Source organism: Bos indicus x Bos taurus, chromosome 1 (assembly GCF_003369695.1).
Source record: "Bos indicus x Bos taurus breed Angus x Brahman F1 hybrid chromosome 1, Bos_hybrid_MaternalHap_v2.0, whole genome shotgun sequence".
Taxonomy (NCBI): domain Eukaryota; kingdom Metazoa; phylum Chordata; class Mammalia; order Artiodactyla; family Bovidae; genus Bos; species Bos indicus x Bos taurus.
The window spans coordinates 83643188-83757575 of NC_040076.1; the positions used below are offsets into that span (position 1 = coordinate 83643188).

A 114388-nucleotide genomic window follows, 5' to 3' on the forward strand; every position below is an offset into this window, starting at 1 on the left:
TGGCTCAGATGGTAAAGAATCTGCCTGCAATGCAGGAAACCAGAGTTTGGTCTCTGCATCAGGAATATGCCATAGAGAACAGAATTGCAACCCACTCCAGTATTCTTGACTGGAGAGTTCCATGGACAGAGGAGCCTGGCAGGCTATAGTCCATAGGGTTGCAAAGAGTCGGACATGACTGAGTGACTAACACACGCACACATAAAGACAGAAATAGATTAGAAGTAAAAGGATGGAAAAAGATATCCCATACTGACACTAATCAAAAGAAAGAGTAACTATTTAATATAAAAACAAATTGAGTCTCGGAACAAAGAATATGACCGAAAATAAAAATCACTTAAAAATAATAAAGTGGTAAATCTGTGGAGAGGACATACCAAGCCTAAGTGTTTACACATCAATGACAGAGCTTCAGAATACACAAAGCAAAAACAGAACTGCAAAGAGAAATAAACAAATCCACAATCATAATCCAGTATTTTGACTCGAGAAATAGAATATTTCCTGCTGTATCAGTAAAGAAGGAAGTCAGAGTCATCAGCGATTTTAGCCCTCCAGGGCACTGTGGAAGGGGAAGAATACCTGTGATCCCACAGCCATCAGGCTACAGCCACTCCGTGCCAGGAGCTCAAGGGAGTTGTGCGTGCATGTGTGTTCAGTCATTCAGTCTCAATCATGTCTGACTGCAACCCCATGGACTATAGCTCACCAGGCTCCTCTGTCCATGGGATTTCCCAGGGAAGAATACTGGAGTGGGTTGCCATTCCCTTCTCCAGGGGATCTTCCCAACCCAGGGATCGAACCTGCAACTCGAGTCTCCAGGATTGAGAGGCGGATTCTTTACCACTGAGCCACCAGGGAAGCCCCAAATGACCACCTATAATATTGTTAATGGCTGATTAATGCTTTAAATTTTAAAAGTACTAATTTTTAAACTTTTAAAACTCCTTAGCAAACTTGGGACAGTATTGCAAGGTAATTTTTTAATGTCAAGTTGGTTAGTTAAGCCATCATTCCTCTGATCTACTGCTTATATGCGTATTCCTCCTGACTGGGATTCACAGCTCTGAGAGACCATCATTGCTTCATCTAATTAATACAGGAAGGAGATAAGAGATGAAAAGGTCATCTTTCCAAGACATTGAATATTATTCATGTTCCAGAAAAACCAACTGGGAGTAGGCATTATCATCCCTATTATACAACAGAAGAAACCTAGGCTCTGAGAGGTTACCTAAGGTTGTACACCTGCTGAGTTGGCAGGGTCAGATTCAAACCCCAGATCTCCCCAGCTCTTTAGACCACACTCTTCCCACTCCCCGCAAGGTGAGGGTGCCAGATAAGGCTACCTTGAGCAGCGAGCAGGGCTGTCTCCGACTTCTTGTGAACACACAGAGACAGACAGCGCTCTACTACTGAGTTTTGACTCCTACTCATTCCTCATGAGTGAGGGATTGGTTTTCTCTCAGCTGAGAAGAGTCTCTGGGTTTATACAGAAGTAGATTCAAGATCTTAGAGAAAAATGGAGACCCAGCTTATGAGAGAAGGAAGCAGATACTGACACAGATCCACCTCCTCTTGTGGAAAATAATCTTAGATGCTCTTAATCGGGCTGGGGGACATGCCCCACCCCCACCCCATTTCTTACAAACACTTAAGGCAGAACCGAAAGTGCCTGCTTTCACCGGAGGGCCACTTGTGGTTTCCCGCCCTCAGCTCACTGCTTGGGAGGGCCTCTCAGCTGCTTCTCATAACATAAGTGACTTTGGTTTCTCGGCCACAACTGAGTGAAGGGCAGAAGGAACCTGCCCTGGCAACAGCCTCCCACCATTCAGAAGACCCAGCCGTGCTGAGCGCTGAGCCTAGCAGCTGCTTGGGGAGGCACTGGTGCTCCCTGGCTCCCCAGTCATGTCCTGGCAGATCCCTGCAGTGGTGATGTTCTTCATGGCTCTGGTTGGTGAGTGACACACATGACCTTCCATGGTGACCCCACCGTATCTGGTCCTATTAAATGTAAATTCGTTCTAGTTCCAGTGACCAAGGTGGGACAGAGCAGATTGGAAATAGCTGTAGTGACTTTAGTTACTGTGGGTATTTGACTTGGGACTGTCTTTTTATTACTCTACATGTGGAGCACACTTCATTGTTTCCCAAAGGCTTCCATGGTTTGGATTGTTTTCCATGAGTCAGGCAGAGTAGGTGTCAACCCAGGAAGATAGAGACACTGCCTGTGGTTCCCAAATGGGTTCTAGGCATCTGATTAGGGAGAGTTTGTAGAAATCACTCCCATTTAAGAGGTGAAGAACTGAGCCAGGACTTAAAAATGGGGCTTTTGTCACACACTCTGGGGAAAGTATGTCACGCTTTGTTTTTTCTGCCTTTCTCAAATGAAGTGCTACATTTATATTATGTAACAATAAGTTGTGAAGATGAATGAGATGTGGTTGACAAACTGCCCCATCTCAGAAGGATGTAAGCCAGGGCATCAGAGATTTATTTTTCAATTGCAAGGATTTCAGATCAGAGAGACTGTCTAGGAAGCTAAGCTTTTAATGATCCTTTTATGTCCCTATCCCCTGCTTTCACCAGGAGCGTTTTCTCCCTGGGACACAGGGTCCTCTTATGTACTTCATAAAGCTTGCTTGTTGATTCACAATTCCTTATACTACCACTGACTTGAACGTGTAAGGGAACTAGCTCTGTCCACACGGCCCCACTAACGTGCTCAAATGGGGACACACCTGCACTGGAGTGTAACCCAAATCATCGTGAAAGTTGGGTGAAGAGTCAGGCCAGCTGCCCTAATCCAGGCTGTTTTCCTTTCAGAATTAGAGTTTCACATTCTTTGGGAGGCAAAAATGGAAAGTCATTATTATGATTAACAGAACAAACTAATAAAAAACCATAAGTTCTCCGTGTAGTAGGAGCCCTTAGTGAGCAATGTGTGGGCAAAATTTCAATGGCTGGCAGGTGACTGGGGGATTCAAGAATGCAATGAGTGTGTGATAAATGCCCAGGCAGGTGGAGGGGAAATGCCCACATTGCCCTTTCCTCTCTGAGCTGCACATTCTTAGAGGTGAACACAGGCACTCAGCTAACAAATCGGGGTCCCTGTTCTACACTTATGCACTACGCTCCTACATGCATATATTCAAGAAATACTTGCTTAATTGGGTATGAGCAAAAAGCATTAGACATTTTGCTTGGAGAGACATAGCTTTTAAGTAAGCTTACTGTGTAATCTTTTTCCAGTCACTTTGCTTCCCTGATCTCAAATTCTTCCCCTGTAAAATAAGGGGATTTAAGTTGGTATCAATCAAATTTAGGTTCAGTTGCACACAAGAGACCAGCTCCAAATAGTGAATTAAACAAGATGAATGTTTGTTTCCCTCTTAAGTGAAAATGAGTCAAGAAGAAGTCAGAGCAGGTGTGTGGGGACTCATTCTCATGGACCCACCACCCTATGTATGACCTCCACCTTCAAGACCTCTTCACAGCTCTCATCTGCAGAGCTCTAGCCATCACATACAACTTGCAGGCTGATAGAAGGAGGAAACAGGAAGGCAACAGAGAGGCCCCAGGAATGACTGAGCTCCCTTCGAGCAGCTTTCCCAGAAGGTCCACATGACCCTACCTCTTCTACTGCTTTGGCCTGAACTCAGTCACACATTTCTATCTTTCCCATCTGGAAAAGAGGCTTGGAGATGAATTCCAAGCAGTAAGCACTGAACTTCAACTCATGGTTCTATTTACAAAGGAAAAAGGAGAGACTGAATTTTGAGAGAGTCAGCCAGCAGTCTCCCAACACAGGGCCGGAGTCCCTTGTGTTAAAAGGTTCTCTTTGAGTCTCAAGTCCCCCAGAAAGTTAACAGAGATAGGATTTGCATCTTTTTGCTAAATGCTCTAAGACTAAACTGTGAAACTGTGAGCAGAATCTTGCCAAGGGCTGACCCCTACTGCCCCACACATCCAGAAACAGTCTTCCATGCCTCATATTGCTTCTGCTGCCCAGGGAGGTGCCAGAGAAAGTGCTTGGGCATTATACCCAGTTCCCTGCCCCTAGATGTGGCCCCTGGGGCTCCATTTACTCTCCAGCTGTGTTCCTTACAGCTGTGCAAAGTGTAGCTTCCAAAACCCACCAGGCCCACTCCCTGCTGGCCTTCCACCTATCCCTCCTCCCCACACTCTCCCTTGTTCCCTTCATGTTGACCCCCTTGCTGTTCTGCAGACATGCCAGGCTCTGAGGCCCCTGTGCCTTTGCACAAACTCTTCCTCTTGCCTGTAGGATGCCATCTGCTCTCTTGTCTGGCTGAAGAACTTCTTCTGTTAGATTCCCCACCTCACCCCATAGCACTCAGAGGGCCTGCTTCAATAATAACCCCTGTCACACTGAGGTGTGTAGTCCATTTTTGTATCTGCCTCACAGGTTTGGAGCCGCTAAGAATAAAGACCTGCCTCCAGTACCTGGCCAGGAGCTTGGCTCAGTGTAGTCTCCCATATAGCCGTTGAATTGGGTGTGGCAGGGAAACCAAACTAAGGCTCTCTAGGAAGGCCCAACTGACTGGGAAATACCTAGAGAAGTAGTACTTGTGTGGCCACTGGCTTTCCCAGGGCCCGGTTGACGGGTTATCTTTCAGATCCTCCTGTGAGCTGTAGGGAAATCCAAACCTTCTCACACCACTTGCTGCAGCTCACCATCTAGAGGGGTGAAGACTCTAGGGTACTCATTTTCTGAGTCTCTTGAATCCTGGAGAGGAGATGCTCAGGTTCTGGGAGTGAGAGCCTGGCAAATCAATGTGCAGATTTCAGGTTGTGTTCTTTTGAGCAGGAGTAAGGGTCAGAGATTCTGAGTTATGCCCTGCCCTTGCTTCTGCCTACTTCCCTCTTTGTGGGTCTCAGAGAACTTAACTAAACCTCTAGGGGTCAAAGAACCCATTTAAAAACTATGACCCAATTTTGACAAAGATTGGGCATATATGTGTGGTCATAAACATAGATATTGTAAAAACAGAGTATTTTTCCGAGTGTTATTTCCTTGAGTACCTAACAAACTTATGAAGTTTCTTGGACATATTTCAATGCACAGCAGAGCTACCCCTGTCATATTTCCGTCTTATCATCGGCCCATCTTATATACCTCACACTCCTATGAGGAAAGGAGGAGAGGGGCTAGATTGGAGAAGGCGAATATAAGAACAGTATCTCCCAGAGTTGTTTAGTTGTAACACACTGTCACTTTTTGTCCTGTCACCTACCAGCCCCAGGCATCTGTTCACCACAAAGGCATGTATCATACGGAGACGCCATCACTTCCGGGCACCTCACAGAGATTTCCTGTACACCAAGCACACTTGGCAGGGTGCCATGAGTGTTCTTCTCCTGTTTGGGGTGCTGTGCATTCATGAATAGCCAATGTGTTTTTTCCCTTTATTTGAGCTCATTCATCACTACTGAGAGAGGAGTTCTAATTGTATTATCAGGAAGGTTCCCCCTTTGAAAGTGTGTGCTACTCAGTTAAGGAAATTCTACTCAATTGAAAAGATTTACTTTAGCTCATAAGCATAAGGTAAACACAGTGGGATTTTATCAAGGACCTAATCATCCAGGAGAGCAAAAGGCAGGTGGTTCTCAATCTCCCAGAGTTCTCTGGAGCAATCTTTGCTTTTTACTACAGACATTCCTAGACACCATGTCTGGGAGTGAATTCTATTTCTCCATCATAATACTATGATCCTAATGGGATTCCTATTGGGTTCTTGACCCAGGAAACAGCAACTCAGATTTAGCCCAAATGAATTGTGAAGATAAATCTTCAACAACTGTCAACCTTCATAATAATCTTGAATGGAGAAACCTTGCCCCAGGTTCTACAATATGGGCAGAAAGGCTCCACAGGGAGTGATTTTACAAAGATTTGCAAAGCAAATCTACAACCCAGAAAATCAGTTGATATAACTCTCAAATATTATACATTTCAGTTGTCTAAGTAAAGCTTTTGGAAACAGAAAAGACTCAAGAGACTCTTTAGTAATAGTCTCAAGTAACTTAATGTCATTAATAATGTCTTTTACAAACCAGCTGTGCAGAAATAATTGATAAGTGTTACTACTGGACTTACAGTTAGCCTTTTCTTCTGGAAAATGATCACTGTTTTAGCATGTGGGTCTTTGAAAGCCTCACTAAGGACCACCATGATGCAGGTTTGGTGAACTGGGGTCACTGAAGGGGCACCCTACTCTTCTTCTCTCCTCTGCTTTTGTCTCTTCTCTCACTGTTCTTCCCAGGGATACACACTACCTCCACCCATCCACAGATCCAAGGGCAGGCTTTGCTTCAGACAGGGGCTTGGGTCTAAAGCTCCAAAATTTACTAGTTGGACAATTATGGTCAAGTTAATAGAAATTTCTAAAATTGAGTTTCCTCATCTGAAAAACAGAAAGATTAGTACCTGTCAAAGGGTTTTTGAGAAGAGTTGATGAAAGATAACCCTTGATCTGAGGTCTGCCATGTAGTAAGTGGCTTGTAGATTTATTGCTATTATTATGGGGAAAGTACCAACTTAGAAATATATTGGATGAAAAAGAGAGAGAGTAAAGGAGTTTGTGGATGATTTTTATTAGATATGAAATTCGGGACTCTATAAACACCAGCATAGAACAATCTTTCCATTTTCCCTGTGTTTTTCCAAGTCACTGCCTGACACTGGGCAGCTCCCACTCCAGTGAGTGAAAATACAAAGGGTAAACACCTTGAAACCATAGCACTGAAGAGACAGCACCATCTTTCAGTGCACCTGATCGTAAGCTCTCCTGAGACATCATCACACTCGTCCACTTTCGGGTTTGTTCTGTGCCTGAAGGAGACAAGGATAGAACTTTTCTGGTTGAAAAAGAGTCAGAGGCCTTTGGCCCTGAAGGGTGACCTGGGAGAGAACCTATGACAATAAAGCACATTCTAGGTCTGCTTAATAGTTCAGAAAGGCTTTTACTCAAATCACCTTGTTTGAGCCTTCTAATAATCATAGGAGGAGGGTGATCCAGCGGTTAAGAGTCCACTTTGCAATACAGGGGACGTGATTTTGATCCCTGATTGGGAAACCAAGATGGGGTGCCACAACCAAGACCCGAAGAAGCCAAATAAACATATGAATAATGCTAGGAGCTCTACAGTGTTATAACCGCCACTGACACATTCTGTTATTTATTCATTCATTCTGTAACCACTGAATACCTTCAATGCACAAGCCCTGGTGGTAGGAAAAAAAAAACAACCCACAGCTCCCACCTTGAGGTTGCCTTTAATCTAGTGGGAGAGATGCACAATCTATAAACATATAATCAGGGCCAAGCTTATGGCTAAATATTTGAATGCCATCCCCTTATATCATTACAAGTTGTGATTAGTGCAGTGAGGGCAATGAAAATAACACTATGATGGAGAATTTGGGAAAGGGGAGCTGTTCTATGTGGGGAGGGCAGGGAAGACTCTTTAAGGAGCCAACATTTAAGCCAAACTGTGAAGGACACGCACACCAGATATATCAGAGCCTTTATGGGTTAATTTAATTTCTTAGCTGGAAAAGACTGGACCACTCTAAAGGGTTAAGTAAGGGAATGATAGAAATTGGGCTACAATTAGAAAACTGATGGCAAGATAAAAATGGAAGGGAACTGAATCTCTAGTCATTGGAGGCAGTTATGCATAGATTGGCTGAACACATGACAAAATATCCAACAGCAAAATTCACACATTAGATTAGGGTTTGTATTAGATAATCTTTAAGGCCCCTCTCAAGCCTGGGATTCTATGATTCTATGAAAACTGTACAAGTCTGAGCAGATCTTTATTCCTGTTATTCAAGCTGCCCCAGCTCTGTCAGATCATCCCAGCAATATCCTACCCAGGAACACACTCTGCCCAGGAACTGTCCAGATTCATGTCTGAAGATGGAAGATGAAGTGACATTGACACTCAGATATCTAGCTGAGCATGCTCTCTGGGGTGTTAGTACCACACCCCGTACAGACAAAAGGAAAGAATATCTCCAGTACGATCATGGATGACAGCCTTGTGTAACTCAGTGAAGCTGTGAGCCATGCCATACAGGGCCACCCAAGATGGACGGGTCATGGTGGAGAGTTCTGACAAAACGCGATCCGCTGGAGAAGGGAATGGCAAACCACTTCGATATCCTTGCTTCAAAAACCCCAGTATGATCACAATCCTGTGAAAACATGGATGCAATCAAAATGTTAAAATTGTGACCTCGTGGAAGAATTTTGAGTGATGTTCACTTCACCATTCTATCCTTGTAAATTTTCCCCAGATCTAAAAAATGCATGTTAATTTTAATGAAACATTAAAGTGGGAGTGGGGAGGGACTAACAAATGTGAGTTGTTAGTTGGTATATTAACATTTTTTTTCTAATTTGCAGCGATTTGGTATTATGACAGTCATTACAACAGTCACATGCAAGCAAAAGTGTTTCCAGAAATCACAGGTTATTCTTCACCTACAACAGGACAGGCCACAGTAAAACCTTCTCTCCTCCAACCAACTAACTACGTGCCTCACAAAACTGCAGCAGCAAGATCGACAGATGGTCACATCACCTCTCAGACAGTTGCCAAAACATCCAGCTCTGAGACCCTAACCACAAACACAACCATAGAAGTTCTAGCAACAACTTCCCCAGTAACTACAAAGAGCACCCTACCAACCACTCCAACAACCCACACCCTAGTCACAACCCTGGCCACACCCAACAAGTCACACGTGACTTTTCCAGTCACTGAGGCTAAAGTTGGCCTCAGTGTAGGTCCCAGTTCACCACCAGTCACCATCAACCCAACGGCTCACACCACTGGAAATAGGTCATCGACTGCCAGCCACACAACTGGGAAAACCACCCAACTCAGTAACCAGACCACCCTTCCAGCAACTTTGTCCACCTCACCACACAACATCACAACCAGTCAGAAACCTACTCAACCCACCCACACCCCAGGCCCAACCACAGCCACATACAACACCACCCAAACGGCCTCGCCTGCCACCATAGCGCCCAGGCCCACCCTTGCACCACAGCCATTGTCACCCAAGACGGGAATTTATCAAGTTCACAATGGAAGCAAGCTGTGTATCAAAGCAGAGATGGGGATACAGCTGACGGTTCAAGACTCCGTGTCGGTAAGTCGGAGCCATAGGACCATAACAACGGCTTCAAAAAGTTTGAGTGAGAGTGCCTCACTAAAAACGAACATTCCCCTGCATCCTGTATCTTGTAATGAAACAGATACTTGCAAGTTCCTTTCTCCAAGGTCCTCTATTAAGAGAACCTGTTTTAGAATACCTGTAAAAATAGACACTGATACAGTGACTGTATGAACAAAGGAAAGCACACACCGAAATTTAAAGTATGCACATTCCTCACTTTTAGCCAGCATGGGCAGAGTGTGGGGTATGTCCAGCATTGACCCCAGCCTGGCCCTGTCCCTCTGGATGACATTCAAGCCTCAACAACTTTCCTGTGAAATGAGAGGTTTGCATTCAATGGTTGTTCCAACCACCTGTGACATTAATACGAAAAATCCAGATTAATGAGAAGATTGGTTGGAGGTATTGGGGGTGAGGGGTTAAGATTATTTGACTTACTGAAAGAATCACTATAAAAATTCTTCCTATTTTACACCATTTTTGTGATTGCAAGTAAAACTTCCACATTCAGGTTTTTATTTGAAACAAAAGTTCAGCAAAACATTTCCTGTAGTGTCCAGCATGTTTGACTGAACAAAAATTAAATTTCACATAGTTTTTCAAGAATACAGCTGCCACAAATTATCTCTCAAGGAACTCCTCACTGTGAGAGCACTCTTTCATTTAAAAAAAAATCTTAACAGATTGGAAATGAGAGGTGTCTTCCAGGGACTTTGAAATTCCCCAGTGAAAACCCACTAGCCTCGAGTTTCAGACTCCTTTCTAACCTGTGTTTCTGGTCTCCCAACTAAAGTGTTCTCTTCATTGAGCCCATCTATTTTATTTGGTTTAGGTCTTTTCACCTCAGAAATACTTCAACATCGACCCCAATGCAACTCAAGCCTCTGGAAACTGTGGCTCCCGAAAATCCAACCTCCTTTTGAATTTCCAGGGTGGCTTTGTGAATCTCACATTTACCAAGGTGAGGCTGAGATCCTTACATGAACAGGCTCTAGCATTTCTTTCCCTGCCCACCCCCAGCCCTGTCTCTCCCCGCCAGGGCCAGTGGTGCAATCCCACGCTTCACTTTAAATTCCAGAGGAAATAGACATCAAAGCCTTTTGAGATGTTCTCTGATAAGAATGAGGGTCATGGAGATGGAGAGGAGGCAAGTGTCGACATCTTCTGTTTGCTCTCTCCCCTCTTCAGCCTCCTCTGTGCAGCCCAAGAAGGGCTTTGATGCCTCTCGGTGGGGTTGGGGGGGAACTTGGCCTCCAGGGGGGAACTTGGCCTCAGGGAACCTGACCATAGTGCCCTATGCAAACCATCCAAAGGAGGAAGTTATACCAATGAACAGACCCACAGAAATTTCCAGTGGGCACAATATGCAGTATTACTCTAACACCAAAGTCAAATGTCATAGAAGGCAAAATTCAGGGACTAACCAGGAGCTGGGTTTTCTAGGCTGTATCCTGGAAGGGAGTAGACAACAGAGTATAGAGGAAGAGCATGGTCATGAGGTCAGAGTCTTGACTACCAGTTTGACTCTGTTACTGTTCTGCTTTTGACATCAGGCAGGCAACTTAATCTGTTTGAGTTTTTTGTTTTATTTTTTTATCATTTGAAAAATGGGAGAAAAGAATTAAAGATTACTCCTGTAAAGAGCTTGATCCAATACATAGAAAGTGGATGTGCACTAGCTGGTAGCTATGGTTACAGTGACTGAAATGGGCAAATGTCTTGGGGACACAGTGATGGTCATTCCCCCTCTCAAAGGAGAGACTCTTTCTGATTGCCCCCATGTGTCTTACAGGCCAAGAGGATCCTAGCAGCTGGGACTTGGTGCAGGTCTCTTTCTTACCTGTCTAACTGACCCCTGAAGTTAGAGGGTCTTGGTTAGCAGATCTTAGAGAGCAATGAGCACAGACTTTGGGATCGGACAAATCAAGATTGACTTTTAGTCATAAAACTTACTAGCTGCATGACCTTGGACTAGTTTGGGGCATATTTCCTTGTCTATAGAATGGAACTAGTTATAGCTACTTAGTGGGACCCTTGGGAGAATTAGAAATGGCGTTTGTAAACCAGCCTTAGCTATGCCCCCGGAGAAGGCAAAAAGTCTCAAAGAAAGTAAAAGTTCCACCACTCTTAGCCTTCCGGGGAATTTCTGCATTTGAAAAAAAGTTACTTGGCTGTGCTGAGTCTTAGTTGTGGTATGCGGGATCTTTGGTTCCCCCACCAGGGGTCGAACCAGGTCCCCACCATTGGGAGTGCAGGGTCTTTACCACTGGATCACCAGGGAAGTCCCAGTTTCTGCATTTTAAAAGAGAAGTTGTTTCAGCCAAAGTGGTGGCCACAAATCCCAAGATTACAGGGGCTAAACATAGACCTTGATGTATGTTTAGTCTTAGTTGTAAAGTAGTTGAAGTAGCGAAAAAGTAAAAATATCTTTTGTCTTGAAACAGACAATCTTTATTTTTTATTTTCCCACTTTTGGTGAAGACTTCATTTTCCATTAAATCTGTATGAGGAAAATGTTAGAGTATGTGTGAGGTGACAAGCAGCAGCCTCAATAGTGAGGGGACGAGAAGGACAGGTCAGGAGCTCTGGTCCTCCCCAGAGGGGACAGCCAGGGCTGAGGAGGCTGGTGGCAGGGCTGGCATCTAGCCCTGGGGACTGTCACTGTCTTTTATGGTGAGCATTCATTCTGGATGGTGAGGTGTCCTGAATGGCCACCACTCTACTGTGCCAGTTAAATATTTTACATATCACCTCTATCAGGTGGTAATGACAGACCAGTGTTGCCAGTGTTCAAGAGAAGGCAGAAATCCAGATTTTTAATAAAAGCACATGACTTTTTAAGTTAGCAACACATTTTTAAAAAACTGAACACTGTTGACCCAACGAAACACAGTTGTAGGCCTGTGTTTTGGCCTCAGGACCCTGACACTGTGCCTTCTGCCCTAACAGGTGAACTATGTGAAATGCCTTTAGGCAGGAAAGTCTAGATTCTTCTGCAAGAGAAACGCGCTCAACACTGCAGTCACTTTTCACTTGTTGCTACCCTCTACGCCAGTGCTTCTCAACAGCAGCAGTATTAACACTTGGGTTAATACAATGAATCTTTGCAGTGGGGGCTGTCCTGTGCTTTGTGGGTTGTTGAGTAACATCCCTAGCCGACACCTACTAAATGCCAGTAGCAACACCCAACCCCAGCTATGACAATCCAAAATGTCTCCAGACATCACTAAATGTCCCCCAAGGGGCAAAATCTAGAGAAAAAGAGAGCCTTAAAAAAATAGGAATACATGTTAGTAATAACATTTTTGTTGTTCAGTTGCTCAGTCATGTCAGACTCTTTGCGACCCCATGGACTGTAGCATGCCAGGCTTCCCTCCCTGTCCTTCAGCATATCCTGGAGTTTGCTCAAACTCATGTCCGTTGAGTCAGTGATGCCATCTAACCATCTAGTCCTCTGTCATCCCCTTCTCTTCCTGCCTTCAATCTATCCCAGCATCAGGGTCTTTTCCAATGAGTCAGTTCTTCACATCAGGTGGCCACGGTATTGAGCTTCAGCTTCAGTCCTTCCAGTAAATATTCAGGGTTGATTTCTTTTAGAATGGACTGGTTGGATCTCCTTGCAATCCAAGGAACTCTCAAGAGTCTTCTCCAACACCACAGTTCAAAAGCATCAATGGTGAGCTGAGCTTTGGTGCTCAGCCTTCTTTACGGTTCAACTCTCACATCCATAAATAGATTTTATAAAAGAAAACCAAGTTGTAGGATGATAAATAGATGCTGATTAGCAAGACTGATTTTTCAGCCAGTTTATCAATAATAAGAGTTTACTGAGCACCTACTTTGTCCCCAACACTGAGCTAGACATAACGGGAGAAATAAAAGAAATATAGGTAATAGTTTGAGATTTCAGATCGCATACAATAACTCATAATTTTTAAAATTGAACACTGCCAGCTACAGAAACATAAAGAAAAACCCCTCCTAGGAGGGAAGTTGTTGTTGATGTTGTTCAGTCAAGACTACTTATCTGTATCATGTCTGTGTGACCATGGACAAATCAACAGCTGTCTCTCTGAACCTGTTTTCTCAAGATAGTGCTGCTATGAATTGGGCTGGTGTATGTGAAAGAGCTGAGCAGGATATCTGGCCCATTTAGGGTCAGGACAGGTGGTTTTCCTTTCTCATTTCTGTTTCATTTTTTAAAGAACTGAAACCCTTTCCATGTCAATGTCTCATTTGATTAAGATGACATGCTGAGAGTTGTTCAAACTCTTCAGCTGCAAGATAAATGTATCTCCTCTCACCCTCTACTACCCACAATTTCCTTCCTGCTCAGGATTGTTTGTTTTAAAAACAACACATCTTTCAGTAACTCTGTGTAGAGTTTATGTTTCTGTTCTCAGTACTATCCCTTTCTCACCCACCTGGTTTGAAGGGCAATATGAGCCTTCAGCACTGACTCTGGGACCTGGAAGAAACCAGGCACCCAGAGGGAGGAGCCCCAGGGCGACACAGTGTTAGCCATCGAGGCGTGGACAATGAAGAGTGCCCATCCACCTGGTGTTTCCCCTCAGCCTTTCGGGGCATTAGGAGCTGTCTTAGCTTACAGCTTCCTGAGAACTGTTATCAGCATTTATATGTTAACCCCCTCAGGGGGCGCTGTTCAGAACGTCCCAAGTGGGTGGCCCACCATTCCTGTCATGCTTTCCCTTGTGGGGTTCCCTCTGCCTGGAATGCCCCTCCCACCCCTAATTCATCCTTTGAGATGAAATATCAATTCATCTTCACCCTAGGAAGTCTCCCCACCTCAATCGCCACCTCCATCCCAGGTAAACTGGGACACTTCCCTCTCTTGGTTTCTGGACCCTCCATATATCCCCTGACCTCCACTAATGCACTTGCCACACATTTTGCCATCTTGAAGGCAAGATTTTTACTTATTCACACTCTTCAGTGCTCAGCCCTGACTTTACATATAGTGTGTGCTTATGCTTAGTCACTCAGTCCTGTCCAACTCTTTGCAACCCTTTGGACTGTAGCCTGCCAGGTTCCTCTGTCCATGGGATTTTTCAGGCAAGAATACTGGAGTGGATTGCACTTCCTCCTCCAGGGGATCTTCCTGACCCAGGGATCAAACCTGTGTCTCCTGCGTTGTGGGCAGATTCTTTATCCTCTGAGCCATCAAGGAGGTCCTTATACACAGTATATCTTTACCAAATGTTTGATGAAAGAATGAATCAATATGGAGTAAATCTAAACTTCACAGAGAACTTTGAGCCAAGGGGTCAAAAAGTAAATTAGCACCTCTGTGTAAACAGCCTCTTTAGCTTTTGTGACATTCAGAGTAGAGATTTCTTTCTTTTTTTTTTTTTTCCGTTTAATTTTTTATTTTATATTGGAGTATAGTTGACTAACAATGTTGTGTTAGTTTCAAGTGTACAGCAAAAACATTCAGTTGTACACATACATGTATCTATTCTTTTTCAAATTCTTGTCCCATTTAGGTTATTACATAATGAGCAGAATTCCCTCTGCTACACAGTAGATCCTTGTTGGTTATCTGTTTTAAATATAGTAGTGAGTACACGTCAATCCCAAACTTCCTAAATATCACCCCATCAAGGTATGGTAACCATACCTTGAGCAAAAGGGCCCTCCCTGATTGATGTTCACATCCTGAACATCTGTGATTGTGAAACTCCCATGATAGAATTTGCAGAAGTTGAGGAGAGGACCCTGGGCATCACAGTCATTGGTATGCTGCCTTCCTGGGCAGGCTTGACAGACTGGCTTTCTCTGGACCCTGTCCTTTGCTAAGGAGGATGTTTAACTTCCTTGAGCTAAAGTCTTTCTGATGAGATATTGCAGAATTCTCTTTTTGATGAGATATTGCAGTGACACTGACAGTGAGGAGACACATTGTCAGCAGCCATTGGTTGAGTAGTGAGATGGTTCTTTAGCAAGTGATTCATTCAAATGGACATGTTGTAGGTGCTATAGTACCATACTTGGCTCTTAGGAGTCCTTGGCCCTCTTTTGTCAATGCTGATAGGTACACACAGGCTTTTTACTTTGTCTTCAAGAATCTGTCATGGTAGATATTTGTCATTCTTTAGCCTCAACCCCAAATGAGAAACCATCTGGCAGAGACAAACCTGATGGGTGACAAAGGAGAAAGCAGACATTATAAATTGAATAATGTGTGGCATATAATTTCCCTTGGGCTTTGGGTTAACACCTGCTTGAAGCTCTCAACCTACCCTGCATCCCCACTGCTCTTCTCTGCATTCACCCCGTCCCCATCACTAAGAGCTGAAGTTTCAGCCAGGTTCTTTAATCCATAGGGCTAGCTAAGCTTAGCTCACCAGCTTGTTCTCTCTTTCTGTTGGTGGTGGATCTGAGCTCTAGGATATAGATAAAAATTATCCTTTGAGCTCAGTGAGAGAGGTTTACTGGGAAGGGAAAATCTTTTTGTTAACAATGCTAGTTAAAATTTGAATGGAGACTTTGTGATCAGTTTTTTACATGATTCCTTCATTTAGTCTTCACATCAACCTAAGATGTGAGGATTACTGTTGCCTATTACTATTGTCCCCATTCTTCTATTGAGTAAGTAAAAAATTAAATGTTTGGAATGTTCACAAAGATTCAACAACTCAAACTAGGTTACATGGGAACAAAGACATATTTTTAAAATAATATTTAAAAATTCTTAGCAACACTTTATTCTCCCAAATGGGAGATTCATCGCTCTAACATTTCATAGCCAACCAATGTATTCAGCAACCTTGTATTTTACTCATGGTATAGCCCAGGAGTCAACAAAGTACGCTTCCCCCCAACCAAATCCAGCCCACAACTGAAAAAATGTATGGTCCACAGGCTGAGAATGGATTTTACATTTTTTATGGTTGGGGGGAAAAATGAAAATTCTATGACACATGGAAATCATATAAAATTCAAATTTTCAGTGTCCATAAATGAAGTTTACTTTTGGAATATGGCCACACTTATTTGAGTATATGTCATCTACAGCTGCTTTTGTGCTAGAATGGTAGAGTTGAGTGGCTGCTACAGAGAACCACGAAGCCTAAAATATTTACCATATGGCTCTTTACAACGGAAAAAAAAAAAAAAAAAACTTTCCAACCCCTCATATAGAATAAACTTCAGCCCTGTTACCATTCAAATTAGGCCACATTCTGAATTTTCAAAAGAAATGCTTTGCTCCAGTTTAAATGAAAGATAATTTTATTTTCTTTAACACCACTCCACAGAAAAAGTGGGTACCATGATCTAAATAAGACTCATTCAATATTGGCAGCATACATTATATAAAACTTGAAATCTCAAGGAAACTAAACATTCCTCTGATGTTTTGTTTATATAAATTTGCCAAACACATGTTATTCCTTCACCGTGAAGATAGACAGCAGCTTTGTCAACATTTGTCTAATTTTGACTCAGTCAAAACAGAAGGATATAGGCTTAGGGCTCTGTCCTGTTACATCATGAGATGAACTTGCAGTGAGTGTGGGCACTGCCATCTGCTCTGGAGGGCCTCACCATGGGCGCTAGCCCCTTAAAGCCCAAGTTCTTCTGGAGCAGGAACAAACCTTCCCATCAGGGCATGCAGTTGGGAGGGCCCATGCTTACTTTAATGCTTCACCTCCCCTCTTGGAACTCTTAATGATTTTTCAAATGTTATTTATTCATTTATAAGCTGTGCTGCATTTTCGTTGCTGTACCAGGGCTTTCTCTAGTTTTGGCAAGCAGGGGCTACCCTATAGTTGCGTTGCTCGGGCTTCTCATTGTGGTGACCTTTCTTGTTGTGGAGCACAGGTTCTAGAGTGCTTGGGCTTCAGTAGTTGCGATGCCTGGGCTCAGTAATTGTGGCTCATGAGCTCAGTAGTCATGGCTCGAAGGCTCCAGCGTGTGGGCTCAGTAGTTGTGGTGCATGGGCTTAGTTGCCCTGCAGTATGTGGGATCTTCACAGACCAGGAATTGAACCCACGCCCCCTGCATTGCAAGGTGGATTCTTAACTGCTGGACCACCAGGAAAGTCCCTTAATGATTTTTGATCTTGCATTTTTATTTTGAACTAGGCCCACAAATTATACGGGCTTCCCAAATAGCTCAGTGTTAAAGAATCTGCCTGCCAATGTAGGAGACACTGGAAATGCAAGTACGATTTCTGGGTCAGGAAGATCTCTTGGAAGAGGAAATGGCAACCTGCCCCAGTATTGCCTGGAAAATCCCATGAGCAGAGGAGCCTGGTGGGCTTTAATCCATGGGGTCACAAAGAGTCAGACACTGAGCAACTGAGCTTGCACGCACAAATTATATAGCCAGTCTTGCTTCCTATAGATGATTATGTATAGGCAACTACATTTCAGGGAATGTGAAAGGAAGTTCTTACACAACAATTTTTTCTCTGTAATTCCATATCCCATAAAGGAAAACATTGAGCAAGATCCCATAGACAAGATCTTCCTTTGTCTCACCTACAACGTGAATCAGAGGTAGATTCCTGCCTCCTCTGAGCCTCTTTATTCTCAGTTGTAAAATGGGATAAGAATATTAATGCTGCCTCGAGGGGTTGTTATAAGGATCCAAGAAGGTGAAAAATGCACTTCGGAAACTGTAAAACCTTTAAAGAAATACAAGCCCCCTTTCTTTACAAGGAGGATAGATCTAGGAGTTGCCACAGGAGAGAGAAACTCCAGGAGGTCTCTCATGGAGCTCAGCCTGACACCACCACTGTTCTGCTGCTCCTTAAATCAGTCTCTTGCTACAGCCCAGTTTCCAAAAACAAAGCCCTACATCACTGCCCTGCTTAAAACCCTTCAGTGGATTCTTTCTGTCCTTAGGTTGGGGCAGGGATCTTACAACAGTGACTGTGGCCCTGATGTAGTACAGATCTCTCTTTAGCTAAAAGAGACCCAAATAAAAGAATAATCTGGGACATCCCTAGTAATGCAGTGTTTAGGCCTCTGCTCTTTCACTGCTGAAGGCCTGGGTTCAATCTCTGGTCAGGGAACTAAGATCCCACAAGCCACACTGTGTGGCCAAGAGGTAGAAAAAAAAAATAACCCGAATAAACTGTATCTGAAAGCAACTCAAGAAAGGCCTGGATCACAGTTGTTTTTCTCTAAAACAAATGGATGATCCAAGCACATTGTCCAACTTGCCTTTGAGATCCAAGACTGAGCATCTTGAATGAATCATCTAGGTCTTATTCTTCTCCCAGGATCTAGAGCACTGCCTGGTCTGGGGTGACTATCAGATCAGATCAGATCAGATCAGTCGCTCAGTCGTGTCTGACTCTTTGTGACCCCATGAATCGCAGCACGCCAGGCCTCCCTGTCCATCACCAACTCCCAGAGTTCACCCAGACTCACATCCATCGAGTCAGCGATGCCATCCAGCCATCTCATCCTCTGTCGTCCCCTTCTCCTCCTGCCCCCAATCCCTCCCAGCATCAGAGTCTTTTCCAATGAGTCAACTCTTCGCATGAGGTGGCCAAAGTACTGGAGTTTCAGCTTTAGCATCATTCCTTCCAAAGAAATCCCAGGGCTGATCTCCTTCAGAATGGACTGGTTGGATCTCCTTGAAGTCCACGGGACTCTCAAGAGTCTTCTCCAACACCACAGTTCAAAAGCATCAATTCTTCGGCGTTCAGCTTTCTTCACAGTCCAACTCTCACATCCATACATGACCATAGGAAAAACCATAGCCTTGACTAGACGAAGTTTTGTTGGCAAAGTAATGTCTCTGCTTTTGAATATGCTATCTAGGTTGGTCATAACTTTCCTTCCAAGGAGTAAGCGTCTTTTAATTTCATGGCTGCAGTCACCATCTGTAGTGATTTTGGAGCCCAGAAAAATAAAGTCTGACACTGTTTCCACTGTTTCCCCATCTATTTCCCATGAAGTGATGGGACCAGATGCCATGATCTTCATTTTCTGAATGTTGAGCTTTAAGCCAACTTTTTCACTCTCCACTTTCACTTTCATCAAGAGGCTTTTGAGTTCCTCTTCACTTTCTGCCATAAGGGTGGTATCATCTGCATATCTGAGGTTATTGATATTTCTCCTGGCAATCTTGATTCCAGCTTGTGTTTATAAGAGAAGTTAAAGGCTAGCCAGGCAGCTTGGAGTCATATCTTCCCTGCCACCTATTATTAGAGTTGTGACCTTGGGCAAGTCACTGAGCCTTCATCTCTTCTCCTAGTCGTTGTGAGAATTCACTTCACTTCAAGGCAGAGGTGACTTCCACACGAGGTAAGAAGTGCTGGGCACGAGGTGAGAAGCCAGCGTGTGGAGTTGCTTCAGTGAACCATAGGATCCAGAGTTCAGTACATTAATAACAGTGACCTTACTGGAACAATTTGTACTTCTGGAACCCTTACTGTGTAAGGAATCATCATTTTCATCCACAAATAATATGTAAATTAACTAGATGTGGTCAAGATTATTATTGTCAAATTCCTTTGATGACTACTAAAAGTAATTCTGTGTCAGATTCTCATTTTGGTTGCTTTACCATTTTTGGCAACTCTTACTTGCAGATGGTTTTCTAACAAATGCTTAAAAGTGGTAACACCATAAATCACCTACTTTAAAAAATAAAAACTCCTTTTCCAATGTACCCTTTCATATCTTAGTTCAATTCCTTTTAACATTTCATACTCTGAGTCTCTCAGGAAGTTATAGGGCTATTCTGTAGGGAGTTTTTTGGTTTGTTTTGTTTTTCCAAAAAGACAATCTCTGGATAAAATGCTTTCTAATTTTGAACCACAGCCTGAGGTCCTCTTCTAGGGAGCAGTCAGTAATCTCAGGGTTAACCATTTCTTTCCAGAATCCTTCATGGTTCCATCTAACTGCTTGGAGATATGAACCCATTAATCTGTTTAAAGTAATTGGTAACCTATCCAGGAAAATCCACACACATACACTATTTTGCATACACTCTTTTTCCCAGGGGGTTTATGAGTGAAGTCGTTCAGTCGTGTCTGACTTTTGCAACCCCATGGACTGCAGCCCACCAGGCTCCTCCATCCATGGGATTCTCCAGGCAGGAATACTGGAGTGGGTTGCCATTTCCTTCTCCAGGGGATCTTCCCGACCCAGGGATCGAACCCAGGTCTCCCACATTGCAGGCAGACGCTTTAACCTCTGAGCCACCAGGGAAGCCCATCAAATCCATAGTCTTGGTTTAAATCCCTACCCTAAGATACTAATTACTAATAACAGCTTAATGTTTGCCCCCCACCCCACAACCCACTCACCTTCCAGATATATTTGCATTTTATCTGGGAAAAACATGGCCTAGCTGAAGGGACTCAGATTTTACCAGGGGAATTTGAATTTCAGGTTCTGGCAACAAGCATGATGTAGAGAAATTTTCAGCCAGGGGCAAGCCATTACTTATTATTTATTTACTGTGTGATGTATTTACTTTTTTGGAAGTTTTCAAGCACAATTATGGTTCCATTACAACATACCCCCAAACTCCCATATCAATGATTTAATAGCTAGAATCCTGCCTAAACAGTCTGTAAACTAGGATCATAAACATAAAAATAGAGATTACCCAAAGATTTACACACTACTGTTTTACAGGGTGAGAAGTCATATTATATCAGTGAGGTGGAAGCCTATTTGACTGTCTCAAATCCAGGTAAGTAGTTGGAGAGGCCTGTTCCACCAGCGATGATGCTGTTTCTGGTTAGTTCATTTTTCATCTCACTGATCTGTGATGCTGCATTTGAGACACAGGCAGGAGATATAATAGCACAGTGTGTGAAGATGACAAGCTCTAGAATTGGACAGCTTGAGTCCAAATACCATTTATTAGCTGTGTGGTTTTGGGCAAATGTTTCCAACTCTATTTCCTCATCTGTAAATGGTGACAGATGAGATATGTCACCTGTCATGACATACCTCATGACATGGCATGTCATGTATGTCAATAGGCAAGTTAGTATGGGAAAGTTAGCATGGGAATTAAACAGGAAAATGCACATCAAGTACTTGCACAGTGCCGGACCCAGTGAGCTGACCCTCAGTGGGTGATGTGATCTCAGACACAGGTGAATGCAGCTGCAGTGGCAGGAGGGGAGGGAACTTCCAGGCTGCCTCACTGACAGCCTGTGGGTGAATCCGCTGAGGGTCACAGTCTGGTCCTTGGCCCCAGAAGCCCTTAGCACACCCTTAGGTAGCAGCTGTCTCTTCAAGGAACCTGGTGTTAAACCAAGGTTGTAAACTGATGTATAAAATCAGAATGCTAATCTGTTCATTTATCATGCTACTGTTTCTTACTGTAACTGCAAGGGGACCAGAGAGTTAGGTCCTCTTGGTCAATGAATTTTCTCCCATTTGGGAAACCAAGTATATTCAGAAAGGTACCTGGTGGAAGTGTAATTAGAACATGTGGAGTTATTATGTGATTTAAATGTTTAACTCCATGTGCCTTAAGCATTCACCTCCTTGAAAAGGGTGTGACCTGCATGAGACAGTGCCAGTCTTTGAGTAGGTCCCTCTCTCCATCAGCACTCAGATGGTTGGAGATGAGCCTCTTCCTTTTCATGCTTCCCTGAATGATGCAACAACCCCTCCCAATGATGGGCCTAGTCCTTCCTTTTGCTCTATTAATGCATTTAGTGTGATGATATGCAAATACTCAACTCGGTAACTTTGCATGTCTCCACTCTGATTAATTATTAGTAAAGAGTTCATGTGATTTTGACTCAGAGAACAATCTTACTTCTTTGATTTCTGAAGTTTTTGTGGGCACTTTGTGTGTGTGTGTGTGCCCAAACATTGACAATTGTCTGCATCAGCTCTGCCCCCAAATGATTTAAAATAACTGAAGAAAAGATTACCAAAAGTTTTGATTTCAGCATTATCATAATTCAGTGTAAGTGAGATGACTCTCAAATACTGCAAACAGCAGGAAAAAGTCACCAGAGAGCACCTGGGTGAGGTTTCATGAGGCGAAGGTGGCAGAACTCCAGAAAGCCACATTTAAGAAAGGCCATTTAACGCTTCATGGGCCACCAAGCAACAACTGGGGCTCAACAGCTATTTGCCAGGATGCTTACATGTCTCTATTTCACCTTTGTGTTTTCAGCGAAAGTTTACCAAGGACTGAAACATGCAATGATGATGTTTGAGACTGTGGTTGGGCATTCCTTCAAGTGTGTGAGTGAACAGAGCATCCAGCTCTCAACCTACCTTCAGCTGAAAACAATGAATGTCCAGCTTCAAGCCTTTGATTTTGAAGATGACCACTTTGGAAATGGTGAGTTATGTCACAAACATACACTTCTGAGAAAGTGTACCAGGGGTAGTTTTAAGTTATTTTTGTTTGAAGCTTTCAAAGGAACAAGAATCACATGAATATCCTAGCACAGTATGATTCCACCACCAAGCTCTCAGGGTCAAGTTTCTCTGGCCAGCCCTCCCACCATTGTGTAAGTCAATACCAACCTCAAAATCTAGCTAAATCTATTTTTGATAGTTGAGAGGTACTCCTAATGTCATTGAGTTATTATGAGAGAGATGTTTTAGAAACTAAAATTCAATTCTTGCCCATAGGTAGAAATCCTTGTAACACTGTTTTCCTGGTGGGGAGAAAAGGAATTCCTACATGTCTTAACCCACTCATGTCCACTGCCCTCCTGTTGTAGGTTACATTCCCCTTGTCTGACCAAAATACACATTCTGACTCATTTATACACACATGCACATAATCAATCAAAAAGTCAGAAAATGCCATCGGTAACCTCCCTGAGCAAGCTGCTGGGTACTGATAAACTCAAGTGTCTTTGGAGAACAGTTTAAACATCCTGAATATGAGTGATGGCTAAAATTCAAGATTTCGGAATAGATTCTTTCCCACTTACAGAGGGAAAAGAAAAAGATGTGATAATTCTAGAAAGAAATACACTCAGCTGGACCTCCTCTTCTCAAATCCAAGCTGTGCCACCGAACTAGAGCTTCCTCAAAGTTAGTTTTCATGCAACTTCTGCTTTGGGTTTTTACCACAACAGAGGGAAGCAGGTTGTAGCAAGAAGACCAGGGACAACCCAGGGTGACTTTCCAAAAAAGCCCTTTTCTCCCCACTGAGAAAACAGTGTTACAAGGATTTCTATATATGGGCAGGAATTGACCTTTAGCTTCTAAAACATCTCTTTCATAATATGTCAATGACATATGAGCACCTCTCAACTATCAAAAATTGATTTGGCTAGATAATTAGCTATAAATTAAATTTCTATAAAGTGAGTCTGATTTCTCTGTAAAGTTGAAGATGTGAGGGCAGAAAACTCCTGATATATTAACACTTGGCAAAAGCATTTAGCAAAGGCAGTAGTAAAGTGTTCTTTGCTGTGGATCCCCTGATTTCTGTAGGTTTCATCTGAGTCCTACAATGTCTATCTTCATTCTGGACCTTTAGCACAGTGCAGATTAAAATCTAAGATTAAATATTAAAATTTGCTAGTAGGTATTGCCCCTACATTGTCATCTTGCCTCAAAATACTCAGTTTGAAAAATTCTTTTAAAAATTCGTTACGAAGTCGTGAAACACTTCTGTATTTAATCGTGTGGTCTTAAAAATAATACACACATTTGCTCTCCCTCCCCCTCAGAACATGTGTATAGAAGGAAGTTGAGCAGGTCTGGGAAATCGCTTAGCGGCAGAGGTGAGAAATGAAAACCTTTCAGCAGCACACCTGGCCTGCTATTAGCAGTGCTCACGAGGAGATGTAGAAAGCTATCTTATCATTTTTTCCTCTCCCTCCCTTGCCCTCTCATATAAATTGTCACAAAACCCTGTCCGTTCTACCGCCAGAATATTTCTCTTGTTCATTCCACCATCCCTACTTCAGCTCAGCTCCTTATTCCCAGTCCTTGTGCTCAGATTTCACTAAAGATACTCAAGTGTGAAGTCGTATGTCATCCTGTAAACAATATTTTCTACCAAAGTGTAAGAGAAGATGGGGAAAGGAATCAGTTAAAAAATAAAAGTTACCATACAGTATGGTGTTATGAAAGGCATAAGTACAAAGAGCTGTGGGAGTCAGAGGACAGTGTGACGCGCGTAGCATTGTGGGGAGGAGGTCAGAGAAGCCCTGACCGATGTCTGGCCCTTCACCAGGGGCTGGGAGAAATGGAGAGGAATCCTGCAAGTGTAAACGCTCAGCCTTGTCAAAGAGAATGGTCATCTCAAACAGTAGGCTCCTGCCCTACTTCTCAAGCTCTTCTCTCTAAACTCTGGGAGGCTGCAAAAGCTCTCTCTGGTGTCAGGAGCCCGGGCTGTCTGGCAGCCCCTTTCAAGAGGCACAGAGTTTAAATAGAATACTTTGACCACATGAATTGGTGCAGATTTTGACCAAGCAACAAGGCTCCTTGGCTTACCCTGGGTCTAGAGTCAAGACACAATTCTGATCCTGACCTCTAGCCTTAACCAGTATTTCTCAAAGTTGAATCTGCCTCCCAGTCATGTCAGAATCACCTGGGCCCCAGTCTGACCCACAGAATCAGAATCGCTTGGGTGTGGGGCCGGGGGACCTGTGGTGTAATATGCCCCTTAAGTGGCCAGAGGCACTGCAAGTTCCAGGGCTGCAGTGGCCCCTCCCCTTTTCATCTTCACCCATCTGTGCCTCTGAGGCAGCAGGGACAAGCCCAGTACCTCCATCTCTTTCTTCTCTGTGAAGCCGAGGCAGGTGGGGGCAGTATCACTTCCCAGCGTCGTGGCCAGCCTGTAACATCTGTTACTCTGACTTCAATTGCAGCGGATGAATGCATCAGTGACAGAAACAGGAGAGAAATCCCTGTGGCCGTGGGCCTGAGTATCGCAGTACTGCTTGCCGTTTTGCTAACAGCATGCCTGGTGACCAGAAAGAGGCCCAGTAGAGGATATGAACGCATGTAAAGCCCCACCTTCTTCAAAATGTGCAAGGTTAAGGCCTTGGAAATGCTGGCTGCATGTTTAGCCTGAAGTGATGGGATCACATTTTCTAGTTGCCAGCCCCACCCTCCCAATCCGACTGGGACACCAGCTTTCCAACAAAGGCTGTCAAAGCTAGCTACGGGTAGCCCCCACCCCACTTCTTCCCGGGCCATATGGGCTTGAGTTCCATCCACCTGATAATACAGACCTGGCTGGGAGAATTAGGGACAAGAGGCATGGATGTGAGCAGGGTCCTGTGAGAAGGAGAAAGCAAAACACCAAAGGAAAAACTGTGGGAAAGGCATTTTCAAACTGCGCTGATTTTTCTTATAGGCTTCAAAGAGTCTCAAGTGCTAGGCTTTTGTTTTGCTTTATTTTTAAAAAACCAATTCAGTTCAAAGTAAATTCTAAAGTGATTTTAAACTCCTGAATTTTGCCCACCTCCTGATTTACTTAAATTACCAATGGTCTTAATAGACCATCATTTTTAAAAGGACATATTCTACACTGTTAAAATGTATTATTAATAAAAAGAAAAAAAACAATAAAAAAATCCCAACATTTCATTTTTTCAATGTAAAGGATATACCAAAGATCTTGGCAAACAAGAGCCTTAATAAATGTTAGTTCTCCAATTCCTTCACCTTCATTTGTTGTCTACCGCATAACATCTTCTTTCTGCTTTGTCTCTACTTTTCTTTGATTTTAGTCTCTCCTTGTAGATTTACTTGTTAACTTGGGCCATTGTAGGGGGTGGAAGTAGGCAAAGCATCTAAACAACCAGAAATGGCAAGAAGAGGGAGATCTACCCATTGTTGCAGGAAGGGGGACCCCTTCCAGGGCCCGAGAATGGGCTCTTGTCTAACACTCAGAAGTGAATTGTTCAAGGAGACACATGTGCTGACAAAGCAAGAGACTTTGTTCGGAAGAGGCACTTCGTAGAGGGCAGGAGGGTAAAGGAACCTCGGCGAACTAGTCTGCCGTGTGGCTCCTAGTCCTGGGTTTTATGGTGATAGGATTAGTTTCTGGGTTTTCTCTGGCTAATCATTCTGCCTCAGGGTCCTTCCTGGTGGTGCACGTGTTACTCAGCCGAAAGGGATTCCAGTGAGAAGGATTCTGGGAGGTTGGTAGGACATGTGGTGTCTCCTTTGACCTTTCCTGAGTTCTTCCAGTTGGTGGTAGATTGCTAGTTCCTCCATGTCCTTACCATGTCCTCCTGTTGTAAAGTAACTCAAGCAAATGCTTGTTACGGTGCCAGGATGGCAGTTCCAATCAGTATTTCCCCTAAATATATTATTACCCACTTTTCTTTTTTAGCAAACATTTACTGAAAAAAAAAAATTGTAAACCAGAAAATTCCTGATTGGGAGTGATTGGCGTCTAGAGGGAAAGTTCTATCAAAATGTGGCTTGGAATGTTATTCGTAGTTTTCTATTATGTTGACTATTTAAATAGCAGAACTGGGGTTGCTATTTCAGAGAAAGGGGAGAATAATGGACTTCTGGATATTTTTAACTGTTTTTACTAACAGAAACTGTTGCTGTGTTTCTACATTTTCCAGAGGTGTCATTCATTAGTTTTAACAGAAAGTTTATGAAAGTTGGCAACCACTCTATAAGCACCACTTATCTGGGACGTGCACAGCTTTCCTTTGAGGTGTTTTAGCTCTCTCCACTTTTCCCAGAAATGATGGGGGTAGGGAGGGTACACTGCAGCTTCAAGAGCTCTCCAAGAGAAGGTCAGGAGTTCCTGTCTCCTCACAATAATAGGAGGTATTGATGCAAACCTGGGACATGAGGACCCAGTGTTCCCCAAAGTGACTTGGGCTGAACAGCAAGGGCTTGGCCTTGGAGAGATGCCATCCGTCTCAATCTCCTCCTTCCAGCAGGCAGCAGCCCGTACCTGTGCAAGACTCCCGTTTCCAGTTCGACCTCAAGTGTACTTGTTAGGTTCTGTACTGCAGAGCACGGGTTGTTTATTCAACATGCCGCTAACCGCCCTGTAGAATGACTGAAGGAAGGTTCTAGCATAGAAATGTCTCCTACAGCAGATGGAAGACAAAGTCCAATTAAAATAAAAAAGAGAGAGGTAAAGCAATTCACTTGAGTTTAATTTCCCTTTCTACCACCTTCAATGAATTATTCAGAGTAATGGCTGCTGCTTAGACTCCTGTGACCTATGATCTTTAAAACTGCTTTGAATTAACATTCTAGTAACACAGAACACAAGTTTTATTTGAATAATTAGTAAATAAATGCCTGGCTGCCTGATGGTCTGACAGTTCTGCCCACTGTTGCAGTGATGTCCCAGGAGGGTCTTCGAGGGGAAGGTACTGCGATTGAGACTGGTAAACAGGGCATCTGGAAATGGCCTCCTCCTCCATCCTCTGGGGCTGCCCCACCTCCACTTCTTGCTGCCTCCATTGTCTCCTAGAGCTGACAGGTTACTGCTGAGGCTGCTTGTCCTCTTCTGAGCGCAGGAGGCTGCTGTGACTGTGATGGACTCTGGAAGCCTCACAGGGGGCCTCTGATCCTCCCTAGCTGCACTGGTCCCTTGCCTTAGGCTCTCCTGCTTCCTGCTCATCCAGCTGGTTCCAACTCGGTTTCTCCCTTCAGCTGATGGAGAATTGAATTTACCCCCGCTCTCTGCAACCTACCTAGAGATAGTAGAAACCTTCACTAACATGCACCTGGAGATAACCTATCCATTGTTAATTTTGATGTACGCTTGACCCTTGAAGGATGCCAGGGGTTAGGGTTGCCCAACTTCCCACAACTGAAAATCTGTGTGTAAAACAGAGTTGGCCCACCGTTTAGGTGGTTTCCTCCGTACTTGCATCCTCCAACAATCCCCAGAAGAGCAGTACTGTAGTATTTAATATTGAAAATAATCTGCCTATAAGTAGACCTGTGCAGTTCAAACTGGTATCCTTCAAGGGTCAACTGTATTTCCTTCTCAAGAATACTGTTTTACAAACTGGAAGCACGCAGTGGACATGGTTTGGTATCCCTTTTACCTGGTTCCATAAGCATTTCCCTGTGCTGCTAAAGGTGCAACGTGTCATTACTGTGGCTGTTATCCTGAATATTCTATCAATGTTATATGATAACTTACATAACTATTCTGTTATTACTGGGGATTTTTATTGTTTCCAGGTCTTCACAATGATAATGTGAATAAAGAATTATGTATGAATTACATACGAAACAAACATTGATTAACAAATGTGTATCAAGGTGTGCCTGAATTTTGGTTGCTCTTGTGTCTCCTGCATTGGCTGATGGATTCTTTACCACTAGCGACACCTGGGAAGTGCCAGGGCTTGTAAAGGAGAAGTTATAATGAAAGAGTGAGGTGAATAGGACACTGCACGCCTAAGAAAACAAATTGAGCATCGAAGTAACACACTTACATACTAAATGGAAACAGGCAAAAGGCAGAATAGGTAGAGCTGAAAACTGAATTATCTTCATAGAGAAAAAGATGGAGATAATCAGTTAATGCAGATAAAAATTAAGCTTCATTATAGGAAAGATGCTAGGCATTTAGATCATCTAAAGTAAGGATAACTGCTGTCTCTGAGGTACAGAGTTCAAAAATAAAAAGATGATATCTTTTAAAATGTAATATGTTTTCTTAAAAGAAATAATTGAAGTTGGAGATTGAAAGTGCATAATGTATCCCAGGGGGGAGGAAAAAAAGCCTGGTACAGAAAGATTAATGTTATATCCAAAGTGAGCCATAGAACTTTAAAGCTAAAGAATTCTTTAGACATACAAACTCCCCTTTCCCCTGAAAAAATCAAATAACCTATTGGGGGGAAATTTGAAACTGGCCTTAGATTTCTTTGCAATAACATTTAAAGCCAGCAAACAATAGACCAATGTGTACAAGATCCTAAGGAAAAGTGTGGCCCCAAGATATTATTTGAGTAAAAAGTTAATAGGCAGATTTCCTCAAACATGAAGTAATTCAAGGGAAACAGCACCAATGAGCTCTCCTTAAAGATATAGCTTGACAATGAAATGTGGTCAGAGAGAAGCCACATTACAAACAAGGATATCAGCAAACATCTCTCGGGAATAGAGAAAGCACAGTTTTGTTTTTTTTAATATGTTTTATCAATTTGAAGAGTTAAGTTTAAAAAGCATTAAACAGTTATGGATCTGAGATTTTAATTTTTTTCTTCTCTGAAATGCAAGTAACATTACAATGAACAATTTTGCTTAAAACAGATTTTACATGATCCCATTTTATTTTTATTTATTTTTAAATTTATTGTATTTATTTCTATTTATTTTTCTACCCATCTATTATAGTTGTAAAGAAATATGCCTGCAATACTGTTGTCCATGTTTTAGCAATGATAATTTCTGGGTAGTTGGTTTTTGGGAAATTGTTCTTTTTCTCTGCTTTCTAAATCATTTTAATTATTTTTAATGAGCATATATCATTTTTAAAAACTACAGTACTTTTTCTTTAAGCATACACATGAGCACACACAGGCATACACATATATGTGCAGAGGAAACAAATGCCTCAAAGATTTATAGTGATTAATTCAAGTGGAAGAAACACGGTGATTAGCAACTATTTTCTTTGTTAACTTTTCCGTATTTTGAAGATATCTAAACAATGTCCTATTAAACAGTATAAAACTATATGGAAAGTAGATATGAGATGATACCACTCTAATGACAGAAAGTGAAGAGGAACTGAAGAGCCTCTTGATGAGGGTGAGAGAGGAGAGTGAAAAAGCTGACTTGAAGCTCAGCATCTGACAATTTTGTATTTTTTTTCCAAATTATTTTAACTTCTTACATTACATTATTTCTTATATAAGAAATCTATAGATATTTATGTGTACAATATTATATATAACAAAATTATATATAATTTTAACAAGTATGTAACTAACAAAATTATCATGTACCCAAAAGGATTCATGGAAAACATTTTCTTGTCCCTCCTCTATTAACAGTTTCTTATGGTAACTATCACCATAATTCTCTAAAAAAATAATTAAAAGCTTATCTTATTTCTTAATTTATCAGCTTTAAACCTCTTGCTATGGAAGATAAGGATTTCATACTCTGAAGCCATCCTTTTTATGATTATATTACTGTCTTTTGTTAAATCAATAAGGTATGCATCATTATAGAGTAAATATTTTTCACTGTCAAATCAAATAGCATACTACAAGCACAGTTCCCATCTTGTATGGATTTCGCTTTTTTCCCCGGAGTCTCTAATTACCATTCCCTTTTCCCTGTCCCTCCTGATTCTTTTTTCTTGGACCTCAGGTGAGAACTGCATTAATGGTGATTATTGGTGCAGAACATAATTTTAGTATTGGCTCATGGAAGGCCTCAAGGGTATATCCTCTCATCTATCCTTGAATAAGATATAGAGCTTTTCATTTTTTTGTATTCAATTCAGTTCCCTTTTTTCCCCAGGACGTTCCATCTTTCTCCAGTCAAGACTGATAACATTTTAAATGAACTGAATAAATGCTCTCTAATGTAATAAAGAAAAAAAAGGGTTTTGACAAATTTGCCAACTTTCACTTTTAAGCTCTCATAAGTAGGTCTATTTTTCAATGTTTTTGCTCACTAAAAACAATGAAAGAGAACTGTAAGTGTGACAAACATGTTTAATAAAGTGGAGAAACATCACATGTTTTCCACAGATCATGTTTATGGTGACACAGTCTATTTTAAGTAAGCACACCCACTTTGCAGAGGACAATATCTGGAAGAAAACAGGACTAAGAATTATTAAATATTTATTAATTGCTGAGAATAGAAGGTTATCTTATTTCATCTCTCAACAACTTTATATATTATTTGCTTCCTTTATAAATGGGTAAATTGCAAGTTTAAATAACCTGCCCAGGAAGTAAAAGTCAAACATAGGTCTGACTCTAAAGCTCATATTCTCCTCACTCCATCGCCTGCTTTCTGGTCTATCCTCACTAAACCTTACTGGCTGTATTGTGTTTGTTTTTCCCCTTAGTGGATGAATGTTCATCTGACTACACAATTGTGCTTCCTGTTATTGCGGCCATCGTGATTGGTCTCCTCGCTGTGGGTTTGATTGTCTATGCAATCCGTTTAAGGCGTGAATATTCTGGATACCAGAGAATCTAATTTGTGCCCAGGAGTAAAGAAAAGCATGGAGTTCAGAGAACCCTTTCATTGTTTCCAGGATGTTGTGGACTTCCCTTGGAGTGTGGATCCTCCCAACCATGTAAACCATCATCTTTCACGCACACACACAAAAATCATTTCTGGTGTAATTTCAAGCAGCATACCAATTTAAAAATATTTTTGTTTGCCTTATGAAAGATCTGGTGAGTTATTTAAGAATATTTCTAGTTTCATTGAAAATATTTTAACCAAAGTCAATTGTTGATTGAACCAATAAGTTAAATCATCTTCCTAGAAATAATTTATTTTGTTCTATTCTCTATTGCCACATTATTACTAGGTAAGAAAAGCTACTTGAGAGAAACTGAACACTTGAGATACATTAAATTAATAATGTATGTAAGGTGGTAAATGCTCCATATTATAAACCAAAGAATCAATTGTAATTAATGTTACCTGTGTTCACATGGGAAATTTATTTTATCCTTGATCTTTTCCACTTTCAAAGCTGCTTCTGCTTTGTGTAAAAAATATATTTTCAGTACTTTTACTATGTTTTGTATGATATACATGTGTCTGGCAATTGACTTACTTCCTTTTCCACTTTAAATGTTTTCTAAAAATCCTCAAAAAGAGCGACATATCATAGGTGGTCTAGACATTTGATGTGACACCAAGAGGAATAGATCAGCTTATATTTTCGTCTTGACTCCTGCTCCAGAATCACTAAAGACTAAGAATTAGGTGGCTACAGACAACAGAATTAAATAAGAAGCAAGAAACATTAATAATGGCCCTTTGCTATTGAACACATATATGCCAAACACTAGGCTAAGCAGTTTATATACATCTTATTTAATTTCACAACTTAAATATGAGTAAACTCAGACTTGAGGAATTTCCCAGCTAACAGGTGGCAAAGCCACATAAGTGTCACCTAGCTAACAAGTCAGTCAGTCAGTTCAGTCGCTCAGTCGTGTCTGACTCTTTGCGACCCCATGAATCGCAGCATGCCAGGCCTCCCTGTCCATCACCAACTCCCGGAGTTCACTCAGACTCATGTCCATCGAGTCGGTGATGCCATCTAGCCATCTCATCCTCTGTCGTCCTCTTCTCCTCCTGCCCCCAAACCTTCCCAGCATCAGAGTCTTTTCCAATGAGTCAACTCTTCGCATGAGGTGGCCAAAGTACTGGAGTTTCAGCTTTAGCTTCATTCCTTCCAGAGAACACCCAGGACTGACAAGTAGGAGAGCTTGAACTTGACTTCCTGCTGGTCTGGTACCAAGGTCTCAGTCTTTTCACTACACCAAATTGCCTACAAGAATGATGACACTAAGTGCTGCCTGAAGACTCACATAGGCATGTGCTCCCTTTTATAGAGGAAATGATTTTATCCAGAATGACAAGCAATTAGAATACATGAAAAGAGGACTTAATAGAAAGTGAAATGAGCCTATCTTCAATGCAGTTCTCTACTCCCTCAAAGAAAATTTAGAGGCTCTGTAAAACATTTGTTTTTCATTTTTATGGGACTGTTAAGCTGTGAGTCTAAAGATGAAGAAATGGGGTAAGCTTTTCAAGATATTTTTCTTTGAATGAGAAATCTTAACAGCTAACCAACTTTTCTTTCTTGAACGTAGATCCCCCTCTTGTGGTAACTTGCTTCTTCTGCAGTTTTATGGCCACATTTTCTACTCTAGTTCATTTTATTCTGTAGAGCAGCCAAGAATTTTATTCCTCTTTGTTCTTACTTGGAGAAGGAAATGGCAACCCACTCCAGTACTCTTGCCTGGAAAACCCCATGGATGGAGGAGCCTGGAAGGCTGCAGTCCATGGGGTCTCAAAGAGTCAGACACAACTGAGCGACTTCACTTTCTTTCACTTTTGTTCTTACTACCAAAGAAAGGAACTAAGTCAGAATACTAACAGAAAAGACCACACACCCCTAGCATTCATTAGTAAAGGAATAATTCAAGTCGCCCTGGAGGACACAGTCACTTTCCTGATGTGCTCTCTTATGTCTCAATACTGTTGGCAAAGTCCTAACTTTAGTCTTAATAGAATATTGAAATGTATTAAAAGTTTTGGTAATAAAAACTTATTTTTGAGATTAACTTATGTCATTCATTTCTTATAATTCAGTTTTTGTGCTATTAAAAATTTTGCTTACAACCTTAGTGGAGGTTGTTGCTTCAATCAATAAGTTAAATCATCTTCCTAGCAATAATTTATTTTGTTCTAGTCTCCATTGCCACATTATTACTAGACATGAAAACCTATTTGAGAGAAACTGAATTTCTGAGAAGATAAACCATATTGAAGATACAAATTAAATTTCTCAACTCTCAGTCCAGACTACCTGACTGATTTACTGATTTATTTACCATTTCATTCATTCGTCCAACCAACATTGATTAAGGACTTCCTAAATGCCAGACAGTCTGGAAGGGGCTGTGATAAATAAGAAGAGGTCTTGTATTAGTTATCTACAGCTATGTAACAAATTGCCCTGAAACTTAGCAGATTAAAACAGCAAACTTTTACTATCTCACACAGTCTCTGAGGGTCAGAAGTCTTGGAGCAGCTTAGGTGGGTGGTTCTGGCTCAGTGTCTGTCCACGTGGTAGTACACCTGTTGGCCAGAGCTGCAGTCATCTGAAAGTTCAAATGGAGCTGAAGTTCACTTCAAAGTTCACACCATGTAGCATATCCATAGGCATGCTCACAACATAGCAGCTGGCTTTCCCCAGAGCAATGACGCAAGAGAGAGAGACTGACCACCTAGTCACAGAAGTGACATGCCATCACTTCTGCCATATTCTGTTGTCACACCAACTATCCCTAATATTAATACAATGTAGGAGTGAAGACCAGGAGAGGTAGAAATCAAGGGAGCTTTTCTTGGATGCTGTCTACACCATGCCCACTGTCAAGGCAGAATTACTGGTTTACTTTGGGGAAGAAAACTCAGGTATAGAAATTCCAACACATACACCAAGAAAAGTTGTAACAGCAAAGAGTAACAGTAGCAGGGCTGTTTCCAGTCTGCTTCCAACTCTGCCCCAGATGGAGTACAGCCCCAGAAGAACAACCTCTCAAGCCCTGGAGCTGGTAGTCTGAACCAGCTGCTGCTCAGGTTGATTTGCCTTTCTACAAAGGTAGGTTGTTGGTCCATGCTCTGCTGCTGCTGCTAAGTCGCTTCAGTCATGTCCGACTCTGTGCGACCTTTTAGACGGCAGCTCACCAGGCTCCGCCGCCCCTGGGATTCTCCATGCAAGAACACTGGAGTGGGTTGCCATTTCCTTCTCCAATACATGAAAGTGAAAAGTGAAAGTGAAGTCTCTCAGTCGTGTCCGACTCTTAGGGACCCCATGGACCACAGCCTACCAGGCTCCTTGGTCCATGGGAGTTTCCAGGCAAGAGTACTGGAATGGGTTGCCATTGCCTTCTCTGTGGTCCATGCTCTATAAAATTCATTTATAGCTTTGCTTCAGGAATTTGTCAACTCCCCTGTGCTCTATTATAATGTAATCCAAAGCAATCTGGACAACACAGATATGCCACGGAATATCACACTGAACCCTACATTGATGATGTCATGCTAATTAGACAGGACAAGCTCAAAGCAATTATTATGCTGGAGGCCTTGGTTAAACACATGTGTTCCAGGAAGTATGAAGATTCAGGGACTGACTACTTCACTGAACAATTTAAAGACCCAGAGGATCAAGGACATACCAGAATGTCCCCTCCAAGATAAAATATAGATATTTTTCATCTTGCACCCTTTCCACAAAGAAGGAAGCACAGAGCCAGCTAGGCCTCTTTAGGTTCTGGTGGCAACATTCCACAGCTAGGAAAACTCCTCCGGTCCATTTACCAAGTGACACAGAAAATGATCGGTTTTGAGTGGGGCCAGGGTAGGAACAGGCATGACAACAACTCCAGGCCACAATGAAATCAGCTCTGCTGCTTGAGCCTTACAATTAGAAAGACCTCATGGTGCCGGAGGTTTCTGCAGTGGGCAAGGGTACAATACGAAATTTTTGGCAAACTCGAGCGGGAGAATCATGACATGGTCCCCAGGCAACTGAAACAAGGCCAAGATCGTGCCATCTGCAACAGAAAAATACATCCCCTTGAAAAGCAGCTCTTGGCATGTTACTGAGTCCTGGTAAGCTTGACCTTGGGACACCAAGCAATCATATATCCAGACCTGATCATTTTTTAGCTGGATTCTGGCAAATTCACTGAGCAATAAGCTGGATGGGCCTAGTAGTAATCAACTGTGGGATAGAAATGGACATCCAGGATCAAGCCCAAGTCTGTTTAGAGAGCAGGGTAAGTAAGAGAATCTCTTTGTTTTAGAGAATACACATTAAAGTAATTAGGAGTAAAAAAAAGAGCATCGTGTCTGCAACTTGCAGATGGGTTTTTAAAATGTGAGTATATGAGTGTGTGTGTGTGTGTGTTTAGGTACATGGAGAGAAAAAGATACAGCAAACATTATAAAACATGAACACGGGATATAGAGGAGAAGGGTGCTATTCTTGCAGCTTTTCTGTAAGTTTGAAGTTACATCAAAACAAAATGTTTAAAACATTATGTGCTTAGGTACCAAATTCAGAATACGCAAAAGGGTACATAGTAAAAAGGTGTCGCTATCTTATTGCTGTCCTGGAGTGAATAACTTTTCCTTCCCAGAGGCTATTGCCACATTCTGGCTTCCCAGGTGGCTCAGTGGTAAAGAATCCACCTGCCAATGCAGGGGATGCAGGTTTGATCCCTGGGTCAGGAAGATCCCCTAGAGAAGAAAATGGCAACTCACTCCGGTGTTCTTGCCTGGGAAATCCCACAGACAGAGGAGCCTGGTGGGCTTCAGTCCACGGGGTCACAAGAGTCAGACACGACATAGCAACTAAAACAACAACAAAAACAACAAATTGCTGCATACAGAGCACCTATTTTTTCTCCTAGTTTTACACAAGTGATAGAATAATAACCACAATTCTTCACATTGTTTTTTTCACTCATCAATCAATCTTAATATATGAGTATATATGGGCTGTTTCATTCTTTTTTAGTGGTTGCATAATAATCCATTAAATGTACATCTATACATTTATTTAACCAGTCTCTTTTAAGCAGTTCATTATTTCCAACAAAGAAACAGTAAGTTTCCTTAATCAGACATTATTTCAAATGTCAATATCTCAGGTGATTTCTAAGAAATAGCTTTGCTAGGTTTGTGAATTTGCAGTTTTGATAACTATTACCAAAGTACTCTGTATAATGGTTGTGTCAATTTTCATTCAATAACGATAACATTCTCATGCCCCTCACTAATTACAATGTGTAATTAAACTTTTTGATATTTGCTGATGTGATATGTATATCATTATAGTTTTAATTTGTATTTCTTTGATTTGGAATAAAGTCAAATGTGTTTTATATTTATTTACATACTTATATTTCCTATTCTGTGTATGGATTTCCCCAGTGACTCAGATGGTAAGGAATCTGTCTGCAATGCAGGAGACCTAGGTTCAATCCCTGGGTTGAGAAGATCCCCATGGGGAAGGGAATGACAACCCACTCCAGTATTCTTGCCTGGAGAACCCTAAGGACAGAGGAGCCTGGCGGGCTACAGTCCATGCGGTCATAAAGAGTAGGACGTGACTGAGTGACTAACCCATGCACATTCTATGAACTCCTCACATTCTTCTCTTTTTCCCTTTATACTTGTAGGTACCCCCCTTAGCTTTACTGAAGTAGAACTGACAAATAAAATTGTGTATATTTAACATGTACAATGAGATGATTTGGTATATGTATACATTGTGAAATTATCACCACATTCAGGTGATGAGCATACTTAAGATCTACTCTCTCAATAAATTTCAAATATACAATATTTTATGATTATAGTCACCAAGCTGTACATTAGATCCACAGAGTTTATTCATCTTTTCTTTTCACTGTTCATCTTTTAACTGAAACTTTGTGCCCTTTGACCAGCATCTCCCCTTTTTTCCCTGTCCCTCAGCTTCTGGTAACCACCATTCTACTCTCTGTTTCTATGTTTGACTTTTTTTTTTTTTAATTCCAAATGTAAGTGAGATCATGCAGTATTTATCTGGTTCATATCACTTAACACAATGTCCTCTAGGTTCATCCATGCTGTTGCAAATGACAGAATTTCTTTCTCGTGGTTGAGTTATATTTTATTGCCATGTGTGAGTATGTGTTTGAGTGTATAATCTTTATTCATTCGTCTAGTTGATAAAATAATTAGGTTCCATCTCTGGGCCATGGTGAATGATGCTGCAATAAAGGTGGTAGTGCAAATATATCCTCAAGATACTGATTTTGTTTCCTTCATATATATTTCCAGAAGTGAGATTGCTGAATAATATGGTGGTTCTATTTTTAAATTTCTGGGGAATCTGAGTACAGTTTCCATAATGACTGTCCAATTTACTTTCCCATCAACAGTGTACAAATGTTCCTTTTCTCCACATCTTCACCAACACTTGTTATCTTTTGTCTCTTTGATAATAGCCATCCTAATCGGTGATAACTCATTGTGGTTCTAATTTGTATTTCACTCATGATTCGTGATGCTGCGCACCATTTCATGTAGGTGTTAGGTATTTGTACGTCTTCTTTGGGGAAAATATCTGTTTGGGTCCTTTCACAATTTTTAATTGGATTATTTGTTTTTTGCTATTGAGTTGTATAAGTTCTTTATATATTTTAGATATTAACCCCTGTCAGACGTATGCAAATATTTTTTCCTGTTCAGCAGGATGCCTCTTTATTTGTTGATTGTTTCTTTTGCTGATGAAGCTTTTAGCTTGATGTTTTCCCAGCTTCATTTTTGCCTTTGTTGCCATTGATTTTGGTTTCATATCTAAAAAATCATTGCCAACACTGTCAAGAAGCATTTTCCCTGTGTTTTCTTCTAGTGGTGTAAGGCGGGTCCAGTTTCATTCTTTTGTATATACACATCCAGGTTTCCCAACAGTGTTTACTGAAGGGACTATCCTTTCCCCACTGGATGTAGTTGGTACCCTTGTCAAAGCTTAGTTGATCATATATTCTGGGCTCTCTGTTCTGTCCCCTTGGTCTCTTTGAAAAACTTCTTTGAAGTTTTTCTCTTGCATTATATATCTTTTTTCCTTATTGATTTGTAGGAGTTATTTGCATACTAAGGAAAGTATACCTCCATCTGTGATAAGTTATATAATTATTCCCAGTTTATTTTTTTTTGGTATGTATGCTTTGCTGTGCAGGTTTTCAAAAAGATTATGTATTAAATAGTTGAATTTATCAATTCTTTCTCTGTTATAGTTTCTGAGTATTGTATTACACTTAGAAAAAAAAAAACCTTCCTTAAGATATCCTTTGATATCTTCTAACACTTTTATCCTTTGTGTTAAACCTTTTATCCATTTGGAACTTATTTTGGTGTTAGATGTGAGGAGTGAGTAGAGGGTTTGCCACTTGTCCCAATACCACTCTTGAATTATTGAGTCTTAAAATCTACAATGAACATTGCATTTTAAATGAGTCAGCGCCAAAGTATTGGAGTTTGAGCTTCAACATCAGTCCTTCCAACGAACACCCAGGACTGATGTCCTTTAGGATGGACTGGCTGGATCTCCTTGCAGTCCAAGGGACTCTCAAGAGTCTTTTCCAATACTACAGTCCAAAAGCATCAATTCTTTCAGGCTCAGCTTTCTTTATAGTCTAACTCTCACATCCATACATGACTACTGGAAAAACCACAGCCTTGACCAGATGGACCTTTGTTGACAAAGTAATGTCTCTGCTTTTTAGTATGCTGTCTAGGTTGGTCATAACTTTCCTTCCAAGGAGTAAGCGTCTTAAATTTCATGGCTGCAGTCACCATCTGCAGTGATTTCAGAGCCCTGAAAAATAAAGTCTGCCACTGTTTCCCCATCTATGCCATGAAGTGATGGGACCAGATGCCATGATCTTAGTTTTCTGAATGTTGAGCTTTAAGCCAATTTTTTCACTCTCCTCTTTCACTTTCATCAAGAGGTTCTTTAGTTTTTCTTCACTTTCTGCCATGAGTGGTGTCATCTTCATATCTGAGGTTATTGATATTTCTCCCAGCAATCTTGATTCCAACTTGTGCTTCCTCCAGCCCAGCATTTCTCATAATGTACTCTGCATGTAAGTTAAATAAGCAAGGTGACAATACACAGCCTTGACATACTCCTTTTCCTATTTGGAACCAGTCTGTTGTTTCATGTCCAGTTCTAAGTGTTGCTTTCTGACCTGCATACAGGCTTGGATAGTAGTTTTAAAAATTCATTTATTTCTTTCTTTTAATCTTTACTAATGACTTAATTTTGCTCTGTATTTTTTTCTAACCCTTGAATAGGATGGCTTGCTTTCATTATAATCTTCCTATAATCGTGGATTTTAGCTATCTCAAATAAGCATCTATATGTAGTCTTTTCAGTACTTTTATTTTCTAGATATTCTTCATTTCGGTTCTGACTTCCTCTTTTCAACGATTAAAACACTTTTCTAAAAGTTCGGGTTGTTTTAAATTTTAGCTAATTATCTTATTTTAACCGTTCTCGAGACCACTAGAGAATTTTATCTTGCTCCCACTCCATTTGACTTTTTTCCCTGACTCTGCCTCGCCAGCTTCCGTGCGGTTTTAATAATAAAGGTCAGGAGGAGGGTTCCAGAACCAAGGAACGCCGAGGTCCAAGGGAAGGGACAGCAAGCCGGATTCCAGAGAAACTGAGGACGCAGCTAATCCCTCCACGAACTGGTGCAAAGGGCGGAGAAGCGGGGACCACACCCCCGCGGCGCGAGACCCGACTGGCCAATCGCCGCCCCCAAGCCCTGCTCTGTTCTTTGATTGGTTTTGGTGGAGACGCCCCCACCACGCCTCGGTCTGCCTACTGCTTGGCTTTGACTTGTACGGTGGCCGGCGGAGGACAAGAGGGCTGCGCAGCTGCGACAAGTTTATGTAGGGAGGGGGTCGCAGCTCGTAGCTTAAGGCGTCAGAGAGCTACGCGGCTGAGGGACATGTCGGCGGCCTCTTTGGTGTCGGTGCTGCTCGTGGCGGCGGAGAGGCACCGGTGGCAGCGAGTCCCGCGCTTGCTGCTGCCGCCGAGGTAACGGCGGGTGGAGGGGCGGTGGATCTTTGTCGCGCCCGGAAGTGAATGGACTCGTGCGCGCTGTGAGAGGCGCAGAGGAACCAAGGGTCGAGGGAGAGGAAGGACAGAAGAAAAATTCTAGCCCATCCCGGGAGGATTCCCTTCTTTTTCCCTTCCACACATCCACCCTTCAGCCTTCTGCCCATTTTGGAGGGGGTGGAGCTGGGCCTGCCATCTCCATGCTCCCCTCGCCACAGGGGCAAGAAAAACGCTTGTGCGGCTGCTAACCATTCACACTGGGCTTTCACTGCTTGCAGTCTGCGGCGAGCTTTGTTATAATCCCTCTTCTGGTGAAGTCCGAAGGAGCCAACGACTTGCCCTAGATTGCACTGCAGCTGTGTGTGTTGGTTGCTCAGTCGTGTCCGACTCTCAGTAAGAAATGGCGCCAAGATGCTAAGGGCTCTTGGAGTTCTTCCCCTTCCCTGAGATAAATCAAGTTAACAACAGCAAATTTATCGTCCAGAGGGCTGATAGGTTTTGTCAACAGCTTGGTACATATCAGATATGACTCACTCTAGCTAACCTGACTGCTGATGAGTTTCAGGTTTTAAGCTTTGGCGCTTATGGTAAAGAACCCACCTGCCAATGCATGATCCCTGGTGGGGAATATCCCCTGGAGGAGGGCACTGGCAACCCACTCCAGTATTCTTGCTTGGAGAATCCCATGGACAGAGGAGCCTGGCAGGCTACAGGCCATCGGGTCTCAGAGTTGGACGCGACTGAAGCGACTTAGCACGCACCCACGACAATAACTCTGGCAGTGAAGATACCCCCAGGTTTCCAGACAGCAGGCTTCTTTAACTTCCTTTGCCTTCTCTTCGCACCTCCTCTGCTTCCTCCTCGTTTATCATTCTGGAAAGATAGTATAGTTTAAGGGCACAGACTCGATGCAGTCAGAGTTCTGGGGATTCAGTTTGCTCTTCACTGGGTGTGTGAGTAATCTTGGGCAAGTTACCTACTTCAGTGCATCAGTTTCTTTAGGAGGAGATGATGATACTATCCCTAGAAGAGACAACACTAGTATCTTGGACTATGTTTATTAAATGAATTAACATTAATGTGAAGAGGCTTAAATAGAATAAATAGAATTAGAACTATTTATTCTTAAATATAATCTGATGCATATGAATCAATCCATAGAAGTAGCCTTTGCAGACTCAATGATTTAAGTCTCAAGTTTTTTTGTTTTCTTTTATTGTCCCAAAGTTATTGTATATATGTAGGTTTTCAGTTATTTAATTGTGTAGGACTAGCCCCAGAGTAAAATATGATAGTGAAAGCAATATTAGTGCTCTTCTCTTTCTCCTGATTTTTTCTTAAGTTTCCAGGGCTCTTCAGGATACTATACAGACTCATTTTCTCTTACTTCTCTCTACCTCTCAAATTTTTAGGTATTAGGTATCTATTCTCAAATAGTTGTCACCCTGGAAAATGTTAAGAGTTGTTAATGGCATGCAGAACTAAAATCTTATCAGTATATAGGGTGTTTACATGTCTTTTTTTTTTTTAAGAATTGGGATTTCATTCTAAGTGACAGAGGGAAACAACTGGAGGAGGAATTGAGCAGGGAGTGCCATGATCTGATTTATTTATTTGTTATTTGTAAAGATTTTATTTCAGTTTTTAAAAAATATTTATTTGGCTGGGCCAGGTCTTCGTTGCATCATGCAGAATCTTTTAGTTGGAGCATGCGGAATCTAGTTCCCTGACCAGGGATCAAACCCAGGCCTATATTGAGAGCGCCAAGGCTTAGCCACTGAACCACCAAGGAAGTCCTTCTTTACATATCTTTTTTTTTTTTTTCAGTTGGAGGCTAATTTACAATACTGTGGTGGTTTTTGCCATACATTCACATGAATAAGCCATGGCTATACATTTACATATCTTTTTATGTTATGATTTTGTAGTAACTCAGAAAAGAAATCTAGTCTAGTGTAGAATTTTTTAAATGCGGATAAACTAGTGTAGAAATTCTTGAATCAGGGTACAATAATCTCATGAAGGCAACTTCTTAATGTTTTTTAAAGCGTTTTAAATTGTAAATGGTGAAAAATGGAGTAGACCAGTCAGAATGTTGTCGGGATAGAAGATTATAGTTAAAGTGATGTGTGTGGGGTCTACACTGGAAAATGGCAGAAGAAGACTTTAGTTCAGCAATGTCCTTAAAACAGAATCAGAGTCTTAGCTGGATTTATCAAAAAATTGCAATTTTATAGACACTTGTCCCGGAGAAGGCAATGGCACCCCACTCCAGTACTGTTGCCTGGAAAATCCCATGGACAGAAGAGCCTGGTAGGCTGTAGTCCATGGGGTCGCTAGGGTCGGACACGACTAAGCGACTTCCCTTTCACTTTTCTCTTTCCTGCATTGGAGAAGGAAATGGCAACCCACTCCAGTGTTCTTGCCTGGAGAATCCCAGGGACGGGGGAGCCTGGTGGGCTGCCGTCTATGGGGTCGCACAGAGTCAGACTCGACTGTAATGACTTAGCAGCAGACACTTGTCCAGGACAGGCCTTGAATCTTATCAGTAAACCTATCTGAAGACTGTGATAGGAAGAGACTTGGATCCTGGCCTCACCACTGAAGCTCAAGAAAGCTGTCAGGTGATTGGAAAGATGTGGGAAGGCAGTAACCTCCTGAGAAACGGTCTTGTGGAACTCAAGTGCCAAAGCTATGGATCTTCCCAGGAGCCCTTTGTGGATATCAGCTTTTGACTGAGTGTGCATCAGAGGGCAATGAGTGTCTGGTCCTTCACTCTAACAATCTAGCCTCCTGCATCTCTGCTCCAGTGAAAGGCTAGTCCTGTTCAATTACATTTCTATATATACTATTGATACATGTATATGTTACACATGTGAGTTATGCAGTATCTATAATCAGTTCAGTTCAGTTACTCAGTCGTGTCTGACTCTTTGTGACCCCATGGACTGCAGCACGCCAGGCTTCCTTGTCCATCACCAACTCCCAGAGCCTACTCAAACTCATGTCCATCGAGTCGGTGATGCCATCCAGCCATCTCATCCTCTGTCGTCTCCTTCTCCTCCTGCGCCCAATCCCTCCCAGCATCAGGGTCTTTTCCAGTGAGTCAACTCTTCGCATGAGGTGGCCAAGGTATTGGAGTTTCAGCTTCAGCATCAGTCCTTCCAGTGAACACCCAGGACTGATTTCCTTTAGGATGGACTCGTTGGATTTCCTTGCATTCCAAGGGTATTCTTTTTAACTGACACCTAATAGGCATTGTATGAATCTGGCCTGCTTTCTATCAGTTCTTGGTTGGTTTCAATGTTAAGTTACTGTATCAATAGGTATGGTAGAACTTAAAGTTGTTAGACATTACAACTGGTTAAGATACAAATTATTAGGCTCCCTGCTTCTCCATTTCTTATATATATAAAAATTGTTTCTTGAGAGAGTGAAAAAATCTTAGATGTTAATTACCATTGTTGGTGGCTCTGCAAAGCTCAACCCCTCCTACAAAATCTTTTTCCTTAGTATTTTTTTTTTTAGTGGGGAGTAATGAAAAAAAGATTGAGAAACACTGATGTAGTGACTTGCTTGGTGTCACCAGCACTCTTTCTACTGCCTTTGCTCAGCTCGTTCCCTTTATTTCTCTGGGCTTAGCTGTGCAAACCTGTCTTACCAGAGGAGTGAATTAGATCAGTATTTTTCCAACTGTAGTTTGATCAATGTTTTATTTAATAAAATGGAATAGAACAGGAACTACTGAAACATAGGGAAATTTTTCTTTCTTGAAACTTCTGTGTTTGTATTGGATTGTAAAGTTGAACTTAGTTTTTACTTTGAGTTCTAGTGAAAAGAGTTCGGGAAAAAAGCTGAACTGGATGATCTTGAAGTACCTTAGCTTTCTAATTGTCTCTAACTCCAGGCTCTCTTGCCAGACTCAGGAGTGAGCAGAGCAGGTTAGGTGGTCTGGTCAAGGACATGGAGTGCCAGGGAAATCAGTCAGAACTGTAATTTTTAATTTCTATATTTGTTTTCTTCCTACAAAGAAAATCTTATTAAATCATGCTGTAGGCTTTAAATTTAACTAAGGTCTTATCTGGACTTGATTTCAAGTTTTAAAAAATTGAGATTCTTCTGAAAAAGCAATGACAGATCTTATATATCCTGTTTAATTGTAATTCCATTTGGATTCATTTTATAGGGGATGGGCTTGGAAGCAAAGAACAAGGAAGTATGCAACAACCACAGGTACTGACAGTGTCTTCTGTTTGGCTTTGTTTCAGATTGTGAAGAAAAGGAAAGGTTTAATTATTTAATGTGTGCATAATAGATTTTTTTATATACTTAACTCACACTGCTGTGTACAGAGGGATAGAGGCAATGGAGCAGAGTGACGAAGAGCTTCACTCATTGTGGAGTGAAGCTAACCTGGGTTCAAATCCTGGAGCTACCATTTCTTTTAGCTGAATTGTTAGCCCAAGTTTGTGTGCCCCACAGACAGTGAGGCCAAATAAACCAAAACATTGAAGTCTGGAGCAGAGAAAGGTTTTCAGCACAACATCTTTAGAAGTCAGGTGAGGGAGATGGGTCTCAGGATATGTGATGAGCTTGTGCACAAGTCTCTGATTGGCTGATGGTGAGGAAACAGGGTGATGTCACAGGGTGATGTCACATTATCAGTCCTTAGGCTCTAGGAGGCCTGGGGTTATGTACTCATGGTCACCAAGTAGTTAACCAGTCCCCCACCTATACTGAGGGACAACTATATTTTGCATTCTCATTCCTTAATTCCCCAGTAATATTTGTATATGGTTTTCATGGTATTTTAAACAGGACAAAACATTTCCAAGGTCCTCATTGCAAACAGAGGAGAAATTGCCTGCAGGGTGATACGGACAGCCAAAAAAATGGGTGTACAGTCTGTGGCTGTTTATAGTGAGGCCGACAGGAATTCCATGCATGTTGACATGGTACGTTTTTAAAAACCAGAAGTCAAATTTTGTAAGTGACTGTTACTTGTTTATTGTGTCAGTATTTTACTTCTTGGTTGACAGTTTATATTTGCTAGTGTTAACAGTGTCTAAGTAGGTAAGTTCAATCTGCTCAGTGATAATTTTTCTTGGTAACCAAACATAACACCAGTGGGACTAAACCATGTGCTTAGTGGTGCAGTTGACTGGTAGGCAAGGTCCTGTTTCATCAAGGGTTGGTTCAGAGAGTGCAGCTGACCCACAGATCCCACTGTCGGTGGCGCACGTCCAGATCCTCGATTTCCCAGGACTGAGGTCAGCCTTCGCAACTGCCACTTACTGGCCAAGGGATCTTGGGCAACTCAGTGTTTCTGAGCCTTGACTTAACTGTAAATTATAACTGAAAGGACCTTACTCCCCTGAGGTTTGTGATTGTTATTAGTTACTAACACCAGACAGAACCCAACCATGGATGAACTTAGGTACTGGCCTTCTTTCTGGCTGCAGCAAGACTTCAAAGACTGACAGAAATTCCTGGTGACCTGCTTTACCTGGGTTTTCACACTGCACAGCAGGCCCATGCAGCTCTCTGGCCACTTTCCTCTCAGATTCTATCTAGAACCCATTTTGCTCCATTTCGGCCTCTGAGTCTCCACCTACCATGTGTTCTCACCTGATCCCAATTCACAGAGGACGTAGGACTGAGCTTCCTGCCGCAGAACCCACTCACTGCATCTGGATCTGTCCTCTTCCCATTCAAGGCCAGTTGTCTTCCTGTGCTCTGGAATCCTTCTGTCTCCTACCAAGAATCTTCCAATTTCTCCTTTTCTCACTGTGCACTCTTACTCTAGATTGTATCATCAACTTCTTTGGTAAAAACTTTCAAAAGTGAGTTTCTAGCCCACCCTACCTTTTGAATGTGATTCATGTCTGTCCAGCTCCCCCTGGATGGGCACCAAACCAGTGTGTCTGAAATTGAACTCATCACCTTTCATCTTTTCTGAAGCTGCTTTTCTTACAGACTTCCTTAACCCAGTAGATCGCAGTACCATTGCTTATAAGAATAATAATGCCAGAGATTTGGGGGTTATTTGAATATCTCCCATCCTCATCCCCAGTCTACATCATTCTCCCTCTCCCATCCAGACAATCCCCAGTTGTTGTTAATTCTGCTTCTCAAACATTTCTTTCCACTTCTGTGTGCCCTCTACCACCTGCGCCTTAAGTCAGAACCACTGTCATCCTCCCCGGTCAGATGCTGTACCCTCCTTGTACGTGGTTTGCCTACTTCTACTCTTGACCCCCTCCCACAATATTTTCTACACTCCAGCCAGATTGATAGCTTGAAAAGCAGATTTCCATGTTACTCCTATGCAAGATGGATACTATTCAGTGCTGGTTAACGTGGTTAGAAATTAATTTGCTGATAGAAATATATATTAATGACACCATTTCAAAGGGTGATTAACCAGGAGTGATTAAAATGTCATGTCTTTCACCCAACCCTGCAAACACTCCTCTAGATCTCCGCCCAGAGATACACTCATACATGTGCCCCCGGAGTCATGTACAAGATGTTGCTGGCACCCATTTGCCATTATGGCTTGAATGTCTGTTAAGAGGTACCTGATTAAATGAACTAAGTTACCTCCCTACTGTGGAACTTTATGCAATTGTTTCAAAAAAATGAGGTAGACATGTGTACTAGCAAGGAAAGATGTACTGTTAATGAAAAAAGGAATTGCAGACAGTGACTCTAGAGTTTAACCCTATTTGTGTAAAAGCAAAAACTAAAACTGTTGTATGGTTATATAAATATGTTCAAATAAATAGGAATGTGGAAATGGAAAGATATGTCCCAAACTGATCACAGAGGTAACTTCTGGTCTGCTTCAAGAGATGCTATGATTATGTGACAGTTTTAAGGGACAGTATAAAATAGTTCACAAATGTATAGAAGGAGTATTATCATACTGTAATAATGATAAAACTTCAGGAAACTTTGTAATTTTATTTCTTGCTGTATATATCTGTTGTATATTTTGTCTGTTTTCAAACTGCGTTTTTGGCATTAACTACATTTAAGGTTACTCTTGTTGCTAATAATAATGCTGTGACTAATGCCTCTTCCTTCCTAACCCAGAGCACTTTAATTTCACTCTGTGTGTTTTATTCATAAAAAGTCAAGTTTTGGGTATCTCATGCAAAAGATTCCAAACTGGCTAATTTTGGTAACATAGACATGAGCTGCTGCTGCTTTCTCAGTTCTTGCGTTGTCCTTAGGCAGCCAGCAGTTCTGTACAGTGTATGCATGGCTCCTAGCTGTGTGGTCTGTTAAGCCTGTAATATTCCTTCCACAGGCAGATGAAGCCTATCTCATCGGCCCTGCTCCCTCTCAGCAGAGCTACCTTTCTATGGAAAAAATCATTCAAGTGGCCAAGATCTCTGCCGCACAGGTAATAGAATCATGAAGAAATCTTCATTGCAAGAGGAATAAGTTTTGTACAGTTTACACAAAGTTATTTATTATTTATAGAACTTGTTCTCTCTTTTTAACTATTCCTAAGGTTTTTATATTTGATTATGGGGTTGTTCACTTCATGGGAAATAGATGGGAAAACAGTGGAAACAATGTCAGACTTTATTTTTGGGGGCTCCAAAATCACTGCAAATGGTGATTGCAGCCATGAAATTAAAAGGCTCTTACTCCTTGGAAGGAAAGTTATGACAAACCTAGATAGCATATTCAAAAGCAGAGACATTACTTTGCCATCAAAGGTCCATTTAGTCAAAGCTATGGTTTTTCCAGTAGTCACGTATGGATGTGAGAGTTGGACTGTGAAGAAAGCTGAGCACCGAAGAATTGATGCTTTTGAACTGTGGTGTTGGAGAAGACTCTTGAGAGTCCCGTGGACTGCAAGGAGATCCAACCAGTCCATTCTAAAGGAGATCAGTCCTGGGTGTTCATTGGAAGGGCTGATACTGAAGCTGAAACTCCAAAACTTTGGCCATCTCATGCGAAGAGTTGACTCATTGGAAAAGACCCTGATGCTGGGAGGGATTGGGGGCCCGAGGGGAAGGGGATGACAGAGGATGAGATGGCTGGATGGCATCACTGACTCGATAGACATGAGTTTGAGTGAACTCTGGGAGTTGGTGATGGACACGGAGGCCTGGCATGCTGCAATTCATGGGGTTGCAAAGAGTCGGACACGACTGAGCGACTGAACTGAAATGAATGGGGTTGTTATTGTAAACAAGACGTGTCCCTTCTCACTCATCAGCCAGTCTACCTTCTTACTGAATCCTGTGCTTTAAATCTTTAGATGTAAAAGCTTTAGATCTTCGGGGAAACAGGTAGAGGGAGGTTTTAATTACATATTTAAGAGGGAGATCCTCTGTCTTCCAAGAAATCCTCTATCTTCTGAGACAGGTCCTAGGAACATCAGATTCTTAGGGAGATTTCTCCCTAAGAAAGAATTAGATGTTGGTCTAAATTATAAGGAAAAGTAGAATCAAAAAAGGAATCTTTTTCCCTCTTGACTTCCCAGTCTCATTCCAGGGCCCTGCTCCCTGGTTTTTCAACATCTCAGGCTCAAAACTTAACTGCTATTACATCTCTCATCCTTCAAAATAAAACAGGAGCCAACTCGTATTGAATCTTTCTATGAATTGTCTCCAGAAGTTCTTTTTAATCACACAGCCAGTCCTTACAATCTCTTATCTGGATTTTCTGATTCTCATCTGATTTCCTTGCTTCTAAATACCCTGCCCATCCAATGAGTTGTGCTAGGCAGATAACTGCTAGCACTTGCTTTTACTGTAAGACAGGTGTTTCCTAAACACTTGTTTTATCAATACCGCCTACTCTTTATTTTTTTCTCAATAACTTGCCCCCTGTCTCATCCTATTCCCCAGTGAGTAAATCTCCAGTGCTTACAAGGTAAAGTTCAAACTCTTCAGCCTAGCATTTGAGTGTTTCCAGTATTTATCAAAACTTACCTGTCATCACCAGTTCTTTATTATGGCTACAGTGAACTTTTCTCCATCTTTACACATCATGCTTATTTCCCTGAGCATTTGCTTATATTGTTCTATGTGCCTAAAGTACTCTTTTATTTGCTCAGCAAGCATTATTTGGTCTTCTGCTTTGTGCCAGCTTCTAAGTATGAATGCAGCAATGACTAAGAGTTTATACCCTGTGTCTAAAGCTACACTCTGGTAGTTGAGGCAGAAAATAATGAAACCAGTTCATTTCAGTTCAGCCGTTCAGTCATGTCTGACTCTTTGTGACCCCATGGACCGCAAAACGCCATGCCTCCCTGTCCATCACCAACTCCCAGAGTTTACTCAAGCTCATGACCATCAAGTCAGTGATGCCATCCAACCATATCATCCTCTGTCATCCCCTTCTCCTCCCACCTTCAATCTTTCCTAGCATCAGGGTCTTTTCCAATGAGTCAGTTCTTCGCATCAGGTGGCCAAAGTATTGGAGTTTCAGTTTCAGCATCAGTCATTTCAATGAATATTCAGGACTGATTTCCTTTAGGATGGACTGGTTGGATCTCTTTGCAGTTTAAGGGACTCTCAAGAGTCTTCTCCAACATCACAGTTCAAAGCATCAATTCTTCAGCGCTCAGCTTTCTTTATGGTCCAACTCTCACATCCATACATGACAAAAACTATAGCTTTGACTAGATGGACCTTTGGTGGCAACGTAATGTCTCTGCTTTTTAATATGCTGTCTAAGTTGGTCATAACTTTTCTTCTAATAAGCAGGCATCTTTTAATTTCATGGCTGCAGTCACCATCTGCAGTAATTTTGGAGCCCATGAAAATAAAATCTGTCACTGTTTCCATTGTTTCCCCATCTATTTGTCATGAAGTGATGGGACCAGATGCCATGATCTTCGTTTTCTGAATGTTGAGCTTTAAGCCAACTTTTTCACTCTCCTCTTTCACTTTCATCAAGAGGCTTTTTAGTTGCTCTTCACTTTCTGCCATAAGGGTGGTGTCGTCTGCACATCTGAGGTTATTGACATTTCTCCCAGAAATCTTGATTCCAGCTTGTGCTTCATCCAGCCCAGTGTTTCTCATGATGTACTCTGCATATAAGTTAAATAAGCAGGGTGACAATATATTCCTTTTCCTATTTGGAACCAGTCTGTTGATCCATGTCCAGTTCTAACTGTTGCTTCCTGACCTGCGTATAGGTTTCTCAAGAGGCAGGTCAGGTGGTCTGGCATTCCCATCTTTTTTAGAATTTTCCACAGTTTATTGTGATCCACACAGTCAAAGGTTTTGGCATAGTTAATAAAGCACAACTAAATGTTTTTCTGGAACTCTCTTGCTTTTTTGATAATCCAGCAGATGTTGGCAATTTGATCTCTGGTTCCTCTGCCTTTTCTAAATCCAGCTTGAATATCTGGAAGTTCACAGTTCACATACTGTTGAAGCCTGGCTTGGAGAATTTTGAGCATTACTTTACTAGTGTGTAAGATCAGTGCAATTGTGCAGTTTGAGCATTCTTTGGCATTGCCTTTCTTTGGGATCAGAATGAAAACTGACCTTTTCCAGTCCTGTGGCCACTGCTGAGTTTTCCAAATTTGCTGGCATATCAAGTGCAGCACTTTCACAGCATCATCTTTCAGGATTTGAAATAGCTCAACTGAATTCCATCTCCTCCACTAGCTTTGTTCATAGTGATGCCTCCTGAGGCCCACTTGACTTCGCATTCCAGGATGTCTGGCTCTAGGTGAGTGATCACACCATAGTGATTATCTGGGTTGTAAGATCTTTTTTGTATAGTTCTTCTGTGTATTCTTGCCACCTCTTCTTAATATCTTCTGCTTCTGTTAGGTCCATACCATTTCTGTCCTTTATTGTGCCCATCTTTGCATGAAATGTTCCCTTCAGTTCAGTCAGTTCAGTCGCTCAGTCGTGTCCGACTCTTTGCGACCCCATGAATTGCAGCACGCCAGGCCTCCCTGTCCATCACCAACTCCTGGAGTTCACTCAGACTCACGTCCATCGAGTCAGTGATGCCATCCAGCCATCTCATCCTCTGTCATCCCCTTCTCCTCCTGCCCCCAATCCCTCCCAGCATCAGAGTCTTTTCCAATGAGTCAACTCTTCGCATGAGGTGGCCAGAGTACCAGAGTTTCAGCTTTATCATCATTCCTTCCAAACACCCAGGGCTGATCTCCTTTAGAATGGACTGGTTGGATCTCCTTGCAGTCCACGGGACTCTCAAGAGTCTTCTCCAACACCACAGTTCAAAAGCATCAGTTCTTCGGCACTCAGCCTTCTTCACAGTCCAACTCTCACATCCATACATGACCACTGGAAAAACCATAGCCTTGACTAGATGGACCTTTGTTGGCAAAGTAATGTCTCTGCTTTTGAATATGCTATCTAGGTTGGTCATAACTCTCGTATCTCTAATTTTCTTGACACGATCTCTAGTCTTTCCCATTCTATTGCCTTCCTCTATTTCTTTGCATTGATCACTGAGGAAGGCTTTCTTATCTCTCCTTGCTATTTTTTGGAACTCTGCATTCAAATGGAATGCATTCAAATGCATTTAGTATCTTTCTTTTTCTCCATTGCTTTTCACTTCTTTTCTTTTCACAGCTATTTGTAAGGCCTTCTCAGACAACCATTTGGTCTTTTTGCGTTTCTTTTTCTTGAGGATGGTCTTGATCCCTGCCTCCTTTACAATGTCACGAACCTCCATCCATAGTTCTTCAGGCACTCTGTCTATCAAATCTAATCCCTTGAATCTATATCTCACTTCCACACTGTATAATTGTAAGGGATTTGATTTAGATCATACCTGAATGGTCTGTGGTCATACCTGAATGGTTTTCCATACTTTCTGAATTTAAGTCTGAATTTGGCATTAAGGTGTTTATAATCTGAGCCACAGTCAGCTTCTAGTCTTGTTTTTGCTGACTGTATAGAGCTTCTCCATCTTTGGCTGCAAAGAATATAATCAGTCTGATTTCAGTGTTGACCATCTGATGATGTCCATGTGTAGAGTCTTCTCTTGTGTTGTTGGAAGAGAGTGGTTGCTATGATCAGTGCGTTCTCTTGGCAAAAGTCTATTAGTCTTTGGTCTGTTTCATTCTGTACCTTAAGGCCAAATTTGCCTGTTACTGCAGGTGTTTCTTGACTTCCTACTTTTGCGTTCCAGTCCCCTATAATGAAAAGGACTTCTTTTTGAGTGTTAGTTCTAGAAGGTCTTGTAGGTCTTCATAGAACCATTCAACTTCAGCTTCTTCAGCATTACTGGTCAGGCCATAGACTAGGATTACTGTGATATTGAATGGTTCGCCTTGGAAATGAACAGAGATCATTCTGTCGCTTTTGAGATTGCACCCAAGTACTGCATTTCATACTCTTTTGTTGACTATGATGGCTACTCCATTTCTTCTAAGGGATTCCTGCCCACAGTACTAGATATAATGGTCATCTGAGTTAAATTCACCCTTTCCAGTGAATGAAACAAGTAAAGAACTAATATAAATAAGAATGTTATAAGTGGTAGAAAGAAAATAAAGCTGGATAAGGGGTTACATACTCGTTAGGAAATGCTTTTAAATATTCATATAAAAGTGCGATCAGCGCCTCTCTGAAGAGGTGCCAGTTGAACAGAGACCTGCCTGAAGAGAAGGAACCAGTCATAAAAGTTCAATCAAATGGGACTGCCAGGACACTGAGATGAGTATAAGGTTGATGTTCAAGGGACAAAAATATTCAATATGGTTGGAGGGAAGGCAACTTCCCTGGTGGCTCAGACAGTAAAGCGTCTGCCCACAATGCGGGAGACCCAGGTTCGATCCCTGGGTTGGGAAGACCCCTGGAGAAGGAAATGGCAACCCACTGCAGTATCCTTGCCTGGAGAATCCCATGGACAGAGGAGCCTGGTAGGCTACAGTCTACAGGGGTCGCAGAGAGTCGGACAGTTGAACAGAGACCTGCCTGAAGAGAAGGAACCAACCATAAAAGTTCAGTCAAATGGTACTGCCAGGACACTGAGATGTGAATAAGGTTTATATTCAAGGGACAAAAATATTCGGTGTGGATGGAGGGAAGGCAGTGAAGAGCTGTGTCATTCAGGATCCAGTTAGTAAAATTCCACTAGATATTTCAACAGAGGGGAATTAAGTTAGGGATTAGTTCCACCAGTTGTCTAGAAGGACTAGAAGAGAAAAAAAGTATGATGAAATTACCTATTGATAAAAACTTACCTCTTTGACTGGGGAAGAGGTTGGAGGAAGGACCTTCTACCTTCTGCAGCTCTTCCTCAGTTCTCTGTGGAGGGGCCCTACCTAGGAGCATGAGGCTAGTTCTGAAAATTCCAGGGGAGACTCATCTCGGGAACTGCTGGTGAGGGCTATGGAGGAACAGAGAGCTTCCCTGGCTGCCAGTTGCCCTACAGTGACCCCTGCTGGTAGAACCTGATAGGGAACCAGCTGTCCAGAATGGTAATTGGCAGAGCCTGGTCGCCAAACTCAGTGGAAGGTTGGGTTTGGAGCTGGAAAACCAACAAGACACAAGAGGAAAAGTGGTAGATGATGAAGCTGAGAAGGGTAGAGGCAGCATCTTTTAGACTACTATAGGCCTTATACAGAGCATTAGTAAGGAGTTTACATTTCATTCTAAATAGCTATTAGAGGATTTTAAGCAGAGGAGTGAGGTGATCTGATTTATATTTTAATAAGATCTTTGTGGCTGCTGGTGGGGAATCAGCCAGTGGAAGAGAGCAAAGGTGGAATGAGAACAAAGGCTGCAGTCAGGATAATTAGGAGTCAATTGCTCCAGACTTGCTCTTCACTAGCACCTGAATTCCTGCCTCTAACAAGTCACATTGATGTCTGCCTTTTCCTTTAGCATTTGCTTTCCAGTTCCAGTCATCTTTAGATTTAATTAGCTATTTTCTTGTTTAACAATTTTAATGCACATCACGACTTCTTGACTCCATTGTGCTCCGCTTAAAACAAGAACCCACATTTGAGACTTTTTTCTCTACCTCCCAACATTCCTGTTACCTGGCACAGGGAGTCATTAATTTGAATTAATGAATATATGCAGTTGTTTTGTATTTATGTGTTTCTGCATCAGTGTTCTCTTCTTTAGAATCAGAGTTTCTAGACTGAACAATGTAGGCATTAATTTATAAACACAGATATTTAAAATTTGCTTGTTTCTAAAAGTTTTTAATTATCAGTTGGAGTAAAAGGCCCTTAGGAATCCAGGCACTGTAACGTAATTGTCACTTTGTATCTATTACGTGTTTGAGCTTCCACGATACAGTATTATTACCACCATTTTACAAACGTAAAATCTAATGCGCAAGATACATGATACCCAAAATCATCCAGTCTCACTACTCAAAGTGTGGTCCATGGCATCATTTGGTTGAAATATAGGCTCTTAGGCCTCACTCCTAGCCAGGTATAATTTACATTTTTATGCATAATTTGCATTTTTCCCCCAAGGTCCCCAGGTGCTTTGAAAGCAAAACTTGTCTCATCAATGAAAGAGAAAGAATTAAACAAAAGTTTCCTGACTCTCAGCTCCTATTTAATAGACCTTGTCTGGCATTTTAGGAAAGAGGAAGGTGTTGTTTAATCAGAAGTTTCAAAAATAACTTCTTGTAAGCCAGTCAGCTTCCTTATTTTATCTTTGCTTTCTAATCAAAGAGGTGAAAATCCTTTTCCTTTTTAATGGCAGTTCACTGAGACCATCTTTCAGTGTAAGTAATGACTCTATAGCAAATGTATCATATGTTAATTCTGGGGAGTTTGTCAACGTGGTATCTATCTGGATTAGTATTACGTTAGATGCTGTGAGAACACAAATAGTGTTCAGTTCAGTTCAGTCGCTCAGTCGTGTCTGGCTCTTTGCGACCCCATGAATTGCAGCACACCAGGCCTCCCTGTCCATCACCAACTCCCAGAGTTCACTCAAACTTACGTCCATCGAGTCAGTGATGCCATCCAGCCATCTCATCCTTTGTCGTCCCCTTCTCCTCCTGCCCCCAATCCCTCCCAGCATCAGAGTCTTTTCCAATGTGTCAACTCTTCGCATGAGGTGGCCAGAGTACCGGAGTTTCAGCTTTATCATCATTCCTTCCAAAGAACACCCAGGGGTGATCTCCTTTAGGATGGACTGGTTGGATCTCCTTGCAGTCCAAGGGACTCTCAAGAGTCTTCTCCAACACCACAGTTCAGAAGCATCAATTCTTCAGTGCTCAGCTTTCTTCACAGTCCAACTCTCACATCCATACATGACCACTGGAAAAACCATAGCCTTGACTAGATGGACCTTTGTTGGCAAAGTAATGTCTCTGCTTTTCAATATGCAAATAGTGTTACAGTAACACAAATAATCTTCATACATTTTGCCTGGATATTTAAGATTTGAGGTGAATTGTAAGCATTACAGATAGTGGTTAAGAGTAAAAGCAAGAAATAAGTAATATGGGACTATTACTGGGGCATAGTGATTGGAATTAAGTCAGAAAACTTAGGCCAGAGAAAGCTGCCTGATCAAAAAGGAAGTTTGGTAGGTTACAATTTACAGGGCTCTTTGCTTGCTTGCATTCATGCTAAGTCACATCTAACTCTTTGTGACCCTATGGACTGTAGCTTGCCAGGCTTCTCTGTCCATGGGTTTCTCCAGGCAAGAATACTGGAGTGGGTTGCCATGTCCTCCTCCAGGGGATGTTCCTGACCCTGGGAGCAAACCTGTGTCTCTTACATCTCCTGCATTGGCAGGCAGGTACTTTTCCCCTAGGGCCACCTGGGAAGCCCACAGGGTTCTTCACTAAAAGGCTATTTGCCAATTAGGGGAGCAAACCTTGCCCTCACTTTGGCAAGAATCATATTGATTGTTTTAATAAAAGACATTGAATAACGTGTGCGTAGCGACTGAGCGACTTCACTTTCACTTTTCACTTTCATGCACTGGAGAACGAAATGGCAACCTGCTCCAGTATTCTTGCCTGGAGAATCCCAGGGACAGAGGAGCCTGGTGGGCTGCCGTCTATGGGGTCACACAGAGTCGGACACGACTGAAGCGACTTAGCAGTGATATTGAAAGAAGTTTGCAAAAGATGTAGAATTCTTTTTTTAAATTTTTATACAGTTTTTAAAGGATACATTTCACTTGCAGTTATTACAAAGTATTGGCTATATTCCCCGTGTTGTAGAATATATTCTTGTAGCTTATTTTATACGAAATGGTTTATACCGCTTAGTCTCCTCCCCCTATTTTGCCCCTCCGTTTTGCCCTCTGCACTGGTAGTTCTATGTATCTGTGAGTCTGCTTTTTTTTTTCCTGGTCACGCAGCGTAGCTCGCAGCGTCTTAGTTTCCTGGCCAGAGATTGAACCTGCGACCCTGGCAGTGAGAGTACTGAGTCCTAACCACTGGAGTGCCCGGGAATTCCCTGTTTCTTTTTTGTTGTCTTCACTAGTTTGTTGTATTTTTTAGATTCCTCATATAAGTGACATCTTATTTGTCTTTCTCTGTCAGATTTATTTTACTTAACATAATGCCTTCCAAGTCCATTCATGTTGCTACAAATGGCAAAATTTCATTCTTTTTTATGGCTGGGTAGTATTCCATTGTGTACATATACCAGATCTTCTTTATCCATTCGTCTATTGATGGGCATTTGGGTTGCTTGCAGATCCTAGCAATTGTAAATAATGCTTCTGTGAACCCAGTAGAATTGCTGGGTTTATGGTAGTTCTCTTTTCAGATTTTTGAGAAGCCTCCATAGTGGCTGCACCAATTTACATTCCCACCAACAGTGCAGAAGTATCCCGTTTTGTCCATATCCTTACCAGCATTTATTATTTCTGTTCTTTTTGATGGTAGCCCTCTGACAGTTGTGAGATGATATCTCATTGTAGTTTTGATTTGCATTTCCCTGTTAATTAGTGATGTTGAGCATCTTTTCATGTGCCTGTTGGCCATCTGCACTTCCTTTTTGGAGAAATGTCCATTGGGTTCTTCTGCCCATTTTTTAATCAGGTTGTTTGTTTTTTTGATGTTGAATTGTATGAATTGTTTATATGTTGCATATTAGTCCCTTATCAGTCATATCATTTGCAAACATTTTCTCCCATTCAGTAGATTGTGTTTTAGTTTTGGCAATGGTTTCCTTTGCTGACCAAAAGCTTTTAAGTTTAATGTGGTTCCTTTTGTTTATTTTTGCTTTTATTTCCTATTCTTTAGGAGACTGATCAAAAAAATATATATTGTTGCAATTTATGTCAAAGTGTGTTCTGCCTGTGTTTTCCTCTAGGAGTTTTATAATATCTGGTCTTACATTTAGGTCTTTAATCCATTTTGAGTTTATCTTTGTATATAATGTTAGAGAATGTTCTAATTTTATTCTTTTACATGTGGCTGTATATGTACCACTTATTGAGAGTGGTCTTTTAATAATAAAGAGACTGTCTTTTCTCCATTGTATATTTTTGCCTTCTTTGTTGTAGATTGAACATAGGTATGTGGATTTTTTTTTTCTGGGCTCTATCCTGTTCCATTGATGTATGTCTGTTTTTATACCAGTACCATACTGCTTTGACTACTATAGCTTTGTAGTATAGTCTGAAGTCAGAGAGTGTGGTTCCTCTAGCTCTGTTCTTAAAATTGTTTTGGCTATTTGAAGTCTTTTGTGTTTCCATGTAGAATTCTAAATGTGGCCATTTTGACATAGGCATTTTTATAGACACTATAAAATTTACTGATGAGCTAAATTTCTGGTAATTTGTTCTGTGACATGGCTGTATTGAGAGAATCTAGAAGATATAATGGTAAGCATGCTCATTAGACTGGTCCTCTTGATTGTCAGTTGTCTCAGGTCTCCTGTGGCTGGGAAAGTGGTAGTAGTAGTAAGCTCTGGCTGAAGATTAGAACCACTGAGGAGCCTTTTAAAGAAAATGTTGATGGTAGTACCTTGGGCGGGACCTAAAATTACCTGGAAGAGAGCTTTCTGCCCTCTGATGGAATGTTGATGATTATTTTTTTCTTGAACTGAGTGTTTATGAAAACTATGTTTAAAAAAGCTATATACTTACAATGTGCATTTTTTTGTAAAGGGGCTTCCCTTGTGGCTCAGCTGGTAAAGAATCCGCCTGCAATGTAGGAGACCTAGGTTTGATCCCTGGGTTGGGAAGATCCCCTGGAGAAGGGACCAGCTACCCCCTGTAGTATTCTGGCCTGGAGAATTCCATGGACTGTATAGTCCATGGGGTTGCAAAGAGTCAGACACAACTGAGCGACTTACTTACTTTTTTGTAAGTATATTATTATTTAGTGAAAAGCTTTTGCCAGGCCTCACCCATCCCCTTGGTTACCTGGATTAGCTCCTAAACACGAATGTTTTGTGAAAGTGCTCCAGTTTCTTTTAATGTGCCACCAGAAATAAATAACTTTATTAGAGACATTTCAAAATCATACACACACAAAAAAAGAATTTGAGGATTATGAATTGTCTGCTCCACCGTGGAAAGCAGACACATCTCAATTTTGCTGAAGACAGAGCCAATAATAACAACAACAACTTTGTATCTATGCATATGCTTGAACAAGCACAGCGCAGAATAGACACTAACTGTAAACATGGAAGGAATTATTTTGGCAGAGATTTAAGGGTAGGAGATGATACCAGTTTTCTGTCTTTTGTGTTAAAGGTGTCTTATTACCAAAGGATGAACAGTCTAAAAAGACTTGCAATCCTGTGTCGCACCAGGGTGAATCGGCAGCTAAACGCTTGCCTGATGGCCAGGAAATTAGCCCACTGGTAGTGGTAGCATTGTTAGATTTCCTTTTTAATCCATTCAAATGCTCGAGGATACTGTGGTTTGTATGTCTTAGTGTTCACCCTAAATGAAATTAGTTAAATTCCTTGAGGCCATTCCCATAATGTGTTTGAACATTATTGTTTGCAAAGAGACAGCTGCTTTTCTTCTTAGTTACAAAGAGAGAGTATTTATCTAGTTAATCAGGGTTCTGTTGAATTAGGTAGGTAGTTCCAAAAGAAGGGAAGCTAGCAGCAAACACAGAAAATGAAATTAAGGAAGCAGTTGTATTTGCAATAACATCAATGAAAATCAAATACTTAGTAAAAAAGTTTAAGACCTATCTACTGAAAACTATGAAACATTTCTGAGAAAAATTAAGACCTATACATACATGTTTATAATAGTATTAATCATAACAGCCAAAAACTGAGAAAAATCCAAATTAATAAAAAACAAAATGTGTGGGCTTCCCTGGTAGCTCAGTGGTAAAGAATCTGCCTGCCAATATAGGAGACACAGGTTCAATCCCTGGTCAAGAAGATCCCACATGCTGGGAAGCAGCTACGCCTGTGTTCCAGAGCCTGGCAGCCGAAACTACTGAGCACGTGGCCACGACTACTGAAGCCCATGTGCCTAGAGCCTGTGCTCAGCAACAAGAGAAACCACTGCAGTGAGAAGTCTGTGCACCGCAACTAGAGAGTAGCCCCTGCTCACCACAAGAGACAAGCCCAGGCAGCAGCGAAGACTCAGTGCAGCCAAAAATTAAATAAAAATAAATAAAATTATTTTTTTAATGTGATATAGCCATATAGTCTGTAAACAAAAGTGGTATATATATCCATGTTGTGGTACGCACCAGTACTCTCTATTTTTCTTTTTGCTGGTGAACCACAGAAAATTATAATAAGTTTAAGCCAGACATATAAAATTGTAGACTATATGGTTCCATTATATGAGTCTTCTAAAAGAGGTAAAATTATATAGAAAGAAAGCAAGTCAGTGGTTGCCTGGTTCTATGAGCAAGGATTCATCATTTATGCAAACGGGCATATAGGAATTCTGGTAGAAGTGTCCTAAAGCTGGGGTATAGTCACAGTCCAGTGACAGCACAGTTACATAAATGTGCTTGATTCATCAGACTGTCAATGGGTGAATGTTTCATATTGTAAATTCTACCTTTAAAAAAGCTGTTAAAAAATCAGATAGGACTGGCATGTAGACCTGTTTTACTTTGCCTAACATAAATAATATTTGACATTTCATATAAAATGACTAAAATTGAACTTTGGTTTAAAAGGAACAAAACTCTGAGCTGACATCAAAATGTGATTATTTGTATTCAGTATCTAGCATATTGCTATGTGCTGTTACTAAGATGTGGGTTTTTCTAGTCACAGGAGTTTCCCAGACGTCTAAAGCTTACCCCTTTTATTTTGAAAGGTTCTTTGGACTGTTTTGAAATAGGGTTGGATAAGCTTTTTTCTTTTCACATTCTCTTGGTTATAATTATATGTACTTAATTATTATTTTAAAAGGACAGAAATGCCCTCAGGACTATTGAAGTTGGAGAGTTGCCTTACTCCTTGCTAAACCACATAAGCCTGTTCCACTTTTTACTCTCCTCTCTTTTGTCCCTTTTCACTGTCAGCATGTTTCTCTTAGAAATCTTGCTGTCATTCAGTTACTGATTTTCCTCTTCTGTGGGATAAGACAGTCAAGTACATTTCTTAAAACTCTGAGTAAGTTGCAAGTGATTAGGTTAAAATCTAAGAGGGTCCTTTTTCACTGAAGTATATACAGACTTTAATACTGTTTGACTATATGACTTTTTGTTTGATTCTTAGCTTTTTTTCTGGAAAGGCAGCATCAGCAGATAGTGACCTGAAGCTAAATGAGTTAGTATTGTGTAAGGGTGCTCTTTGCAACTTTTGGGCACACGGTTTCGGTTCTAGGTCAGCTTTGTAGAGAGAGCAAACCGCCCCTCACCTGCCTTACCACCCTGAAGTTCTTTACTCCTAACTGCAAATATTCCGTGACATTTCGTATATACCTGAAAGAATTTAAAGCAGGATACTTGTATACTAACGTTCATAGCAGCATTATTCACAGAAACCAAAAGGTGAAAGCAGTCCTCATGTCTATCAACAGATGCGTGGATGAATAAAATGTAGACTATAACTGCAGTGGGCCATTATGCAGCCATAGAAAGGAATGATATTCTAATACTTAAAAATAGGATGCTAAATAAAATAAGCCAGAGACAGACAGACAAATATTGTTTGATTCCCTTTTATCAGGTACAGGAAAGATGGAAAATAAAATAGAGGTTATCAGGGAATGGGAAATTATTATTTAATAGGTATAGAATTTGGGGGTTGATGGATGATGGTGATGGTTGCACAACATTGTGAGTGTACTTAATGCCACTGACTATATACTGAAAGTGGTTAAAATGGTAAATTTGATATATTACCACAATAAAAAGAAATATTGGTTTTTCTGTTTCAGGTAAGGCTTCAGAACTTTAGTATGAAAATTCAATTGTAAGTCAAATATGCTTCAATTAAAAAATATATTAGAAAAATAAAGTTCAGACGTCTCTTTGGAAACATATTCTGATAGAGACCATATGTACCTATCAACAGCATAGGGAGAGGCCTCCCCAGAGGGAGATGCCATCACCCGTATCACGGTCTGCCAGGGGAGCACTAAAAGCTTATCTATTCATTTCTCCCTTCTAGGCTATCCATCCAGGATATGGCTTTCTCTCAGAAAACATGGAATTTGCCGAACTGTGTAAGCAAGAAGGAATTATTTTTGTAGGTCCTCCTTCATCAGCAATTAGAGACATGGGTATAAAGAGGTATGAGTTTATATCTTTTAAATACGGCCATAAGAAGGTTAATTGAAATGGTTTATTTTACCTACAATAGACCTAGGTAATAGGTTAATATATCTTTACGTCATCATAGGCATAACTTATGTGTATGCCACTACAATGCATTACAGAAAATATTCAAGTATCAAGTATAATAATTTTTGTTGGTAATCAATATGTTGATCAGTTTTTGGGGATTAAAAAACAGGATGGAATGAACTACCATATGAAAACTGGATTGAGAAAACTAGTAGATATTTTAACAATTGTATTAATATTAGTTGTCTCAGACTATAGTCCTTTCTTTCCTATGAAGTGTTTTCTTTTTAAAGTTCCATTGTATTTTATAGACTCAGCGGTATTTGTGTTTTTCTTGTATGAAATAATCCATAGCTTTGGAGCATATTGATTTTTTTATTCTAAAGCACATCCAAATCCATCATGGCTGCTGCTGGAGTGCCTGTGGTGGAGGGTTATCACGGGGAGGACCAGTCAGACCAATGCCTGAAAGAGCACGCTAGGACAATCGGTTACCCCGTCATGATTAAAGCCGTCCGTGGCGGAGGAGGAAAAGTAAGGTTGTGCGTGCTTGTATTTTCTGTTTTGGACTAGTCTAAGTTGTTTTACTTATGCTGTAGACATAACTATCTTTCCATCTTAGGGTATGAGGATCGTTAGATCTGAAAAAGAATTTCAAGAGCAGTTAGAATCAGCACGGAGAGAAGCTAAGAAGTCTTTCAATGATGATGCCATGCTGATTGAGAAGTTTGTGGACACACCAAGGTAGCTTCAGCTCTTTTATTCTGACTCAAATTTTAAAATTAAGTTAGAAATGCAAGCACATTATGTAAAATAGAAAGTTCCAAGAGTACGTGAGTACATTAAGTTCCTCAGTCCCACTCGACCTATATTAAGGTATGCATTCCTCCAGGCATTTTCTACATGAATAGAAACATTTATACATAGACACACAGAATACAAGATACATACAGAAGAACAGTAAATAGAACCTTAGTAATATATGCTAGTATTATATGGTAGACATCTTTCTCTGTCAGTAAATATAGATATACCTCATTATTTTTATTGGATGTTTATTGGTTCCATGATAAAGATGTAGCATTAATTCATTCATTGCATTTCTTGTTGATGGAATTTAGTCTTTTCAAAGTAAAATTCTTGTAAGAAGTTAAGCTTTATATTACAGAACTCTGTAAGCATGATCTGAGATGTTCAGAAAATGGAAATAGTTACCCAACTTGAATTGTAATTATAAGTAATATGTTAACAAATAATCCTAATAGCTTGCCCTTATTTTGCACTTAACCATGTGCCAGAGTTTAAGTATTTTACATATACTAAGTAGTAATCTTAGTATATTTCTAAGACTCTTTGCAACCCTGTGGATGTCCATGGGGATTCTCCAGGCAAGAATACTGGAGTGGGTTGCCATTCCCTTTTCCAGAGGATCTTCCCAAGCCAGGGTTCGAACCTGGGTCTCCTGCATTGCAGGCGGATCCTTTACCACTGAGCCACCATGGAAACAAGTAGTAATCTTGCTGTCCTTCCATTTGTAATCTAATTCCTGCAACAGTCCCATTAGGTAGGCCCTGTTCTCTTTTTTTCAGGTGAATATACTGAGCAGCAGAGTGGTCAGCTGAATTGCCTGAGGTCTCCCAGTTAGGAATTGGTGAAGCTGAGATTTGAACCCAGGCAATTTGACTCTCGAATTCACACTCCCAGTGACCACACTAAACTGCTTCTCTGGGCACCACTATAGCAAATACCATGTGCATTTCTAATTTATTTTATTAGAAATTTTATTTTCATATGTATTGCTTAAAATAAGATACTGATTGTAAAAGCTTCTTGTTTCATAGATTTTGTGTTAAATATATAGACACACACATATATAAACCTGTAAGTCAAAAGTGACTTTATCAAGAATAATTCATTTTGTAACAATAACCAGAGAGAGATTTACCTTGAAGATGATGAGCTAAAGCTTCAGTCCCATCTCTTGTATGGGCATCTTTGAAGATTCTATACCTATTTTTTGTACTTTTCTTAAAGTGGGCTCCCAAATTGTTTTTGTTTCAAGCCTTACAAAATTTAGAATTGTCCCTGAACATGGCACAGTAAATTAAATTCATTTAGAATGTGGCAGTTTAAAAAAAGTCAGTCTCAAAATATTTTCTTCATGATAGGCATCAGGAAAAGTAATATGAATACATTACAAACTTGAAAAATACAAGAGATGGAAAACAAAATCATTATAAGTATTAGCATTTCTACATATTTGTCTTCTGTATTTTCTAGTAATAACATTTCAATATCATGATAATCACACTATTTTGTATTCTGCTAAATAATTATCTGTTGAATTAAGGGAGGGCCAGAAGAATGTGGTGCCAATAACTGAGAAAAGTAGAAATCAAAATGTATTATATATCTGATTAGAACTATTGAGCTTTTATTTGAAAGGTTGGGATACGTAACAGTCTTCAAAGTGTACTATTTTATCTAAAAACAAAATCAGACTCCTTTCTCACTTTATATTCAGTATATATTCTAGATGGATTAAAAGTATAAATAGGAAAATAAAAACTTTAGAACTCTTAGAAAATACCAAGGCATTCCTACTAGAAACCAGCTACATCGTGTAACTAGCCAGACCCCGGCAACACCTGAATTGGAGTGACTGGGATTTAATGCACTTCCTGGTTCTCAGACACGGTGTTCCAGAATCTCTGCGTTAGATAAAACAACACAGAAAATGATCATCAGAAAAAGGGAATTAACAAGAGTGATTTGACAACTGTAGGAATCCTAACAGAACACAGATCCTCAGAGGGAAGAGCCAAGGGAAAATGTTTCCAATTTCTGAAAAGTCAGAAAAGAGCTGTTCTGTGCTCTTGGTGTGGCCTCAAGGGTTCCTTTCGGAACTTGGAGTTCCTGCTCTAGTGTCTCCTTTCCTGGAACAGCTAAAGGATAAGGGGGAGTCAGTGGATGTGGTAAAGTCAGGGACTTGGATCTCTATAATGAAAGGAAGAATACTAGGGGGAAAATAGAATCTCTTGGGCTTTTGATTCTTAATTAATCTCACAGATGAGATTATTCAAAATAAGGATAGCAAGAATGAGTTTGGTGTTGGTAGCTTACGAGTAAATAAAAACAGGAAAGATCAAGGAGGCAAATCCAAAAGGAAGAAATCAGCTCCTATTATTTTGTCAAGAGAATATGTTGGACAAATTGGGACATTTTTAAATAGAACATTCAGTAGAAGTGATACATCAAGGAAAAAAATATCTTCCAAGTTGTTTAATGAAGTGTTTCATGAAGTGAACAAAAAGGAGCAGAAATGAGCCATTGTGCTGCAATAGGACATCATAAGACTTTCTGGATTTTTAAAAAATTTCTTGTATGTTTGATACTTTTATTCTAAAAGCTCAACCGAGGGCTTCCCTGGTGGCTCAGTGGTAAAGAATTCAATTGCCAGTACAGGAGATGCAGGTTTGATCCTTGAATCAGGAAGATCCCCTGGAGTAGGAAATGCGTACCCACTCCAGTATTCTTGCCTGGGAAATCTCATGGGCAGAAGAGCTTGGCAGGCTGGAAGAGAGTGAGACACAATTTAGCAACTAAATAATGAAAATTCAACTGAAAAATAATTTCTGTATTACAGTGGTGAATGTGTGAGATGAACTACAGTGTGAATGGATCAAAATGAATCTCCTGGGAAGGATGCTTTCATGTTCACCAAATGGTCTGGGTTACCCTTCTTTCTTTTTAAATGTTAGGTGCATTTACTCTTAATATGATTTCTGATAATTATACTATGTTACACTCAACATTCAGAGAAGGCGATGGCACCCCACTCCAGTACTCTTGCCTGGAAAATCCCATGGACGGAGGGGCCTGGTAGGCTGCAGTCCATGGGGTCACTGAGAGTCGGATACGACTGAGCGACTTCACGTTCACTTTTCACTTTCATGCATTGGAGAAGGAAATGGCAACCCACTCCAGTGTTCTTGCCTGGAGAATCCCAGGGACGGGGGAGCCTGGTGGGCTGCCGTCTATGGGGTCGCGCAGAGTTGGACACGGCTGAAGCGACTTAGCAGCAGCAGCAACACTCAACATTAAAGTGCCTTTTTTTGTTTTTTGATTTAATATTAATATGTTCCAAAAAACTAATGATCCATGTAAATTTATTCCCTAACCTTTCTATGGATAAGCCTTTGTAATTTTCAGTCTGCCTTAGTTTAAAATCTGACTATAAGAGTTGCTTTTTAAAAATCCTCCAATCATTAAGAAAAATGTTGTCACTGACTTTTTGAGAATACATGACATGTGGCTATAATTTGTAATTTTGATATAGTCAGATTTATCAGTCTTTCCCTTGTCAGCTTGCATTTGCTACTTGCTCCTACTGTGAGGTCATAGATATGGTCTCCAGTGTTTTCTGAGTTTTCTTATTTCTCACTCATTCCATGTATATAATTTTTTTTCTTGAATGTTTAACCTACAAATGGAGACTTTTCATTGGGTTTTTAAATAGGCATGTAGAAGTGCAGGTGTTTGGTGACCACCATGGCAATGCCGTGTACTTGTTTGAAAGAGACTGTAGTGTACAGAGAAGACATCAGAAGATCATTGAAGAGGCCCCAGGGGTAAGGATCTTGTAAAGAAATTTGTCAGCTTTTCTATATTGTAAACCCCAGACTTTCATGTCAGAAATCTGTGAAGCTAGTGTCTCCCCCAAAGTGCTGCTGAACAGCCACTCTCCAGTAGTAGTAATCTGATTTCACTGTGGTGCTGGGGGTGAGGAGCAGATTGGTGTTCAGAGGGCACACTAGGACTTGGATCCTTCTGGATAGTGTCTAGAAAAGCTGCTCTGATCCACTTTGGACCTGACTTACAGTGAACAGCTACTGTTTCCATGCAGATTTTAAATTGTAATTAACTAGGATGTTTGACAGAGAAGTCAATGGCACCCCACTCCAGTATTCTTGCCTGGAAAATCCCATGGATGGAGGAGCCTGGTAGGCTGCAGTCCATGAGGTCGCTAGAGTCGGACACGACTGAGCGACTTCACTTTGACTTTTCACTTTCATGCATTGGAGAAGGAAATGGCAACCCACTCCAGTGTTCTTGCCTGGAGAATCCCAGGGACAGGGGAGCCTGGTGGGCTGCCATCTGTGGGGCGCACAGAGTCGGACACGACTAAAGCGACTTAGCAGCAGCAGCAGCAGCAGCAGCATGTTTGAGGAGTGGAACGGTCTTGTTAATTGAATGTATTCTTTCTGAAGAAGACTCCTTAACTGCTACTTCAGATGTTCCTAAATACACTAATGGTATTCCCAACTTAAAGGTTTTATTGTATAGGAGAGCTATTTGCTCTTATTTGGCAACTTTGCCCCTTTAGAATTGTTTTCATCTCTTTGAGACCACCTCTTGATTGGCTCAGCTTGTTTTCTGGGTCATGGCCTACTCCTAGAATTACCTATTTTGGGATTTACATTTCTTTGCAACCTGCTACTGCTATAGGTCTCTTTTTGTGTCCAAAGTTATATATGAGTTTTTTAAAATATGTATTTCTAAAAGACCATGGATCTAAAGTTTCTGGTTAATCAGTTTGTTATTCTCATACTATATTCAGACTTTAATTTCTGTTGCAGAATATATTGTACTGTTTCAAGTTGTTCAGTCACTAAGTCATGTCTGACTCTTTGAGACCCTATGAACTGCTGCACACCAGGCTTCCCTGGCTTCCAGAGTTTGCTCAAACTCATGTCCTTTTGAGTCGGTGATGCTATCCAACCACCTCATCCTCTGTCATCTCCTTCTCCTCTGGCCTTCAATCTTTCCCATCATCGGGGTCTTTTCCAGTGAGTCCACTCTTTGTATCAGGTGGCTGAAGTATTGGAGCTTCAGCTTCAGCATCAGTCCTTCCAATAAATATTCAGGGTTGGTTTCCTTTAGGATTGACTGGTTTGATCTTCTTGCAGTTGAAGGGACTCTCAAGAGTCTTCTCCAGCATCACAATTTGAAAGCATCAGTTCTTTGGCACTTAGCCTTCTTTATGGTTCAAATTTCACATCCTTACATGACTACTAGAAAAACCATAGTTTTGGCTATATGGACCTTTGTCAGCAAAGTAACATCTCTGCTTTTTAATATGCTAAGTTTGTCCTTTCCTTCCAAGGAGCAAGCATCTTTTAATTACATGGCTGCAGTCACCGTCTGCAGTGATTTTAGAGCCCTCCAAAATAAGATCTGTCACGGCTTCCACTTTTCCCCTTTTATTTGCCATGAAGTGATGGGACTTGATGCCATGATCTTAGTTTTTTGAATGTTGAGTTTTAAGTCAGCTTTTTCACTATCCTCTTTCACCCTCATCAAAAGGCTCTTTAGTTCCTCTTCATTTTCTGCTGTTAGAGTGGTATCATCTGCAAATCTGAGGTTGTTAATATTTCTCCTGATAATCTGGATTCCAGCTGGTTATTCATCCAGCCCAGCATTTCACATGATGTGGCACCCAACTCCAGTACTCTTGCCTGGAAAATCCCATGGACGGAGGAGCCTGGTTGGCTGCAGTCCATGGGGTCGCTAAGAGTCGGGCACGACTGAGCGACTTTACTTTCACTTTTCACTTTCATGCATTGGAGAAGGAAATGGCAACCTACTCCAGTGTTCTTGCCTGGAGAATTCCAGGGACGGGGGGGCCTGGTGGGCTGCCGTCTATGGGGTTGCACAGAGTCGGACACGACTGAAGCGACTTAGCAGCAGCAGCAGCAGTCTGCATATAAATTAAGTAAATAAGGTGACAATATACAGCCTTGACGTACTCCTTTCCCAATATGGAACCAGTCTGTTGTTCCATGTCTGGTTCTAACTGTTGCTTCTTGACCTTCATACACATTGCTCAGGAGGCAGGTAAGGTGGTCTGGTATTCCCATCTGTTGAAGAATTTTCCACAGTTTGTTGTGATCCATACAGTTAAAGGCTTTAGAGTAATCAATGAAGCAGAAGTAGATGTTTTTCTGGAATTCTCTTGCTTTTTCTATGACCCAGTGAATGTTGGCAATCTGATCTCTGGTTCCTCTACCTTTTCTAAATCCAACTTGTACATCTGGAAGTTCTCAGTTCGCGTACTGTTGTAGCCTAGCTGAAGGATTTTGAGCATAACCTTATTAGCATGTGAAATGAGCACAACTGTCTGAAGTAAATGTCAACAATTTCAATAAATGCTTATTTTCAAGTAGTGATTGCATAAATAAAAATCTGTTGAGCACCACTGAACAATGTTAAAAAGTTTTGCCTACTTTTGATATACATTTCTTTTTATGAACCTTTTTTTTTTTTTTGGCTGTGCCATGCAGGATCTCAGTTCCCCAACCAGGGATTGAACCCATACCTCCTGAAGTGGAAGTGCAGAGTCTTAACCACTGACTACCAGGGAAGTCCTTGAACATTTCTTATTAACTTGCAATCTCAAGGTTTACCTTTATTCCAAAGTAATTTTGGGGCATATGACCCATATTGTTTTATTTATCTTGAAACAAAAAGAGATTGTTCAAAGTTTTAGTATTGATACAAGTAATTTTAAGTGAACACATGGTCATGAAGGTTATTTTGGTGAATTCCCTGGTGGTCTAGTAGTTAGGACTTTGCACTTTCACTTCCAAGGGCCCAGGTTCTATCTCTGGTAAGAGAGCTAAGATCACACAAGCCAAAAAGCGCAGCCAAAAAAGATGGTTATTTTGTAGGTACTAAGTAATATCTGCAGTTCATAGAAATTACTAATAGAATACTTTGGTATACAGACAGTTGAACTGTGGTATAAGACAGTATTTCATGATGAAATAGATATTTATCCTTATTTTCTCTTTAATGTAGTATTTGAAACATAGAAATGTAACATTGAATCTTAATGGAAACCTCTAGTAGAACAAAGTACTAATGGAAATTTATTTCAAATATTTTTTCATAGCCTGGTATTAAACCTGAAGTAAGAAAAAAGCTCGGAGAAGCTGCAGTCAGAGCTGCTAAAGCTGTAAATTATGTTGGTGCAGGTATGTTAAGATTTGCTTCTAATAGAGGGGGAGGAAAAATTATTTGTGTTTTGAAAGGCAAATGAAATATATAGTTTTTAAATCACTGACTTTCAAACTTTTGACTATATCCACATTAAGAAATACATTTTACATTTGGATCCAGTATGTGAACATAAATGTTGGTTTATATACATGTATATTTGGGGGAAAAATCATTTAAACAGTACTTAGCCTAATTATATGTAATGCTATTTGATATTTTCTACCCTATTTTAAAATAAAATCATTAAAATGAAATTTTTGCATTTTTTAAAATTAGTAAACTTTAGTTTTTTTAGAGCAGTTTTAGGTTCAGAGAAAAATTGAGCAGCAAGTTCAGAGAGTTCCCATCCCCCTGTCCCCCTACACACACAGCCTCCTCCTCTAGCAATATCCTGTACCAGAACAGTGCTTTTGTTACAACTAATGAACCTGCGTATACACATCTTTATCACCCAGGGCCCATAGTTTACAGTTTGGGTTCACTCTTGATGTACATTCTGTGACTTTGGAGAAATAGATAATGACTTGCATCCCACATTTATCCACCATTGTAGCGTCTTACAGAATAGTTTCAGTGCCCTAAATAGACTCTTCAGTCTTCCCTGTCTCCAGTCCCTGACAATCACTGATTGTTTTATTGCCTCCATAGTTTTGTCTTTTCCAGAATGAAGCATATAGTACATAGCCTTTCCACATTGTTCAGATTGGCTTCTTTCACTTAGTAATATGTATTTAAGTTTCCTCCATATGTTTTCATGGCTTGATAGCTCATTTCTGAATTATAAATAAAGCTACTATAAACAGCTATGTACAGGGTTTTGTGTGGACATAGTTTCAGTTCATCTGGGCAAATACTAAGAAGTATGATTGCTAGATCACAGGGTAAGAGTATGTTTGATTTTGTAAGAAACTACCAAACTGTTCAAAAGTGGCTGTGCCATGTTGCATTTACACCAGCTTGTGTGAGAGTGTCGGTTGCCCTGCATCCTTACCAGCATTTGGTGGTGTCAGTGTTCCAGGCTATGGCCATTCTGATAGGTGTGTATCTCAGTGTTTTAATTTGCATTTCCCTGATAATGTATGTGACAAGTTGGGAAGAACTGACGTTTTGATAATGTTGAGTCTTCCTACCCATGAACATTTCTCCTTTTATTTAGTTCTTCTCAATAAATGTTTCAAATGTTTAAAATAATAAAACAAAGGAAAATTTCTATAAAAAAAAAAAAAGAAGACATTAACATAATGTTTATTTACTGAGTAATCTCCCAGTGGGTCACTAGAAGGAGGACTTTTTTTAAAGACATTTCCAAAGCCCACAGTGAAGAAAAAAAAAATGTTGTGTTTTTCTCCACGAAGTTAGAGTGAGATGGGATGTCGTGTGAGGTTTCTAGGGACTTGGTGCATAGGAGCAGTAATGGTCCAATCATGTTCTAACTGCTATGACAGCTGAGACTGATTCATAACTTGGGCTTGCCATTTGCTCAAAACCCCAAATATACTTTTCTATTGTTAAATTTCATGTGGCTCCCTAGTTTTGAGAATCATTTGCTGCTGGAAAATGTGAGATGTTTTCTTCATGAAAAGCAAACTGTTTACCATTCAGTGAAGGTAGGCATAAAACTTGATATGATCTTTTGTGAAAGATTTTGATTCCTATTGACTAAATGCTGTTGAAATGTGACCACTGTATTTTATATTTTAGGAACCGTGGAGTTTATCATGGACTCAAAGCACAATTTCTACTTTATGGAGATGAATACAAGGCTGCAAGTGGAACATCCTGTCACCGAGATGATCACAGGAACTGACTTGGTGGAATGGCAACTTAGGGTGGGACTATTTTTTCTGTTAAAGATCAGTGTTGAGAATATGTTCCCTTCTGGCCTCTTAAAAGAAGGTGTCACTTTGGATAAGGGTTCAATTCTTTGTGGTTGTCATGAGTATAGGAAAATGGGAGGTTAATGGTGATGTTACATTTGATGCACTTTAAGGACTCATATTTCTAATCTGTCACTTACCATCTTTTCCCCTTAGACTTGGGGCAGCCAACAGGTAAGCTGCTGTCACTGAGGCTTGCTTGTGACCACATTGTCTCAACGCAAAGCCTTGTCTTCTACCTGAGGCTACATTATTCAAGACCAGGCCGTCATTAGAGTTTAGAGGCAGGATAGATGCGTGCCAAGGTGAAATAAGCTAAGGAAGGGTTGAGAATGAAGAGCTAAAGGAACAGTTCAGATTTACAGAGTGGTCTCTGTGCAAGTTCTGACACACTATTGATGGCCCATAAAGGGATGAGTGTGGCCATTTAGAATAAATGTCTAAAAAATGTCAAAGCACTTTGACATTGCTATGACACATCTACTGTATTCTACTGAACTATTACATCTACGGCTTCTCCTCACAGGCCTAAATCAGAGTTTTACAAAGCTTATTGCTTCAAATATTAATGATAATAACTTAGACTGTTTTGTTCTCTTTATTAAAAACAGTAGATTTTTACAGTCTATTTTTTAATATAATAATGTTTTTAAGTAGTATGAATGTTCTTAATCTCTATAGAGTTCTTTGTTCTCTATATAGCCTGAATCTAGATTATTTTTTCAGTGTTGTGATGCCAAAGTCTTGATTATTTTGATAATTTTATCTTTGCAAAATTTCTGTGGACAATAATATAACATTACTTTTGCTGCTTCCTTGGGGATGATTGGTGGTTTTAATTGAGCCATAAGATTCTTCTGGCCTCTGTAGCCTTAGGAGCTACACATCAGGCTAGTAAGTGTTAGTAAGTGTCAGGAAAACTGTATTGGGTTTAGAAACTTTTGGAAAGAGTGCTTATGTTTCCAGAATTCAAGGAAAATAATTTTTCTTGAGTAGTAACCAGGAGAGTTCAGGATTTTTAAATCATGAAGGAGTAAGTGTTTCTAAGAATGAAGGAAAAGAAAGCTTTTGGATATGAGGGGGAACCAGCAGGCATTTATTTCTGCAAGTCGAGAAACTGTAAGAGCTCTAGAAAGAGAAATAGGCTTTCATTATCTGGGGAAGGTTTCTAGAGCTTAGGGATGCCACTGGACCTTATTTATGCTGTTCAAGACACTTGGGAACCTGGCTTCCAAGCAGAGGTAAAACAGTGGGTCTCACCATGTGGTGAATCAAGAGTTCAAGCTCCAGGACCTCTCTCTCGAGTCACTAGCTTCCTGGAGTGCGTGTGCAGTGATGTGAGCACCCTGGCTGCAGGCTCAGATGGTTAGCAGTGTTAGGAGAGGCTGGTGAAATGTCCAAGGTCCAAGGGATTCCAAAGAGTCAATGTCTAAGCCTGAGTGAACTCAGATGGTATAGATTTCCAAGTATTCAGAAACATGGTTGGGCCAGTCTCTTCTGGGTCCAGATAGAAGCCAACTTCAGAGGGAGACAGATAAAGATAAGTCAGGTTGAAATTGAACTATATAGTCAGAAATAAAATCACATCTTAGAATATGAACATATAGTCGTTCTTTTCCTTTTTATGCTAAAACAAATAGAATTCCGTACCAAAATATTACAGAGAATTTTATTATAAAGGATAGGAATGAAAAAATAAAAGCTAACACGTACCGAGTATTTACTGTATGCCAGGCATTGTTCTCTGATGCATTAAGAGGTTACAGAAACTTACCCAGAATTGAGTATGCCTGAAACAGAAAAAGTATAGAGACAGAATTTGAACCCAGGCAGTAGGGCTGCAAAGTCTCTGATTCCAAACACTGTGCCTTAAAGTCATGCAGTTTAGTCCATTTTCCTTTCATTTTCACCGTTGTAGTTCCTGATTTTTCTTATTTACAAATTTTGAGAGATGAAACCTTTGCTTGTTTTATACTTACCTATCTAATGCAGTGTGCTGCTGAGTTACTAGAGTTTTTCCCAATATCTTTAGCCATTTCAGTTTGTCATTTTCTCATCTTGGAGGAAAATACAAGGGTAGAGTGAAGAGTGACAGTGTGCCCTCCGGTAGCCTTTTCCAAATTATTCTAGTTGAAGAGAGAGATTTGGTGTATCGGTATATAAGAGCCAAAATAATAATAATTAGAGTAATGATTAACAATGCTGATTATCCTGTTTATAATCTGGTGTCCTGCAATATATATAAATAACAAAATTTAAAAACATCGTGTTCCCCTGCCTGTTTTGCTTGATCACTTGGTGGTGAAGATGACAAAGATGACAAATGCCATACTTTAGCCATAGCTGTGAATATAGTCCTGAACACCAACTAACAATTTACTATAAGAAAAGATTGACATGGTAACTGAGTGCTAATATTTTAAGTGAAAACTGAGACTATCTTGCCAGTAAGAAATTTTAGTTTCCATTATATTGATAAAGCACTGATATTGGTATTTATAACTTAGTCATCAGTTTGCCTGTTTTCTCTATTTTAAAATTGTAGAGATTTATTGTAATTAATGCAATATTTCCAGGCTGCATCTGTTTTTTAATCTATTTTTGCTTTTGCCTAATACCCAAGTGGGTGGACAAAATGAGAGTTTTTAATTGGCTTCATTATAAAGTCCAAATGTACATTTTACGTAGAAAAAGGCAAGACCATTTATACAGTCTCATAGCTGCTATCAGGTGGATTTTCATAATAAACACATACTCTTCTTTTACCAGATTGCAGCAGGAGAGAAGATTCCTTTGAGCCAGGAAGAAATAACTCTGCGGGGCCATGCCTTTGAAGCTAGAATATACGCAGAAGATCCTAACAATAACTTCATGCCGGGGGCCGGACCACTAGTGCATCTCTCCACCCCTCGAGCAGACCTTACCACTAGGATTGAAACTGGAGTACGGCAAGGTAAAGTGAAATTAAAGGACAAAGTCTCGGTGGTTAAATTTTTGGGTACATTGTTGGTTTTGGATAGGGTCTTTTTTCCTGTGTCTTGTGGATGTATCTAGGTTTTCAAAATAAAGGATTTCTTTGATTTCTCAGTAATCTTTTCCTTTTGGAATAGTCACTTTTAAAGAATAACTAGTATTGGGGCTTCCCTGGTGGTCCAGTGGCTAAGACTTTAAGCTCCCAATGCAGGGGGCTGGGGTTCGATCCCTGGTTGGGGAACTAAATCCTGCATACCACAACTAAGACCCGTTGCAGCTGATTATGAAGAATAAAATTAAAAATAAAACAGATGGCTAAACATTTATTTTTTAAAAAAAAGAAGAACTAGTATTTTTAAGCAGTACTGCAGTCTTTTTTGAAATGCAGCAGCACTTAGTCAAACCTCAGCAACAAATATTTTCTGGTATTGTTTATATTTTTATTTTGCCTAGTTCCAAATACAATTTAAGGGGACTGATATCTGCCCAGCCCAAGGCACTCTGCCTTCAAGGTACTAAAAGTCAAACTGAAAAATTAATAAACTTAGTGCAAGCTAAGCAGTAATTTTAAAAAGTTAAAAAATAACAATGCAAGAGCTAGTATAGTTCACATATGATTAATAACCACGGTCATAACAGTTATTTAGCACTTACTATGTACAGGTACTGTTCTAGGGGTTTTTCCTCCAGGGGCTCCTTTACTACCCTATGATCACCTCCATTTTCCAGATGGGGAAACAAGGGCGCAGAGAAGTGACTTCTCCAAGGTCACCATTGGAGCCAAGATGTAGATGCGGGCATTCTGGCTCCAGGTCTATGATCTGAGCCACCACCATCTATTGCCACCTTAACTTTAGTTGCCAGAGAAGTTATACAGATGGTGAGTGATAAAATATAGAAATTCTCAGGAATAGCAGGTTATGTTAGGCTGGTGTAATCGGGACATGTTTCTAAGAGGAAGTCTGGAGTGAATTTGAATAGACAGATTTAAAAGCACACAGAAAAGTGAAGAGAAGAGGATTTAACAAAAGGTGTATTTGAAGAACTGAGAGAATATGTGGCTGGAGAAAAGGATTCAGGGTGGTGAGTAATTGGAGATGTGGCTGGAGATATGGAATAAGAGCAAATCGTATAGGGTCTAGAAAGCTAAAACGAGGAATTAGGACTTCTAAACAATAAATTGCAGGTGATACCACTCTAATGGCAGAAAGTGTAGAGGAACTAAAGAGCCTCTTGATAAGGATGAAAACCGAGAATGAAGAAAATGGCTTAAAACTCAACATTCAAAAAACAATCAAAAAACATTCAAACATTCAAAAAACAACAACTCAAAAACTCAACATTCAAAAAACAAAGATCATGGCATCTGGTCCCATCACTTTATGGCAAATAGATGGGGGAAAAAATGGAAACAGTGGCAGATTTTGTTTTGGGGGGCTCCAAAATCACTGTAGATGGTTACTGTAGCCATGAAATTAAAAGATGCTTGCTCTTTGGAAGAAAAGCTATGACAAATCTAGACAGCATATTAAAAAGCAGAGACATCACTTTTCTGACAAAAGTCCATATTAGTCAAAGCTGTGGTTTTTCCAGTATTCATGTATGGATGTCAGATTTGGACCGTAAAGAAGGCTGAGTACCGAAGAATTGATGCTTTCAAATTGTGGTGGAGAAGACCCTTGAGAGTCCTTTGGACAGCGAGGAGATCAAACCAATCAATCCTAAAGGAAATCAACCCTTAATATTCATTGGAAGGACTGATGCTGAAGCTGTAATACTTTGGGTACCTAATGTGAGGAGCCAACTCATTGGAAAAGACCGTGATACTGGGAAAGATTGAGGGTAGGAGGAGAAAGGGGTGTCAGAGGATGAGATTGTTGGATGACATCACCAACTCAGTGGACATGAGTGTGAGCAAACTCCAGGAGATAGTGAAGGACAGGGAAGCCTGGCATGCTGCAGTCCATGCGGTTGCAGAGTCAGATATGACTTAGTGACTGAACAATAACTACAACAATAAACTGGCAGCATTTTGAGAGCTCTGGATAACCTACAGCAAGTTTGGTAGTCAGTAAATTTTTTAGCATATCAGTGAAACTTCATAGAGAGAAGAGGGGACTTGCAATAGGAAAGAAAAGGAATTTAAGGCAAGCAAAGCTTGCAGTATAGTTTAATAAAAGTGCTCAAAGGATAACAGATATAATTCTCAGACAGACTCCCTGATTTATCCTGGCCCTGGGAAGGATAATTAGTACAGGAAGCTTTCCCCAACCCTCTTTTGTGTCCCCTTGTGTATTCCTTGGGATTCCCCCTTTATATCATCTCATGATGATCTTTTGCCCCTTGTCTAATTTCTCCATTAGACTAGGAGTCGTACAAGAGGGACTAGGTCTTCTACGTTATATTTGCAGGACTTTGCTCAAGCTGAGGCCTAGAAGGTGTTTGGTATGTGTTGGTGGATGGATGGATGGGTGGATAAGGGAGTGTAATCTAACCTCTTAATTGTATAGATGAAGACTCTGAGGTTCAGAGGGGTCAAGTGATCTGCCAAAATCACAAAAACATCTTTGAACAATATTCTTTGTAATATACCTCATCTTTTTTACTTGAACCATTTCTAACCAGTGAGATGTGCATAGTTCAGTTTCTTGGTCGCTGAGACTCTGACACAGCTGCTGTTTATTAGCTCTGCCAGGTATGGCAATTTGGCACTTGATTGTCATTCCTCCCAGCAACCATATAGAATAGAGGAATTATTTTCTTTATTTTTCTGATGAGGAAACTGAGGGGATGGAGGCAAGGAAACAAGGACAGAAGTGATTGTGATATGAGGGTTTTCACTGACTTCCAAAACAAGAAGGAAAAAGAAGATTCAGAAGAAGTTAGGATGGGGCAAGCCAGCCTGTGTGTCGTTGGATGACTCTTTTGGGGCATGGTGCTCTTGATAGCCATACCCTCCTTCAACTTCTGTTTTTAAATCCCTTTGAGCCTCAGTTCCTCGTGAATAAAGTGGTGGTACTGATATCTGTCGTGAGAATAAAGTGTGAAATGTACAGAAAGCCCCAGGAGAATGTCTTGCTTGTCATATTTTCTCTCTTTTAAGTTATAACTTTAGTTTCTGTGGTTTTTCAACTTCAGGAGATGAAGTTTCAATGCATTATGACCCCATGATTGCAAAGCTGGTTGTGTGGGCTGCTGATCGCCAGGCAGCCTTGACGAAACTTAAGTACAGCCTTCGACAGTACAATGTGAGTGAGCTGGAGCCGTGTTAGTGACCGTGATGATCTCTGGATCTCTACAGCCAAGCGTGTCCATTACGACTGGTTGACCTTTGTCCTTGTCAACTTATTTCTACCAATTTCCCATATGTCACAACAAAATTATTTCACATGGGAGTATTTCCCATGGGTCAGAATAGAGTTTGAAGACTTCCTGATTTCAGCTAGAAAGGAAAGATTGCAGGACTAAAACTATTAGCATCAGCGTTAACCTCAGTGGGATCCGATGTGAAATTTCTATTCAACCTGTGGATGAGGCCAGCAACACAAGTGTGGCCAATCCTCTGATGTTATTTTCTGCCAAGGAAAATAATTATGTTCAGTTTTATCCATTTGAAAGAGTTTGTTGCTTTTCTGTAGCTATAAATTTCCTTGCTGCAGTAAGCCCCATACCATGCTGATTTAGTGTCATAGAAGGATTTCTTATTAACCCATGATATTCAGGTGACTATATTTCATGAATTTGATCAAACCTCCGATTTCTGTGGCTCCACCCACACCGGCCTCCTTGTGACTCCTTTGACACACCCAGCATGGAGCCACATGTTCCCTTTCTCCCTCCAGAATTTTCTTGCCCCATGTGATTCCCTCCTCACTGCCCTCTGCCTGGCTCACCATGATCCTTCGAGTCCTTCCCAGGCCTCCCCACAGGACCTTTTGCTGCTGTCTGTTCCTTTAGCCAGCCTTATTTTTTTTTCATATCATCTGACATTATAGTAGATATTTATAGACATTGTTATTTGTCCCTTGATGTAAGCTTTGTGATGGCAAGGACTTTGTTTTGTTCCTCACTGTGTCCCAGTACTGGGGTCAGAGCCTGGCACCTAAAAGGCTCTCAGTAAGTGGCTATTAAATAAATGGATGAATGAGAAAATGAATGAATGAACCTGAGAGCTCAGACAGCCGGTTTTGTCCTAGATCCCATTTATTGGGTGGATTTGGGTTAATTCTATACCTTTTCTTATTTTTATATCAGTGTGTACAAGTTGAATTTTAATGTTCAGAGGAAGCTCTTTTCAGGTCATATAATCCCACCCCCCTGCTGTGTAGCAGTCCTATTCTGTCTGCAGTTTTCCTCGTTCGTGGGAGTGTTCTGAGAAGCAAGTCTTCAGTATCTTGCACATAAATCTCATTTCAGTTTCTTAATGTTTACTTGGTTTCCTAACTTGAGTCAGTTAAACATCTCCACACCACCTTCCCAACACCATTTCCTACATCCTGTTTATCATAGTAAATTAATATAGTGTGAAGTGCAAATGCATAATAATGGTGAAATGAATTTGTTTTGTTTTTCCTGAGAGTTAGTCATGGTCGAAAATACTTAGTAGAAAGAAAGAGCTGATGCCATAGAAATGTTTTCCTGAGTATGTTGTTTTCCCCACTCACTGGGGACATGGACATTTTTTCCTCCCTAGATTGTTGGACTGCACACCAACATTGACTTCCTCCTTAGCCTGTCTGGCCACCCGGAATTTGAAGCTGGGAACGTGCACACTGATTTCATCGCTCAACACCGCAAAGAACTGTTGCCCGACCGGAAGACCACAGCCAAGGAGTTTTTATGTCACGCAGCTCTGGCCCTCATCCTCAAGGAGAAAGCTGTGTCTGATGTCTTCAAAATTCAGACACAAGGTATGGAATATTTTTCTATTTCTTCTGCTTTGCAAAATTTTATGAATATCATTGAACATGCTTTTTTTTTTTTTTTTTTTGGCCATGCTGCGTAGCTAATGGGATCTCAATTCTCCAGCCAGGGATTGAACCCAGGCCACAGCAGTGAAGGTCCAGAAGCCTAACCACTAGGCAACCAGAAACTCCCAGTTTTCTTTCTTTTATTGCCACTCCTGCCCCCCTTTTCTTCCTTCAGTAACTGACACCATCCTCTGCTAAAGTGTTTCTTAGTATCAAGTAAAGAGCTTTAGGTAATATTCATGCACCCAACAGCATGCTTTAACCCATTCAGTGTAACTTAACCCATCACTTAAACAACATAGAGATGGACTTATTTTCAAGAAAACACCAATTCTCCCTACATCTCATGCTGATATGCCTTACAACTTCTTTTTGTTTTGTTTTTTCTAATTCACTTTTTATTTCCTTCCAACTTCTTTTTTCACCACTCCCTGCTTTGTTGTATCCTGCATACCGGCAGCAGCTTTCTTGGTCCTAGAGACAAGACAGTGCTGGAGATGCTCAGATTCCCTTAAGTTACCCATAATTTATTGTTGAGTTATTCTTCTGCTCTCTCTTTTTAAAAAATATTTATTTATTTATTTGGCTGAGTCAGGTTTTCATTGTGGCACATGGGCTCTTTTCTTGTGGTGCATGGACTCTCTAGTTGTGGCACACAGGCTCCAGAGCGTGTGGGCTCAGCAGTTGCTGCAACTGGGCCTAGTTGCTCTGCGACGTGTGGGATCTTTGTTCCCTGACTAGGGATCAAACTTGAGTATCTTGCATTGCAAGGCAGATTCTGAACCACTAGACCACCAGGGAAGTCCCCTTCCTCTCTTTTTCTATTCTGAGATCAAATTTCTGACTAGCTAGATACCTAGGTATTTCATCATATCATAGAATCTGAGTATGCCATAGAATCTGGGACTATGACAGAGATTCATCCTGGCTGCCGTATGTATGCATCCCTGCCTCAGCATTCCCACTGAGTTGTTGCCCAGCATCTTCCTAACACCTCAGGAAGCTGGAAATTCATGATGAAAATTCATTAGTCAATTACAGTTTCAGTCAATTCTCCATTAAGAAGTTCTTCCCACTTGGTTGAACAAAATCTGAGCTCTCCCACATTTGCTCCATAATATTTCCTCAGGCTACCTCTGATCTTTGAAGCAAACAGGAAAAAAAACCCCTGAATCCATTTATCCCTTCATTATTATTAGGATTATTATATTATTATAGGATCCTATTATTGGGATCTTTTTCTAGATTCATTCAAGAAAGTGATATTAAGGGCTCCCCCCAGGCGCTTCCCTGGTGTCTCAGGCGGTAAAGCATCTGTCTACAATGTGGGAGACCTGGGTTCGTACCCTGGGTCAGGAAGATCCCCTGGAGAAGGAAATGGCAATCCACTCCAGTACTATTGCCTGGAAAATCCCATGGACAGAGGAGCCTGGTAGGCTACAGTCCATGGGGTTGCAAAGAGTCGGACACGACTGAGCAACTTCACTTTCACTTTGGTGGCTGAGCGGTAAAGAACCTGCCTGCCAATTCAGGAGACGCAGGTTCAATCCTTGGTCCAAGAAGATCCCACATGCTGTGAAACAGCTAAGCCTGTGCACCACAGCTATTGAGCCTGTGCTCTGGAGTCTGGGAGCCGCAGCTACTGAGCCCATGTGTTGCCACTACTGAAGCCCCTGCAGCCTAGAGCCCTGTGCTCCACAAGAGGAGCCACTGCGGTGAGAAGCCCGCCCACCGCAACTAGACAAGAACAGCCCACACAGCAGTAAAGACCCAGCGCAGCCATACATGAATTAATAAGTAACATTTTAAGTTATATTGAAAGCTTAAAACATATAGCTACATTTGGAGATTTGTGCTCTGTCCTCATTTTGTCCTTTTACATTAAATAAACGCATCTACCTGTACCCCATCTGGTATTCCTCAGCCTGGACTTAGCTTTTTTGGAATGGAGTGTCCTCTTACTCTCACTTTCCTTTTTAAATTAAAATTTATAAGCAGCCCAGAGAGGAGTTTCAGAATAAATTGCTTCAATTTAGCTACTCCATAGCTCCTGGAAATTGTCTAACAGAGGGTGAACACACAAGTCTCTAGAGGAAGACCAGTAACAGAGAAGAGCAGAAGAGGCCAGGTGAAAGAAAACTAGTGAGTAGTGAGGATCCGGGTGACCTGGAATGCATTTGCCCTGTCAGAATTGTGACCACTGTGCAGTTTATGCTGCCAGAGGTGGAAAGTTGAGGTTGTAAATATTCTGATTTTTCAAGAAAAACTGGGATTTTTTTCATGTAAAATTTCCTGAGATGTGAATAAAGTGTCTAAATTTAAAGCATTGCATAGAATAAAGAAAACATATTTGAGCTGTCAGTATAGGACCTCTGTTTTATGTTTTCTTTTGTTAGTAGGCTTGATGTTCATAAATTTGTTGTTGAATTTTAAATTTTTTCTAGATCAATACTCTCCTTTTGCATCCAGCAGTGGAAGAAGACTGAATATCTGTTACTCTAGAAACATGACTCTTAGGGATGGTAAAAACAGTAAGTAATGTTTTATTAAAAAAGAAATGTGCTTCATAGAAATAGATCACATTTACTGAAAAAAAAAAAGAATTCAGCCTGGCCATGATCAATTACATTTTTTAAGATCCTTAGCCTAAACATTAGAAGGAAGCATGCCAAAATAATAGAATTGGCTCTGGGTGGTAGAGTTAATGATATTTATTTTTCTTTTTCACACTTGTTTTATATTTGGTAAATATTTTAAAAATAGGTCCTAAAACATACATAGGAAAATGAAATATATACAAAACATTAGTGAGATTAGCATTGGATGCTAGGATTTGAGGCACTTTTTTCCCTCCTCTTCTTTGTACTTTCATGGCTCTGCCATTTTTTTCTGTGAGTCTGTATGACTTCTAAAGAAGAAAAGAACCAAACTTCTCCAGGGGAGGAGGATTGCCCACCCCACTGCTCACCAGGCAGCATTAACGAGGGGGAGTCACTGTTAGACCCGCTTATTGCTGATGAAACTGAGATAGGGGAGGAGCAGTTACTCAAGGCTATTAAGTAGCAGAACCAAGACTGACACCCAGTCTTTCTGGCCTTGCCCCCTGTGCTGTTTCCACCACTTTTCCAGTAGAAAATTGATTTTTGATTGCCAACTAATTGATGGGCCCGGTATGGGGCCTGATTTATTGTAACTGACGTCTGAAAGAGATGACACTTAAGCCAGAAGATGGTTTGTAAACTTATGGCTTGAACAGTGTTCCAGAGGAACCAGAGTCCTATGACAACAACTGGCTGTATTTCTTTTGTTGAAGGACAGTTTACCTGGGAAGTCAGAGGGGTGCAGAGCCAGAGCTGGGAGGGATGGATAACCTTGAATGTGAGGTTCATTGAACTGTGGGAGCTCCATTGTCAGAATGTGCCTACCAAGTATAACAGAGATCATCACAGCACCCTCCTCCCTGGACAGAGTAGGATTTTCTTTACCTCAACTCTGGGTAGATACCAGTCACTCATTAATAAGTAGCTCTTTAGGCATTTTTTCATTCTGAACCTAGATGGTCATTGCCCTATTTGCATTGAGTACATGGAAAGAACATTTGCAAAGATCCCTTATAAAGTAGCCTTCTGTGAGTGGTTAACCTATCCATTTTATGCTGTTGTAGTTATTTCATCCTAAAAAACAGCAAAATCTGGGAGTATCTTGCCCTAGACTCCTCTGTGCTGAACACAAGTATCAGCAGCAAAGTTTCAGTGGCCTCTTCAACCTGAATTAAACAGAAAAATCACATGTATGATTATAATTCATAGGAGCCAATGGTATTACTTGGTGTGAATTTTTACTAAGCAGTATTTTGAATTATGTTGCATTTCAATTTTAAAATAAATATATAATTGAGAAATCAATATAAATGATGTTCACTACATCCTTTTTGTAGTATTTTTCAATGATAATCCAGGTCTGAATATAACGGCTTTCAGAAATATTATGTTGAGTCTCTCATATATGCTAATCAGTAGTGACCATGGTTGAATAAGAGAGTGCTCCAAACAGGAAGTCTAAGGGCCCAAAATCATTTGTGAATCTAAAGGAGAACCAACTCCTAATGATCTCAGTAAAAACAACCCAGCATTTTATATATTTAAAGCTTGAAAAATAATCTTCCTTTGTTATAGCCATGTTTCACAGAACCCTGCCCTACCCTCAATAACAGTAGCTAAGATTTATTGAGTGTTTGATATATATCAGGCCCTTTGTTAAGCACTTTCCATGGATTATTTCATTTGCATTTTCAGAATAGGCCATTGAGGTCAGTGTTATTATTAGCGTCAACTTTATAAATTGGGAACCAAAGCTTAGAGAGATTAATAGTTTTCTTGAAGTCATACTAAAAGTAATTGGTAGAGCCAGAATTTGAACCCACTGTCTAGGGTACATGTGCTTATCTAACACTGCACCATGCTAAATGTATATACCTTATATAAACATATAAGAGGATATTAAACACATATCAAATTTACAAGAGGATATTTAAGGTTCTCTTGTGGGGGTTAAGTATCTAGAGGAGAGAGGAACAAATTCAGTTACTCTATAATGTATAAAATAGTTTTCCCGGCAGTGTCTTTACTATGATTCTTTTGGCATTCCTGTCAGTTAAACACTTTTCGTATCTTATAAATTAAAAGTAAACTGATCTGGTGTAATTGAATATATTTTCTCTTAAGAAAGTGTAAAGATATTGATAAGATATAGGGAGGAAAAGTTTCATTCATTCATACACTCAGTACAAAGTTTTTGAAAACAAAATATTCTGAGTAATGTGAAGAAGTAAAAAAAGATGTTAAGACATTTACCATTTGGCAAAGGAGAAGTTATATATGTTGACAATATGGATGGTGTAGGGCTTAATAATGCAGGCCCAGGAGTCAGATTCTATGGGTTGAATTCTGCTCCCCTCTTGTCTATGACCCTTGGAAAGTCACACTCTCTAAGCATCTCATGTCCTCAGCTATAAGTGGAGATACTCATGGCAGTTGCTTCCTTGGGTTGTTGTGTATATTAAATGAAACAATACATATAAAGCATTTTAGCTTGTTGAATGACCTAGAGCAAGCAGTCAACAGTAGCTATCATCATCAAAATCATTATTATTAAATTATCTCCTCGTTACTATGGAAAGAGCAAAGTAGACATGTATGTCACATGTTAATTTTTAAAAACTGGTTGCTGAACAATGTGTATAGCAATATGTTATTTTTATAAAAGAAAAATATAAGTTTATGCATTCAAAAAGGTCTAAAAGGATTCACACATTAAAGTGTTTAATAATACATCTGGGCAATAAAGGGGACTTTCACTTTTTATATACCTCAGTATTTAACTTTTGTGAATATTTTTTGCAATTATTAAAAACAACTGATAAAGAGAAAAATCACTGTCATTTAAAATTGGATGAGGGGAGAATCATAATGGCACTTTATATGCAGAAGTCTAAATGTTCACAGGAGAGAGGATTTGTTCCACCTAAACAGACTCTTCCCAAGGACAGTGAGTGAGTATGATGTGAATGATGGATGGAGTCTCAGGTGGTGTGGCTGGGGATCAGCAAAGTGGGAAGGAGGCGCATTAGCAAAGAGGCACAATTGTGGAGAAGGCCAGAGGCACGTGTGGAGAATATGAATGGTGCAGTTTCCCATTTGTTTGTAACACAGGGCTATATAGAAGGATGGTGGGCAACAGGACTGGGAGTTTGGTGCCTTCCATACCAAGCCAAGTACTTTGAGTTTTGGGGGGCCATGCTGGGCCGCATCAGCTGGAATGGTTGAGACAGGAAGCAGGAAATTTAGGGAGGCCCTCTTAAGTCAGCCAGGCCAGAAGCCATGGGCCTGAACCAGAGTAGAGTGATGGGAATGGACAGGAAGAAATGTAGAGCACAGGTCTTCAGGGGCAAGAACTTGGCAGCTTTGTGGTGGCTATTGGAGGTGAAAAGCAAAGGATGGAGGATAAGGCAAGAATGACAAGTTATAAACCTGGATGATGAGAAAAACAGTGTCAGTCATGGAGTTGACAGGTCAGGAGGGAAGGCAGGTGAAAGGGGAGATGATTTGTTGGCCCCATTAGGTTTATTTTAAGATGTCAGTGGAGGATCCTGCTGGGAATGACTAACCAGAGTTTTGGAGCAGGAAGGTCAGGCTGGAAACAGACTTGAGCTGGGAGCCTCAGAGTGCTGGTTAATGTTTCAGGTGTAGGTGAAATGACTTTGGTCTGCATGCTCTACCCCACAAAATTTCCAGCTCCTAGGGTAGTCTTTAGGGTGCAGTCGATGGGGTCGCTAGGAGTTGGACATGACTAAGCGACTTCACTTTCACTTTTCACTGTCATGCATTGGAGAAGGAAAGGGCAACCCACTCCAGTGTTCTTGCCTGGAGAATCCCAGGGACGGGGGAACCTGGTGGGCTGCCGTCTATGGGGTCGCACAGAGTCGGACACGACTGAAGCGATGCAGCAGCAGCAGCAGCAGCAGCAGCAGCAGCAGCAGCAGCATAGTCTTTAACCTATTCTCTAGTCACATAATGATATAAGTATATTTTGCATTATATTTGTATAGTCTGATACAGTTTATAAAGTGCTTTCACATTCATTTAATCATTTACATTTTCATACCCAGTGAATGGGTCAGAATGGATCAGAAAAGCAGGATTTTATTTTATTTTTTATTTTTTTAAATTTATTTATTTAAATTGGAGGCTAACTACTTTATAGTATTATAGTGATTTATACATTGACATGAATCAGCCATGGGTGTACATGTGTTCCCCATCCTGAACCCCCCTCCCACCTCCATCCCCATCCCATCCCTCAGGGTCATCCCAGTGCACCAGCCCTGAGCACCCTGTCTCATGCATTGAACCTGGACTGGTGATCTGTTTCACAATATGATAATATACATGTTTCAATGCTGTTCTCTCAGATCATCCCACTGTCGCCTTCTCCCATAGAGTCCAAAAGACTGTTCAATACATCTGTGTCTCTTTTTCTGTCTTGCATATAGGGTTATCTTTACCATCTCTCTAAATTCCATATATATGCGTTAGTATACTGTATTGGTGTTTTTCTTTCTGGCTTACTTCACTCTCTATAATAGGCTCCAGTTTCATCCACCTCATTAGAACTGATTCAAATGTATTCTTTTTAATGGCTGAGTAATATTCCATTCTGTATAGGTACCACAGGTTTCTTATCTGTTTGTCTGCTGATGGACATCTAGGTTGCTTCCATGTCTTGGCTATTATAAACAATGCTGGGATGAACATTGGGGTACACGTGTCTCTTTCAGTTCTGGTTTCCTTGGTGTGTATGCCCAGCAATGGGATTGCTGGATCATATGGCAGTTCTATTTCCAGTTTTTTAAGGAATTTCCACACTGTTCTCCATAGTGGCTGTACTAGTTTGCATTCCCACCAACAGTGTGAGAGGGTTCCCTTTTCTCCACACCCTCTCCAGCATTTATTGTTTGTAGACTTTTGGATAGCAGCCATTCCAACTGGTGTGAGATGGTACCTCATTGTGGTTTTGATTTGCATTTCTCTGATAATGAGTGATGGTGAGCATCTTTTCATGTGTTTGTTAGCCATCTGTATATCTTCTTTGGAGAAATGTCTGTTTAGTTCTTTGGCCCATTTTTTGATTGAGTCGTTTATTTTTCTGGAATTGAGCTTCCGGAGTTACTTATATATTTTTGAGATTAATTCTTTGTCAGTTGTTTTGTTTGCTATTATTTTCTCCCATTCTGAAGGCTGTCTTTTCACTTTGCTTATGGTTTCCTTTGTTGTGCAAAAGCTTTTAAGTTTAATTAGATCTCATTTATTTTTGCTTTTATTTCTATTACTCTGAGAGGTGGGTTATAGAGGATCCTGCTGTGATTCATGTCAGAGTGTGTTTTGCCTATGTTTTCCTCTAGGAGTTTTATAATTTCTGGTCTTACGTTTAGATCTTTAATCCCTTTTGAGTTTATTTTTGTGTATGGTGTTAGAAAGTGTTCTAGTTTCATTTTTTTACAAGTGGCTGACCAGTTTTCCTAGCACCACTTGTTAAAGAGATTGTCTTTTCTCCATTGTATATTCTTGCCTCCTTTGTCAAAGGTAAGGTGTCCATAGGTGCATGGATTTATCTCTGGGCTTTCTATTTTGTTCTATTGATCTATATTTCTGTCTTTGTACCAGTACCATACTGTCTTGATGACTGTAGCTTTGTAGTAGAGCCTGAAGTCAGGCAGGTTGATTCCTCCAGTTCCATTCTTCTTTCTCAAGATTGCTTTGGCAATTTGAGGTTCTTTGTATTTCCATACAAATTGTGAAATTATTTGTTCTAGTTCTGTGAAAAATACCGTTGGTAGCTTGAGAGGGATTGCATTGAATCTATAGATTGCTTTAGGTAGTATACTTATTTTCCAATCCATGAACATGGTTTATTTCTCCATCTATTTGTGTCCTCTTTGATTTCTTTCATCAGTGTTTTATAGTTTTCTATATATAGGTCTTTTGTTTCTTTAGGTAGATATATTCCTAAGTATTTTATTCTTTTCATTGCAATGGTGAATGGAATTGTTTCCTTAATTTCTCCTTCTGTTTTCTCAGTGTTAGTGTATAGGAGTGCAAGGGATTTCTCTGTGTTAATTTTATATCCTGCAACTTTACTATATTTATTGATTAGCTCTAGTAATTTTCTGGTGGTATCTTTAGGGTTTTCTATGTAGAGGATCATGTCATCTGCAAACAGTGAGAGTTTTACTTCTTCTTTTCCAATCTGGATTCCTTTTATTTCTTTTTCTGCTCTGATTGCTGTGGCCAAAACTATGTTGAATAGTTAGTGGTGAGAGTGGGTACCCTTGCCTTGTTCCTGACTTTAGGGGAAATGTTTTCAATTTTTCACCATTGAGGATAATGTTTGCTGTGGGTTTATCATATATAGCTTTTAAGAAAAGCAGGATTTTAAATGTCTTAGGATCACAGAGATGATCGTACCATGGATGGCAGATTTGGGCCTTAAGCCAGAACTTCTCTTTCCCAATTAATTACGTTTTCTACTATGACACTACAGCCTTTCTTTTTGAGGGGGAAATATCTGAAATATCCTATAACTGTAAAAGAGTTAGAACTTCAGTTTTAAAAAAGAAAAGTCTGAAATTCACCTTTATTGAAACCTGTCTGATTTTTTCATTTTTTTAAATTTTATTGTCAGGGAGTTAAAAGATGTTGATATCCCTAAAAACTAGTTTTCCTTAGGTTGAAAGTGAGGTTCTCAGAACCTCAGTTACTGAATAAATGTATGTCTTCTAACTGTTCTTCAATTTCCCCACTTTTTCCATAAAGATGTAGCCATAGCTGTAACATATAACCGTGATGGATCATATAGCATGCAGGTAAGCCTCCTTGGTTTTGTTCTACAGCTCAGAGCTGAATCTGATTTCTCTCATACTGAGTAGAGCATGTTTTCACTCTGTACTTTATTTGAAGCTGTTGATTATCATGACTATAGTTAGGAGAATGTCATGAGCTTTTATTTCAGACCAATTTGGAAAAATTATTCCCTATATAGTTTCTGATTATTTACTCAGTTTGGCTGTAATTTCCTTAAGAATAAAAACTTGGTTAAAAAAATAATGATAATAATATTTGATATAAGACATCTAAAAAGCCCCTAAATTATGTGAATGTATTTATATCTAAAGCAGCAGTTCTCAAATGTTTGGTTTCAAGACCTCTGTACACTCTTAAAAGTTATTGAGATTCCCCAAAGAGTTTTTGTTTGTATTAGTTACATCTATTAATATTTACCATTTAGAAAATTACATCGAGAAAAAAATGTGTTATTGTTTTAATGTATGTTTTTAAAATGTACATAATATGTGATTTGTCATTTTAACCATTTTTAAGCATACAATTTCATGGCATTAAATCATCCACATTGTTGTGCAACCATCACCACCATCCATCTGCAGAACTGTTCTCCTGCAGAACTGAAATTCTGTCCCAATTAAAAGGGTCCACTCCCCCTCCTCCACCCACCCTTCCTGGGCCCTGGCAATCACCATTCTACTTTGTCTCTGCAAATTGAACTGCTCTAGGTACCTCGTATAAGTGGAATCATTCAGCTCTTACTCCTTTTGTAACTAGCTAATTTCACTTAGCATGTCTTTGAGGCCCTTCCATTGTTGTAGTATCCATCCAAATTCCCTTCCTTTTTAAGGCTGAATAATATTCCATTGCATGTATGTACTACACTTTATTTATCCAATCTAAATACATAGATGAGTAGTGGACACTTGGGTTGCCTCCATCTTTTGCCTATTATAAATAATGCTTCTGTGAACATCTGTATACAAGTATCTCTTCGAGACCCTGTTTTCAATTCTTTTAGGCATGTACCCAAATAAGTAGAATTCCTGTATCATATGGTAATTCTCTTTTTAATTTTGGGGGGAACTACCATACTCTTCCATAGTGTCCATACCATTCTACATTCCCATCGGCAGTGCACAAAAAAATCCAATTTCTCCACATCCCTCCTTGCCAACACTTATATTCTAGCTACTTTGTTTTGTTGTTGTTGTTGTTTTTATTAAAAACAAAAAACCCCTAAGGTATGGAAGTAGTATCTTACTATGGTTTTGATTTGTATTTCCATAATGACTAATGATATTAAGCATCTTTTCATTGCTAATTGCCTACTTATCTTCTTTAGAGAAATATCTATTCAAGTTATTTGCCTTTCTAAAAAAATCTGGCTGGGTTTTTGTTGTTGAGTTGCAGGATAAACTGAGAAAAGATTATCACCAAGCACACATTCCATTAGCCATCAGAGTAATATCATTATCATGTGTCCTAGAATCTCTAGAAAATTCCACTATATACTTGTAAGAGAATGAGAGTAGAAAAAAGACAATATTATGTTATTAAGAAATTGTTTGACTTTGTGGAACTCCTTAAGGGGCTTGGGGGACCCCAAGGGATCCACAGGTCATACTTTGAGGCTCTTTAGTCAAAATTTTTGTGATAGACCTCAGTTTTAAAAAATCCATTTCATTGGCAAAATAAAATGCCAAAGGATTAAAAAACAATGTGAGAACTCAACCAAATTCCTATAGTGAGTATAAAATTCAGAAAATAGAATAAATCATTTTTCCTATGAGCTAAGAGATTTCAAATCCAACAAAATGAATTTATCAATGATGCTCTTTAGATTCCCCAACACTTTGAGACACATTGATTTCCTTTCTCTGTGATTCAGACAAATGATGGGAAATCAACTTAAGTATATGGGTTGCAATTAATATTGGTAACCTCTGGTTTAGGGACCCCTTCTTATCCCTTGGTAAATGGTAAAGTAAATTGCAGATTTGTTCTGGTCTGCTCATGGAACTACCTTCACAAATTTAGAATGAGCTTCTATACGTCTTTAAACAAAACTGTTCCCAATCTAACCTTTATATCCTGAGAATTCCACAGACGTTCAAATGGCTGTCTTAGTAGGTTACAAAGCAGAGTGAAATGTCATATTTAACTTAGGATAGATGAGAACCATGTATAAATACTGCAGTGTGACCTATTTCACTTTAACCTATATAATATATTTGAAAAGAATAGCCACAGGACTCTGACTCTTAACAGGGGAATTGAAAAATAAAGAAGATTTAAATGAATTTTATGTGTATAGGGGAAATTTTTTCTTGTGTATATAAATGAGAAAACATCCTTTAGAACAGCATGATTTCATGTCCTTTTGTCAGCTACTTTGAAAAGATTAAGTGTGAAATCTGTTCTTTGGTACTCTGTCTCTCAGAGTAAGAAAACTGTGCTCAATCTCCAGCTAACTTATCTTCTTAAATCATAACTGAAAACCCATAAATTCAATCTCCATGTTGGTGAGATAAAAGAAATCAATCTAATTATGAGATTCTGGCGTTATTCATCACTAACTTTTGCACAGTAAAACTCAATTTACTTTGGATACTCAGAAATGAGTATTAACATATAATATACTCAACTGAATTTTAATAATTTTTCTTACTTTGATTTGTATTTCTATCTCACTTTCTTATTATTATTCTTAAAGGAACTTTTATCCGTAGCATTATGGTGCTACTGTAGATATGTTACATAACTATTTTTTTTTTCTTTTAATTATCTTACTGCTGTTTCTTTCTAGACTATTTTGTTTATGAATCTTAGGAAATTTCCTGCATGATTTAAAAAAATGTTTTTACCTGTTTCCTTTTGAAACTATTAACAGTAAAGAATTGATTTTGATTTTAATTCTGTAAGGTTGTTCATTTACTTTAAGGATCTTAATTTTTTGTTTTTTCAGATTGAAGATAAAACTTTCCATGTCCTTGGTGATCTTTGCAGTGAGGGAGACTGCACTTATCTGAAATCTTCTGTTAATGGAGTTGCTAGTAAAATTAAGCTAATTATCCTGAAAAACACTATTTACCTATTTTCCATGGTAATGTCTTTTTAGTGTTTTATAATAACACTATTGGAGTTTGGGAGAAAATTGCTTGACCAGAAGTATTCCACTGAGAAATTAGAAAGATCCTGTTTTGGAACTTCCCTGGCAGTCCAGTGGTTAAGACTCTGTGCTTCCAATGCAGGGGGCATGGTTTTAATCTCTAGTCAGAGATCCTGCATGCCACACAGTGCCCTCAGAGGGATGAGGGCGAGCAGCACACCCTGTTTCCTTCTCTCACTGCTGTGACTTTGTGTCTATCCCCCTTTCAGTCTGAATCTTTGTCACGTTTCTACCTCTCTATTTCTCCATTCACCACATCTGTTCTCACAGATTCTCACTGACAGACACATATCCATTTCTTCCTTTAATTCTCAAATACTCTAAACACTTCCCCCAACCACTGTCCTCCTGGCACTGGGAATTGTGGAGACTTGGGAGGAGGTGACCATTGTGGGAGGAGTCTGTGGACCAGATATTCCTTACAGGGGAGGTGCGTGTGGGTTAGTGGTGGTCTCTTGGCAGTTGAAGGATGGTTGAGGTAGGCTTGGCATGGATATGATTAGGAGCTTGTTAGGAGACCTTAGCGTTCTGTGTGGGCGAAGAAAGGAAGTGGATTATCAAATTTCCTGTGACCTCTTCAGAGCCTTCTCACACTTGAGAACCATCTTCCAGACCAGAGTACTTTGTGATGAGATGCCTTCAGTATTCCAGTAATTAAACTGTATATTTGGAGTCAAGGATGATCTCCTTTTGCCAGGCATTGCTTCCATAGTCTGTGTGCTATAACAGTATAATGGCAGAGGCAGTAGAATGGATTGGTGAAGAGCATGAGTTCTGGTTCGTGACATTGTACAGGAGGCAGTGATCAAGAATATCCCCAAGAAAAAGAAATGCAAAAAGGCAAAATGGTTGTCTGAGGAGGACTTACAAATAGCTATGAAAAGAAGAGAAGCAAAAAGCAAAGGAGAAAAGGAAAGATATACCCATTTGAATGCAGAGTTCCAAAGAATAGCAAGGAGAGATAAGAAAGCCTTCATCAGTGATCAATGCAAAGAAATAGAGGAAAACGATAGAATGGGAAAGACTAGAGATCTCTTCAAGAACATTAGAGATACCAAGGGAACATTTCATGCAAAGATGGGCACAATAAAGGACAGAAATGGTCTGGGCCTCACAGAAGCAGAAAATACTAAGAGGAGGTGGCAAGAATACACAGAAGAACTATACAAAAAGATCTTCACAACTCAGATAATCATGATGGTGTGATCACTCACCTAGAGCCAGACATCCAGGAATGTGAAGTCAAATGGGCCTTAGGAAGCATCACTACGAACAAAGCTAGTGGAGGTGATGGAATTCCAGTTGAGCTGTTTCAAATCCTAAAAGATGATGCTGTGAAAGTGCCACACTCAATATGTCAGCAAATTTGGAAAACTCAGCAGTGGCCACAGGACTGGAAAAGGTCAGTTTTCATTCCAATCCCAAACAGAGGTAATGCCAAAGAATGCTCAAACTACCACACAATTGCACTCATCTCACACGCTAGCAAAGTGATGCTCAAAATTCTCCAAGCCAGGCTTCAACAGTACGTGATCTCTGAACTTCCAGATGTTCAAGCTGGATTTGGAAAAGGCAGAGGAATCAGAGATCAAATTGCCAACATCCGCTGGATCATCAAAAAAGCAAGAGAGTTCAAAAAAAACATCTACTTCTGCTTTATTGACTACGCCAAAGCCTTTGACTGTGTGTATCACAACAAACTGTGGAAATTTTTAAAGAGATGGGAATACCAGATCACCTGACCTGCCTCCTGAGAAACCTGTATACAAGTCAGGAAGCAACAGTTAGAACTGGACATGGAACAACAGACTGGTTCCAAATAGGAAAAGGAGTACATCAAGGCTGTGTATTGTCACCCTGCTTATTTAACTTATATGCAGAGTACATCATGAGAAATGCCAGGCTGGATGAAGCACAAGCTGGAATCAAGATTGCCAAGAGAAATATCAATAACCTCAGATAGGCAAATGACACCACCCTTATGGCAGAAAGCAAAGAAGAACTAAAGAGCCTCTTGATGAAAGTGAAAGAGGAGAGTGAAAAAGTTGGCTTAAAATTTAACATTCAGAAAACTAAGATCATGGCATCTGGTCCCATCACTTCAAGGCAAATAGATGGGGAAACAGTGGAAACAGTGACAGACTTTATTTTTTGAGCTCCAAAATCACTGCAGATGGTGTCTGTAGCCATGAAATTAAAAGATGCTTGCTCCTTGGAAGAAAAGTTATGACCAACCTAGACAGTATATAAAAAGCAGAGACATTACTTTGCCAACAAATATCCGTCTAGTCAAAGGTATGATTTTTCCAGTAGTCTTGTATGGATGTGAGAGTTGGGACTGTAAAGAAAGCTGAGTGCTGAAGAATTGATGCTTTTGAACTGTGGTGTTGGAGAAGACTCTTGAGAGTCCCCTGGGCTGCAAGGAGATCCAACCAGTCCATCCTAAAGGAAATCAGTCCTGAATATTCATGGGAAGGACTGATGCTGAAGCTGAAGCTGCAATACTTTGGCCACCTGATGCGAAGCGGTGACTCATTTGAATAAGAGCCTGATGCTGGTAAAGATTGAAGGCAGAGAAGAAGGGGACAACAGAGGATGAGATGGTTGGATGGAATCACTGACTCATTGGACATCAGTTTGAGTAAACTCCTGAAGTTGGTGATGGACAGGGAGGCCTGGCATGCTGCAGTCCATGGGGTTGCAAAGAGTCGGACACGACTGAGTGACTGAACTGAACTGAACTGATGAGTTCTGATGTGTGAAGCTGTTTGCTTTCAAATCCTGGCCCTACCGGCATCTGCTTGACCTTGAGCAAGTTAAACTCTCTAGGTTTTAGTTCTCCTATTTATAAACAGGAATAAGTAACAATACCCACCTCATAACGTTATTGAGACCATCAAGGACATTTTATATATTTCTTAAGAAGAGTTCCTGGCTTAGACTAAGGAACTGAGAGTGGAGATGCTACTAAAATGGCTTGTAGACAGTGGCTGTCTTTTACCAACAGTTAGGTACTTAATTCTTTTAATCCCCTCTGTGGTATGTATGCCATTACTTCTTTATAGTAGAAATCAAGACTGAAAGGGGTTTACTAATTTGCTCAGACGCTCAGTTGGTAAAGAATCCACCTGCAATGCAGGAGATCCTGGTTCGATTCATGGGTCAGGAAGATATGCTGGAGAAGGGATAGGCTACCTGCTCCAGTATTCTTGGGCTTCCCTTGTGGCTCAGCTGGTAAAGAATCCGCCTGCAATGTGGGAGACCTAGGTTTGATCCCTGGCTTGGGAAGATCCCCTGGAGAAGGGAAAGGGTACCCACTCCAGTTTCTGGCCTGGAGAATTCCTTGGAGGGTCGCAAAGAGTTGGACATGACTGACCGACTTTCACAAAGCTAGTTAGAATCCTGGTATTAAATAAGACTCATATTTAACAAATAGCTTGAAAATAATCATCACCTCAGGCCTATTCATAAAACTACAGTGATAATATCTTAATTTCATTTCTAATTTATGTTATAAATATACATCCTATATATATATCCTATAAATATCATTTCTACTTATAGGATGGAAGTATTCAGATTGGCATTCCGGTTCCCCGATACTTGTCTTCAGCAAGCTCAGGAGAAACCCAAGGGGGTGCTGTAGCTCCTATGACTGGAACTGTTGAAAAGGTATTGACGTGAATGTATGTAGAATGATGTCCAGTAAGTCCCAATAAATGTCTTTGTTGAACTTTGTTTCATATATCCTTCTCCCCCTCTCTAAATCTTGTTCATTGGAAAGCATCCATTTCCAGAAAACAAGAAGATCTATCAAAGATTCAAGTTCTATATTACAGTCTTCAGTGAATCATAAATTTACCTAATTTATGATAAGGACTTTTCTTTGAAGTGAGAATTCCATCAAAGTAGTTGACTAAAATGGAACATTCACCAAGCATTATCCCAAATTTGAAAGGTATTGGTGAAGAACAACGTGTCTGGTGTTGAATGCAGTATATATTCAGATATGAGATCCATACTGGTGATGACTTCCAGTGGTGGTAGACCAGTGGTCTCCTTTTATTTACTTGCGTACAATAGAGTGCCCTCAACTGCATTTAAGTCATAAAAATCCTTGGTACCAACAAATAGAAGAAGAAAACAACTACTTAAATAGTGTGAATGATTTCACCTACCACTCGTGTGTGGAAATGTTTGCCCCAGAAGGGCAGTGGGCTAGGGAACTTGCACTTGCCTTTCACTCATTCAGTCTCAGTTCCCAACAGGCCCCTCGTCATATGGGCATCCCTGCACAGGTTTACGATTAAAGATGCACTTTTCCCCTCATAACTGGCCTAAACCCAGATTGTTGATTTCATCGAATGCCACTAAACTATCACTCAACATTGGGTGATCGAGGGGCTTTGAGACGTGTTTCTCATTTTTCACAATTTGGCCTGAACGCATTGACTTCAGAACCTAATTCTACTGTGTGATGTTTCTAAAAACTACTTAAAACCATGTTAACCGAGAAGATAGTAAAACCATATGGCATATATGATTTAATTTATACTTGAAAAAAGGAAAATAGAGATTTTTTTTCTGGGTTGCCAACCAGTTTAATTCTTTTAACAACCTAAAAACTAGAAAGCCAGGCAAGACCCTGCACTCTGCCTGTCGTGAAGACATTTAAGTGTAGTACAGGCATACCGTAGAGATACTAAGTATCTCTACTTGTGAGGTTCTCTACCACCAAGTACAGTACAACAAGTCACATGAATTTCTTGGTTTCCCGGTGCATATAAAAGTTATGATTACACTGTAGTCTGTCAAGTGTGCAATAGCATCATGTCTAGAAAAAAAACAACATACATACCATAATTAAAAAATACTTAGATGTATGCGTAGCTGAATCACTTTGCTATACACCTGAAACTAACACAACGTTGTAAATCAACTATATGCCAATATAAAATAAAATTTTTTAAAAATCTTTATTGCTGAGAAATGCTAACCATCATCACTGCTCTCAGTGAGTTATAATCTTTTTACTGGTGGAGGAATACTGAAATATTGCAAGAATTACCAAAATGTGGCACTGAGGCACAAAGTGAGCAAATGCTGTTGGGAAAATGGCACCCAGAGACGTGCTTGATGAAGTTGCCACAAACCTTCAATCTCTTAAAAAAAGGGGAAAAAAAAAGGCATTATGTGCAAAGCACAATAAAGCGATGTGGGCCTATAGTCCTTCCCTGTTGGTGATATGTCTTGTCTGTCTGTTCATGAGAAAACAAAAAGACTTGAAATATGTAGAATGTATTCACTGATTCAAGGAAAACTAGATGGGGCGGGGTGGTGAAGGTGGGGAACTAAGGAGTGACCCCACTATGACAGTGCCTGCAATGCCAGGCGGACCTGTGGGTCTCTGACTGGGGCCAGTGTGTTTGTCTTTGGCAGACAAGACAAGCACATAGACACATACTTCTCTGTACGTTTGTACCAACTCTGCGCACCACAGATCAGGTGTATAATTTGCCCAGTTGTCAGATCGCATGTAGACCATCACAAGGGACCTCTCTTTTTAGATATTAACCTGTCGCTCTGAATCTCTAGGTGTTTGTGAAAGCTGGAGACAGAGTAAAAGCTGGAGACTCTCTGATGGTTATGATTGCCATGAAAATGGAAGTAAGTGAAATCATGGGTTCACTTGCCAAGTAAATTTTGGGAGCTATCGGTCCCAATTTTTCTTTTGTCTTATTTTGTAAGTTAAGACCATTTTAAATATCAGGGGGAAAAAAATCCTTCCCTAGTCCAGTTGAATTGGGGTTTCCTGTAGGGGAGCCCAAGGATCAGTAGTTTTTAAAAGCTTCCCAGCTGAGAGTCTACTGTGAAGCTTGGGCTGAGAATTACTAGCTAATCCAGAGCTTCCCAATTATTGACCTTGAATGGTTTACAGGTGTATCAAGGTAATGACGCCTCTCAACCCCCAAGTGCACCATAAACATGTTTTGATTTTCTCAGTGTGCTGCGATGTGAGAAAGGTCAGGAAGCACTGATACATGACAAAACATCAAAGCAGCTGACTTCATTTCTCACTCTTCCTGTGTCTTGACTTGGTGTGTGCTCAACCCTCGTTAGTATCACAGCCATTGTCTGCCATGCCTTGTGTCTCTACAGCATACCATAAAGGCGCCAAAGGATGGCACAATCAAGAAGGTATTCTACAAAGAGGGTTCTCAGGCCAACAGACACGCTCCTTTAGTCGAGTTTGAGGAGGAAGACTCTGACGAAAGGGAAGCAGATTAAACTCCATCAAATAAACAGCCAGTTAAGCAACATGTTCAATACAGTATCCACACCAAAAAGAGAAAGTGCCTTCCTGCTTTTCTCGGGATCTGACGACTAGCACTTTTACTAAATGATTGTATGATTCTGCTTAAAACCCTTTCATGTTTAAAAATCATGTACTTGGGTCACAAATACAATAAATTCTCTCAAAATATTTCATACTAATAAATTAAAGTATACTTTTTAAATTGGGAGACAGTATGGTTTCTTTCTGCCTCAAATATTATACCATGCATTGTTTTTAGGCAGGTGGGCAGCAACTTGATCAAAAGAGAACTGAGAGAGAAAAGGTCACTTAACTAAATGAGTTATCTCCCAGGCACAGTCATGACAAAAATGAACATTAACATATTTCAGAGACAGATGCCATAGCACTAAACTCAACCTAAGAGTTTTTGCCAAAGAGTAACTTCTTAGGCAGTTTAAAGGCTTGGATGTTATTTGTTTCTTGTTTTTGTGATTGGAAAGTTTCTATCCAGACCGCCTTTGTCTTTATTGTACTTGCTAAGCTTGTACAAATGTATATCCACACACTTAAGCTTTTGTGTATATGTATTTTATGCACATATATATAATATCTAAATTGTATGCTAGAATATAATTTTTCTAGAAATACACTTTCAAGCCTCTTCATTTTCAGGTATCTACTGAAGTGTTAAATATTTGTTGAATTGAGTTCTAGCTGCACACATGAGACTGCATTCAATGTTGTAGAGACTGCAATGAAATTTTAAAATATGGTCTTTGTACTCTAAGATGCTGATGACTTAATTGGGAAAATAAGACATAATCATGTGAAACGTTATGTGGAAAACAATCAAATCCAAAATTAAGTAATTCCATTGTCAAGAGAGTGGTGAGAAATGTACTAGATACTGACTTTGGAAATGCTGAGTTCCCAAGGACATCTGATCACACAGCAGTTAGAACATCCATTTTTCCAACAAGGCAGCAAGAAACTCAACACACTAAGATGTGGGTCTGGGTGAAGGCTGATGGCTTATGATGTGCAGAATACAGGTCTTCAGGAGTTGGGGGAAGAGACTTCAGTGGGCAGGTGTGCACAGGGTAGGTTTCTTTAAGGAAGGAGAACCCAAGGGCAGTAGCAGGAGTGCATGGAAATTATACACTAGAAAGGAAGGAGCAGAGCCTACACTGTTGAAAATGAGCAAGTTGGGTTCTATATTCGGGAGCAAATCTGCCCAACTGGAGAGGGAAGTGCTTGGATGGGTGAGTAGGGACAATAAGAGAGAAAGTATGAAATTTAGTTTGGGACCAGAAGGTAACTGGCATGGAATGGCAGGTTTAGATTTTATCTTGCAAGTTGTAGTTACACTGAATTATTTTTCAGCAGGGAAAATTTTATCTGGCTTATTAGAGTCTGTTTAAAAAAAAAACTTTGATATTATTTCATAAGGGTGAACATTTGTATACCTTATGACCTAACATCCCAGTTCAGAAATGTACAAACACACTTGTGCACCAAGAATGTTGATAGCCACGTTACCCGTAATAGCAAAGCTTTGGAAAGGATCCGAGTTGGTTGGCAGGAGAAGGAATAAATCACTGTGGTATGGCACACAGTGGAATACTATGTAACAGCAAAATAAACAAGAGCATCAGCATGGATGAAATTCGAATTCATAATAGTGAAATAGCATGTACCAGGAGATAGACACATGGTACTATCTTTACAGACTTGCAAAATCAACTAGATTCGTGTATATATATATATATATATATATATATAATAAAGCTATTTTTTTATTAAGGTATGGCTGGTTGATAATGTGTTAGTTTCAGGTATACAGCAAAGTGGTTCAGTTTGATATCTATTATTTTCAGATTCTTTTCCGTTATAGGTTATTACAGATTATTGAATATAGTTCCCTGTACTATACAGTAAGTCCTTGTTGCTTATCTATTTTATGTATAGTAGTTTATATCTGTTAATCCCATGCTCCTAGTTTACCTCTCCCCCACCATTTCCCCTTTAATAAAACATTCTTTAAAAAGTAGAATTAAAAATTAAAGACAGTGATCAGCTCCAGGTAATTAAGCAAGGGGTTGACATGTATGAAGTATGTTCAGGTAGACGCAGGTTACGGTTTAGTGTTCTCGTTGTACAGCTGGATGTTTGGTGATCATATACATTACATATTCAAATAATATTTTAGAAAATTTATTCTGGCAGTAATTTGCAAGTTGGATGGAAGAGGAAAGGACTAGAGGCTGGAAAACCAGTTAGGAAGAGGTGCTTACAGATAGATAGTCATGAGGAAGTAAAGGAAGAGACCATCAAAACCAGGGCTTTTTTTGGTGATGGCACAGAGCTCTCAGCAATGAAAGCGTCGAGTCCTAATCATTGGAGCACCAGGGACTATCCTAAACCAGTGCTTTTAACTATACTTTTAGCAACACAGCCTTTTCCCTTGTGTAAACAAAACTTCCTCTTTTGACCGGAGGGAAGAGCGAAGGTGCTTTGGTAGCAATTTGGGGTTGCTGTATGACCCTCTTCATACCTTCAGGAGCACAAGATAAAGTTATTCTCTATTTCATGGTGGAGGAGCTCTGTGGATCACAAGTAATGATGTGTAGAGAAGGAATTGGAAGCCAGCTACCCCAGTTATCCATATATTGGGGACTTTCTTTGAGATCATCGCTGTGGTGCTGTGTGAGCGGTTCCTTTGCACATAACTACATCTATTTCTTCTAAAACACTTAGGGCATTTGCTGTATACCTGGGCCTCTGAAAGCAAAGATGGTAAGAAATGGTTTTTGCCCTTGCCTCAATTAACGGGAAACAAGATCCAGCTGTATCCAGTAATGTACTGTAATTGATGGTGAGTGGTATAATATGCTTGGGCACCAGGTGCCCTCAGCGGGGAGGGTCAAGCGACTGGAGTAATAAATTCTGCTTTGGGTCAGGACGCTGAGGGAGCAGCAGTGACATTTGAACCAGCCTTTGGAGGAAAGCCATTTGCCAGACGCAGAAAGAAGGTAAGCCCAGGCCATTGCAGGCAAAAGAACTAGCAGGGCTAATAATAACAGCGAGGTGTGAAAGTGCGCACTGCTTGGGGATCAGAGAGATCCAGCGGGGGCTGGGCCGTGGGGGGCGTGGCCGAGCGGGGCTGCCCGTCCGGGACGGGCTTTATTCTGAACGCAGTTGGGAGCCCTGGAGATTTTCAAACAGACAGGTTTTTCAGAGTTATTTCTGGCCACAGTCTGGAATATAGATTGGAAAGTGGAAAGAGGCTGGAGACAGTGAGTCCGAAAGAGGCACCAAATATGGAAGCCTGGCCAGGGGGTCCATGTTCATGTCTCCTTGACTTCAAAGTAGTTCTTTTTTGGATAAGATCCATTTATAGGCATGGATCAAAACCTGAGCCATATTGTTAGTTGGAAGAAAGCTTGTTTGCTACCTTATCTTTGACGATAACATTCTGGATGCAGTGTGTTTTAGGACTATAATAACCAAGAAAACAAAATTTCAGAGCCCTGATGGTTGCCTTTTAACCACTGAGGAAGACACATAGTGTTGTAGACAAAACAGCTTTGGAGTTACAGTTCCTGCATTCAGGTCCTAGCCTGACCACTTACTGTAGTGTCTTGGGCATGTCCTTCACCTTCTCGGAGCTCTGCCTGTGAATGAGGGTAGTAGCACTACCTCCCAGAGTTGTGAAGATTAAATGAGAAAATATAGAGGCTGACTATAGCACTGTGCTTGAAACATCATTTATACTCACCTGGCAGTTATTAGTAATTTCTAACTTCAGTTACTGCGTAAGAGCAATTAAGAAACTGCACTAAATTAAGCCCAGCTGATTATTCTTGCCAGCAAAATTCCCAGGACCTGTGGTGGGGGAAAAAATCCTGCCTGGTCATGCATCACTCTATCCCCTCTCTCCACTCCCTCAGCCCTAGCCCGCTCCAGGGTCAGCCAGGCACCTGTCGACCTCAGGCAGACTGGTGCTGTCAGGGGAAGCCTCCATCAGCCCCTCCCTCTACAACAGTCAGCTGCCAGGCTGGCATGTCCCAGAGCCTGTCTGCCTGCTAACGGGACAACAGTGCTTCCAGAAGCAGCTTGCCTCTTGCGCAAAGGCTGGGCCTGGACCTGCTCCACCATCCACATCAGTTGTCACTCATGTTTGTGGCTGGTACTTGGAGGGGAAATCTTGGTATCTGGATAAAGCCTGTTTGAGTGGGCATTACCATTCCACTGGTCAGCATTGTAGAGAGGGCTCTTACTTAATTCAACTCTTTTTCCCCCACTATCACTGGCTTCTCTTCTCTTGCACAAGTACCATTTTTGACTCCCCAATGGTTCCCTTAGGAATATTGGGTGTTGGAATGTGCAACTATGTTCTGCCTACACATAGAACTTCTGCTGTTGCCGTTAAAATATTTACCGTGTTGATAGTAATACTTTACATTTCTGTTGCACCTTTCATCAGAGGATCTCAAAAAGCACTCCTAGATATTCACACTAAGCTTCAAAATACCCAGGAAAAGGAAAATGTGATTTAAACTGCATGGTGAGACTGGAGGAGATGGCTGTCCCCAAGTGCTTTGCTCCAAGCCCAGAGTAGGGAGTCTTGGGTCATTAGTCCCCTTCTGCTAATGACACCCTGCTCCCTGAGGGCTGGCCCCAGGGAGCTGCACCCTTGGGGTTAGTAGTCTAACTACTAATTCAGAGTCTGGGTAGACTCAGAGTCTGAGTCTCAGAGTATAAGTTAGACTGTACTCAGTATAGGGCATCCCAGGAGGCCCTGCTCACAACTCTCAAAGTCTCTGGCTGGGTGGGAGCTGTCTTGCCTATCCACCCCCACACCCTGTGAGTAACCCTGGAGACACTATTTCTTCTGCGAGTGCCTTGACCGTTAGCAGATATCATAGCCCTGATACCGATGATTACCCTGTCAGCCTGACATTTGTCTCCCCATCTGCTGGATCCCAGGAAGCAGAATGCCTTGGTGCCTCTGATTCGGACTCAGTCTCCTGCACTGCGTTGCCTTCCCTGAAGCCTCCAACCACAGCCTGTATGTAACTTCCTCCCTCCCAAGATGGCTAACATTCTCTGTTCTTACCACTGCTGGTTAGCATTTTCCTAAACCCTTTGATTACATTTGAAATAACTCTCATTCCACATACACCACTCCCACCACCAGAAAATAATTTTCAAAATCACTAACAACAATAAAGGTAACCTGGGATGTCTCTGTCTTCCCAGTTGTTTTTATTCCTTTTTCATTACCTCCTATATCATAAAAGCCATATGGTTTTCTCCATTACTGAAAGCAGCCTTCGTGTTAATTTTCAGGCAGACTGGCACCTGCCTGTTTGTTCCTGTTACATATTTGGCCACACACAGAGCTTCCTTTTTTGATGTCTCCATCTAAACAGACTTCTCATCCACAGTTGCCCTCGACCTTCCCTGCTCCTCTCGCAGAACTGACCCCTGCTGAGGTCATTCCATGCTATCGTATATTTAAGATAAGCCACACATGTTTAGTTCCTCAGCCATGTAAATATTATTAGTCTGTTCTCAAATAAATATTTAATTTTGGAATGTCTACTTTTGCTTTATTGACTATGACAAAGCCTTTGACTGTGTGGATCACAACAAACTGTGGAAAAATCTATATGCGGGTCAAGAAGCAACAGTTAGAACTGGACATGGAACAACAGACTGGTTCCAAATCAGGAAAGGAGTACATCAAGGCTGTGTATTGTCACCCTGCCTATTTAACTTATATGCAGAGTACATCATGAGAAATGCCAGGCTGGATGAAGCACAAGCTGGAATCAAGACTGCCAGGAGAAATATCAATAACCTCAGATAGGCAGATGACACCACCCTTATGGCAGAAAGCAAAGAAGAACTATAGAGCCTCTTGATGAAAGTGAAAGAGGAGAGTGAAAAAGTTGGCTTAAAATTCAACATTCAGAAAACTAAGATCATGGCATCTGGTCCAAATAGATGGGGAGACAATGGAAACAGTGACGGACTTTATTTAGGGGGCTTCAAAATCACTGCAGATGGTGACCTCAGCCATGAAATTAAAAGACGCTTGCTTCTTGGAAGAAAAGTTATGACCAACCTAGACAGCATAGAAAAAGCAGAGACATTACTTTGCCAACAAAGGTCTGTCTAGTCAAAGCTATGGCTTTTCCAGTAGTCATGTATGGATGTGAGAGTTGGACTATAAAGAAAGCTGAGTGCCAAAGAATTGATGCTTTTGAACTGTGGTGTTGGAGAAGACTCTTGAGAGTTCCTTGGACTGCAAGGAGATCCAACCAGTCCATCCTAAAGGAAATCAGTCCAGAATATTCATGGGAAGGACTGATACTGAAGCTGAAACTCCAATACTTTGACCACCTGATGTGAAGAACTGACTCATTTGAAAAGACCCTGATGCTGGGAAAGATTGGAGGTGGGAGAAGGGGACAACAGAGGATGAGATGGTTGGATGGCATCACTGACTTGATGGACATAAGTTTGAGTAGGCTTCAGGAGTCAGTGATGGACAGGGAGGCCTGGTGTGCTGCAGTCTATGGGATTGCAAAGAGTCGGACATGACTGAGCGACTGAACTGAACTGGATATATTCCCATGCTTCAAAATCCAAAAATATATATAAAAATATATACAGTGAAAATCTCCTTCCCTCCCACACAGCCGCATCACCTCTGGCAGTAGTAACCACTACTTTTTTCTTTTTTGGCTGCACTACTCGCCTTGTGGGGTCAAACCCATGCCCTGGGTAGTGAAAGAGTAGATCCTAACCAGTAGACCACCAGGAAATTCCCTAGTTAACCACTATTGTTTGTTGTGTATCCTTTATTACCTGAAAACTGAGTTCACCTCCAAAGATACAACCAAGCCAAACACTGGGAGGAGGAAGGACTTATTACTTTCAGCAAGTAAGGAGAACACAGGGATCTCTCCCAAAGCAGTGTCCCAAACAACAAAATTGGGGAAAATTGTGTTTTTTTTTTTTTTGGATGTGGACCATTTTTAAAGTCTTTGCTGAATTTGTTACAATATCACTTCAGTTTTATGTTTTGGTTTTTTTGGCTGTGAGCCATGTGGGATCTTAGTTCCCTGACCAGGGCTGGAACCTGCACCCCCTGCATTAGAAGGTAAAGTGTTAACCACTGGATCTCCAGGGAAGTCCCTGGGGAATTTTTAAGCTAACAGTGTTCTACATAGGCATGAAGGGGCTTTTGTGGTATATGCATATTCACGAAGGGGCTGGAGCGGGGGGAATTCAGCGTAGAACTGGAGCAAAGATTGACAGGCCAAGCTTTAGTTAATTGAAGTCATGAGGGTCAGAAAAGGTCAATATCATCATTCCCTAGATTCCAACTAGTCTGGGATCACCTGGGTGGGGACCAGAGTTCCTGCAAACAACTCAAAGATATGTATCAGATTGTTAGGTACACTCCCTTGAGGAGCACTCTACTGACTACTGTTTCTTGACTGCTTTCCCTTTGTTCCTCTCTTCTACAGTAAAAGTAAAGTTCTGCACTTAGCTTTTTTATTTAGTAATGTGTGTTAGAGAGCCTTCCTTAACAAAATATAGGGAGTTTCCTTATTTTGTTTTACAGCTGCATGGCATTCCATTTGTTCCACCCAATGGATATAATTTATTCAGCTAGACACTTATTGGTGGGCATCTAGGTTGTTTTCAGCATTTTAGTATTATTAAGAAATGCTGCAGTGAATAATGTGACAATATCTTTTTTTCCCATGCTCAATTATATCTGTTAGGATAAATTCCCTGAAGTGAATTGCTGGGTCAAAGACTAATAATGAAGTATTGAAAAATTAAGTTAAAAACACCAAATAGTTGAAGGTATTTTTACTGTGCCCACAGTAACAACTCACATTTATGAAGCCCATTTTAGGATGTACTGACATTTCATCACCAAGAGGTATCACCACGATTTTGTTGTTGTTCAGTCACTCAGTCATGTCCAACTCTGCAACCCCATGGATTGCAGCATGCCAGGCTTCCCTATCCTTCACCATCTCCTGGAGCTTGCTCAAACTCATGTTCGATGAGTTGGTGATACCAACCAACCATCTCATCCTCTGTCATCCCCTTCTTCTCCTGCCTTCAATCTTTCCCAGCATCAGGGTCTTTTCTGATGAGTTGACTCTTTGATCAGGTGGCCAAAGCATTGGAGTTTTGGCTTCAGCATCAGTCCTTCCAATGAATATTCAGGGTTGGTTTCCTTTAGAATTGACTGGTTTTATCTCCTTGCAACCCAAGGGACTCTCAAAAGTCTTCTCCAACACCACAGTTCAAAAGCATCAATTTTTTGGTGCTCAATCTTCTTTATGGTCCAACTCTCACATCACCATTATTATCCTCATAAAAATTTGAAGGGACTGAGATAATGAGAAACTTCGACACAATCATATTTTCAATAGTTGGTGGGACCAAAACTGAAACCAAGACTTTTCATTCCAAAATTGTGTGCTAACTATATAATGCTATCTCCTGGGGGAGTGGGGTGGGGTAACAGTTTTATTCATCAAGAATTTACATTCCTCTTATTACCACACCAAACTGGGATCTGCTCACCAATTTGCAGTAAAGTTAATCTACTGACACTGGGTTGCAGTGAAGGAAAGCTCAGCATTTATTGTAAAGGTGCCAATATAAAGCTCCCTAAAGGGTTTCCTCCTCCTGAGAAATCTATATGAAGGTCAAGAAGCAACAGTTAGAACTGGACATGGAACAACAGACTAGTTCCAAATCGGAAAAGGAGTACATCAAGGCTGTGTATTGTCACCCTGCCTATTTAACTTATATGCAGAGTACATCATGAGAAATGCCAGGCTGGATGAAGCACAAGCTGGAATCAAGACTGCCAGGAGAAATATCAATAACCTCAGATAGGCAAATGACACCACCCTTATGGCAGAAAGCAAAGAAGAACTAAAGAGCCTCTTGATGAAAGTGAAAGAGGAGAGTGAAAAAGTTGGCTTAAAATTCAACATTCAGAAAACTAAGATCATGGCATCTGGTCCCTTCACTTCAAGGCAAATAGATGGGGAGACAATGGAAACAGTGACAGACTGTTATTTTGGGGGCTCCAAAATCACTGCAGATGGTGACTATAACCATGAAATTAAAAGATGCTTGCTTCTTGGAAGAAAAGTTATGACCAACCTAGACAGCATAGAAAAAGCAGAGACATTACTTTGCCAACAAAGGTCTGTCTAGTCAAAGCTTTGGTTTTTCCAGTAGTCATGTATGGATGTGAGAGTTGGACTATAAAGAAAGCTGAGTGCCAAAGAATTGATGCTTTTGAACTGTAGTGTTGGAGAAGACTCTTGAGAGTCCCTTGGACTGCAAGGAGATCCAACCAGTCCATCCTAAAGGAAATCAGTCCAGAATATTCATGGGAAGGACTGATACTGAAGCTGAAACTCCAATACTTTGGCCACCTGATGTGAAGAACTGACTCGTTGGAAAAGCCCCTGATGCTGGGAAAGGTTGAAGGGGGAGGAGAACGGGACGACAGAGGATGAGATGGTTGGATGGCATCACCAACCCGATGGACATGAGTTTGAGTAAATTCTGGGAGTTGGTGATGGACAAGGAGTCCTGGCCTGCTGCAGTCCATGGGGTCACAAAGAGTCAGACATGACTGAGCAACTGAACTGACTTTCACATCTGTAAAATAACTCAGGAAATGTGCCTCATACACTATTATCTAGGTACTCCAGAGAGGAGCTAAAGCAGAGAATATGGGAGGGGGTCTTTCCCCCAAAGTACCCATGGGGTCTTGCTCAGTTATACTCTTACCTATTTTCTGAAAACCTTTCCTCCTTGGCTGAATATCTTTTCATGCTTTCAGATCTCCACCCAGAGAACTTAATGGTACCAGGGCCCTCATGTTTGCTTGACCAGAGGATCCCAGTCATACAACTGGCGAGATGCCTTTAAAAACTCAGTGTAACTTAAGGTGGAATTGGAACTTTGGAAATAAAAACTGTTCTATTCAGAATGGGGGTTAACATTAAAATATCCTCCAAACAAACCGATCCTCTGATGGCCTCATTTCTAGAATAAGATTATCCACTTGAAGCCTTAATAGAAATACCATGTTTCAACATTGACAAAGAATTTGTTAATTTCCCAGTTGAAAACTGTGGGATTGGACAGTAGATGGAGGCAATGAGTTCCTCAATTCTCAGAGATTTATAATACTTGAAAGGACTTGGAAACATCTGATATTAGGGAAAAAAATGTAGGTAGATTCAGTAACAGATTAGGTCTTCTAAGCAGAAGGGTAGGTTTTCACCCTCTTCCTGGAGAATGTGAAAACAGATTCAGGGAAAACATAGGACTCACCAAGGCCAGCATTTCACTTATAAAACTGAAAGAATTAAAATTTAAGACAATTTCTTTAACTCTTAACTTTTAAAAATGTTTATTTCTTGTATATTTTTGCCTAATTTTATTATTTGCTAATGTAACTCTCAATCCCTGGGTCAGGAAGATTCTCTGGAGGGGAAAACGTCAACCCATGCCAGTGTCCTCACCTGAAAGATCCCATGGACAGAGGAGCCTGCTGGGCCACGGTCCATGGGGTTGCAAAGAATCAGATACGACTGAACACAAACACCTACCTATGGGCAAAAATATTTGTCCCTTCCTCCAACAGCGTAACATACACATGAGCCCAGAAATTTGATTTTGTTATTAAAACAAAAGTGGTTTGATCTCTTAGAGACACTAAGAGAACCCGCAGAAAAATATATCAATACCTTAATTATTTTTTGATTCACAGTGAGAAATGTATCTGTCACAAATCAGAATACATGTATTGATTTGAGTGGTGTGTTTCTCCTGGTGCGAAAAACACTTGTAAGCCAAATTATAATGTTGAGGCTTCTTGTTGAGCAAGAACCCAGAAGAAAGGAGTTTGTTGCATGGTAAAGGACCTGACAATGTGATGCATCTCTCTCCACAAAAGCAATGCATACTGTTGGCTCCAAAGCCCCAAAAAGTTGAAGACAAGCTACCAATCTTCTCCCCTGGGATTTCCCACTTTAAAATTTTTCATTTGCTCATTCCTATTTTTTTTTAAATATATTCTTGCTTTGGATTTGTTAATACCACCATTAGCCTATTTTCCCTAAACTTTCCTGATAAGAATCACTTGGAGCACTTGACAAGAATAGATTTCTGAATAAATTTCTAAGGGGAAGGACTGGCCTTCTGCATAGTTAACAAAGGCCCCAGGAAGGTTTGGGAGTGACAAGTTAGTCCAGCGCATCTGTGTAATGTTCCCACAAGCCACTGCAGATCCTGATCCCACTGGGCTAGACAGGGCCCGAGATTCTCCATTCTTAACAGACTCCCAGGCACCTAGCCAGGGAATCGCATTTTGAATAGCATGCCTCAGTGGTTCTCAGAAAGCATGCCAGGCCAGCAGAGTGGACAACAGCTGAGGACCTCTTAGAAATACAAAGTCTCAGCCCCATCCTACACCTACAGAATCAGAAACTCTGAGAAGGGGACCCAGCCATGTGTTTTAACAAGGTCTCCAGGTAAGAGTTTGATACACCTTAAAATTCAGTAAGCACAGATCTAAAGATATGTTTAGCTGCTTTTTACTGTTTCTGATCAGGAAACTATTTCATTTGAGATGAACCTTTGTGTGTTTCTCAGTTTCTTCATCTGTGTACATTTAGATAGTTTAACTCCATTTGAGGTGGTGACTTGCTAGCACCATTGTAAAGGGTTCAGGAAATATTGGCAAGAAAGTCATCATGGAGTATTTGAGGGGAGTTTGTTCCTTCTTATTTTTACATTTAATTTTTTAAGGATCACTGAAGAAAGCATTTTGTATTAATACAAGGTAATGGGTTGTGCATGCATGCTTACTCAGTTGTGTCTGACTCATTGTGACCCCAGGGACTGTAGCCCACCAGGCTCCTCTGTCCATGGGATTCTCCAGGCAAGAACACTGGAGTGGTTGCCATTTCATTCTCCAGTGGATCTTCCTGATCCAGGAATCAAACCAGCATCTTCTGCATTAGCAGGTGGATTCTGTTACAACTGAGCCACCTTAGATTGTCAATACAAATGCATAAAGGGACCAAATACTCAGACAACACCTGTAAGTGAAGTAATGAGTTCAGGGAGGAGGTCATCAGGCCTCAGAAAGTAGTTGTTCTGCAGCTGTACCCAGTTGGTGCCAGGTCAGGTGGGAATGTGGGCCCAGAAGTGGGCACATCTTTGAACTGCTTACCAGAAGTCAGAAAGCCGACTTTTTACATGATATCTCTTTATTTTTTCAAAATGTTAGCAAACTATTCACGTTTATGATAAATATTCTGTGTGCCTAACAAGAGAGGTGTCTGTTAGCAGCTCTACCTCAGAGAGACTAGTTCTGGAGGTAATAGGCTGGCCTTGTCCTCCCTGTGCATCACTGAGATGTACTGAGTATGTCTCAGAAAGAAGAGAGAGCCAAGTGAGATCTATTCCCAGCTCTGAGGGGGCCACAGCTGTGAAACGCCAACCCACACCGCGTACCATGCTCCTGTGAAAGGCCAGTCAATTCTCTTCTCTAAGTAACTCTCGGAGTAGCCAAGGGGTAGTGCTCACAGAACTATCCGGCACATTCTAAATGGGGAAACGGCACAGTTTTACACTGTGTAACCTGTCTGGAAGCTAACAATACCTAATAGTCAGGATAGTGGTCTACGGGCAGATTCAGATTTTGTGGGTCCTGAAGCTTATATTACTTTGCCAACAAAGGTCCGTTTAGTCAAGGCTATGGTTTTTCCAGTGGTCATGTATAGATGCGAGAGTTGGACTGTGAAGAAAGCTGAGTGCCAAAGAATTGATGCTTTTGAACTGTGGTGTTGGAGAAGACCCTTGGACAGCAAGGAGATCCAACCAAAGGAGATCAGCCCTGGGTATTCTTTGGAAGGAATGATGCCAAAGCTGAAACTCCAGTATTTTGGCTACCTCATGTGAAGAGTTGACTCATTGGAAAAGACTCTGATGCTGGGAGGGATTGGGGGCAGGGGGAAAAGGGGACGACAGAGGATGAGATGGCTGGATGGCATCACCGACTCGATGGACGTGAGTTTGAGTGAACTCCAGGAGATGGTGATGCACACGGAGGCCTGGCGTGCTGCGATTCATGGGGTCGCAAAGAGTTGGATACAACTGAGAGACTGAACTGAACTGAAGCTTATACAATTTGTGGGGACTCTAAGGAAAAAAAGGTGAAACGAGGAATACAAAATTAGCTATGAAAGTACACAGAGGTCTTAACCAAAGGTGGGAAAATGTTTACTTTTGCAAACTTTACCAAAAAACCAAATGCCCAGGGCGTTGGAAGCGGAGGCCCTGCAGTTTCCCAAGTGTCCTTACACATCTGCCTCTGTCCTGGTGGCCACTGGCTGCAAGCAGGGTTTGGGGTCAGGGATGCAGGTGTGGGTGTTCTAGGGTGCTGGTAATGTTGGTTCTTAACCTGGCTTGGGGGTTCATTTCACAACAGTTTGTTAAGCAGTGCACTTATGTTTTTGTATTCTTATGCATATTTCATAATTTAAAAAATCATTTGAACCTTTTCTAAGTCAGCAAAAATATTCATTGGGTGAAGCAGGTCATCACAAATATTTGTTGAATGAATGAACAAATGAATTCATTTTCGAATCTATTCAGCCAATATATACGTCAAACACCTAATGTGTAAGGATCCCTGCTAGGTATTATGTTATTAAATACTTTATAGTATTTAATACTTAAGTAAAAGAAGTAAAACTTAAAAAAGAAATTATATTTTATTTCACCATGTTTAAAAGTTAACCTGATTCTTTTATTATATTTTATATACAAATAAAAATATAAAAATATAAATATTGTTTTATGTATTTATAAGTACTCTTGCCTGGAAAATCCCATGGGCAGAGGAGCCTGGTAGGCTGCCGTCTATGGGGTCGCTAAGAGTAGGACATGACTGAGCGACTTCACTTTCACTTTTCACTTCATGCATTGGAGAAGGAAATGGCAACCCACTCCAGTGTTCTTGCCTGGAGAATCCCAGGGATGGGGGAGCCTGGTGGGCTGCTGTCTATGGGGTTGCACAGAGTCGGACACGACTGAAGCGACTTAGCAGCAGCAAGCTGGATACATACTTTAAAAAGAAGAAAACAGGGACTTCCCTGGTGGTTCAGTGGCTAAGACTCTGTTCTCCCAATACAGAGGGTTTGAGCCTCATCAGGGAACTAGATATCACATGCTGCAATTAAAAACCCTGGATGCTGGATCTAAAACCTGGTGCAGCCAAATAAAGAAATAAGAAGAAAATGTATTTAAATTTAATACTCTTTTTAGTTTTAAAAAAATAAAAGAAAATTATTTATTTAGCATATTCTAAAGGCCAGGAATATATTTTTTAAATCATGCATAATTCCCCCACACTAGCATAGTCACTATTATTATTTTACTGTATTTCCTTTCAGCCTTCTATTTACAGGTACACTGTTTACATAATCAAAATCATTATGTTCATAAAATTTCAACACTGATTGTTTTTACTTACACATCATAAGCATCTTCCATGTTGTTACATGGTCTTCATAATTCTAACTTTAAAAACTTGTTAATTATTCCTTAGTTATCCTGGTAATCAAATAGGATATAATTTATATAACCATTTTCCTCATCTTAGACATTCAGCTTATTTAAAATTTTTGCTATTATAAAATGAAGTAGAACTTACTTTGATGTACAAAACTTTCTTTTTTCCTATTAGGATCATATGCTTAAGGATATACATCTCTCACTTATTTTTTCCTATAAATTCATATATTTGTCCACACTAAAAAAGAACTAGAACTAATGTGGAAGTGAAAAGGAAACAGGTGGACAGATGGTACAAAAGGGAAAATCCCTTGTGCATAGGTTTTCAAAACTCTTTATCTTGAGTTAATCCAAGACAAACCTTCCATTTTTGTATTAAAATTCATAGGATCTTTCTCCTATCAAGGATGTTCTCTTACTTTTATTTGGTGACCATGAATAGCATGCCAAAACTGACAGATTCTCTCTAGAGAATTAATTTCTCAGGTTGTCAGAAACTGTGATAACTATCAAGAGAGAATTTTAGTAGCCAGGTGTTTCAGATTTGCATTTGCTCATGTCATATATAACATTTTCATTTCAATTTAATTCAAGAGATTGAGGATCTATATTGTCTCAATTTCCCGTACCAAAAATCTGGACAGGTGTTGTGATGACTTTTTTCTGATTTGAATATAGTTACATGGAAAGTCATAAAAAGCTCTCATTACACGTTTAATTAATTATCTTTACTGTGAAATCTGGGCGTAAGTATTGGCAAAGCACTCAGAAG

General features: G+C 40.6%; 2 protein-coding genes across 6 annotated transcripts; both read left to right on the plus strand.

The window, feature by feature from the left end:
- The first annotated feature begins 1723 nt into the window (after window positions 1–1723).
- Window positions 1724–33443, plus strand: LAMP3 (lysosomal associated membrane protein 3). 2 transcript variants are annotated; one of them, XM_027540074.1, is made up of 6 exons: window positions 1724–1960; window positions 8439–9193; window positions 10053–10181; window positions 20845–20902; window positions 22355–22525; window positions 31196–33443. In XM_027540074.1, exons 1-6 carry the CDS (start codon window positions 1912–1914, stop codon window positions 31327–31329), a joined length of 1296 nt encoding a protein of 431 aa, XP_027395875.1. In that variant the 5' UTR covers window positions 1724–1911; the 3' UTR covers window positions 31330–33443. The 2 variants fall into 2 exon arrangements, with proteins under 2 accessions (XP_027395875.1, XP_027395864.1); XM_027540063.1 differs by lacking the exon at window positions 31196–33443 and adding an exon at window positions 25023–28405 and having other exon boundaries at window positions 1726–1960.
- A 6794-nt stretch (window positions 33444–40237) lies between these two features.
- On the plus strand, window positions 40238–99184 carry MCCC1 (methylcrotonoyl-CoA carboxylase 1). Of its 4 annotated transcripts, XM_027540084.1 has the most exons (19): window positions 40238–40492; window positions 44700–44746; window positions 45332–45468; window positions 47829–47924; window positions 62034–62155; window positions 62596–62743; window positions 62832–62953; window positions 66729–66840; window positions 70164–70245; window positions 71972–72099; window positions 74917–75100; window positions 78259–78368; window positions 79814–80030; window positions 82535–82621; window positions 89462–89511; window positions 92457–92594; window positions 96225–96332; window positions 98256–98327; window positions 98820–99184. In XM_027540084.1, the coding sequence occupies exons 1-19, from the start codon at window positions 40404–40406 to the stop codon at window positions 98946–98948; spliced, it is 2178 nt and encodes a 725-aa protein (XP_027395885.1). In that variant the 5' UTR covers window positions 40238–40403; the 3' UTR covers window positions 98949–99184. The 4 variants fall into 4 exon arrangements, with proteins under 4 accessions (XP_027395885.1, XP_027395893.1, XP_027395902.1 ...); XM_027540092.1 differs by lacking the exon at window positions 45332–45468 and having other exon boundaries at window positions 40410–40492; XM_027540101.1 differs by lacking the exons at window positions 44700–44746; window positions 45332–45468 and having other exon boundaries at window positions 40410–40492.
- The last annotated feature ends 15204 nt before the right edge of the window (window positions 99185–114388 follow it).

Bases quoted from the DNA above. Each gene is read 5' to 3' on its own strand.
- LAMP3 (XM_027540063.1), top strand. From the start codon at position 1,912: ATGTCCTGGCAGATCCCTGCAGTGGTGATGTTCTTCATGGCTCTGGTT. The intron at 9,194-10,052 runs GTAAGTCGGAGC...TATTTGGTTTAG, and splicing joins CGGTTCAAGACTCCGTGTCG to GTCTTTTCACCTCAGAAATA. The intron at 10,182-20,844 runs GTGAGGCTGAGA...ACTGTTTTACAG, and splicing joins TGAATCTCACATTTACCAAG to GGTGAGAAGTCATATTATAT.
- MCCC1 (XM_027540084.1), top strand. From the start codon at position 40,404: ATGTCGGCGGCCTCTTTGGTGTCGGTGCTGCTCGTGGCGGCGGAGAGG. The intron at 82,622-89,461 runs GTAAGTAATGTT...TTTTCCATAAAG, and splicing joins TCTTAGGGATGGTAAAAACA to ATGTAGCCATAGCTGTAACA. The intron at 96,333-98,255 runs GTATTGACGTGA...CTGAATCTCTAG, and splicing joins TGACTGGAACTGTTGAAAAG to GTGTTTGTGAAAGCTGGAGA.